Here is a 142,094-nt window from a genome sequence, read left to right on the forward strand (position 1 = left end):
TCTCTGGCATTTACCAACCTTCTAAGAAACTAGAAAACAGTGAAAAGTATTTCCTACCCAAACCCCAAGTCAGAGACTTCTACCAAACCTATATTCTTAATTAATGACACTGTAGGAAATAAAAGAACATTGTGTAGCAAAAAGGGCCACTTCATTAAGAGAATATAACACCTGATTTTATTTTTTTAAGATTTATTTATTTACTTGAAAGTCAGAGTTACAGAGAGAGAAGGAGAAACAGAGAGAGATCTTCCATTCACAGATTCACTACCCAGATGGGTGCAGAAGCCAGGAGCCAGTAACTTTATCCAGGTCTCCCAAGGGGGTGTCAGGGGCCCAAACATTTGGGCCATCTTCCACTGCTTTTCTCAGGCCATTAACAGGAAGCTGGATTGGAAGTGGAGCAGCCGGGACACAAACTCATCACCTTTCTGGTAATGGACCAATAACAGGAAGGAAAAAGAGGCCAATTCCCTTAGGCTTGTGTAGGTTTTTAAATATTTCCTGTTATCATGAATGCAATTTCAGGTGTATTTCAAGGCTATTCAAAGGATTTTCCTTCCAGGTTTGCCAGCATATTTGTTTTGCTTGCTCAACTATGATTTTTGAATTTTAATGGTATTTTCCCTTAATTCTCATGGAAATAAATAAGTAGCTAGCCCCCTTTTGGGTATATTGGCTATAATCACATAAATGCATCCCACCACCTGGACTGAGATTCCTAGTAAATTACACATAGGTGGGAAAAAACAGAAAGAGGTGTAAGGCAGGACTTGTCCAGGGAATTCCTTGAGGAGCACCCATACAAAAGCTTACTTCTGTGAGAGAGAAGGGTGACTTGTAGCCTCAGCATATACATTTCTCATGCTGGTCCTAACCTAGGTTAAGTGAACTATGCAAAATCCTAAAAAGAAAGGGGGGAAAAAGAGAGAGGTCTTCACTCTTCACCAAGGAGCTGTCTATCAGGTTTGCTTACCGAACCAAGAAAGTAAGTGTCAAGTCTGACAGTTCTAGGTAAACTCCTAGATTACAGACTTCAGTGCAGAAGCCCTTCATGAGGCAGAAATGGGGCAAGCTCAAAATGTCCCCTATTACTTCCACCTTCTTCACCTCACATATGGGACGGCAGCAACTGAGGGAGCAAATAAAATTCAATTCCACCATCATCTGGAACAATCTATACATAAATGAATAGCCACCAAGATTTATGTTCCTTGAGGGTGGGCATTTGACAAAGTGATTAACACACTGCTTGGAATGCCTGTATCCCATATTGGAGTACCTAAGTGCCAGTTCCACTTCCAACTCCAGCTTCCTCGTAATGTGTACCCTGGAAGACAGCATATAGTGGGTCCCTGCTACCCAAAAGGAGACCTGGATTGAGTTTCCAACTCCTGGCTTCAGCCTGCACCAGCCCTGGTTGTTGTAGACATTTGGGGAGTGAGCCAGTAATTGGGAGTGTCTGCCTCTCTCTCTTTCTGTCTCTCTCTGCCCCTTTCTCTGTCTCTATAGCTCCAAATCCAAATACATAAAATCTCCAAAGTATGCCATTAAAGGTCCTTACAGTCTCCTCAAAATTCAGAAAACCCAATACTTGCCTCTGTTGGACAAATGAAGAAGCAGAAATACAGAGAAGCCACTGAATCATTTAATAGTCCCCACAAACCGATTATGAACTAAAGTTTCATATATCCTGAAATGTAAGGGTGGGAGTTGCTGACAACCAAGGATAAACCCAGTTCCTAACAATAAAACAGCACTGAGATTTGCAAATGATCACCAGAGTTGAGAAAGCCTGATGGCTATAATGGGCTAGAATGACCGATTACCTTAATGTGCTTCTAGCAGAAGCAGACTCAAGCATTTAGGTGTCATAATCATTAGTAACTTGGGCTGAGCAGGATGATTATATCTACAGTAATGCATTACACCAGCTCTTTTTCTCCAGGGGCATCAATATGCTAATGAAACAAGAAAAGAAATAAGCAAACTTCATTCAAATCAACCATATTAAGAATAAAATTTTATAGACTTCAAGTTTTCTTATGAACACTTTAATAAACATTTTAAGGTACCCTCCAAAAAGTGTTTGCTGTTGAGGCAATTTCCAATGTGTAGGAAAACCATCATCTTAAGACTCAGGAATCTTCTCATCTGCCTTTTTAGGGAAGAAACCAAACCAATTCCTTCTCTCTCTCTCTCTCTCTCTCTCTCTCTCATTGTTCTGGAATTGCTTCAGGCAGCTTCCGTGAAATGAATTGGTTCTCATCAGTTTAGTTCAGAGTTCCTATTTAATCCCAACTTAAAACTTGTATCTTTTATAAAAAGTAAAGAGTTTAGAGGTTACTCCTTTGTAATGATGTCACAATAAAGATTATGAACATTTAATACCTTTATTTTATGGTTTTATTTAATTGTAACCAATTCAAGAAAATCAGAGATTCTGCCAAATAGTCTACCCTTGCATATTAGGTATGGCCAGTATCCTAACTGTCAGGAGACAAGGTCTGTGGATCTCGTGCCAATTAGCTACGTGAGCAAATATGAGATAAACAAGCCATTCGTGGAGACAGAGGTGGAGCTTGGCTTGGTTGGGAATGAATCAGGCCATCCCACAGAGTGGGTGTCTCCTTCCCAAGTTGCTCTCCAGGGCACAATTAAAACCCCTATAAAAGGCCAAGCTCCCAGTTACCAGGTACACTTGCCAGCAGTGTCAGCGAGCACTTGACTTCTTTCTCTGGTGAAGTGGGTAAGTCCCATTCTATGATATCACGTACTTCTCTGATTCTTCATTTTTCCATTGTAGATGTTCGGGAGTAGAAAAAGATTCTATGTGCTAGAAAAGATCGGTTTCTTATCAGAATTGTTAATTTTAACTCAATTGCATCTTCTTATAGTTGGAGCTATCACTTGAAAGAGAATGGCCCTCTCCCAAGCCCTAAACTCTATATATTTGCACATAAGGGGATGATCATATGTGGCTCTGATAGGGCTCATCTTCCTAAAATCTGCCATCTCAAAAGTTTGCCATCCTCTGTTCTTTTTATATTAGTTCTACCTAGCATGGGCCATCATCATATGACAGCTGAGAAGGACATAAAGAGTCATCTAGATATCTCTATACACTCAACCAGAAAAGTAATTCATGTATTTTTTTTTTAGATTTTTAAATTTATTTTATTTGAGACTTAGAGTTATAGACAGTGAAAGGGAGAGACAAAGAGAAAGGTCTTCCTTCCATTGGTTCACTCCCCAAATGGCCGCCAATGACCGGAGCTGTGCCAATCTGAAGCCAGGAGCCAGGCACTTTTTCCTGGTCTCCCACATGGGTGCAGGGGCCCAAGGACTTGGGCCATTTTCTACTGCTTTCCCAGTCCATAGCAGAGAGCTGGAGTGGAGGAAGAGCAGCCAGGACCCATATGGGATGCTGGCACCGCAGGCAGAGGATTAACTGGCCTCCATTCATGTATTCTTTTAACATCAACCTGCTGCTGGCTAATTCTTTTTATACTGCCAAGAGTCAAATGGTTTGTTTAGGGTTTTTAAAAGGTTAACCATAAGACCAACATCATTAACAGTATTCCAGATTCAGTTTGGTCTATTGGTTTTGGTAGCCAAACAGAAAGAAACTCTCAGAAGCTTCTATAGCTAAAGATCATGATATCCATAATATAACTGAGTTAAAGGAGGTACCCTGCACTCTCTGCTTTCTACCCTTGTGCATCTAAATGTTACACTGCCATCTTTTAAAAATATTCATTTTATTTACTTGAAGACCAGATAGAAGAAGAGACAGACAAAGAAACCTGCTGTCCATAGGTTCACTCACCAAATAGCCAGGAGCCAAGAACTCAATCAGCTTTCTCATGGAAGAGCACAGTAGTAGGGAGCCAGAATTACAGCAGAGCCAGGACTCAAACCAGGAAATCCAGTATGGGATGAGAGTATCCAAAGTGGCATCTTAACTGCTGTGTCGCATGCCCCAGTGTCATCTTTTAACTAGAAGTGTTTAATCTTATAGTTGGTGATTTATAAATTATACTCCTAGATATATCAAGGACTATAATGTTGAGACTAATTTACATTGACGTTTCATTGTTCCACTGCTACCACTTGTTTGTTGACATAATGGGTTGTACAAGATTCTATCCATTTAAGATGTTCTCATGTCTTTCTTCAGTTTTTGGCTTTCACCTATTCTCTTTGTTCAATTTTAGAAAGTAGTTATGGGTAGCAAATTTAAATTTCTTCATTCTTTTTTTATTGTCTACTAAGAAATATGCTGGAAAGCTGAAAGAAAGATAGAAAGAAAGGATATGGATAATCTAGGTTGGATAAACAATGAAAACTGGCTACTCATTTAGGATAGTTTGAATTTGATTCCTTGACTTGGAATTTCTCAAGATCTGTCTTCCCCTTCATGAATACAATATTCAAAGTTAAAAGCTTTATAAGTGCTTTATAATTAACTACAGCTGAAAAGTCAAATTATTTGGGAATCTATCTGAAACAGTATGAATGAAGCCTTCCCAAAAGCAGAGACAGAGTTTTGATTCTGAATCCTATTTTGTTCTAGGTTTACTTGAAGAAAGAAAAAAATGTCTCCACTTTTGAAAAGCATCATTGATATTATTGAAATTTTCAACCAATATGCCTCACATGACTGTGATGGGGCAGTACTAAAGAAGAAAGACCTAAAGATCCTTCTTGACAGGGAATTTGGAGCTGTCCTTCAGGTAAGAGCTAATGAGAAAAGGCAATATCTCTACGGATTCAGAGCAAGAAATGGTGACTTTTATATTCATTTTACACCATGAAAAGTCTGCACATCTCCCTATTTATTTCTGAGTCAGAAGGAACTAAAACTGGCATGATGGTCTGCACACTAAAGAAACTGGTAGAAATGATGAGAATGAACTGTTCGTGGGACATTACCATCAGTGATGTCAAATCAAACTAGATTTGGACTGTTTTAATTTGCTTCCAAATTTCAAGAAATGAAATAAGCCTGTTCTCTACTATAGAGGTGTTACCATAAATGTTTTACTGTTTTCAAACATAGGATTAGGAGTATTGGCTATTTAAGACAAAAAAGCTAATATAAATCATCATAACTTTCCATTGTATCTCTGTCTCTCTCTCTTTCTCGAGGTTTCATTCATTCTTATTTACCCAGCCCCCCCAAAAAATTGTGTTATTTTGATCAGCATTAATTTGCAAGATGCAAAGCTTTCCAAGGAATGTATGCTTTAAAATAAAGGTTTCACATTTTACATGGGGACACAAGACTTGATACATGCTAATTATTTTCTAATTGCTCTGAATGTCTGTTTTTAAACTTTTCTAAAACTTTGAGAGGGAGAGGAAAAGAGGGAGAGAGGAGAGTCTCATCTGTTAGTTCACTCCCCATATGTACTCAACAGCTGTGGTTGGGCCTGGGCTGGAGACAGGAACAGGGAACTCAATCTAGGTTTCCCACATGAGTGGTAAGACTCCAGTTCCTGTAGTCATCATGCTGCCTTGTTGGGAAAATGGAATTGGGAACCAGAGCACAGAACCAACCCCATGCAGTATGATGTGGGATGCAGGCATCTTAACCCTAAGCTAAATGTCCACTTCTTGAATGTGTCTTGAATGTCAGCATAGCATAACATAAAAGTATGTTATGGCTATGATAAAATTTTCTTACCTGTAAATAGTACATTGTAAAACAATTTTTTTCAACTTTTTTCATAGAGACCACATGACCCTGAGACGGTAGACGTGATGCTAGAACTTCTGGATCGCGACTCTGATGGTCTGGTCGGGTTCGATGAATTCTGCCTACTTATTTTCAAGTTGGCTCAAGCGGCTTATTATGCACTTGGCCAGGCCTCAGGGTTAGACGAGGAAAAGCGGTCCCACGGTGAGGGCAAGGGGCGCCTGTTACAAAATCGCAGGCAAGAAGATCAAAGGAGATTCGAACTCCGGGACAGACAATTCGAAGATGAACCAGAGCGACGACGCTGGCAAAAGCAGGAACAGGAGAGGGAGCTCGCTGAGGAAGAGGAACAGAGGAAGAAACGAGAGCGATTCGAGCAGCACTACAGTAGGCAGTACCGCGACAAGGAGCAGCGGCTCCAAAGGCAAGAACTAGAAGAGCGCCGCGCAGAGGAAGAGCAGCTGCGAAGGCGCAAGGGTCGCGACGCAGAGGAGTTCATTGAGGAAGAGCAGCTGCGAAGGCGAGAGCAGCAAGAGCTGAAGAGGGAGCTCCGCGAGGAGGAGCAGCAAAGGCGAGAGCGCCGAGAGCAGCACGAGCGGGCGCTCCAGGAGGAAGAAGAGCAGCTGCTGAGACAGAGGCGCTGGCGCGAGGAACCACGCGAGCAGCAGCAGCTGAGGCGCGAGCTGGAAGAGATACGCGAACGCGAGCAGAGACTTGAGCAGGAGGAGAGGCGCGAGCAGCAGCTGAGGCGCGAGCAGAGACTTGAGCAGGAGGAGAGGCGCGAGCAGCAGCTGAGGCGCGAGCTGGAAGAGATACGCGAACGCGAGCAGAGGCTTGAGCAGGAGGAGAGGCGCGAGCAGCGACTTGAGCAGGAGGAGAGGCGCGAGCAGCAGCTGAAGCGCGAGCTGGAAGAGATACGCGAACGCGAGCAGAGGCTTGAGCAGGAGGAGAGGCGCGAGCAGCTGCTGGCTGAGGAGGTGCGGGAACAGGCCCGGGAGCGAGGCGAGAGCCTCACCCGGAGGTGGCAGCGGCAGCTAGAGAGTGAGGCCGGCGCACGTCAGAGCAAAGTCTACTCCAGGCCCCGCAGGCAGGAAGAGCAGAGTCTCCGCCAGGACCAGGAGAGGAGGCAGCGCCAGGAACGTGAACGGGAGCTGGAAGAGCAGGCCCGCCGGCAGCAGCAGTGGCAAGCAGAAGAAGAGAGCGAGAGGCGCCGCCAGAGGCTGTCGGCCAGGCCCTCGTTGCGCGAGAGGCAGCTGAGGGCGGAGGAGCGCCAGGAGCAGGAACAACGGTTCCGGGAGGAGGAGGAGCAGCGGCGCGAGAGGAGGCAGGAGCTGCAGTTCCTCGAGGAGGAGGAGCAGCTCCAGCGACGGGAGCGTGCCCAACAGCTCCAGGAAGAGGACAGCTTTCAGGAGGATCGGGAGAGGAGGCGACGCCAACAGGAGCAGCGCCCCGGCCAAACATGGAGGTGGCAACTCCAGGAAGAAGCCCAAAGACGCCGTCACACGCTGTACGCCAAACCGGGGCAGCAGGAGCAGCTGAGGGAGGAAGAGGAGCTGCAAAGGGAGAAGAGGCGCCAGGAGCGGGAGAGAGAATATCGGGAGGAAGAGAAACTGCAGAGAGAGGAAGACGAGAAGAGACGACGCCAGGAACGCGAGAGACAATACCGGGAGTTAGAGGAGCTGCGGCAGGAAGAGCAGCTGCGTGACAGGAAACTCCGCGAGGAGGAGCAGCTCCTTCAAGAAAGGGAGGAAGAGAGGCTGCGCCGCCAGGAACGCGAGAGGAAACTCCGCGAGGAGGAGCAGCTGCTGCGCCAGGAGGAGCAGGAGCTCCGCCAGGAACGCGAGAGGAAACTCCGCGAGGAGGAGCAGCTGCTGCGTCGGGAGGAGCAGGAGCTCCGCCAGGAACGCGAGAGGAAACTCCGCGAAGAGGAGCAGCTGCTTCAGGAGAGGGAGGAAGAGAGGCTGCGCCGTCAGGAACGCGCCAGGAAACTCCGTGAGGAGGAGCAGCTGCTGCGCCAGGAGGAGCAGGAGCTCCGCCAGGAACGGGAGAGGAAACTCCGCGAGGAGGAGCAGCTGCTGAGACGCGAGGAGCAGCTACTGCGCCAGGAACGCGACAGGAAACTCCGCGAAGAGGAGCAGCTCCTTCAGGAAAGCGAGGAAGAGAGGCTGCGTCGCCAGGAACGCGAGCAACAACTTCGTCGGGAGCGCGACAGAAAGTTCCGCGAGGAGGAGCAGCTCCTTCAGGAGAGGGAGGAAGAGCGGCTGCGCCGTCAGGAACGCGAGAGGAAACTCCGTGAGGAGGAGCAGCTCCTTCAGGAGAGGGAGGAAGAGCGGCTGCGCCGTCAGGAACGCGAGAGGAAACTCCGTGAGGAGGAGCAGCTCCTTCAGGAGAGGGAGGAAGAGCGGCTGCGCCGTCAGGAACGCGAGAGGAAACTCCGTGAGGAGGAGCAGCTGCTGCGCCAGGAGGAGCAGGAGCTCCGCCAGGAACGCGCCAGGAAACTCCGTGAGGAGGAGCAGCTGCTGCGCCAGGAGGAGCAGGAGCTCCGCCAGGAACGCGACAGGAAACTCCGCGAGGAGGAGCAGCTGCTGCGCCAGGAGGAGCAGGAGCTCCGCCAGGAACGCGACAGGAAACTCCGCGAAGAGGAGCAGCTCCTTCAGGAAAGCGAGGAAGAGAGGCTGCGCCGTCAGGAACGCGAGAGGAAACTCCGTGAAGAGGAGCAGCTGCTGCGTCGGGAGGAGCAGGAGCTCCGTCGGGAACGCGCCAGGAAACTCCGTGAGGAGGAGCAGCTGCTTCAGGAGAGGGAGGAAGAGAGGCTGCGCCGTCAGGAGCGCGCCAGGAAACTCCGTGAGGAGGAGCAGCTGCTGCGCCGGGAGGAGCAGGAGCTTCGTCAGGAGCGCGACAGAAAGTTCCGCGAAGAGGAGCAGCTGCTTCAGGAGAGGGAGGAAGAGAGGCTGCGCCGTCAGGAACGCGACAGAAAGTTCCGCGAGGAAGAAAGACAGCTTCGTCGCCAGGAACTCGAGGAACAGTTTCGTCAGGAGCGCGATAGAAAATTCCGCTTAGAGGAACAGATCCGCCAGGAGAAGGAGGAAAAGCAGCTGCGCCGTCAGGAGCGCGACAGGAAATTCCGCGAGGAGGAGCAGCAGCGACGCCGCCAGGAACGCGAGCAACAACTTCGTCGGGAGCGCGACAGAAAGTTCCGCGAGGAGGAGCAGCTCCTTCAGGAGAGGGAGGAAGAGCGGCTGCGCCGTCAGGAGCGCGCCAGGAAACTCCGCGAGGAGGAGCAGCTGCTGAGACGCGAGGAGCAGCTACTGCGCCAGGAACGCGACAGAAAGTTCCGCGAGGAGGAGCAGCTGCTTCAGGAAAGCGAGGAAGAGAGGCTGCGCCGCCAGGAACGCGAGAGGAAACTCCGCGAGGAGGAGCAGCTGCTTCAGGAAAGGGAGGAAGAGCGGCTGCGCCGTCAGGAGCGCGCCAGGAAACTCCGCGAGGAGGAGCAGCTGCTGCGCCAGGAGGAGCAGGAGCTCCGCCAGGAACGCGCCAGGAAACTCCGCGAGGAGGAGCAGCTGCTGCGCCAGGAGGAGCAGGAGCTCCGCCAGGAACGCGACAGAAAGTTCCGTGAGGAGGAGCAGCTGCTGCGTCGGGAGGAGCAGGAGCTCCGTCGGGAGCGCGACAGAAAGTTCCGCGAGGAGGAGCAGCTGCTTCAGGAAAGGGAGGAAGAGCGGCTGCGCCGTCAGGAGCGCGCCAGGAAACTCCGCGAGGAAGAAGAGCAACTGCTGTTTGAGGAGCAGGAAGAGCAGAGGCTCCGGCAGGAGCGAGACCGGCGGTACCGAGCAGAGGAGCAGTTTGCCAGAGAGGAGAAGAGCCGTCGTCTGGAAAGAGAGCTGCGTCAAGAAGAAGAGCAGAGACGCCGCCGGGAACGGGAGAGGAAATTCCGGGAAGAGCAGCTCCGCCGCCAGCAGGAGGAGGAGCAGAGGCGCCGCCAACTGCGGGAGAGACAATTCCGAGAAGATCAGAGCCGTCGGCAAGTTCTGGAGCCCGGTACACGTCAGTTTGCTAGGGTCCCGGTGCGCTCCAGCCCTCTTTATGAATACATCCAAGAGCAGAGATCTCAGTACCGCCCCTAAGAGATGTTGCCGGTGTCCTGACACCTGCCAAAGCCTCAAGCAAAAGAAAGTGAGAAACAGTGCGTACCAAACGATAACGCAAATGTTTCTGGTTGTGGGAAAATTCTCTGATGTTAGAATGTGTCTTTTCTTCCAAAATCTTTACACTCATTTCATGTACTTTGTACTTCTACCTTTTATTCTTTGTCAAGTAGTTCTTTACTACAATATATCTTTGCTCTTTGGTGCAGATATAGTGAGCATTTTTTAAAACAACAACCCTTTAATTTGTTTAAGGAGTTTTGTTTGAGGAACACGTTGATTTATTGCCTTAAAAGTGGCAAGAATAATAGGACAATTTGATATTGAGAAAAATTGGCTCTACATCATTAACAATTGAACCATCTTGTGGAGTGTTCAAATGTTTTTAATGTTCAAGTTGATATTTCGTCTTAGGCCTAAATTTAATTCACCTTTACTTCCAAATAGCTTCAGATCTTTTGTGGCATAGTTAACACAGATTCTTCCAGGTGACTGAGTTTTTACAATCCTTGAATAGTACAAGGGGAAGTGACTTCTGCAGTAAAACTCCCTATGAAGTTAAGTCCTTAACTGGAAGAATACCACTTAAGAATAAGGTTTAGCTTGGAGACAAAATTCGGAATATGTTTTCCTACACAACTCCACTTGAACACAAACACTTAATCTCTTGAAGCAAAAATAAGATGTTTCTCAAACAATTTCAGAGCTCATATATTAAAACTATCTCCTGTAGTTTCTAGTGCTGTGTTCTGTTTCCCCCAAGTTTTGATGGGTTTGGGAATATACCTTTGTGAACTTTGTCTTAGAGGGAACCTGACCAGGATCCTATCTTGCTGTAGGACCCATGAGATCACAGAACGTGTTGGGGGATGGAAACGGGGAAAATGTGTGAACAGAGCGGCAAGTTTCTAGATGCTCTTTAACAAGATTCATCAGCCCACAATCCTTTGAGGCCTATTGATACTACCTTGGAGACAGTCTTGTTGAAATAATTGCACTGTGAGACATCAATAATAAATGTTTGGCAAGTAATTATTTGTGTCTGTTTTAATTACATCTTGGTCATAACTCAAGATCTAGTTGTCTGAATATTGGCATAAGTTCCCAATCACTTAAAAATACTTTGTTACTCTTATCTATGACCTAATAAGAAAAGGGGAAGACCCTCTTTTTCCCCACCTTTTTTCCCAGTTAAATTATTTCCATCCTCACACTGATTTCTCTTTCCAAGTGTTTTTGTTCATGACCCCAGAGTTTCCTATGCCTTTTCTTGCATTGACTCCCTAGTCATTACAAATACTCAGTGCTCTCAGTGTTTAATATTTCCTTCTGAGAATTCAAAAGCTTCTTATTCTCCGATGTCTGATAATTCAATGTTAGAAAAATAGCCTGGGGGTGGGTGCAGTGAATAAAGCCGCCACCTGCAGTGCTGGCATCCCATATAGGCCCTCATTTGAGTCCTGGCTGCTCCACTTCTGATCCAGCTCTCTGCTATGGCCTGAGAAAGTAGTAGAAGATTGTTGAGTTGGATCCGTTCTGAGAGGAGGAGCATGGTGGGGGCAAGAGGTGCGGAGTCACCACACAGACCCCTGGAGTCTGCTAAAAGCAGGCCTTAGGCGAGCAGCCGGCAGACTTGTTTATTTCAGTTGGTACAGCAGCTTAAATAGTCAAGGCAGCCAACCTGGTCAAGGGGTGGCCTATGCCCTAACCAATCACAGCCTGTTGCCAGGCAGTTTCCATTGCCGGTGGCCATCTTGGCATGGCCTTCTCATTCCACCACAGAAGATGATCCAAATCTTTGGGCCCCTGCAAATGCATGGTAGATCCAGAAGAAGCTCCTAGCTACTGGCTTTGGGTCCGTGCAGCTCCTGCTGTTGCAGCCATCTGGGGAGTGAACAAGTGGATGGAAGAACTCTCTCTCTCTCTCTCTGCCTCTGCCTCTGCCTCTCTAACTCTTTCAAGTAAACAAATAAGATCTTTTTAAAAAAAGAAAAACAGCCTGAAATTTCAGATCACTGCCACAGAAAATGACCCATTGATTGAAGCAATACAACCCAGGTAGTGACAATCAAATTTTGTTGTGGCCCTAATATTCCTGTGCCACCTGCAGGAGTCTGTATTTACAATTCACAGTTTGGAAATTATAAATAAGTCCAAGAAGACCCAGATCAGTATATCATAAGTTTTAATTGTTACAGTCATGGATGAAAAGATGCCCTAATTAATAATCAGTCAACATTTTGGTGAATTGAGACAAAGAAGCTAAGCCCATAGCTCTTGAATATCATTCTGAGAGACCAAGGTAGCATTCTCTCTCTCTCTCTCTCTCTCTCTCTCTCTCTCTCTCTCTCTCTTTCCCTCTCTCCACACATACACACAAAATAGATGCTCACCTAGGAGAGAATCGGAGACTCTCCCAAAATTGTCTTGAAATTTCATTTCTTTCAAATGATTACTAACTGCAAAAATACCTCTTCCCTAACGTAAGTTGAATACTTAAGGATCTTTACAGAAAATCTAGGAAGCACCTCATTGACTTTCTCTTGGGATCCTCTCAAAGGGTGCTCATCTGAGCACTTCCTTATAAATGTTCAGTCTCAGGATACCACTGAAATATTTTCATCAGATAATCTAGAGTTCAGTGATAATGATTAGGGTAAAAAAAAAAAAAACCCTTCAACTCCTTATACCACTTTACAAGATGAGGAGAATACAGTTTCCAAAGAAGAAATATTGTTTCATCATAGTTACAATGACATGTTATAGAACAACAACAAAAGTGTCAGCCAATGCCCGCTGGCTATTCTTTCGCATGCTGGCAGGAGAACATGAAAGCCAAATCTCTTGCTTCACCTGAATAATGTACTTGCATGGACAGGACCTTGAGTTTGTTGGGCAATTACCTGCTTCACTATAAACTGAGAGCTCTATTAATAGATTGGCGGCTGCTGTGATGAACAGCTGGTTTCCATGTGTTCTGGCCTGAATTGTGTTCCCTCCAAAGAATCATATGTTGAAGTCCTAACCTTTAGTGACTCGAGTTGTACTTTGGAGATACAGTATTTTTAAGGATAATTAAAGTGAGGTTGTTAGGTTGGGTCCTAACCCAATTTCACTGGTGTCCTTATAGTATGAAGAAATTTGGACACAAACATAGGAGAGGGAAGATGATGTAAAAACAGAGGGACAAGATGACCAACTACAAGCCAAGATAGAAGCCTGGACTAAATCTTTTCCTTACAGTCTTCAGAAGAAAACAGCCCTACTGACACCTTGATCTTGAACTCCAGAACTGTGAGAAAATAAATTCTTTTGTTTAAGCCTCCCAGCCCAAGGATACACCAGGTAAGCAGGGGTTGTGTTGCTAGCTAAGCCTATCTTATTGTGATGATTATCTTTTGACATTGAATAGATAGTTCCTGGTTGTTCAAAGACACTTTTTTTAAAAAATTAAAACCACCATAGTTTCATTGGGAAGTAGAAAGAATGAAACAAGGAATCAAAAGCCTGGGATTTATTCATTCAATCCATTCAACAAATATTACTGAACTCCTGGGTATGTGCCAGATATTGTTCCAGGCAATATCCCTACAGTAGTGAGAAAGCCAATCTGGCCTCTTTCTTCACTTTTCTGTGTGTCCTTTGCAAGCTGCATAAACTTTCTGGCCCACCACTGTTTGGTATTTCAAGCTATGATACTGGAATAGCTATCACCAAGGTTATTCCCAGGACTGAGTAAAAGTTATTTTAATTCTAACATTCAGTTTGTTCAATTGAAACTCTGAAAACAACTTTAACAATCCCTCTCCTCTACTTTTAACTTCAGGTATTAGAGAACAAGAGAAAAATTACCGACAAAGGTGATAAGGGCCTGGTTCCAGCTTCAAAACTTTTTTTTTTTTTAAACAACCATCCCTGAACTAACTTACACTTCCACTGGTCTCCTAAACTCTTCCTCAGAATACCTTCTTATCATCCCAGGTTTGTTCATTGAGGAAGAAGACTTTAAGCCTCCCCATTTTCCTTCACTTGAGTACTACTAAAGATCATTGCCCTTCTGACTTATGAATTTCCCATATGCATTTAATTATTCTTTTGTTTCTGAGGAGATAATGATTTGGAATCACTCAAACTAAAATTCAGTGGCCATAAGTATGAGTTAAGTATGAACTCATCTCTGCTCCTTGTTCTTTCACTAATGATACATTGCCATTATGTGTACTCAGTCATGGTAATTATGTGTTTTTTTCACCAAGTATACTGGGACTGACTCCCCTAAGCAAGAGGAAACTCTGCCAGCAGATGGCCCTAGAACTTAAATTATAGCACTAGCTCTTCCCTGTGTCTTCAGCTTGCTGGCCCACCCTGCAGATTTTGGACTTGCTGACCTTCATTAGTGTGTGAGCCAATTCCTTAAAATAAATCTCTTCCTACTGAATTAAGACAACAAATTTTATACATATAGGTTCCATTTATAGATTCTAATTATCTGGAGAATCCTATAAGGTGGGATGTTAGGAAGGTAGGTTAATCATGAGTGTGGAGCAAATTTCATGTTCCATTACTTGCTAACGTCCTCAGTTCTCTTTCCCAAATTGTCTTTCAGTCACATCAGCCTGGAAAAAATCTAATCTTTGGTTGGGTATAACTCTGTCTTCTGCATCTGTACTGAGCATGGCTGGAGAAAACCCCATAGCTGAACACATTGGTGTCATGAGAAATATATGATCTTAGTCTTAAACTGGAAGCTCAGTACTTTTCGGTGATCATACAGCTTCCATTGTTAGTTTTCTGTGTTCTACAAAAGTTACTGTACTTTTTAAATTTTTTATTTATTTTAAAGACAGTTACAGAGAGAGAGAGAGACAGAGAGAGGTCTTCCATCTACTGGTTCACTCCCCAAATGGCCACAACAGCCAGAGCTGAGCCAATCTGAAGCCAGGAGCCAGGAGCTTCTTGTCAGGGACCCAAGCACTTGGGACATCTTCCACTGCTTTCCCAGGCCATAGTAGAGAGCTAGATCAGAAGTGGAGCAGCTGGGACTTGAACCAGCACCCATATGGGATGCCAGCACTGCAGACCAGAGTTTTAACCCACTGTGCCACAGCGCCAGTCCCAACAGTTACTGTATTTTAAACTATCTCCAACCATTTGACTCCCTCCCCACCTCTTTTCCCACTATTGGATAATGATCTTGCCACTTTACTTCATAAATAAAATAAAAATCACCAAACCAGAACGCCTAAACTTTCTTCTACCAGACTAAAACCTTATTGGCATCTATTTACACTCATGTTTTCTTTCTGTTCCAATGGAAAAGGTTCATCTAATTCTAATCTTGTTCTCTGAATGCTATCTTTTCTTGCCTCCTCAGGAAACATGCTATGTTGATCATTCTGTCCCTTTTATATACTTGAACCTGTCTTTATTGGTTTCCTCCCATCAGTACATATATATATACTCAAGTCTCTTCCATTTTACAAAATCCTACCTTGTGCCCACAATCCCACCTGACCTTTCTCCTCCCCTTTATAATTAGTATTCTTGAAAGATTTGTCTTCTTATGTTTCTACTTATTTTCTTTGCATTCCTCAACTCATTCTGTTGATTGTCATTGGTCACAAGGTTATTCAATCATTAGGTACTTTTCAGCACTTATCTTGGTTTCTCAGAAATATTTGATGATAATTGCCTCTTCATTCTTGCAACATGTTCTGTTCAATCTTTTGTGATACTGCATATATTCCTGGTTTTCCTCCTACCTCTCTGGTCTCTTTTCTTTTTTTCTTTTATCTTTCCCTTGAATGTTGGTCTGTCTTAGCCAAGCTCATCTTTTTTTTTTTTTTTACAGCTAGAGTTAGAGAGAGAGACAGAGACAGAGACAGAGAGAAAGGTCTTCCTTCTGTTGGTTTACCCCACAAATGGCTGCTACGGCCAGAGCTACTCTAATCCAAAGCCAGGAGCCAGATGCTTGTTCCTGGTCTCCCACGCGAGTGCAGGGGCCCAAGGACGTGGGCCATCCTCCACTTCCCTTCTGGGCCACAGCAGAGAGCTGGACTGGAAGAGGAGCAACCGGGACTAGAAGCTGGCGCCCATATGGAATGCCAGTGCCACAGGCAGAGGATTAACCAAGTAAGCCACAGCGCCAGCCCCCAAGCTCATCTTTCTTTTCTTCTTTGTCCTGAGTAATCTTGCCTATTTTATGGCTTTGGTTACTACTGATAAGTTGATATTTCACATTTATATACAAAATCCAAGCATCTCATCTGAGCTCCAAACTTACATAACCATCTGCCAGCAAGATATCACTTTCTAGAAAGTTATAGTAAATTTGAACTTGTCATCTCCCCTCACTACAAACATGAAGCTTCTTTTTGCTTTGATCTCAATAATGACAACACTACTCATCCTGTTTCCTATTTGTTGAAAGTAGAACCTCCTAAATTACTATATATGTATACATATGTATAATGTATATTTTATCCTTTATCCCACATCTTAAATTTCTTTTTTTTTTTTAAGATTTATTTATTTGCTTGAAAGTCAGAGTTAGAGAGAGAAGGAGAGGCAGAGAGAGAGAAAGAGAGGTCGTCCATCCACCGGTTCATTCCCCAGATCGCTGCAACAGCCAGAGCTGCGCCGATCTGAAGCCTGGAGCTGGGAGCTTCTTCCGGGTCTTCCCAAGCACTTGGGCCATCTTCTGCTTTCCCAAGTGGTTTAGCAGGGAGTTGAATCGGAAGTGAAGCAGCCAGGGCACAAACTGGCACCTATATAGGATGCCAATATCACAGGCTGTGGCTTTACCTGCTTGCTATGCCACAATGCTGGCTCCTGTAGATGAGTTTTTTAACTTTGGGGTTTTATTACTAATTTTTGCCATCTCAGAAGAAACTTTTATTTTAAAATATTTTTGGGGGGCCAGAGCTGTGGCACAGCAGGTTAAAGCCCTGGCCTGAGGCCTCAGCATCCCATATGGGTACCGGTTCTAGTCCCAGCTGCTCCACTACTGATCCAGCTCTCTGCTATGGCCTGGGAAAGCAGTAGCAGATGGCCCAAGTCCTTGGGCCCCTGAACCCGTGTGGGAGACCTGGAAGAAGCTCCCAGCTCCTGGCTTCAGATCAACACAGCTCTGGCCATTGCAGCCATTTGGGGAGTGAACTAATGGAAGGAAGACCTTTCTCTCTGTCTCTACCTCTCTCTGTAACTCTTTCAAATAAATAAAAAAAAAACTTTAAAAAAATTTTTTTGTTCTCTAATTCCCTCTTTTTAGAGCATTTTGGTCTTGTCTCATTTAATTTCTTTGGAATATATAAATTACAGTTTTTATTTATTTTTAATTGGCAAATACATTAAATATAGTGTACAGTGTGATGCTTTGAAAGATATATGAACATACACACATATTGTTTGGTTGATTAAATCAAGCTATTTAACACATCCATTATCTCACATACATACTTATCTTTTTTGTGGCAAGAACACTTAAAATTTACTCTCAGCAATTTTCAATATTCATTATTACAATACTTCATTATTAACTATAATATATAATATTGCATATAATGCAATACTTCATTATTAACTATAGTCACCATACTGTACAGTATACCTCCAGAAATACTTCTCCTAATTGAAACTGTACCCTTGACCAATATCTCCCCATTTCTCCTCCCTGCTCAGCCCCTGATAACTGTTATTCTGTTCTCTGTGTCTATGAGTTTGACCTTTTTAGATTCCAAAGAAACATGATTCCGTGCCTGGCTTATTTCACTTAGCTTAATGTCTTCCGGGTTTATCCATGTTGTCATAAATGACAGAATTTCCTTCTTTTTAAAGGTTGAATAGTATTCCCTCGTATCATATTTTCTCTATTAACTCACTGATAGATAGGTACATTGATTCCATGTCTTGGCTATTATGAATAATGCTGCAGAGAACATGAGAGTAAAGCTATCTCTTTGACACACTGATTACATTTCCTTAGTATGTACATGCAGAAGTGGAAGGCTGAGGGTTAATATCTGTTATATATTAATGTTAGCCATCACAAAACACACCGAACACCGGAGTAAGGGAAAGGGTTTATTGGGGAACACCCAACAGACAGGAGTGAAGGGGCAGCAAAGGGAAAAGAGAAAAAGAGAGTATAAGAGAGAAACAGAGAGGAGAGAGCTAGCAAAGGGAGAAGAGAGGAGCCGAGAGAGAGAGCCAAGAGACCAAAGGAGGAGGCCAAAGAGAGGAACCAAGAGAGCGCAGGAGAGAAGGGCCAAGAGAGCACGTGTTCAGGAACAGGCCCTTTTAAAACCTTGCCCAAGGACGGGCAGGGAAGCAGGAGCAGCGAATCCCATTAGGATGGGGGTGGAGCCTGGCTCAGGTAGCTGGGCCATTTGGCCACCTGGCTAAAACTGAACCAGTTTCCTAATATTCCCCCCTTTTGTTTTTTATAAATCAGGATTTGTATGGGATTACATTAGTCCCAAAAGTCCAGGAGGGGTAGAGGGATGACGATCTGTCTTTAGAGCTACTTCCTGCTGACATGGGGCGATGAGGTACTCTTTGCTGGCATGGGGCAATGTCTCAAGCCGCTGTCTCCTGGGTGGGGAGCCGAGTATATCCCTGTAGCAGCATTTGGTTGACTGCCTGGTTGCTGAAGGCCTTCGTTTGTTCCATTATAACCTGCTGTAAACACTTAGACACGGTAGTATAAAAAACAGGGTGAGAATATTAATTAACCAGGTAATGAAAGGATTTCATAGAGGAAAGGAAATGGGGGGGGGGGTCCTCTGGACCCTTGTGGGGACAGTTTGATGGATGTGGTTTAAAGCTGATCCCAGCCAAGACTGGGAGAAAGGCCACTTAACTTTTGCAGGTAGCTGGGTTTGTCTGTAGAGAAATTCTGAACAATTACACAGCATTAAGTGTGGGAGAGGTCCATCAGTACACACATGTTGGGAGTAGAGCCATTGGTGGTAGAGTAGAGGCTATGGTTACAAAGGAATGAGGCCCAAGTGGGCTAGACAGGGTCTAGAACAAAGGACAGAGTCATTAATAGAGGAGCCAAGAAAGGTGCTGTCTAAGCTACAAATAAGTTTTCTGATTGAGAGGCAAATAGAACCTGATGAAAGGGGCTTGATAATAATCAGGTGGGCTTTAGGCCTTGTAAGTTAAGAGGCCCAGACTTATCTATCTCTTCATATAGCCTACATCCTAAGGGAGGTGTGAACCTCCTTGGGGAAGGCACCCTGTTGACTTCCATTACCTACCTGGCCTTGAAGGAGAGCTGGCCAGGTAAAGGCAGGTGGCATCTCTAACAGGAAATTCACAGTTCTGCCTGCAATGTTGCTGACCCTGGTTGGCTGCCCCCTCAGCCGCAGTGGTCACTTTGAAAGCTGGGCTGAGTGAAGAGCTTTTCAGCTTAGAGTCAATAAGATCTGTGGCTCTGACCTGGGCGTCCTTCGACTCCAGGGCAGGTCCATTTCCAGTGATCCAGCTCTTGGCTGGCAGAGCTGCCAGGGCTCATCACAAGCTGACTTCTGCTGAAGCCCAGGCTTACCACATCGAAAGCCATTGCAGTGGCCTGGCCTGTTGGGTCTCCTTGGAAGCAGATTACTGTTTAGAACAGCCATTAATAGGCCTGCCACTTATCTCTACATTTGTGATGCCTAGCTTTCTTTTCCTCCAAGGTTTTGCTAAAGCAGACCAGAGGATGCAAGTCAAGGGGGTGCTCAAGTCCCATCTCTAATCTTTGTGGCCTAAACTAGAAGTCTATAGTCACAGGCATGTTCTGTAGTAGTTTACGTTGAGGCAGATAATTTCCATCAGGAAAGCTATGTCCTTACTTTAAAACTTTCTCTCCCTTTGGTCTTAAAGGGAGGTTTTTTCTATTTACTGTTTACTTTGCTGATGGCGAAGTAAATCTAGCTATGAAATTACAATTTAAGCTCTTATTTTGGCTATGCTATTACAGAAAAATGTTAGCCATCTAAAATCAAATTTTGCATCTTGGAGATTCTTTCATAATAGAATTAGTTTCCTACCTCAAAGAAAATAGAGAGATGAGAGAACAAGTTCGGGCTTAGAATAGAGAAATGGGGGAGCAAGTCCTAGATTGTTTGCTGACAATAGCAATATCACATGAAAACTTAGAAAGCAGTTTCAACCATTAGATAACAACTTAAGAAAACATTTACCAGAAGGTCCAATGCCTTCTATAAATTTTATGAATGCATGTATTTGGAAACATCTCTTAAATATTTAACATGGCATAGCTTGTTTAACCAGTAGACTTAAGCACAAGCATATAGAATGTTTTTAGTTTCTTTCTACCAACAAGTTTAAAACATGATACAGAGATTCAGGTCACACCAATTAAAATGTATATTTGATTAATTTTAGCTGTTTAAATTTATAGGCAATTTTTTATCTATAAGCCAGTTAAAATAAAACTCTTAATAAATTTTCCCATGTAGACATACAACATTATACACATGTAACATAACATAATAGACCAATATAGCAGTTTTAATAGTCTTTTTTTAAAAATCTAACTTCTGTTTGTAAATTACCAATTGATTTGAATTACTTTTTGCTTTTAGTAATTTCAGTTAACCATACTTTATCTCAGTTGGTACCTGTAATACATTATTGGCTCTGTCTGTTTACAGAGTCATCCCAAAATACTGAATACAATAGATATGGCTGGAAAAGTCCATTGGAACCTATAGGAGGACAGCTAAACACAGAACCAACGTTTTAGTTTTATGAGCAATGAATCTGATATATAAAGCTGTAGATGACAAGACTTTAAAAAGTTGCCACATTTAAAATTATAAACGCATTAACCAACAAGAGGCACTTGCTTACTTTACAGTATTTTTGAAAGCATCTGTAGGATTTTACAGAGCATTTAACTCTTCTAGGCCTCTGGGGCTTTCTCATTAAGATAACCATCATGTCTAGTAACACAAGATCATTAGACTTTTTAATTCTCAGACATTTGTATTAATGCCATTTTATATTATAGAAACTTAAAATTTAGTACCACTTTACATCTTGACAGTATTTCTAATATAATCCAAATAGCCTGATTAGTTGGTGTCTCTACAAGATGAGACATAGGTCCTTTGATTTTTTCAGTTGGGCCCGAACTGGAAAAACCAAAGTCCAGAATTTACTGGAAATTTCAGAGTCCAAATTCTTTGAAACTTTGATTTTTGATTTTTTTGAATGCCTGTCAAGAATGCCAAGAAGGCTCAAAATCCAAATTATCTGGTTGAAATAAGATATCACCTCATACCTGTTAGAATGTCTATTATCAAAAAGACATAGCTGGCCAAGGAGTGCAGTGGAGGATGGCCCAAGTACTTGGGCCCTGCACCCCATGGGAGACCAGGATAAGCACCTGGCTCCTGCCATCGGATCAGCACGGTGCGCCGGTTGCAGCGTGCCGGCCGCGGCGACCATTGGAGGGTGAACTAACGGCAAAGGAAGACCTTTCTCTCTGTCTCTCTCTCTCATACTGTCCACTCTGCCTGTCAAAAAAAAAAAGACATAGCAAGTGTTTACAAGCATGGGGTGGGGTGGGGGAGCCCTTGCATACCCTTGATAAGTGTGTAAATTAATAGAACCATCAAGGAAAGCAGAGTGGTGGTTTCTCAAAAAATCCAAAATATTAGGAATTTCTACTTCTCTTCTGTTTCTTTAATTCCTCTGGTTCAGTTTCTGCTTATCTTTTTTTCTTTAATGCTGTTGTCTTATTCATACAGCTAAATAGTCTTAATTACCCATTTATGTCCATAAAAAAAGATCTGGGTTTCTCCTGATTTACATAAATAGATCCACTTTCATACTAAATGGGAAATTTATATCGGAGTTGGGGAAAAGTTTTAATTTACAGATGACTGCGAGGCCGCAGACACCAGCCACAGCCCTAAACGTCATAATGAAGCAGATTTTCCTAGAGTATCAGTGCCTATACCAGGACTCTTAGCTTTCAGTTAATCTGTTAGTCAGTCAACAAATATAGACAGGGAACCTACTATAGAAGATAAGGTGCTCCCAGTCCTGCCCTTAAGGAGCCTACATTTATCATTTCTAGGAAGTTTGTTCAGTTTCTTTAGGAAAGAGCCATTTGGGATTTCGCTAGGGAAATTGGGTAATAAAGGTTCAGATGTCTAAGCTCTCTGCCTTAGGGGAGGAGGGAGGCAGGAATGACCCCTGGGACGGTCTTCAATGACTGTTCCTGTTTACAACACCATTGCCCATTCACACCTGCATCAACTCTGCTGATTCTGAGTCTAGCACTTCTCCAGGTTCAGATCCACCTTTGCTTCTGCCACACCTAGTGACACATTCTAGGCTGTGCCTTTCTCCATCCGTTTCAGTCATGAACATTCTACCATCAACTTGCCATCTTCCACAGATTTATTGAAACCCCTCATGCCCTTATAAGTTTCCTCTAGTTCTGCTCATAGTTCTAGTTTATTTTTATATATTGATACTTTTATTTTAGGAAGGACATTTAAAATGTATTTGCTCAGACCACCATCATCTTGAACAAACTCTATTATTCTATGTTAAAAAGATAATAAAAATGTAAATATAAGCAGAAGTCTTATTTTTTCACTTGCCAAATTTGCCAGTATTATAATCATTAAAAATTTGTTTTATTAATCATTCTTTTCCAAAGTAGCCATTGTGTGAGGTTTTTAAAGTTTTTGTTTAGGGACCGGTGCTGTGATGTGGCAGGTAAAGCCACTGCCTGCAGTGCTGGCATCCCATATGGATGCTGGTTTGAGACCCAGCTGCTCCACTTACAATCCAGCTCTCTGCTATGGCCTGAGAAAGCAGTAGAAGATGGCCCAGATCCTTAGGTTCCTGCACTCATGTGGGAGACCTGAAACAAGCGAGCCAGCAGATGGAAGACCTCTCTCTCTTTCTCCCTCTGCCTCTGCCTCTCTGTAACTCTGCCTTTCAAAATAAATAAATCTTTAAAAAAAGGCTTTTGTTTAATATTTCAGTTGTGACTTTTGAAAAACAATAGGCTTTTAAAGATAATTTATATTATCTTTTCTACTTCTCTCTGCCCCCCACCTTGTCCATACTCTTGCTCTTGCTGTCACTCTTTCTCTCCTCCATTCTGTATCATCTCCACATAGAATTAGAGAGAACAGAACATCACAGAGGGACCACTAGAGGGGCCTCTTTGGAAGAAAAAAAGGCAATTGGAGTCTTCTTTCTGGTAATGGTAAACTTGTTTGTGGCTTATTGTACAGCAGACTAGATACTTTTTTAAGAAGTAGCTGGAGAGCAATCTCATTCCCCCTTGCCATGCCTCTGAGTCACTACTCATCCAGAGTGTGGGCATTAATTAAATAGTCTTGAGTAAGCACTGAAAAAGTAGGAGTGCCTGCTAAAGGGCTAGAGAACCATCGCCTACATAGTTTAGAGATAAGATAAGAACCAACTTTGACTTTCTAAATAAAACTATAATGTAAAATCATGGACTTTTAAAAATTTATTTATTTATTTATTTATTTGAAAGGCAGAGTTATAGAGAGGCAGAAGCAGAGAGAGAGAGAAGTCTTCCATCAGCTGATTCACTCCCTAGATGGCCACAATGGCCAGAGTTGTGCCCCTCGGAAGCCAGGAGCTTCTTCCAGGTCTCCCATGTGGGTGCAGGGGCCCAAGGACTTGGGCCATCTTCTCCTGCTTTCCCAGGCCATAGCAGAGAGCTGGATCAGAAGTGGAGCAGCCAGGACTCAAACTGGTGACCATATGGGATGCTGGTATTGCAGACTGTGACTTTACTTGCCACAGTACCGGCCCCAAATCATAAACATTTGAAAGAGTTTTGTTCTCTCCACTCTAAACCATTCCTGGCTTATCTCTTCCCATGGCAGAATTCTTTCTATAATCTAGCCAAGGAACAATGACTCGGCCTCTGTTAGAACAGGTCTAGAGAAAAGGATCACATTGCTTTCGGAATAGCCCATGTTATTGTCAAACAGCTGCACTTCTTAAAAGGTTGTTAATAAGGACTAGAGTTTTCTTTTCAGAAAGTTTCAATCACTGATTCTAGCTGTATTTTTCAGGCATTTATTGAAAAAGAAATTCAATGAGGACTATGGACTCAGAGACATATATTCTTTGGGCATTTCACTTCTGTATCCTGTCTCTGCCACTTAGTAGGTACACATCTGTGGGCAATTTGCTTAACAGCTAAGAGCCCTAACTTCCTTATCTGTTAAAAGATGATAATAGCTACCTAAAGGGGCTGTGAGAATTAAGACAGCCCGTGAAAGGCTGCTGACATGTCATGAGTGTTCAATAAACATTGGTTGCTTTCTCTTCCACGCCCATGAAAATATTGGAAGACAGTTATTATGTCTCTCCTAAGTCTCTCTTTCCAGTCCAGCTTTGCACATACCCAGTTTACTTCAGCCACTTCTCATGAGACTGGCCCATGAGCTCCAGGACAGGGAGACATAACTTACACAACTTGAAACACTCAGGGCCTGGTACAGTGTTTGAGACATAGTTAACACTCAGGAGATGTTAACTAATAAGAATTCAGATAACTTTCATGTGCCATAGTTCTCAGTACCATCTTGTCATTTTTAGGATGATGTTGAGAAATTATAGGTATAACCCAGGGATGGGAAAATTTTTTCTCAAGGGCTTATGGATACTTATACCATAATTCATGGGTCATACAATATTGTAAATTTAAAAACTAGCTTGTTATAGATTTATTGAATTTCTAGTCCTGCCTGCAATTGTCTTGGCAAAGTCAGACCAAAAGATTTCATAGGCCTTGTACAACCCATGGGTCAGACATTCCTCATCTCTGGAACATCAATGTGAACTCCACCCTCCTCAAAACACAGTTCCTTTATACTTGCCGTGATTATCAGGAAACTCAGAACAAGGTTTTTTGCTCAATATCAATGCTTTCAAGGCTGGTGCTGTGCTGTAGTAGATTAAGCATCTGCCTGAGGCACTGGCATCCCATCTGGGCACCTATTGGCATCCAGGCTGCTCCACTTCCAATCCAGCTCTCTACTAATGGTCTGGGAAAGCAGTGGAAGATGGCCCAAGTGCTTGGGTCCCTGCACCAGTGCGGAAGATACAGAAGAAGCTCCTGGCTCCCGGCTTTAAATCAGCCCAGCTCCTACCATTGTATCCATTTGGGGAGTGAACCAGCGGATGGAAGACCTCTCTTTCCATCTCTCCCTCTCTCTGTCTGTAACTCTGCCTCTCAAGTAAATAAATAAATCTATTAAAAAATGCCTGCGTCCCATTAAAAAAAAATCAATGCTTTCCTTAGCCTCAATTTTCTCATATAATTATCTCCATCTCCACCCCTTCATTATCTTGGTGTTTGTCTCTTACTCTTGTTTTCATGTATCTTATATCCCTTGAAAAGGAGGCAAGGATGTTTTAAAGTACTCTCTAGGGGCTGGCATTGTGGCACAGCTGGTTAAGTCACTGTCTGGGACACCAGCATCCCATATGAGCATCAATTCAAGTTATTTCCTATCCAGTTCTCTGTTAACGAGCCTGGGGAAGCAGTGTAAGATGACCCGAGTACTTGGGCCACTGCCATCCCTGTGGGAGACCTGGTTGGAATTACAGGCTCCTGGATTTGACCTGGCCAGCCCCAGGCCACTGTGGCAGTTTGGAGGAATTAACCAGTGGATGAAAGACTCTCTTTCTCTCTCTCTCTCTCTTTCTCTCTCCCTCTTTCTTTTTCTGTCTTTCCCTCTATCATTCTGCCTTTCAAATAAACAAAACAATAATCTTTAACAAAGGAACAAAAAAATTCTCTTTTTAAATATATAAGAAAAACAACTTAATCTAATATTCCTGTTAATTATATATTCTTGTGGACAGCACTATGGCACAGCAGGTCAAGTATCTGCCTGCAATGCCAGCATCTCATATGGTACCAGTTCAACAACCATTTGGGGAGTGAGCCAGCAGATGGAAGATTGTCTGTCTCTCCCTCTCTCCCTGTAACTCTGCCTTCCAAATAAATAGATCTTTTTTAAAAATTACATATTCTTCTGGTACCAGCATTGTGGTATAGTGGGTAAAGCTGCTGACTGCAACACCAGCATCCTTTATGGGGCTCTGGTTCGAGTCCCAGACACTCCATTTCCAATCCAGATCCCTGCTAATGCACCTGGAAAGCAGCAGATGACAAAAGTGGTTGGGCCCCTACACCCACGCAGGAGACCCACAAGAAGCTCCTGGTTCCTGGCTTCAGTCTGACCCAGCCCTAATCCCTGCAGCCATTTGGGGAGTGAACCAGCAGATGGAAGATCTTTCTCTCTCTCTCTCTCTCTCTCTCTCTCTCCGCTCTCCCTAACTGTGCCTATCACATAATTTTTTAAAATTTTTAATTATATACTCTCTACTAAGAGAGACCCAGACCTAAGATGTAATAAAAACACTTTTCCAGTTCATCATCTCAGACTCACTTCCTTCCTTACAGCTTCCATACCCCCCCCCTTTCTCCTTTACAGAGAGAACACAGTAATATAGGCACCCATTTCTAAGGTCCTTGGATTACGAAAATGGTTTTTAAAAGCAGATATCAATTACATTTTAAAAATAGCACATCTTAGGTAAGCAAGGTCCTGCACGGCCAGCAAGAGATTTTTTTTCCCTATAACACTGCCTCTGGGCAAGGAGAGCAGAGCATTGAAATCCTTGAGTCACCTAGCAGCCCCACTGTATCACATGACTAAATGGGGCTTTTATTTTTGAACACATGATTCTTACCCATGTTTCAAGGTAGGGTCAAATACAGGCCATCCTGTGGGCAGCAATAGGAATCAGATGACTTCTGAGATCTCTGCCTGCCCTATGATTTGACAAACAGCAATGTCATTGTGTCCTTAGGTTAAAAGGAAAGAAAAGGCAACACCACTCTGATGAATCCTCAGACCTAAAACCTGCAAAGGTCAGTGAACAGAACAGGATCCCCCCTTCCCTTCCTTTGGATAAGTCTACAGCCAAGATTTCACTGAAGCTGCCTGAAGAGGAAAGTAAAAAGAAGACGTGCCAACAGCCAAGAAGGAGTGGAGGCTGGGTTTGGTGGTGAGGAGTCAGGTCATCAGAGCCGGAGGGTGTCTCCTTCTTAAGTGTGCAATTAGGACCTCAATAAAAGGTCCCAGCACACACTGTCGGCACACAGCCCGCTACCCACGTCGCACTCGCTCTCACCCGTGAACCAGGTAAGTCTCACTGATCGTCTGCTTGGGCGTACTTATTCCAGGCTGCTGCTTTGCTTCTGCACAAGCTTGTGTGAGGATTTCAGAGGAAACGGGCTCAAGGCCAGCCCCTGTTCGTAAAGGTAGACTGGGAGCTCAAGCCACACAAATTCTTTTCCTTGCTTATGGAACTTCTTTGGTCGTTTTCTTTTTTAGAAAACTACTAAACTGTTTGGATGATACAGACATGAACACTGCTTAACAAGACACAGAACTCATATCTGTATTAAAGTGAAAATGGAGAGTTATTTAAATGATGGGTAATGATTGAGGGGTGGAGACTTGATCTTACCAATGAGTTCACATGGAACCATGTCTTCTTGGTTAAAAGATTCTTCTCCCTACAAACATAGGAGCTGATTTTCATGGTGTTCCTTCTCTTTTGTCTAGAAACTTTACTAACCTTGGAAATTAGAGTTTCCTAAGCAGAGGAGGTGGGACAGAGCCCCAGCAAGAGGAAGGCTAGTGGACCATCTCCGATGAGACTGCCAGGACGGGTCCCACTCTGTTCGCTTCATTTGCACCTTTCACTACTTACACTCACGTTCTTTCTCACCCTCCTTTTTGCAGTAAGCTTTCTCTGAACACACAAATGTGAGTGTTTACCTCAGAGCAGGAGGAGAAGTGCCTCTTCTAATACCTACCACAGTGCCTGCTGCAGAATCAAACCACCCCTGGAGTTCAGATACAAAGTTTTAGGATACAGACAGAAGGACCATCTTGCTCTCCCCTTTCTGAGGGAACCCATCCTAGGAAATGAGCAATGTTTGTTCTTCCTCACACAGTCTCTCTGAGCTTGCAAAGATGCCTCGGCTCCTGAGAGGTGTCCTCTGTGTAATGGAGACGTTCCACAAGTACGCCAGCGAGGACAAGGCTACGCTGACCCACAGAGAGCTGGAGCAGCTGCTCCAGGGCGAGCTTGCGGACTCTATCCAGGTGAGGTGCTCACTGAGCTGTAGAAATTCTTCCTCATCTGCTCTTTCCCTATCACCCAAGCAAGATGGGTACAAGTGAACCCTGTCCATTTGATACTTGACCACCATTCATTTTCTGACTTCTGGACAGCGTTGGCAGCCTCAGATTCCTGTTTTGTGCATTGCTTAATGAATCTTGCAGAGGAAATGAGGTTTTCCTCAATGGAACTAGACCTTCAGCAAAGCAACTCCTGAGAGGAGCTATTAGGCATCTGATGCAATCACAAGTGCTCTAAGGGCTCCTTTAAGTCATAGCTCTCTGATGAGAAGCGGCATCCAGAGCCAAAGAGCACTTCTGTTTGGGGAAATGTTACTAGATCCTGAGGAATGAGGGTCAAAAAAAAAGGGAGGATTCATGGGAGACGCAGACAGTCGGGGCACCTGATTGGCTGATTTCTCTCTGTGTTTTTATGCAGCCACATGTCATTCATGCTGTGCAGAGAAATTTGAATCTTCTGGGTATTGACAGTGCCGACACCATTAGTTTTGATGAATTTGTTCTGGTGATATTCAACTTGCTGAACCTCTGTTATTTTGACATGCAATCATTACTGAATTCAGAACCAAGACAGGTGCTTAACCCACACACTGTGGATCTTCAGGTGACTACCAGAAATGGTCAGCAGACAGGGGGAACTCTGCCAACTCAAGACAAGGTTGTGACATCATCAGCTGAGCTCAGCACTGAAGAAAGTAGGGTAGCTGGACGCCATAGAGGGGACCCACAGGGAGGCAGCAAGACTCACAACCTGCCAGGAGAAACTTCTGAGCAGAATGACGTGAAAATCCAACAGCTAGAAGCAGATGAACAAAATCAGGAAGCAGCTCCAAAGGTACTAGCAACAGAGGATAATGGAGCCCAACTTAAAACAAGTGAGTCATTATCAGGATCAGAAGAGACTAGCAGTCCTACAAAGAGGGAGGCACAGACTAGGGAGATCCCCAGGGAAGGAGATAAACCAGCCAGGGAGCAAAGGGGCACCAAGACAAGAGACCAGCAGGGAGAAGAGGAACAGAACTTGAAACAACAACAAGAAACAACACAGAGACCATCTGAAAACCAGGAAGTTGCTGCAAAAAAGGGTACTAAGAAACACTCGAAATCACAAGGCCCGCCCCTGCAAGGAGTTGAACCCCGTGCAGAGCGGGCTGACCTGCCAGAACGCACCTCTGCCAGGAAACCCTCTCTGACACAGAAGTCAGCTGACCCAGAGGACGGGAGCAGAACGTCTGAGATGGAACAACCCGGCAAGGCTGCTGCCGGGACACCATCCGGCACCAGGAGCTCTGATGTGCTTGATGGTTATGGTGAAGCGTCTGAGGCCCAAGAACCACCAGCACACGAAAGGGAGCATGAAACACAGAAACTTCCAGTCCACGGTGTTTCAGAAACACTGGGCATTAGAGCTGAAAGGAAGGAGGGAGGAAGTCTTCAGCCCCATGGATCAGCAAGGCAGAAAGAACAGCAGAGGAAAACTCAGCCGCCAGCCCTGGAAGCCCGAACACAAGATGAAAAGGATCAGAAACTACAGGGATCAACAAAAGAAAAAGATGCTGAGAAAGGCTCCGAGTCACAAGATCTGATCTCAGAAGACAGAAATCAGAATAGCCCTGAAATTGAGGGAAAATACCCTGAGGAAAGCCCAGAGGAAGAATCTGTGAACAGCAAAAATGGCCCTGCAGCTAAAGGGACCCCCAGAGCAAGAGAAAGAACAGAAGAGTCTGTGCCACCTGAGCACCAGCCTGGAGCAGAAAACGGTGGAGTCGTTGAGACCCGCGACAACCCAGCCGCCGCAGACGATGGCTGTGGGGACGAGGAGCCTGAGTCACAGGTTACACAGGATGAAGAGGGGACTTCTGGAACTCCCCACGGCCTGGCTCCAGAGGAAGGTGACCAGAGCTCCAAGACAGGTGGGCTGCCTGTGCCAGGGGAGTCCCAGGGTCAGGAAGACCCACATGGAGAGCCTGAGAAAGGAAGTCACAATGATAACCCAGACACTCAGAAGCAGGAAGCCCCAGGTGAGAGAAACAGAGCCCAGGAGGTGGCGGTGCTGTCAGCAGAAGGAGAAGGTGTGCAGCTTGCCGAGGGCCAGGAACCGGCTGCCAGAGAACGCAGAAGTCAAGGCTCGGGGCTCAAAGGTCCAGGTGCAGCTGTGCAGCCTGATGGACACTCAGAGACACAAGAGTCCACAGACAGGGGTGAAAACACAAAGTCTCTGAGGACAGACATCTCGGCAGCCCTGGATGCAGACTTCAGTGACCAGTGTTCCTTAATGCAGCTCCCTGAGAAGGCAGATGGTAGAAGACAACTAAAGATCCAGGGCCCAAGAACCAGAGAAGAGGAAGAGGGTGCATCAGAGACCCAAGAGGCTCTGTTAAAACGCCTGGATGAGCACAACTCAGCCTCCCCCAAGACACGTTTTGAAACAGAGGAACCTGCAATATTGGAGGAGGAGGATGGACATCCCCATCAGCTGGCAGGAGGACATGATGACCAACAAAATCCAACTAAGAAAGACTATGCCTCTGCAGTCCCATGGCCAGGCCTTGAACAGAGGATGTGGACAGCCCAAAAGCCTTCTTCCAGGGAGACAGCCACAGTTCGTTCCAGTCCACTGTACCAGTACGTGCAAGAGAAGTTACTGGAGCAAACACACATTACCCAAGAGGAGCTTCAAAACCAAGATAAGACAGCCCACACGTTGGACCAAGAGCTCCAGAAGATACAGCCGAGGGCGTTTCTCACCAATAAGAACTCAGACTGTCCTGCCTTTTTCAACCACAGTCAAGCATCACAACAGCTCACCAGGGAATTTCTGCCTGATGAGGATCAGACATCAGCTCCGTGGGCCTCAGAAGATAAGCAGGGTCGCCCTCAGAGAGAGGAACCAGTACCACATAGGGAGTGACCAGCAAAACGCGATGAATGGTAATCTTCATCACCGGAGAAGTTACAAGGGACTTCATACGTCTTTGCATGCCCCAGATTTCTTCCTTCCTGATCACCCTCAATACTCACGCAGAGATTCCAACGCAGATAAACGCTCAGAGGCAGATTTCAAATCCTTTACATTTCTTTCCCAAGAAATAATAATGTATTCAGCAGGGCAAACCACCATCGAAGAATTGTCTGACCAAAAAGATACAGTTGGTAAAAATCCCACCATATGGTGCTACTATTGTGTGCCAAAATGGACATACTCATGAACAATTTATCTCAATTTACCTGGCACTAAAAACAGAAACAAAAACCCTTCCACATCTTTAGCAGGTTACAATTTCTTCATCTTTTCTCTTGGCTTTTTAAAATGCAGCAGTAGGAGGTTATGAGACAGCAATATGATCTTCTAGTCATCAATATTAATGTATAGACACAGATTATTCTGCTTTATGACATTTTCTAGAGGGATTTCTAGTTCATCCTAAAATGTTAGCCCTCAAAATAAGTTCAGATATCACCATAACCTAGAAATAATTATAATTTCTAGTACCAGATTAAATGCATGATTCTTTGCTCATATCCAAATCCTGCTGAATCTGTTCTTTGGATTCATTTGTTCATTTATGCATTCAACAGATTCCAATAAACCCTACTCCTTATAAAACCTTTTCATAGCCTCTGGTTCAAATAAGCAATCAGAATAATTATATGAGAGAAAGAAGATATAAAGTATGCTTGGGCCGGCGCCACGGCTCACTTGGTTAATTCTCCGCCTGCGGTGCCGGCACCCCGGGTTCTAGTCCCAGTTGGGGCTCTGAATTCTGTCCCAGTTGCTCCTCTTCCAGTCCAACTCTCTGCTGTGGCCCGGGAAGGCAGTGGAGGATGGCCCAGGTACTTGGGCCCTACACCTGCATGGGAGACCAGGAGGAAGCACCTGGCTCCTGGCTTTGGATTGGTGCAGCTCGCCAGCTGTAGTGGCCATTTGGGGGTGAACCAATGGAAAAGGAAGACCTTTCTCTCTCTCTCTCTCTCTCTCTCTCTCTCTCTCTCTCACTGTCTAACTCTGCCTGTCAAAAAAAAAAAAAAAAGTATGCTTGGTTCCGTAAGAAATTCTTGTAGCCAATAATCCAGTCTACTAAGCATTTACCTATATAGTTTGCTGATGGCATTGAATTAAAACTGATAATTAAATAATCGCATGAACAATTTACTTTGTTGGTTCATTATTTTTCTGTCATTCTCTCTTGCCTTGGAGACACTGATCAGAAACAAAAACAATCTCAGTTATTTGTGTTTTCTCAAAGAAAATCATAATGAAAGGATTATGTTCTTAGAGTTTAGTAATGACCTGGGGATAGTTGTTGTATAATGTTTCCTGAAACCAAAAAGAATCTAATACCCCATCCCCTATTTCATTCCGCCTTGGAGGCTCAATATTCTTCCAATTTATATCTCTTTTAGAGCCTAAAATCCATGTATATCCTCCCCTCTAACATATTCAGCTCTTTTCCCTCCACTTTCAAATACAAATGAATATCTGGGTATAAAAAAGAAAGAAAGAAAAGAAAAGAAATTTCTTTAAATGAGCAAGGGGGAAGAAACAACTCACAAAAAAAGAGCATAAACTAACCAGCCCTTGGCATGCAACTGGGCAATGTGTATCCAGGTCAGAAAAATGACAGCCTGTGAACAGTAAATTCACAAAAGAAGCCAGACGGATGGCTGATAAACTTTGCCATCTTCACTAGGCTTCAAGGAAATGCAAGCAAAAATGGGTTTTTGTTCATTGCTTATCAAATTAGTAAGGAAGATTGCTTGCTTGTTTGTAGTAACTATACAGTAAGGTTGAGAGTGTGGGGAACAAGAACCCTCAAGCCTGGCTGACAGTAGTGTAAATGAGTACAATCTTTCTGAAAGACAGTCAATAACATGCATCAAAAATACTTGAAATCCAGACCTAACAGCCATGGCCATGGAAGAGACTTAGCAGTGAGCTGGACAACGTCTTCGCCAACAAGGACAAGAAGCAGGAACAGAGCTGCCCAGCATGGCAGGGGCTGAGGTGGGAACAGCAGAGCCACGCACCCTGTGGGCAGCAGAGTAGGAGGGGGACCATGGGTTCAGGAGGCCACCACCAAGGCCGTGGGGAAGGGTGAAGATGAGTGGAAATAAATGGAGCAAAAATGGATGGATCAGTGGCTTCAGAGTTCAGGCAATGCAAATAAGTGAAAAAGTAGAAGACGATAGAGAAAAGAGAGAAGACCCAGATAAAAACTGGGAAGAAGATGGAGATGGTGGCAGTGATCTAGAAAAAATCTTCAGGTCCCTGGAATAAAACAACTCCAGCACCTCCTGCTTCAGTAATTGTTGCAGAAACTCCAGAACCAGAGAAGACTAGCAGTGTGCATAGGCCACCTGGCGCCGGGTTTATGCAACAAGGAAAACAACACGGGACCGCCAGAAACACACAGCGAGACGCAGTTTGCATCGCTGCAGTCCACTGCCACGCCTGTGGGCAGCAGGAAACACTGAGCCTTGGTTGACTGTCTCGGGCTTGCTGCCCTCGTTGTGGATTTCATGAGGATCACAGCTTCTGGATATGAGGTTACAGCTGTTAAGTGTTGCTGTGAACCTTGAAACAGCTCTACTGGATTCCTACCAGAAATCCGCAGATCAGCCATCCGGGTAAAAGATGAAGATGTAAGTGACCTTAATTAAACTGTCCTTTGCCCCACCCATAAGAAATACCCTGTGTAGCAGGCTGTGGCCACGTGAGGCTTCCTGGAAGATGCCGCTCTATAAGGAACTGCTGTGTCCAGATCAGCCATGTAGGGCTGTGATTCTGTGTGCTAAGGTAACTGCAAACCAACAACCCACTTGAGTCCACAAAATCGAAAAGAGGATGGGGGTGGGGATAATTTTGTTTCTTTTAGCAATTTTTTTATTTGCGTGGTGTTTTTCTTGTAGTCCACATTAAGGCCTTTTCTGCTTTGACTTGGAATAAGTTCTTTGACAGAGCATATTGCTTAGTTAACCAAATAAACAGAAAGATGCATTAAAATTGTGAAATGTGTCGTGATTTTGCCAATCCCTACGAGTAGGACTACACTGCCTTAGATGTAAAGGGCTTGGGTGCTGGAGGCTCTCCCACAGTGCTAGTAAGGCTTCCTGTGAACCAGGTCTGGATCGTGGAGTAAACGGCTGGGGAAAGAGTGGTTTCTGCTCAGCTACGGGAATCACTGAGCTGTCCTTGGACATTCAAAGTGGCACAAGGACAACCTCAGCTAAGCCCATTTAAGTTTCATGAATTTTGCACTATCTTTGATAAGAAATCTTTATATATCTTTACATATATATATATATATATATTCAACCATGGAAGAGACTTAGCAGCGAGCTAAGTATATTTGGACAGTATATAAAGATATATATTGGACACTCTGTGGTTGCAATGATTGTCCCAATGAGCTCCATTATCCATTTTTTATTTTTCTGGATATTGTTCATTTGGAGAGTCAGAACAGAAAACAGAAGACTTCTCTTTATAATAAGTACAGCTTAATACATCCAGTAGGGGCCGGCACTGTGGCGTAGGGGGTAAAGCCACCACCTGCAGTGTCGGCATCCCATATGGGCACCAGTTTGAGTCCTGGCTGCTCCACTTCCAATCCAGCTCTCTGCTATGACATGGGAAAGCAGAGGAAGATGGCCCAAGTCCTTGGGCCCCTGTACCCGCGTGTGAGACCCGGAAGAAGCTCCTAGCTCCTGGCTTCAGATTGGCCCATCTCTGGCTATTGTGACCACCTGGGGAATGAACCAGCAGATGGAAGATCTCTCTCTCTCTCTGCCTCTCCTTCTTTCTCTTTCAAATAAAATAAATAAATCTTTTAAAAAAATACATCCAGTAGTTCTTAGTCCTTGTAATCTATGAACTGTATAAAATCTGTTCTCTTTATATTAATAATAAATAAGTTACTTAAAATGAAATAGCTATATAGTTATAGATGTTAGTATAAGTAAAGCTGTTAAAATAAACATTAAACTTTATGATCCAAATGGATTACATTCAAAATAAAATTTGTTTCACAGTTGCTACTTTGAGATATATACAGTAAGTCAATAATCTTAGTGAAGTAAGAAAATGCAGTTAGTATTTAAAAGGGAGAACTTGTAGAAACTACCAAGGATTACTGAAAAGTTTCTTTGCACCAAGTAAGATGCAGTCTAGCAATTTCCTAGTTTTGTCCCTTTGGTTGAATAGGAATATTTCAGTGTGGCCTGTGACCACTCGACGCAGTCTAGACTTCTCGACAGAAAATCCCTTTGCTAGGGGCAGGAGTCGCAGACTTGCTGCTGGCAAGAGTGAAGCAAATGGTGAGAAAAGCTATGCTAGCGTGGGAGGATTTTTCCATAGGAGTCCAGTCTCCCATCAAAGTGTCGGTGCAGGAATGGATGCCCAGGAGAGCTACAGTACCACCTGGCAGGACCTGCCAACCGCTCCAGGCACCTGCGGGCAGATTAGGGTGAGTAGCTGAGCCAGCCAAAGGAGGGGGCGGGGGTTGCATAATGAAATGAGAAACAAGGAATTCCTGGTTAAACTGAAGATATAATTCAGAAACCAAAAACTTAACAAATGATCTCTTGGACCTTGATCCAAAGAATTCTCTGAGAAGTATGCATTTTCCCAGCAAAATTTCATTAGAGAATTATATGATTGAGAAATGAAATGAGATTAATTATGAGGGGATTTTATTTACTCTATCAGCAATTTGAAACCCTGCAGTAGTTTTAAATTCCAACTCTTGTTATAATTTTTTAAAAGATTATGAAATCATCAAAATGTTCAAGAATCAGGTTTTCAGATACTGTATGATGGTTGGATGGGGCTGTCCGTTGTACCATTTCTTTCTCTGGATTCTCACATGATTTGGCAGCGCAAGAACTCTGAAACAGGGGCCAGTGCTGTGGCGCTGTGGGTTAAAACCCCAGCCTACAGTGCTAGCATCCCATATGGGCATCAGTTGGAGTCCCAGCTGCTCCACTTCCGTTCCAGCTCCCTGCTAATGTGCCTGGGAAAGCAGCAGAGAATGGCCCAAGTTCTAAGGCCCCTGAACCCACATGGGAGTCCTGGAAGAAGCTTCTGGTTCCTGGCTTCAGATCGGCTCAGCTCCAGCCATTGTGGCCATTTGGGGAGTAAACCAGCAGATAGAAGACCTCTCTCTCTGTCTCTACCTCTCTCTGTAACTCTTTCAAATAAATAAAATAAATCTTAAAAAAAATAAGAAGAAATCTGGGACATTAACAAAGTTAATGAAACAAATGTATGAGAAAAATGTTTAAATGTTCTCCAAGGTAGTGCTATAAGGAAACAAGCAGGAATGTACATAGATTCATCTCAAAGACAGTCCTAGCATATTAAAGACAGCAAAACCAGAAACAACCAAAATGTCAATAATTGTGGAAATGGTTAACTAATTTATGGTTCCTATATAGTGACAAAAACCAGTAGAAATAATGAGGTAAGATGTTATTTAGTTAATGAGGAAGGATCCATCAGACACTAACATTTGAAGGCTTATAAAATTGTAGGTAGACTATGAGGCAGAGTAGGAGACAAGCAGAGTCTGAGATCAGTCTTTTTTAAATTTATTTGAGAGTCAGAGTTACAGACAGAGAGAGGGAGAGACAGATAGTGATCTGCTGGTTCACTCCCTAGGTGGCTGCAATGGCCAGAGTGAAGCTGATCTGAAGCCAGGAGCCAGGAGCTTCTTCCAGGTCTCCCATGTGGGTGCAGGGGGCCAAGCACTTGGGCCACCTTCCACTGCTTTCCCATGCCATTATCAGGGAGCTGGGTCAGAAGTGGAGCAGCTAGAACTTGAATGGATGCCCATATGGAAGCTTAAACTACTATGCCAAGCGCCAGCCCCTGAGACCAAGCTTAACAATAGTTGTCTCAGGACTAGCGCCGTGGCATAGCGGGTAAAGCCACCTCCTCCAGTGCCGGCATCCTATATGGATGTCAGTTCAAGTCCCAGCTGCTCCACTTCCAATCCAGCTCTCTGCTGTGGCCTGGGAAAGCAGTAGAAGATGGCCCAAGTCCTTGGGCCCCTGCACTCGCATGGAGACCCAGAAGAAGCTCCTGGCTCCTAGCTTAGGATCAGCACAGCTCTGGCCATTGCAGCCATTTAGGGAGTTAACCAGCAGATGGAAGATCTCTCTCTCTCTCTTTGCCTCTCCTTCTCTCTCTGTGTAACTCTGACTTTCAATAATAATAAATAAATAAATCTTAAAAAAAAATAGTTGTCTCTAGTCAGAGCAACCCTAAATGACATTTACTTCCTGTTTTGAGATTTCCTTCACTTCCCAAATTTTCTATAATTAAGCTTGATACATATGCAAATAAATGCTATTTTAATAATTAATTCATAATATTTATTTCTAGTCTCAAATGATAATCTAAAATATAAAAGTTTCACAAACGTGTTTATAATATCATTATTGATTATAATACAAAATAGAGAAAATCAAATTTCTAATAGTATGAGAGCAGGTTATGAAAATTTTTAAATATCCTCTTGATGGCATTATACTTTCTAAACTGTGCTTTTGTGAGGCATCTACAATTATATGGAAAACTCATTATATAGAAAACAATGATACAACTTCATACAGAGTATCAACTATACTCAAAATCTGTGTAAGTAGACAAACATAATGACAGGAAATATACCTTGATATCTACAATGCTTATTTCTTGAATATAGATTTATAAGTCATTTTCATTTCTTCTTTCCAGAGTTCTATATTTTCAAAATTTTCTGTATTAAGCATACTTTATTCTCCTAATTTAACAAACCAAAAACTAACTAGTGGGAGTGCTGTTGAGTAAGGTCCCACAATGGATGGAGGTCTAAGTGAAATTCCTGTCGGGATTGTGACAGTCTGGACTCCGAGCTTCAGCCTGCCCCAGCCCTGGCTGTTGTGAGCATTTGGGAAGTGAACCAGCGGATGGAAGATCGATCTATCTATCTATCTATCTATCTCTCCCCCCTTTTTCTCTCTCTGCCGTTCAAATAAAGTGAAGATAAATTTTCTAAAAATTTGTTTTAAACTAAATACCACAACAGAGAAAAACTTCAGAAACATGATGTTAAGCAAAAGAAAATCCTCCTGTTGAATGGCTACATTTACATAAAGTTCCAGAAAAGAGACAACTGAGTACTGTATTAGAAGTCAGGAAAATGGTTACTAGTGAGGAGAGTGGGGGTAGAGGATAGGCAAGACAGGGATTTCTGGGGCATGGGTTAATTGCTAGCTCTATTTCTTTATACGATTGATGCCTACTTTGTGATAATTCATCAAATTGTACACTTATGATTCATGTGTTATACTTCAATAATAAGATTTGTTTCAAAAGAAAAATATATCCTAAGTGCCCAGCAAACTTTCTGGTATTAGTTAGGTATTCAATATGTACAAGTACGTGTTTACTACTCAACATGAGACCTAGAATAGTACCAAGTAGGGGAGGCATTCTATTCATCTATTAGTTCAGAAAGTGGCCACCTACCGCACCATGCATGCAGGTACACAGTGATGAACAAAACAGACAATTCTTGACCATAGAGCATGCAGTCTGATGGAGGAAGAGAGTCATTTTTAAAAATCTACACCAAAGCAATGGCTAATTACACACTTTTGATCAGTGCAATGAGAAGAAACCAAGAGGAAGAGCTAATTTAAACTGCGGATGATAGGTCACCTCTCTAAGAAATTAGCATGCTTCCATGATTGATTTCTGAACTCTAGAAACCCCGGAAATCAACGCTCCATGAAGCACCTAGTATCTACCCAAAAGGCGTGCCTCCACAGCACCATGCAAGGTGCCTCCTACTGGTTATTATGTCAACGATGAGCAAAATTTCACAATTCTTCCTCAAAATGTCAGAAGACAAGTATCTCGAGGTGTGAAGAATAAAGGCAGAATGGAGTGGTGAAGAGCACAGGCTCAGGGGAGAGACAGGGTTCAGGTTAAAGTCCAGCCTTGGTCAGCTGGTAACTTACACTGTGTTCTTGGGCAAGTTCCTTAACCTCTCTGGGCTTCATTCTGTACATGTTCAAAAATGCACAAAATCTCAAGAAGTTCACCAGCTGATCCCGAGCACAGGTCACAAACCCCCTTCTCGGGATTCCCGACTGCAGACCAGGAGGTCAGCCAGCTCACAGCCAGCAGGAGGGCTGGGTGAGACCACACACAAGGGAAGAGACCGGCCCACTGTTGCCTCAGCCCTGAGGGGTGGGCCAGGGCTAGTCCGCAGGTCTCCTGAGACCCCAGCCCCAGCTGCTCCCAGATCTCAGATGCTGGGCAGAAGACACATCAGCTTTTTACCTTGTTATCTGACCACGAGGAGGGCGGCAGCAAACCAAAGACCAGAAGAATAGGAGTAATCCCCGAAGAAGAGGAGGAGGGCTTCACAAACGCACCACTTCCTTCCGGCACAGCGTCCCCGGGGCCTCGCTGAGTCAGTGACTCCACCTGGATGCTGTCCAGATTTTGGCAGACCTGTGGAAGCTGCCAGTGATCAAAGCCTTCCAAGAAGGCAGGTGGAGACCCGTTTCCCAAAGCCGACCACATCATCTCGTAATTAAAGCTAAGTCCTGGTCCACTTCCCCTGCTGATCCACATGAAAGGGCACCGTGCTGTCAGTCACTGTCACCCTGATTACTCAGAGTGCAGTAAGTCAAGGGATCCACTGATGGGAAGAAACATCACTCAGCGGAGACGCAGCAGTCTCTCATCCAGGTGAGAGGACTCTGTGACCCCCATCATCTTCCGGGACACTAGCTCTGCTGGTGTTAGAGTATAGAGATCCACCCGCTCCTCAGCCTGCCCTCACCAAACGTCACAGCCTCCACTCCCCTGCTGGAGGAACTGCGTTTAGGGAAAATTATGTACGCAACATACACCTGCTTGCTCCTCAAATGACCCAAATTCTACTCCTAGCTCAGGCTACACTTTGGGAAAGCCACAGAGTGCGATCACATTCAACTATGCTTCAGAATTGTCTTCTCTGGGTTACCTAATAAAATCACATCCCCAGTGTCTTTATACTCATTGAATAACAACTCCCTTTGACATCTTCAAACTTTGTCAAACCAACAAGAAACAGACCTGCGAGATTTCCCACTGCACTGGCAAGCACTCTCTCCCCATAGAAATAAGATGACGCTTCTCTTGCCTTTGGATCATGAGATCCCAAACTGCTGCTTTGGGAAGCTGTTGCCAGAAGGTGCTAAGCCGAGACTGAAGTAGAATGGCAGCAACCACGCTGACTCTCAGAGCTGCTGAGTTTCAATCCTCCTTTTTCCTCATTCTGACTTGATACTTTAGTTTTTACTGCACCACGTTACGGCAAGCAGTTTCAAATCTATCTGAAAGGTGCCAGAGCTATGGCATAGCCGGTAAAACCTCAGCCTGCAGCGTCTGCAACCCATATGGGTATCCATTTCCAATCCAGTTCCCTGCTAAATAGCCTGGGAAAGCAGTGAAAGATGGCCCAGGTGCTTAGGCCCCTGCACCTGCATGGGAGACCTGGAAGAAGCTCCTGGCACCTGGCTTCAGCCTGGCCCAGCCCTGGCCGTTGCAGCCATTTGGAAAGTGAACCACCAGGGCCGGCGCCGCAGCTCACTAGGCTAATCATCCGCCTTGCGGCGCCGGCACACCAGGTTCTAGCCCTGCTCGGGGCGCCGGATTCTGTCCCGGTTGCCCCTCTTCTAGGCCAGCTTTCTGCTGTGGCCCGAGAGTGCAGGGGAGGATGGCCCAGTTCTTGGGCCCTGCACCCCATGGGAGACCAGGATAAGTACCTGGCTCCTGCCATCGGATCAGTGCGGTGCGCCGGCCGCAGCGCGCCAGCCGCGGCGGCCATTGGAGGGTGAACCAACGGCAAAAGGAAGACCTTTCTCTCTGTCTCTCTCTCTCACTATCCACTCTGCCTGTCAAAAAAAAAAAAAAGTGAACCACCAGATGGAAGATTTCCCTCTCCGTCTCTCCCTCTCTATCTGTAATTCTGCCTTTCAAATAAATAAAATAAATAAATCTTTTTAAAAAATCTATCTGAAGAAGCTATAAATAGATTAAGAAGTAAACAATCACATCTCTCAAAGATTGCTTTATAAATATTGGATAAAGACATGTGTGTACTTTGGTTTCTAAATAGTGATACATGTTTCCAATTTTACAACCACTCGTTAGCAGAAGAATCTGTTTCTCCATTAGGATGGAGGAGGGAATAGCCAAGGATGTTTGGGCACCAGAGACTTCCACTCCTGATAGCAGAGGCCTGAGTTCACAGAAACCCAAATGCAGCTCCCAGCAGGCGCTTGCTCTCTGTGCTTAGGGTCCTGTCTGACCCCAGCAGGAGCTGCTGTCACTGAGCAGTCAGTCAATAGGCAGTGAGTGACCACACCATCAACAACTTTTAATCCTTTTCCTGAACACAGCAGGGTATGCCTCCGCGAACAAAGGATCACTAATGAAACCCAGCACCATTTCAAGTGTTAAGTAGTTAAGAAGAATAAAATTTGATCTCTACCTCCAAATAGCTGGTGATATAACTGAAGAGAGACTTGTAGTGAGACAAGTGGAAAATACGCAGTCAAGTGATGGAGGTTTGAATAAGGCCTTGCTGTTCAGCTCCTGCCAGCTGCCTCAGAACAGGTCCAGCTGGGTATGGCTCTGACAGCCAGCGCAGAAACTGCTAAAAAAAAAAAAAAAAGGCAAGATTATGGTGGGTAGAGTCATGGACTTGTTGGTTCAACAGAGATTTCCTGTGTGCTTCCTATCTGGTACCTAGGTATTGAGAATAAAGCAATGAACAAAACAGACCAGTCCCTGCCCTCAGATGGAGCTACATTCTAGTAGGGGGAAATATAAAATATACAGATAAACAAATGACTGTACAGTATGCCGGATGCGGAAAATGTTAGAGAGTAAAAAACAGAGTGAATGTAAGAGAGAAGCAGTCAGGGGAAGCTGAGAGCCTTGCTCTTGAAGAGAGGGAGGACAAGTGACACCGAGCAGAGACCTGCAGGGAGTGAGAAAGGGAACCGGGCAGTGGCTACAAGGGCAAGAGCATCCCAGCAGAGGGAACAGCACATGCCAGTGCCCTGGGGTGGGCAGGCCTGGGATGTTCAAGTGACGACAAGGAGGGTGGCATTGCAGGAGCAGAATGAGCAGCAGTGGAAGAAGATGAGGTCAGAGGTAGTGGGGATCCAACCAAGACACAAATGCAGGCTGCAGGGAGAAGAGGCTTGTCCGGGCCAAAGGGAGCACAATAAAGGAAGGTGCTGAGGCAGGGGAGAGCCGTGGAAGGGAGAGAGGTGCAGTGCCCGGAGCACCTGTAGCACCAGATCAATTCGTTCTATGTGAGCAAACAGGAGAGAAGGCTGCCCGATGAGGAGGGGCTGGGATGACGTCTCCCAGAAAGACACTAAGTTGCTTCTCAGGAAGCATCTGGGCAGGAGCAGCAACTCCAGCACCGGTGCAGAATGGACCCCGTATCAGACAGCCTTTCAGTGAAAGAGGGAAGCATTAGAGAAAATAGAATCTGATGAACAGATGGGGTTCTATGGCAGTCCCAGTGAAAGAAGTCTTAGACTGTATCTGTCAGGGCTTAATTTTTCTGGGTCAGCAATCTGCCTTATTTGTGTGAAAACAAAAATGATTCTGAGATCTCTAATTACATCATTATGTCTGAATCATGAAGAAGAAAATGTATCCCATGCTGGTTTCGGTCTTATTTAAAATCCTCAACAATCATGGTTTAAGAAATAGGTTCTGATGCATAAGGAAAGTCAATCAGAGGTCACGGGTGTGTGGCTCTGGGGTTCTTTACCTTCTTCCAGGTAAATGCGAGACACAGGTGTTCTCTGGGCAAGAAAACGTTGAGTGAGCTGAGCAGGAGCACCACATGCCCCCATTCATTCAGCTACAGCCCCTTCTGAGTGTGGACATGTTGGGCAGGGGTGGGGGTGGGGCCCCCAGTTCTGTAGCTTCTGGCCTGAGTGTGTTTAGAGGCGTCTCACTCAGATGCAACAGGTACTTCGCACTGGGTCATGCTGGGCCGTGAGAAGCATAAGCAGCGGTTTGCACAGCGCTTTTCTGGAGAGGAGCTTCAAACATCCCATGCACCTGTTCCCTTGAGCTGCACAGGGTCCTTCCAACAAGGCCAGGACCACCTAGGCTGAGAAAGGAGGCTCAGAGACTTCCTGAGGCACCCACGGCGCACAGCAGGCAGAGCCAGAATGGGTCCCAGGAATGACCGCCCCAAACGCTGAGCTTCTCCCCTGGGAGGACCAGACTGGACCGGACACCTGCAAATTAACCCTGCAGTCTCCTCTCACCTGTAACAACCAAGATCATGAACAAACACTCTCCATGGAGCTTCTCCCAGAAGGCCCTGGAAGCTGAGGGGCGAAGGCTATGTCCTCAGAAGGTGGCTGCAGAATTGACCTTACACCGTTTGGCCAGGGACCTGGGTCAGGAAATGCGCTCTGCATCAAGAGAGTGAGGGTGGTACAGTGGACAAAGCAGACAGGAGGCCCGGGTTGCTGCAGTCTCCCACGTGGGACAGTGGCAGCTCCCCAGCCCCCGGGGAGAGCAGAGTGGGCATTCAGCAACGTCCCACTCCCTTCTCCCACGAGAACTAAATGTGTCCTTTTCCAAGGTACTTGGATTTTATTTTCTCTGATAGAATATAATACATTTTTAGTCATGCAAATGAGAGAGAACACCAAAGTAAATGGAGATTTCAGAATGAATGGGGTGGAAGTGGAAAGGTAAAAGAGACAGAGGGGGAAAAAAGGCAGCAGGAGAAAGGGACAATGAAAAAGAGATGGAAATGCCCAATGGAGGGGAAGATAAAAGGAAGACAGGAAAGAGAACAGACCGAGGCGATCAGGAGAGGAGAGAGTTTGGGGGGAGGAGAGCCGTGCTCACAAGAGCAGGGAGGCTGTGGCGTCAACCAGGGCAGCTCTGTGACCTGGTGCGTAACCCAGAGGAGGCAGGGCAGCTGCCCAGCACTGACTTATTTACCAAGAAGGTGGGGAAGACAGTCACCCAAAGACAAGTCCTCTCAAAAGAGATTTTCTGAAAGCAAGAATTATAATTCTTTGCATGCCTGTGATTAATCACCCCCAGTACAGCAACTCATGACCACAGGGAGCCCATTCAGCAGGCCCTGCCCTTTAGACACCCAGGGCCACCGCAGGGTGGGGACAGGTCTCCTCTCCTTCTGCAGCAGCCAGAAAACCTTCCCGTCCATGCCTGGGGCCCTCCCAGTACCGGTGTGAAATAGTTTCCTGCACAAATTCAAAAATAAGGAAACATTGTTTCCTCAGATGTCTGGAGTACCTTCTTTAAGTCGATGCTTTTGTTTTGAATAAATAATATAGAGAAAATAAAATGCCCAGGGCACACAATCGACACTTCAGGCTTTTATTGCAGACATCAGGGAAAGGCTCAAATATTTTCGTTACACACAATTTTGGGAGTCACACAGGAGACTCAAATAAATCAAATTAAAGGTAAAAAGATTTAGGCAACAGAACTTAAGCCTAGTGATGGAGACACCCATGTCCCACATCAGAGTACCTGGGTTTGATTCCTGATTCCAGCACCTGATTCCAGCCCCTACCCATGCAGACGCTGGGAGGCAGTGGTGATGCCTTAAGTAATTGGGCACCTGTCACCCACATGGGAGACCTGGGTTGAGTTCCTGGCTCCCACCTTTAGCCCTGGCTCAGCCCCGGCCATTGAAGGCACTTGGAGAATGAGCCAGCAGATGGGAACATCCTCTCTCTCTCTCTCTCGCTCGCTCAAATAAAGAGAGTCCAGGCGTGTGTTCTTTCAGGAAACAGCAGCCTTCTGACCCCAGGGTCCCCTGTGGAGAACAGAAGCAAGTGTCTGCTCCTGGAGCTCTTCACAAGCTCAGTATGACTTGCAGAAGAGAACACTGCGGGGGGGGGGGGGGGGGGGTTCAGAAACCAACTCAACTCACCTGTGTTCACCTTAACTGATTTCCTGGTTCTTACCCATTTGCCTCATCCACGAGATGTGGATGTTGGAGTGTGGATGTTGGAGACTTCTCTACTTCCGTTTACCACAGAAGTTCCATCATCTTGTGAACGACCGTGCAGTAAACAGAGCTGGAGCAATCGCCAACCTCTTTGACAGCAGAGGGACCCAGGGAAGTGTCCGAGAAACACAGAACCGAGGGCCTGGGGCACAACCCGAGGGCAGTGAAGACAGACCATGTGGTGCTCATCATCGCACGACAGCGAGCATCTAAAGCACCCGGGCGCTGCAGCCTCAACACCTCCACATAACAGGTGCTAGGACAGACGGTGAACGAGATCGGGCTTGGGACGAAAGTGGCTCAGATTCAGAATCAACTTACTTCGCACCTGGGAGGTGAGGTCATTCCTGGGTCACACAGTTGAGCTGAGAGCCCTTCGACACCCTGCCAGCACGCTTGGTGGTGCCGTGGTCTCAGAGCGGGTGTGGGATGCTGCTGTCCCTCTGGGGCCAAGCTGTGGACCCAGGACAAATGCAAAATAGGAATGGTGCTCAAAGGAATGCTGAGTTTAACAGCCCACTAGGGAAGAAACAGGTGCAATGGGTTTGATTGGCAGTGAATCAGTCCATTATACAACAGGGTGTTGTCTGCAAATGGGTCTGCTTAAAGGGTGCAATTAAAACCCCTATATAAGCTCCAGGCTCCTCAAGCCCAGTACTCACCAGCTGTCAGGCCTTGCTCCTCCACATCTCTCGGCCACCTCGGTAAGTCTTTCAGAAGAATTCTATTTCTGTTTTTCTAAAAGTTTCTCTTTCTTGGTGTTCGTCAATGGATGATTTGTCTGTGCAGATGTATGTTTGACCTTCTGGATAATTCTAACACTCCTAAAACTGATGAATTCTTATTGGAATTTGAGGAGAAAAGTCCTAGACTTTATCTAAATACTAACATTTTCAAAATACCCCTCTCTGGTCTTCAAGAAAGGTGGCCTCTGAAGAACCATCCCTTCCTAGTCCCCAGCTACCGCAAACTCTGTCTCTCCTCCTCGAGGCTTTGAGCTCCTAACTTTTTTTTTTTTTTTTTTTTTTTTTTTTTTTTTTTTTGGACAGGCAGAATGGACAGTGTGAGAGAAAGACAGAGAGAAAGGTCTTCCTTGTGCCATTGGTTCACCCTCCAATGGCCGCTGCGGCCGGCGCACTGCGGCCGGCACACCGCGCTGATCCGAAGCCAGGAGCCAGGTGCTTTTCCTGGTCTCCCATGGGGTGCAGGGCCCAAGCACTTGGGCCATCCTCCACTGCACTCCCGGGCCATAGCAGAGAGCTGGCCTGGAAGAGGGGCAACCGGGACAGAATCTGGTGCCCTGACCAGGACTAGAACCTGGTGTGCCGGCGCCGCAAGGTGGAGGATTAGCCTATTGAGCCACGGCGCTGGCTGGAACTAACTTCTTCATCTCCCATCGCCAGGGCACACCGTGGCACTGGCCATTTTTTTTTTTTTTTAAGATTTATTTGAAAGTCAGAGTTACACAGAAGGGAGGCAGAGAGAGAGAGGTCTTCCATCCACTGGTTCATTGCCCAGATGGCTGCAACGGCCGGAGCTGCGCTGATCCAAAGGCAGGAGCCAGGAGCTTTTTCCAGGTCTCCAAAGGCTTCCAAGGGCTTGGGCCATCTTCTACTGCTTTCCCAGACCATAGCAGAGAGCTGGATCAGAAGTGGAGCAGCCGGGACTTGAACCGGTGCCCATATGGATGCTGGCACTGCAGGCAGTGGCTTTACCTGCTATGCCACAGCACCAACTCCATGAAATAATTTCATGTGTGTCCAGGGAACTGTAAAGAGGTCAGTGTGGCTGGACAGGAAGACTGGCAGGAACGGAAGGAGGAGAGCCAGGCAGACTGAGTCGTGCTATCTCTGTAGACCAGGGTAAGGAAACCATTTACAAACACTTTGTCAGTTAATTCATTATTATTGTGCTAGCTGCAAACTATCTCAGAGGTCAGGGGCCAGTTTTTTTTTTTATTTTTTTTTTTATTTGAAAGGCAGAGTTACACAGAGAGAAGGAGAGAGAGGTCTTTTTTCATTTTTTTTTAAGATTTATGTTTTATTTATTTGAAAGACAGAGTTAGAGAGAGAGGTAGAGACAGAGAGAGAGGTCTTCACTCCCTAGATGACCACAATGCCCAGAGCTGCACCGATCTGAAGCCAAGAGCCAGGAGCTTCCTCCGTCTACCCAAGTGGGTGCAGGGGCCCAAGGACTTGGGCCATCCTACTGCCTTCCCAGGCCAATAGCAGAGAGCTGAATTAGAATAGAATCAGCAGCCGGCGCCGCGGCTCAATAGGCTAATCCTCCACCTAGCGGCGCCGGCACACCGGGTTCTAGTCCCAGTCGGGGTGCCGGATTCTGTCCCGGTTGCCCTTCTTCCAGGCCAGCTCTCGGCTGTGGCCCGGGAAGACAGTGGAGGATGGCCCAAGTGCTTGGGCCCTGCACCCCATGGGAGACCAGGAGAAGCACCTGGCTCCTGCCTTCAGATCAGCACGGTGCACCGGCTGCAGCGCACTGGCTGCGGCGGCCATTGGAGGGTGAACCAACGGCAAAAGGAAGACCTTTCTCTCTGTCTCTCTCTCTCACTATCCACTCTGCCTGTCAAAAAAAAAAAAAAAAAAAAAGAGAGAGAGAGAGAGAGAATAGAATCAGCTCCCATATGGGATGCCAGTGCTTCAGGCCAGGGCTTTTTTTTTTTTTTTTTTTTTTGACAGGCAGAGTTAGACAGTGAGAAAGGTCTTCCTTCCGTTGGCTGCTATGCCAGAGAGTCGGACTGCAAGAAGAGCAACCGGGACAGAATCCAGTGCCCCAACAGGGACTAGAACCTGGTGTGCTGGCGCCGCAGGCTTTAACCCTCTGCACCAGAGCGCTGGCCCCCAAGAGAGGTCTTTCATCCACTAGTTCACTCTCCCAGATGGGAGCAAAGGCTGGAACTGTGCCCATCCGAAGCCATGAACCAGGACCTTGTGGAGCAGCCAGGACTTGAACCAGCGCTCATATGGGATGCCGGCACTGCAGGCGGCAGCCTTACCTGCTACACCACAGCGCCAGCCCCGCCAGTGGTTCTTCAGGCTGCTTCAGACCAGCATTTTTAAATGCAGAATCTTGGGTCACACCACAGTCCCTGGAGCTGGGTCTGGAGTCTGTGTTTCTCCAGAGCTCCTCCTGGTGACTCTAAAGCACAGCACAGTTTGGAACCACAGACCTAAACTGATGTTCCCCTCAACAAGGTGTCACTCATTGGCTCAGGATTCCGTTCACCAAGGCTTTATTGAAATTCTACTAAATTCCAGGCACTAAGGTAAATATAAAAAACCAGGGGCATGGTGCTGGCCCTCACAGAGTAATCTCTAAAGCAGTCAGATGAGAAGCAAGCAATGAACAGGCACTGTGGCAGGTATCATAACCTGGGTAAATACAAAGAAAATGGTAATTTAATGCAAATTATTCTCTAGACCTGGTCTTTACTTCCTGGGCCCGGTTGTCCAGTGCAGAACACCTCCTGAGACCCTCCCATGAGCACGATCCACAGGGCACACTGCAGATGCGGAAAGAGAGGCCACATTGTCCTTATTCCACGTAGTCTCTGTGCTCTGCGGGCATACAGAGCCAAGGGGGTCTGTGTAGTTTGTGCCCTCTCCTAAGCAGGGAGTACAGCAAGAGCACTGCCATTGGAGACCAACAGTGATCTAAAAACAGCAAGTTTCCAAGGGAGGGGCTAGGGCTGGGTTTCTAAGATTCAGACTGCTGTATTTTAACTAGTGATTGTGGAGCGGGGTGCCTGGAGAAAGCAAAGCCATTTCCCTACTGTGAAATTGGATTTTTTTTTTTTTTTGGTAAAAATGGGAGAAAATTCTAGTGCCCCTAGCCACAAGGAACCACTTGCACTAAGAAGTGAGCAGTGGGAACTCAAAACTGTGAACACATCTGGGGAAAGGGACAATTGGCTTTGTGTTAATTGGCAAATGTTTCAGCCGGCCTCTGGTTTTGTTGGGATGTGATATGCTGTATGTATAGAGTCTACTGAGGTTATAAGGGCCAGAAAAGATGGCTGGCAAAATCTGGGGTTTTGTTCATTTATCTCAATAAAAAGCCACTGGAACTAACCAACTAAGTATCAAGTTTCACAAATGACAGGCCTGGCATTGTGGCGTAGCGGGTAAGGACACTGTCTGCAATGCTGGCATCCCATATGGGAGGTGATTTGAGTCTGGTCTGCTCTGCTTCTGCTCCAGTTCCCTGCTGTTGCACCCAGGAAAGTGGCAGAAGATGGCCCAGGTGTTTCAGCCCCTGCACCCATGTCAAGGACCAGGAGGAGGCTCCTGGCTCCTGGCTTCAAATCCACCTGGCTCCAGCTGCTGTGGCCATTTGGGAAATGGACCAGTGGATAGAGGATCTCTCTGTCTCTCCCCATCTCTCTCTATAACTCTGCCTTTCAAATAAATAGATCTTTAAAAACATTTCACAAATGCCAACTAGACATCGGCATTACAGATAGGTCAAATCTTTACACGGTAACCTGCCTTCCTGGAGGAAGAAGATAGCAACTCTGGAAGTTGAAACAAGTCGGGTGTTTGTTGCATTCCAGGTGCACTCCAGCCAGTGAAACAAGATGCCTCCATGTCTTCTGAGGAGCACCGTCTGCATCTTTGATGTTTTCCACAAGCACGCAAGAAGCAATGGAGACTGTCAGAGGCTGGACAAGGCAGAGCTCAAGAAGCTTCTAAAGCATGAGTTTGGATTGGCCATGGAGGTAAGGACAGGTGCTCGCTCACTCTCCCCGCCCATTGTCTTCTTGGTTCCCATGACACCAGCCTCTCCTGGCTTTCCTCCTACCTCTCTAGATGTTACTTCAGGTTTCTCTTGGTCTGACCCTCATTTAAAGCTTGATATTCTCTGGCATTCCCTCCTCACTCCGTGCACTTGCCCTGGTGACTGTCCTGACTGCTACAAGCACTCTGCGTGCTGAGACTTTCAGGGTCTCCTCATCAGCCGGATCTCTCTCCTGAGCTGCAGACACACTGAGCCTCTCCAATAGATGGCACACAAAGCACCTCCAACTCAATTTGTGCAAAACTGCCCCCAGATATATCCATATCTCTACGAATAGAACAGCTCTGCCTGTTTGTCTATCCAAACCAGGAACTTAGGCACCAGTCTTGATGCCTCCATCTCTTTCACCTGTTACATCGAATGTAACTGATCATATTCAATCACCAAGCCTTGCTGATTCTGACTTCTAAGTAAATATCACTCAGACCCAGCCACCGTCCTCCTAACCAGATTCCCTGCAATGGTCCAGGCCACCAGCATCTCTGACCTGAACGATTACAAGAGTCTCCTAATAGGTCTCCCCACCCCTAGTTGTGCCCCTCCACGTCACCACTACCCACAATCTACTACCTAACTTCAGCCAAAGTGATCTTGTCTGGGCTTCTGTCTTAGCAGGCTCCCATTTCACCCCTGTGGCACTTATAGTGTTCACTCACCTGCAGAGGCAGCAATCATAGCTATTATGTTTTCCTCTGTGTCTCTACCAACTGGCACATATTCATGTATTCATTCATTTGATTAATATTTACTAAGCATCCATATGTGCCAGGTATATTTCTAGACCCTGGGAAATGTTAATAAATAAAACAGAAATAGTGCTGCCTTCAGAAAAATGTATGCACAATAAGTAAGTAACTGTTATGTTCTGTATGGAAGTAAGAGAAGGTTCTTTGAGGAAGTGACATTGAAGAAGAGACTTCAATGTGTAGAACTTGACTGGGTTCAAAGTAAGAAGAAGAGTGTTCCAGAAAAAAGAAAAGTATGACTAAAGTCTCAAGTCAGGAAATAATTTCATGTGTCCGGGGAACTAGCTGGACAGAAAGACTGGCAGGAGTGGAAGGAGGAACACCAGGCAGACACTGAGTCATGCTATCTCTGTAGACCAAGGTAAGGAATTTGGATATTTTCCCTAAATGTAACAGGAAGCTATTACAGATTTCTGAACAGAGGAATAGCAAAATCTAATTTATATTTTTTAATTTCATTTGGCATGTGAGTGGGGGATAAATTGTAAAGAGGCAGAGAGGTCAATTCATAGGATACTGCAATAGTACAGGCAAAAGGGTATGGCTCCTTTGTTTGGGGCCCAAGAAATGAAGAAAATAAATGGATAGGGGCCGGCACCGGGGTGTAGAAGGTTAAGTCTCTACCTGTAGGGCTGGCATCCCATATGGGCGCTGGTTCGAGTCCCAGCTGCTCTACTTCTGATCCAGCTCCCTACTAATGCACCTAGGAAAGCAGTGGAAGATGGCCCAAGTGCTTGGGCCCCTGCCACCCATGTGGGACACCTGGATGGAGTTCTAGGCTTCAGCCTGGCCCAGTTCCAAACATTGAAGCCATTTGGGGAATTAACCAGAGGATGGAAGATCTCAATCTCTCTCTCTCTCTCTCTCTCTCTCTCTCTCTCTCTCTCTCTCCCTCCCTCCCTCCCTCCCTCCCTTTCAAATAAATAAATAAGTCTTATGAAAAGAGAAGGAGAAGGAGGAAGGAAGGAAGGAAGGGAGGGAGGGTAATGAACTCCAGAGCATGAATAGATTTTGCCTTTGATAGAAACAAGAACTTTTATTGCCTCAGAAAAGAGACTACATATCCAGAATGTTTGTTCCTTTGCTGGATTTCTGATTTGGTGACTTGTATTTTATTTTATTTTTTAATTATTTATTTATTTATTTGAAAGACAGAATTAGAAAGAGAGAGAGAAAGAAAGAAAAATCTTCCATCTGATGGCCATAACAGCCAGGGCTGGACCAGGCTGAAGCCAGGAGCCTGGAACTCCGTCTGTGTCTCCCATGTGGGTGACAGGAGTCCAGACACTTGAGCCATCCTCTGCTGCTTTCTCAGGAGCATTAGCAGGGAGCTGGATAGGAAGTGGAGCAGCTGGAACTTGAATAGGTGTCCATATGGGATGCTAACATCATATCTGCATCTTAACCTGCTGCACCACAACACCAGCCCCCTAAGTTTGCGTCTAAGAGTTTTATACCTTCAGACCAATGATCCATTTTGAGTTAATTTTTGTATGTGGGGTAATGTAAGAGGCCAGCTTCACTCTCTTGCATGTGAATATCCAGTTGTCTCAAGAGCATTCATTGAAAAAAAAAAAAAAACCTATCCCATTAAATTTTCTTGGTACTCTCATGGAAAATCAATTGACCATAAATTTAAGAGTTATTCATTTCTTGCTATAATTCTGCATTTGCATCTTACTATCATTTCTTATACTCTTAAGAATCTCCTCTAGCATTCCTTGTTGTAGCAGCATCATTTGTTTGTTTTCTGAATTTTTAATTAATTTTATTTATTTGGAAAACAGAGACTTTCCATTCATGGTTTACTACTCAAATGCCTGCAACAGTCGGGGCTGGGCCAGGCTGAAGCCAAATCCAGGTCTCCACAAGGGTAGCAGTGACCCAACTATCAGCTTCCTCCTTGAGCTATTACCTGCTGCCTCCCGGGGGGCACATTAGCAGGAAGCTGGAATTGATAATGGAGCCAGGAGTCAAATCCAAGTGTATTTTATTTTTGAAACATGAAACACAGTTATCAATGAGAGCTGGGGAAGGAAAATTGGTGTTAGTGGCCGGTGCCACAGCTCACTAGGCTAATCCTCCACCTAGCGGCGCCGGCACACCAGGTTCTAGTCCCGGTCGGGGCGCCGGATTCTGTCCTGGTTGCCCCTCTTCCAGGCCAGCTCTCGGCTGTGGCCCGGGAGTGCAGTGGAGCATGGCCCAAGTCCTTGGCCCCTGCACCCACATGGGAGACCAGGAGGAAGCACCTGGCTCCTGCCATCAGATCAGCGCGGTGCGCCAGCCGCAGCGGCCATTGGGGGGTGAACCAACGGTAAAGGAAGACCTTTCTCTCTGTCTCTCTCTCTCTCTCACTGTCCACCCTGCCTGTCAAAAAAAAAAAAAATGGTGTTAGTGATTAATAAAATACTTAACAGGGGAGGACATTTGGCCTAGCAGTTAAGATGCCAGTGGAGACCCCTGTGTCCCATATCAGAGTGCCTGGGTCCAAGTCTGGCTCTGCTCCTAATCCAGCTTCCTGTTAATACACAAACTGAGAAGCAGCAGACAATAGCACAAATGCTTGGGCCCCTGCCACCCATGTGGATAGGGTTTCTGTCTCTTGCCTTAAGCCTTGCCTAATCCTTGGCTTTTGCAGGCATGTGGTGAACAAACCAGTGGATGGAAGACCTCTCTCTCTCTCTCTCTCTCTCATAAATAAAGAAGGAAATAAACATTTTAAAACAGAAATTATTGAAGGGCAGGCATTGTGGAGCAGTGGATTAAGCCAAAGCTTGAGACAACCACATCCCACATCAGAGTGCTGGTTTGAGTCCTGGCCTCTCCACTAATTTTTTTAAGATACATTTATTTATTTGAAAGTCACTGAAAGTCAAAGTTACAAAGAGAGAAAGAGAGAGAGAGAGAGCGCACTTCCATCTGCTGTTTCACTCCCCAGATGGCCACAATGGCCAGGGCTGAGTCAGACCGAGGCCAGGATCCAGAAGCTTCACCCGCGTCTTCCACACAGGTGCAGAGGCCCAAGCCCTTGAGCCATCTTCCACTGCTTTCCCAGGAGCATTAGCAGGGAGCTGGATTGGAAGTGCAGCAGTCAGGATGCTACCGTTGCCGGCAGAGGCTTTACTAACTACATGACTATGCCTGTTCTATAACTTCCACTTTTGATATAACTTCTTGCCAATGTACCTGCAAATGCACCAGACAACAGTTCAAGTACTGGGATCCTTGCCACCATGAGAGGGGCCTTGACTGAGTGCCTGGCTCCTGGGCTTTGGTCCAGTCATGGTTATTAAAGGATATTTGGGCCCAGCGCCACGGCTCAATAGGCTAATCCTCCACCTAGCGGTGCCGGCACACCAGGTTCTAGTCCCGGTCGGGGCGCCGGATTCTGTCCCGGTTGCCCCTCTTCCAGGCCAGCTCTCTGCTGTGGCCAGGGAGTGCAGTGGAGGATGGCCCAGGTGCTTGGGCCCTGCACCCACGTGGGAGACCAGGAGAGGCACCTGGCTTCTGCCTTTGGATCAGCGCGGTGCACCGGCCGCAGCGAACCGGCCGCAGCGGCCATTGGAGGGTGAACCAACGGCAAAAGGAAGACCTTTCTCTCTGTCTCTCTCTCTCTCACTGTCCACTCTGCTTGTCAAAAAATAAAAAAAATTTAAAAAAGAAAAAAAAGGATATTTGGGGAATCTTAACGGAGAATGGGACTGGGAAGGGGAGAGATTGAGAGTGTGAGTGTGAGGGCGGGTATGGTGGGAAGAATAACTATACTCCTAAAGTTGTACTTATGAAATTTGTATTCCTTAAAAAACAAATTAATTAATTAACAAAAAAAATGATAAAGAATATTTGGGGAGTGAACAAGCAGATGGGAGATCTCTCTCTCTGCTGACCCCTAATCTCCTACTCTCCGTCCATGTCTCTGCCTTCCAAATAAATACAAATAAAGAAATTTTAAAATATCACCCAATGAGATAACTAACAAAAAGAACTAGAAAACTATCGAATGTACCCTAGGTAACACAGAAGAAATAAGAAAAGGTAAAAATGACTAATAAATGACTTCTTTTCTTGATCTTGTTTTCTCATAGATAGCAAATAATTCTGAGACAGCAGAAAAAATCTTCCAACAGCTGGATCAAGATAGTGACAAAGCAATTGATTTCAAAGAGTTTATTTTGCTGATGTTCGGAATAACAAAAGCCTATTACACATGGATAAAACCTCTTGTCTGTCCTGAATTAAAGGAAAAGGAGAGAAGATCTGAAATTCAAGGACAGCAAGCAACAGGGTTAAAAGATGGGCAACAAGAAAAAGAAAAATTCCAAGAGAGAGGCCAGAGCCAAGAGTCTCAGGGTACTCAGAGATATGAAGTGAGAGACCAAACCCGGACACTCCGTGATGAAAGTCTTGGAGTAAGAGACCAGAGTTTAGAGTCACAGCATGTTAGAAGGCTCCAAGTCAGGGACCAGAGCCCTGAGCCACAAAAGATTGGAGGGCATCAGGTGAGGGACCAAACCCAAATATTCGAGGATAATAGGAGTTACCAGGGGAGAAACCAGAACCTAAATTACCAAGATTCTGAGAATCACCAACTAGAAGAGCAAATGCCAACACTAGGGCATAATGAAAGGCATCAAGTAAGAGACTGGAACCCAGAATCTCAAGACGTTCAGAGATACAACATGAGAGACCATATCCCGAAACCAAGTGACTATGGAGGTCTTCAAGTGAGAGACCAGAGGCTAGAAGACCATGATTATTCAAGAGAGGATGAGAGACTGGGAGTTAGTGATCAGAACCCAATACCACACGAAAATGGGAAATACAAAGTCAAAATTCAGACCCCAGTGACAAAGAATGACGAAAAAGGCCAAGTGAGAGACCTGAGTCCAGAGCCAAGGAATTATGGGAAACACCAAGCGAGAGACACGAGCTCAGAGCACAAAAATTATGAGAGATATCAATTTAGGGAGCAGAGCACAGTCCCCAGACAATATGAAAGACTGCAAGATAGTGACCAAACCCCAGGACCAATGGATGATGGAAGACATGAAGTGAGAGATCCGAGCCCACAACTCAGTAATGAAGGGGAACACCAAGTTGAGGAACAGAGAACAGCTGCCACAGAGAATGAGAGGCATCAAGATAGGGACACAATCCCAGAGACAGGGGACAATGGGAGAAGTGACATGAGAGAGCAGAGACCAAATGCAAGATACTATGAAAGATGCCAAAATACTGACCAAATACCAGGACGAAGGGATGATGGTAGATGTCAAGTGAGAGATCTCAGCCCAAAACACAGGAATGATGAAGGACACAAAGTCAGGGAGCAGGGATCAGCTGCAACAGAAGATGAAAAGCACCAAGTGAGAGATGCAGGACCAGCCCCCAGGGATGATTGGAGACCCGCACTTAGGGAGCAGAGAACAGCACCCATAGATGATGAGAGGTACCAAGTGAGAGATGCAAGGCCAGGACCCAGGGATGATGGAAGACCCCTACTTAGGGAGCAGAGAACAGCACCCATAGATGATGAGAGGTACCAAGTGAGAGATGCAAGGCCAGCCCCCAGGGATGATGGGAGACCCCCACTTAGGGAGCAGAGAACAGCACCCATAGATGATGAGAGGTACCAAGTGAGAGATGCAAGGCCAGCCCCCAGGGATGATGGGAGACCCCCACTTAGGGAGCAGAGAACAGCACCCATAGATGATGAGAGGTACCAAGTGAGAGATGCAAGGCCAGCCCCCAGGGATGATGGGAGACCCCCACTTAGGGAGCAGAGAACAGCTTCCACAGAAGATGAGAGGGACCAAGTGAGAGACGCAAGACCAGCCCCCAGGGATGATTGGAGACCCGCACTTAGGGAGCAGAGAACAGCACCCATAGATGATGAGAGGTACCAAGTGAGAGATGCAAGGCCAGCCCCCAGGGATGATGGGAGACCCCCACTTAGGGAGCAGAGAACAGCACCCATAGATGATGAGAGGTACCAAGTGAGAGATGCAAGGCCAGCCCCCAGGGATGATGGGAGACCCCCACTTAGGGAGCAGAGAACAGCACCCATAGATGATGAGAGGTACCAAGTGAGAGATGCAAGGCCAGCCCCCAGGGATGATGAGAGACCCCCACTTAGGGAGCAGAGAACAGCACCCATAGATGATGAGAGGTACCAAGTGAGAGATGCAAGGCCAGCCCCCAGGGATGATGAGAGACCCCCACTTAGGGAGCAGAGAACAGCTTCCACAGAAGATGAGACGCACCAAGCTAGAGATGCAAGGCCAGGACCCAGGGATGATGGGAGACCCCCACTTAGGGAGCAGAGAACAGCTTCCACAGAAGATGAGAGGTACCAAGTGAGAGACGCAAGACCAGCCCCCAGGGATGATTGGAGACCCGCACTTAGGGAGCAGAGAACAGCACCCATAGATGATGAGAGGTACCAAGTGAGAGATGCAAGGCCAGCACCCAGGGATGATGGGAGACCCGCACTTAGGGAGCAGAGAACAGCACCCATAGATGATGAGAGGTACCAAGTGAGAGATGCAAGGCCAGCCCCCAGGGATGATGAGAGACCCCCACTTAGGGAGCAGAGAACAGCTTCCACAGAAGATGAGACGCACCAAGCTAGAGATGCAAGGCCAGGACCCAGGGATGATGGGAGACCCCCACTTAGGGAGCAGAGAACAGCTTCCACAGAAGATGAGAGGTACCAAGTGAGAGACGCAAGACCAGCCCCCAGGGATGATTGGAGACCCGCACTTAGGGAGCAGAGAACAGCACCCATAGATGATGAGAGGTACCAAGTGAGAGATGCAAGGCCAGCCCCCAGGGATGATGGGAGACCCCCACTTAGGGAGCAGAGAACAGCACCCATAGATGATGAGAGGTACCAAGTGAGAGATGCAAGGCCAGCCCCCAGGGATGATGGGAGACCCCCACTTAGGGAGCAGAGAACAGCACCCATAGATGATGAGAGGTACCAAGTGAGAGATGCAAGGCCAGCCCCCAGGGATGATGGGAGACCCCCACTTAGGGAGCAGAGAACAGCTTCCACAGAAGATGAGAGGGACCAAGTGAGAGACGCAAGACCAGCCCCCAGGGATGATTGGAGACCCGCACTTAGGGAGCAGAGAACAGCACCCATAGATGATGAGAGGTACCAAGTGAGAGATGCAAGGCCAGCCCCCAGGGATGATGGGAGACCCCCACTTAGGGAGCATAGAACAGCACCCATAGATGATGAGAGGTACCAAGTGAGAGATGCAAGGCCAGCCCCCAGGGATGATGAGAGACCCCCACTTAGGGAGCAGAGAACAGCTTCCACAGAAGATGAGAGGTACCAAGTGAGAGACGCAAGACCAGCCCCCAGGGATGATTGGAGACCCGCACTTAGGGAGCAGAGAACAGCACCCATAGATGATGAGAGGTACCAAGTGAGAGATGCAAGGCCAGCCCCCAGGGATGATGGGAGACCCCCACTTAGGGAGCAGAGAACAGCACCCATAGATGATGAGAGGTACCAAGTGAGAGATGCAAGGCCAGCCCCCAGGGATGATGAGAGACCCCCACTTAGGGAGCAGAGAACAGCACCCATAGATGATGAGAGGTACCAAGTGAGAGATGCAAGGCCAGCCCCCAGGGATGATGAGAGACCCCCACTTAGGGAGCAGAGAACAGCTTCCACAGAAGATGAGACGCACCAAGCTAGAGATGCAAGGCCAGGACCCAGGGATGATGGGAGACCCCCACTTAGGGAGCAGAGAACAGCTTCCACAGAAGATGAGAGGTACCAAGTGAGAGACGCAAGACCAGCCCCCAGGGATGATTGGAGACCCGCACTTAGGGAGCAGAGAACAGCACCCATAGATGATGAGAGGTACCAAGTGAGAGATGCAAGGCCAGCACCCAGGGATGATGGGAGACCCGCACTTAGGGAGCAGAGAACAGCACCCATAGATGATGAGAGGTACCAAGTGAGAGATGCAAGGCCAGCCCCCAGGGATGATGAGAGACCCCCACTTAGGGAGCAGAGAACAGCTTCCACAGAAGATGAGACGCACCAAGCTAGAGATGCAAGGCCAGGACCCAGGGATGATGGGAGACCCCCACTTAGGGAGCAGAGAACAGCTTCCACAGAAGATGAGAGGTACCAAGTGAGAGACGCAAGACCAGCCCCCAGGGATGATTGGAGACCCCCACTTAGGGAGCAGAGAACAGCACCCATAGATGATGAGAGGTACCAAGTGAGAGATGCAAGGCCAGCACCCAGGGATGATGGGAGACTCCCACTTAGGGAGCAGAGAACAGCACCCATAGATGATGAGAGGTACCAAGTGAGAGATGCAAGGCCAGCCCCCAGGGATGATGAGAGACCCCCACTTAGGGAGCAGAGAACAGCTTCCACAGAAGATGAGACGCACCAAGCTAGAGATGCAAGGCCAGGACCCAGGGATGATGAGAGACCCCCACTTAAGGAGCAGAGAACAGCTTCCACAGAAGATGAGCGGGACCAAGTGAGAGATGCAAGGCCAGCACCGAGGAATGATGAGATACACCAACTTAGGGAGAAGAGAACAGCTTCTACAGAAAATGAGAAGCACCAAGCTAGAGATGCAAGACTAGCCCCCAGGGATGATTGGAGACCCGCACTTAGGGAGCAGAGAACAGCTTCCACAGAAGATGAGAGGTACCAAGTGAGAGACGCAAGACCAGCCCCCAAGGATGATTGGAGACCCGCACTTAGGGAGCAGAGAACAGCACCCATAGATGATGAGAGGTACCAAGTGAGAGATGCAAGGCCAGCCCCCAGGGATGATGGGAGACCCCCACTTAGGGAACAGAGAACAGCTTCCACAGAAGATGAGAGGGACCAAGCCAGAGATGCAAGACCAGCACCCAGGGATGATGGGAGACCCCCACTTAGGGAGCAGAGAACAGCTTCCACAGAAGACGAGAGGTGCCAAGGGAGAGATGCAAGACCAGCCCCCAGGGATAATAGGAAACACCAAGTCAGGGAGCAGAGAACAGCTTCCACAGAAGATGAAAGACACCAAGTGGGAGATAAAATCCCAGAGTTAAGAAATGGTGGTAGAAATGACACGAGGGAGCAGAGACCATATCCAAGACGGTATGAAAGATGCCAAGATTATGATCAATCCCCAGGACCAAGGAATGATGGGAAACGTCTGGTGAGAGACCTGAGCCTACAACTCCAGAATGATTGGAGACACCAAATTAGGGAGCACAAATCAGAACCCAGAGATGAAGGGAGACACCAAGAAGAGAGTCCAACTCCAGCAGAAGATAAGAGATATCTAGTGATAAATGAAAACCCAGCATTAAGGAATGACAGGAGGAGCCAAGTGAGGGACCAGGACTCTGAACCCAAGAGTGATGGGAGTCACCCAGTTAGGGAGCAGAGACCAGCACTAAGACAATATGAAAGATTCCAACAGAGAGACCAGATTCTTGTAACAAGGGAGGATGAGAGAAGTCCAGTGGGGAATCTGAGCACTAAACCCAGAAATGATGAGGCCCGCCAAGCTAGGGAGCAGAGACAGGAACCCAGGTACGATGGCAGAAGTCAAGGTAGGGAGCAGAGCTCAGCTCTACAACAACAAGGAAGAACTCAACTTAGAGAACAGATCCCCACACCAAGGGATAAGGAGAGAAGACAAGAGAGAGACCTGAACCCTGAGCCCAGCAATGATGGAAGAGGTCAACTTACAGGTTATAGACCAGCTCTAAGACAACACGAAGGATTCCAGCATGAAGACAAGATCCCCTCACCCGGGGATGATGAGAGAAACCAAGTGGGAGACTTCAAGAGACACCAAATGAAAGACGTGAGACAAGAACCCAAGCATGCTGGGAGAAGTCAACTTAGAGAGCAGAGACCAGCTCCAAAACCAAAAGAAAGACCACAGCATAGAGACTGGATCCCTGCAGTAAGGGATGACGAGAGAAGCCAGATGAGAGATGTGAGCTTTGGCCCCAGGAATGATGGAAGCAACCATGAGAGAGGCCTGAACCCAGAATTTAGGAATTATGGAAGACACCAAGGAGGAGATGCGAGACCAGGACCAAGGAGCAATTTGAGACAAGAGATTGGAGAGCAAAGGCAACCTTTAAGAAAGGCGGAGGATTACCATGGGGGCAACAGTGAGAGGAGCTCTGGAATAGGCCTGTCTCTGAGAGAGCCAGACCATGAAACAGAAGAGCAACTGTGGGTAGAACAAGAGCAGAATCATTTGACCAAGCAAGAGAAAGCTGAGCCGAGGGATTCAAATCCTTGGGAGTCAGCATCCACCAGAAAAATTGGACCAATAAGCTGTGAGCTGTACTTCTGTTCCAGACAGAACGGTAACTGGGTATGCTATTGCCTACAGGGTCCATCTGAAGGAACCAATACAAGAAATCAGCTCTCTACAGGTTCAGAGGTGTCTACGAGTCACAGGAGCGGAGGAAGACCTGACCACCTCCCAGTCTGGGATCCAGAAGAAGAATATTTGTACCAAGATGCAGAAGAAGCATGGGAAGATGATGTTGGTGGCCAGCAGCATGAGCTCTATCATGCATTGAACAACATCGGCTCCTTGCAAGATGAATTCTGAAGTCACTTCCAAATGCTCCAAGAAAGTCTGGTGCCCAGCTGGCTAAACAGGTTGATTGAGGCATTCTTTTCTCTATGATTTGTTTCTTTCTCTGGGAACCTCAGACATCTAGCTCTAATCTTTAATAAGTACAGTTCTTCAGCTTTTGGTTTCTGGCCTCCAACGTTGTTTAGGAATCTTGTAGTGAAAAGAATTGAATGTTATACAGCATCCTCCAACAACCCTATGATTCTAATATCAATGAATCATAACTAACTCTCTTGAGGTGCATCTGAAGGACCTGCATATTCAAATCATAAACCTGGTAAACTTTCAAAATAAATCATCAACAAGCAAGAATTTATCCTTGGTTTTCTTCTATTCCCAGATTTGAAGCTAAGGTACAACACCGTAGTCACCAGCTCTAGAATGGAGTGGTTTTTTTCTGTGTGTGTGTGTGTGTGTGAAATTTATTTACTTAGTTGAGGAGTTACAGAGAGAGAGAGAGAAAGAGAGTGAGATAGACATTTTCCATTTACTGGTTCACGCCCCATATGGCCACAATGGCTGGGGCTGCGCCAAGCCAAAGCCAGGACTCAGATGCTTCTTCCAGGTCTCCCATGTGGGTGCAGAGGCCCAAGGACTTGGGCCATCCTCCACTGCTTTCCCAGGCCACCAACAGGGAGCTGTATCAGAAGTGGAGCAGCTGGGGCTCAAACCGGCATTGCAGGCAGCAGTCTCACGACAATGCCAGCCCCTGGAGTTTATTTTTCACTCAGGCAACAAATATTCTCTTACCCATTCGTTCATGTTTATAATATTCACCTACTGAAGTTAACCTACAGTTAAAGTGCAATAAATTTCAAAAAGCATAAATGCAATCACATTTAATGATATTACAATAAAACTGGAAATTAATAATAGGTAAATAATCAAAAATACTCAAAAATATTAGCTTTTCTCTAACTCATAATAGGAAGGAAAGCAAAACTTTTAATATAACAACAAAAAGTCACTAAGCATTGAAATCTATAGATGTAATTAATCTTCAACACTTTCACTAAACAAGAAAAAATAAGGAATCAACTAAGTATTCAACAAGTTAGAAAAGTAAGACACATAATGGACCTAACAAAAGCAGAAAAGCAGAATATTATTTAGCCCTAAAAATGAAGGAGATCCTGCCATTTGTGACAACTTGGATAAAGCTAGAAGACACTATGCAAAGTGAAATAAGCCACTCAGAGAAAAGCAAATACCACATGGTGTCACTCCCACAAGGCATCTGAAACTGGCAAACTCTTATAAGCAAAGAATGCAGTGTTCGTTGCAGGGCCTGGGGATGCTGAGGAACAAGAAACCGGTTTTCAGTGGGTATAAAGTTTCTGTTATACAAGACAAATATGGCCGGCGCCGCAGCTCACTAGGCTAATCCTCCGCCTTGCGGCACCAGCACACCGGGTTCTAACCCCGGTCAGGGCGCCAGATTCTGTGCCGGTTGCCCCTCTTCCTGGCCAGCTCTCTGCTGTGGCCTGGGTGTGCAGTGGAGGATGGCCCAAGTCCTTGGGCCCTGCACCCCATGGGAGACCAGGAGAAGTACCTGGCTCCTGCCATAGGATCAGCGCGGTATGCCGGCCGCAGCACGCCGGCCGTGGTGGCCACTGGAGGGTGAACCAACGGCAAAGGAAGACCTTTCTCTCTGTCTCTCTCTCTCACTGTCCACTCTGCCTGTCAAAAAAAAAAAAAAAGACAAATACGTTCTTGGAGGTCTGGGTACAATACAATACCTGTTGTAGACAACATGACATTGTGCACGTCACAGTATATAAAAACATACATCTGGGCTGGCGCCATGGCTCACTTGGTTAATCCTCTACCTGTGGCGCCGGCATCCCATATGGGTGCCAGGTTCTAGTCCCAGTTGCTCCTCTTCCAGTCCAGCTCTCTGCTGTGGCCTGGGAGTTGTGGCAGTGGAGGATGGTCCAAGTGCTTGGGCCCTGCTCCCGCATGGGAGAGCAGGAGGAAGCTCCTGGCTCCTGGCTCCTGGCTCCTGGCTTCGGATCGGCGCAGCGCTGGCTGTAGCGGCCATTTGGGGGGTGAACCAACGGAAGGAAGACCTTTCTCTCTCTCTCTCTCTCTCTCTCTCTCTCTGTAACTCTACCTGTCAAAAAAAAAAAAAAGGCATACATCTCATGTTAAATGTTCTTACTGAAAAGAGACCAAAAAATAATGCAAGAATTTTTTGGAGGTAGTGTGTATGCTTAGCGCACTGCTTGAGATGATGGTGTCCGTGTGGGTGTGTGTCCAAACCGGGCAAGATGGACACATTTCATGTGTGCAGCTTTTTGTATATTTATTACCCCTCAGATGTATTTTTCACTGAAAGTCAGAGATGGAGGGAGAAACAGAGAGAGAGAGATCTTCCATCTGCTGCTTCACTCTCTAGATGGCCACGCCAGCCAGTGCTGGGCCAGGCCAAAGCCAGGAGCCAGGAACCAGGAGCTTCATCCAGGTCTCCCACAAGGGTGGCAGAGGTGCAAGCATTTGGGCCATCTTCCACTGCTTTCTCAGGCACACTAGCAGGGACCTAGATTAGAAGTGAAGCTGCCAGGAGTTGAACTGGTGCCCACGTGGGATGCCGGCGTCACAAATGGAGGCTTAACCCGCTATTCCACAATGCCAGCCCCCATTCCTACACTTTAGCCACATAAGATATACAAAGATTTAAAGAGCTTTAAGGTTTTTCCCCCCAAAGTTAGCTTTTACAGTTTTTTCCCCCAGAGGCAGCATAACCCTAAACTGCAAATCAATCCCATATATAAGTTCAAGTGAAAACTCTGACAAAATAGTAGCCAAGAACAGTTCTTTAAATGTGGGACCTCCTACTGGGATGGTGTCTGGCACAGCAGCTAACTCGCTGCTTGGGAGGCCTGCATATTGGAGAGCAAGGGTTTGAGTCCCTGCTCCACCCAAAAACAGGTGGAGGATTAACCAAGTGAGCCATGGCGCCAGCCCAGATGTATGTTTTTATATACTGTGACGTGCACAATGTCATGTTGTCGACAACAGGTATTGTATTGTACCCAGACCTCCAAGAACGTATTTGTCTTTTTTTTTTTTTTTTTGACAGACAGAGTGGACAGTGGACAGTGAGAGAGAGAGACAGAGAGAAAGGTCTTCCTTTGCCGTTGGTTCACCCTCCAATGGCCGCCGCGGCCAGCACGCTGCGGCTGGCGCACCGCACTGATCCGATGGCAGGAGCCAGGTACTTATCCTGGTCTCCCATGGGGTGCAGGGCCCAAGCACTTGGGCCATCCTCCACTGCCTTCCCGGGCCACAGCAGAGAGCTGGCCTGGAAGAGGGGCAACCGGGACAGAATCCGGCGCCCCGACCAGGACTAGAACCCGGTGTGCCGGCGCCACTAGGCAGAGGATCAGCCCGTTAAGCCGCGGCGCCGGCCCAGGAACTTTCTTCTATTTGTGTATTCATAGCACCTGTGAAATACACTGGCATAAAGAGTCTTCTATAATAAAACAACTTAATGTACTAGGAATAGTTAATGTGAAATTCATCTACGATATAAAACTGGGCCGGCCTGGAGAGGAGGTGGGAGAAGGAAGTGCTGATGGCAAAGTGCAGGTAGAGCTGGATAACCATGTGGGTGGGGGCAGGGAAGAGTGCCAGAGGCTGAGCCAAAGGCCGCCTGCAGAGATGGAGCTGTTATTAACACACGAGTGATAAGCGAGCGGGAGACGCCACGAGTCACCCTGAGACCTCACATGGTCTTCCTCCCTTACTCACACAGCCCTGTCAGGCCACTGTGTGACTGTGTGTTACATGTGTGACTGTGACGGGAAAGAGATTGAACTGCATTGAACTAGACCCAAGAACAGGACTCTCTTCTACGCCTGTCACTGCAATAACCTATAGATGCTGAGGGCATGACATTAATCTCAATTCAGTGAAGATGTTTCTAGAACACTCTTTCTGTGTTCTCTTGTTCTCAACTGTATTGTCTACATCTAGCCAGTTGTAGTCATTCCCTGGATAGATACTGTTACTCTAATGAATGAATCCTGACTTCGCTCCCCTTTCCTGCTACTCGAACCCTCATGCAGCTGCTCCAAGGAGTCACCCTCACCAGCCTTAGTCAGAGTACCCACACGGTTTGTAGCCACTTAGCTACACATTAAATCAGAAAAGATAGAGCCTTGCAGGTGTGCAGCCTCATGGCTGGGGCACGTGCGCCACCTTGTGGTGAAAGACTGCGATGTTCCTCGTGGACCCACCATTAAGTAACAGTGAATGAGAAAGGACCTCACTATGCTGTCCTGGACCGGGGTTGCCCATGAGGGGTTACAGCCCGCGTTCCTTCTTGGAATCTCAAATGGACAGGAGGGTCTTCCCTTCTCACATTCATCTGTAACTTAAACTGTGAGGAACAGAGTCCTGTGTGGTCCCTGCCTCCAGATCCTTCGGGGATAGGTGGTGGTATTTCTATCAGATTTCCTTTATTCTAAGACAGTGGATCATAACAAGCATCATCCAATAAAAAGGAACATTTTGGGGAGGGAGTGAACATTGCAATAAAAACACACTTGAATACTAAGACACATCCGAATTTCAGAAATATTTTTAATTGGCACACAATTATACATATTTACGGAGCAGCATGTGATAATTCAATACACATGTACGATGTGTAGTGGTCCCTTCAGGGCAATTAGCATCTCCACCTCCTGATCATTTCTTTGTTTGCAGCCTTCAAACTTTTTGCTTCTAGTTCTTCATAAAAAATGGGTTCTTGTACACTAGTCACCTACCTTGCTGTAGAACACTAGCACTTATTCCTGCGACTCTTACTGTACTCTGGTACCCATTACCCAACTTTCCTCCATCCTCTTCCCCTACCCTTCCTAGCTCCTGGAATCACTATTCTACTTTCCGTATTGGGGGAACCCACTATTTTAGCTTCCACATGTGGGAGAGAACGTGTGGTATTTGTCTTTCTGTATCTAGTTTATTTTGCTTAACATAACATCCTTCAGTTCCAGCAATTTTGCCACAAATAACAAGATTTCATTCTTTTTGCAGGTGAATAATATTCCATTGTGTATACACACCACGTTTACTTCATTCATTCACCCATCAATGGATGCCTAGGTTGATCCCTAGGTTGATACTGCAGTGAGCATGAGAATGTAGGTAACTTTCGTATTGTTGATTTCATTCCCTTTGCATATACACCAGCAGTAGGATAGCTGGGTCATCTGTTAAGTTGATTTTTAGGTTTTTGAGGAACCTCCATGCTGTCTTCCATAATGGCTGCAATAACTTACATTCTATTTTGGGGGACCAGCATTGTAGCAGAGTGGGTAAAGCCATTGCCAACAATGCCAACATCCCATATGGGTGCTGGTTTAAGTCCTGGATGATCCAATTCTGATCAGGCTCTCTGCTAATAGTCTTGGAAGATGGCCCAAATACTTGGGCCCCTGTACTCACGTGGAGACCTGGATGAAGCTCCTGGCTCTGGTCTGACTCCATCCTGGCCATTGTGACCACTTGGGGAGTAAACCACAGAATGAAAGATCTCAGTCTCAATCTCTCTCTCTCTCTCCCTCTTCCCCCCCAACCTGCAACTCTGACTTTCAAGTAAATAAGTAAGCCTTTAAAACAAGAAAAACACAGGGATGCAGGCAGCATTGTGGCATAGCAGGTTAAACCACAGCCTGCAGTGCTGGGACTCCTCCATTTCTGATCCAGCTCCCAGCTAAGTCACTTGGGAAAGCACTTGGGCCCTGAAGAAATTCCTGGCTCCTGGCTTCAGCCTGGCCCAGTCCCAGCCATTGTGGCCATTTGGGGGGTGAACTAAGGTATGGAAGATCTCTTTCTCTCTGTCTCTGTCTCTGTCTCTGTATCTGTCTCTGTAACTCTTCCTTTCAGATAAATAAACCCTCACCAGCATTTATTTTCCACTTGTCTGATACCAGCCAGTATGACTGGGATGAGAGGACACTCACTGTGGTTCTGACTTATGGTTCGCTGAGCAACCAGTGATGTAAGCATTTTCTCTGCATACTTGTTGGCCATTTGTATCTCTTCTTTTGAGAAATGTCTGTCCATTTCTATTATTAGAAATTTATATTTATTTATTTTAATTAGATATTATTTTAATCTACTTGACAGGCAGGGTGACAGAGAGATGGAGACAGAGAGGGAGCTGGATTGTAAGTGGAATAGCCAGGACACCAACCAGCACAGGATGTGGACATCCCAAAAGAAAGCTTAACCTACTGCGCTGTAACGCCCACACCTATTTTTCTGTTATTGGGTTTCTGAGTCCCTAATATTTACTGGACATTAATCCCTTATCAGATGGATATTTTAATAATATTTTCTCCCATTCTTCAGGTTGTCTCTTTATTCTGCTCATTATTTCTTTTGCTGTGCAGAAGCTTCTTAGTTTGATATAATCCACTTGCCTGTTTTTGCTTTTGTTGCCTGTGCATTAGAGGTCTTTTCCCAAAAATCATAGCCTATCCTGATTTCCTGAAGTGTTTCCTCTAAATCTTTTTCCTAGTAGTTTTCATAATTTCAGGTCTTACTTAGGTTTTTGATACATTTTGAGCTAGTATTTCAAAGATTGTGGTGGGAGGGAGCCGCTATCACTCTTCTGCCTATAGACATACAGATTCCCCAGCACTGTTTATTGAAGGGGCTATCTTTTCTTCCATGTATGCTTCTGCAGCCTTTGTAAAGAATCAGCTGGCTAAAGATGCATGGGTTTTATTCTGGGTTCTCTATTCTGTTCCAAATGCCTGTGTTGGAATAGTCTCTCCTTTTTAATTCTATTATTATTACCAGACATTTGACTTTTGAAGAAATAAATACAGGGAAGGAAGGAAGGAAGGAAGGAAGGAAGGAAGGAAGGAAGGAAGGAAGGAAGGAAGGGAGGGAGGGAAGGAAGGATAAAGAAAGCAAGCCCAAGCTGGGAAGAGGCCACTGTGAGATGTGAGCCCTGGCACCCACAGAGACCACCTCAAAGGGCTTGCCCTTCTCCAAGTTGTGGATTCAGTGTAAAGATGCTTCAAGTCCATTTTACTGACTCTGGGGAGCTGGAGACTTTATGGCTTTTTTCTTTCTTTTTTTTAGCTTAATTATTATTTTTATTTCCCCTGCCAAAGAAATCTTTTAGTTAAGGAATACAGACTTCATGCATTTTATAAGTACAACTTTAGGAATATAGTGATTCTTCCCACCATACGTGCCCTCCCACCCACACTTTCCCACTCCTCCTCCTCTTCCCTCTCCCATTCTCAGTCCCATTCTCCACAAAGATCCATTTTCTATTAACTTTATACAGAGAAGACCAACTCTATTCTAAGTAAAGAGTTCAATAATTTGCACAGTTAAAAAAAAAAAACCAACCTGTTCCTCAACAGTCAAGACAAGGGCTTTTCAAAGTTATTGCGTCTTGAAGTTAATTTCACTTTTTTAGAACTGAATTAACTTTAAAGAAGCACCCAAGAATGATATATCTTATGGGAACACTTAGACATAACTATAATACAACTCTTTAAGGGCTGAGGTCCTGCATGAGAAGTTAGTAGCAGTGACTCTCCCCCCGCAACCCCTCCCCCGGAAAGAAACCTTTTGTTTAATGAGTACAAATTTCATAAGTACAACCTTAGGAATATAGTGATTCCTTCCACCATACCCATTTTCCTACCTCCACTCCCACCCCACCTCCTCCTCCCTCTCCAATTCCAGTACCATTCGCCATTATGATTAATTTTCAATTAACTCTATACACAGAAGACCAACTTATACTAAGTAAAGATTTTAACAATTTACACACATACATACTTGTTTGAGAACAAGTTTTACAGTTAATTCTCATAATACAACTCACTGAGGACAGAAATCCTGCATGGGAAGTAAGTGCACAGTGACTCCTATTGTTTTTTTGTTTTGTTTTGTTTTGTTTTTTATTTTGACAGGCAGAGTGGACAGTGAGAGAGAGAGACAGAGAGAAAGGTCTTCCTTTTGCCGTTGGTTCACCCTCCAATGGCTGCTGCAGCTGGCGTGCTGCAGCCAGCTCACCATGCTGATCCGATGGCAGGAGCCAGGTACTTCTCCTGGTCTCCCATGGGGTGCAGGGCCCAAGCACTTGGGCCATCCTCCACTGCACTCCCTTGTCGCTCCCCGTCTTCGTGGAGGAACGACACAGGACCCTGCGCTGTTCTTTTGTCTGCTCGGCACTCCCCGGGTTTGCTGCTGGTTCTTCCCGGGTTGGCTACCGACCCTTCCACCTCTGTGGAAGGGCGGTTCCCCCTGCCGCTTTCCCCACTTCCGCGGGGGAGCGGCACACCGCCGGCCGGCTCTCTCGGGGGCTGCACAGGTGTTCCTTCAGATAGATGTTCCTGGTGCATGTTGTCTCTCTCCTCCTTTATAGTCCTCTTCCACCAATCCCAACTCTGCTACCCACACGCCGAGTATGCTGCTCTCCTCCAATCAGGAGCAAGTCCTACAGTTTATTGGTTGAACTGGAGGCAACTGTGTAGAAGCTGTTTCCTCCTCTCCCAGTGCCATATTGTGGGAGAGCAGATGCATAGAATAAGTCTTAATTCCAGTAACTTAGTCTAGTCCGAGTTGCTCCCAGTTGCTCCCCACACTCCCTGGCCACAGCAGAGAGCTGGCCTGGAAGAGGGGCAACCAGGACAGAATCCAGCGCCCCAACTGGGACTAGAACTCGGTGTGCCGGCACCGCAAGGCGGAGGATTAGCCTAGTGAGCCGCGGCACCTGCCTAAATGATCCCTTTAACACTTAATCCTGTCCATATGGTCACTTTAACACTTAATATGATCACTTTAACGCTTAAGATGACATGTTTATTACCCAGCTTAATGGGATTCAGGGTCCCATAGCAAGTTTTTTAAACTGTACCCTTAGAAGTAAGTCTGAAGGAATGTATGCAGAACTATAAAGTTTTGCAATTACAAACTTCCTCCTCCCTCTCTTATTCCCACTCTTATTTTTTACTGAGATCTATTTTCAATTGACTTTATACACATATGATTAACTCTACATTAAATAAAGTGTTCAACAAATAGTATGAAGAAGAGGGAAAAAAAATTGTTCCTCAACAGCCAAGACAAGGGTTGTTCAAGTCATTGCTTCACGTAAGTCCACTGTGTCCCTCTAATTTGCATAGAGTTTCCTCTGCTCTTTTCTCCCTAACTCTTCCCTGAGACTGCACTCTTTCTACTTTTTTTACACTATCTTTTCCTAGACTAGAGCAGTGAGCTCCCTGCCTGCTCCACCATCTTAATCCTTTCCCATAATTTTGGATATGTAGTATTGTCATCTTCATTCGCTTCCAGAAATTTTTTGATTTCTCTTTTAATTTCTTCAATGACCCACTGTTCATTCAGAAGCAATGTTGTCAGTCTCCATGTGTTTGCATATTTTCTAAAGATTCCTGAGTTGCTGATTTCCAACTTCATTCCATTGTGGTCTGAGAAGATGCATGGTATAATTTCAATTTTTGGGAATTTGCTGAGACTTGCTTTATGGCCTAGCATGTGGTCAATCCTAGAGAAAGTTCCATGTTCTGTTGAGAAGAATATGTATTCTGCAACTGTAGAATGGAAAGTTCTGTAAATATCTGTTAGGTCCATTTGGTCTACGGTGTCGATTGACTCTGCTGTTTCCCTGATGATTTTCTATCTGGTTGATCCGTCCAATGCTGAAAGTGGGGTATTGAAGTCCCCCATTACTATTGTGCTTGAGTCTATGTCTCCCTTTAGATCCCTTAATGTTTCTTTCAAATAGCCAGGTGCCCTGTAATTAGATGCATATACATTTATAATAGTTACATCTTCCTGTTGAATTGATTTCTTAATCATTACATAGTTTCTTTCTGTGTCTCTTTTAACAGTTTTTGTGTTAAAGTCTATTTTGTCTCATTTTTTTTCTCTTCATACTATTTGTTGAACTCATTACTTAACATAGTTAATCATATGTGTATAAAGTCAATTGAGGAGGGATCTCAGTAAGAAATAAGAGTGGGAATAAGAGAGGGAGGAGGAAATTTGTAACTGTAAAGCTGTATAGTTCTGCATACATTCCTAGGGATTTACTTCTAAGGGTACAGCTTAAAAACTTGTCATGAGACCCCAAATCCCATTAAGCTGGGTGATAAAAATGTCATCTTAAGTACCAAAGTGATCATATGACGTGTTAAAGTGAAAATATAGATAGCACTAAGTGTTAAAATGATCATATAAATAGGATTAAGTGTCAGGTAATTATAGTAGACAGAATGTTCCAACATGGGAAGCAATCCACACAGCAGACTCATAGAATGACAACTGCTTTAAGTAACACTTTGACCTCAGACTCAGCCCTTAAGGCATTCTGGTCTGGATGAAAAGCCCATGAGAGTATTTCAGGCATGGAAAGCCAAGACACTGTGGCAAAAAATGTCCTACATGAAGGATCTCTGTGAGTGAGACCCCTGTGGAAAGCCATCAACGAAGGATGTACTTTTCTCTAAAGGGAGGAGAGAATGTCCACTTCGCTTATGGCCTTGTCTAAATACTGACGAAGTTTGTGGATTCAAAAGGCTTCCATAGCCTAGGCAGCTCATGTCAAGAGCCTCAGGTGATCAGTGACATCATACATAAGAGTGCTAATTGTTAAATTAACAACAGGAGTCTCCCCATGCAGGATTTCTGTCCTCAGTGAGTTGTATTATGAGAATTTTTTTATTTTATTTTTAATTTTTTCTTGACAGGCAGAGTGGACAGTGAGAGAGAGAGACAGAGAGAAAGGTCTTCCTTTGCCGTTGGTTCACCCTCCAATGGCCGCTGCAGCCGGCGCACTGCGGCCGGCGCACCGCACTGATCTGACGGCAGGAGCCAGGTACTTCTCCTGGTCTCCCATGGGGTGCAGGGCCCAAGCACTTGGGCCATCCTCCACTGCACTCCCTGGCCACAGCAGAGAGCTGGCCTGGAAGAGGGGCAACCGGGACAGAATCCGGCGCCCCGACCGGGACTAGAACCCAGTATGCCGGCGCTACAAGGCGGAGGATTAGCCTAGTGAGCCACGGCGCCGGCTATATTATGAGAATTAACTGTAAAACTTGTTCTCAAACACTTTGTGTATATGTATGTGTGAAAATTGTTAAATCTTTACTTAGTAAAGAGTTGGTCTTCTGTGTATAGAGTTAATTGAAAATTAATCATAATGGCGAATGGTACTGGAATTGGAGAGGGAGGAGGAGGTGGGGTGGGAGTGGAGGTAGGAAAATGGGTATGGTGGAAGGAATCACTATACTCCTAAGGTTGTACTTATGAAATTTGTATTCCTGAAATAATTAATTAATTAATTTAATAAAAATTTAAAAAGAGAATATAAAAAAGAGGTGTTTACATTCACTAATTTTGTTGAAATAATAAAATGAATAAAATGTGAATTTTGTGTATGAATAGAACACAAGAAAGAAGAGCATACCCTGGAATAATGAAACTGCAGGGTAGACACAGGGGTGGGCATTGTGGCAAAGCAGGTTAAGCCCTCACTTGGGATGCCCACATCCCGCATTGGAGTGCTTGGTTTGAGCCCTCACTACTCCACACTTCCAATCCAGCTTCCTGCTAATGAACCTTGCAGAAGATGATGGCTCACGTACTTTCATTCCTGCCACTCCCAGGGGAGACCAGAATGGCATTCCTGGCTGCTGGCTTCAGCCTGTACTATCCCCAACTGTTGTGGGCATTTGGGGAGTGAGCCAGCAGATGGAAAATTCTCTTTGTCTTTGAAACTCTACTTTCAAATAAATAAAAATTATTTTAAGAAACAGTTGGGGCGCCGGATTCTGTCCCAGTTGCTCCTCTTCCAGTCCAGCTCTCTGCTGTGGCCCGGGAAGGCAGTGGAGGATGGCCCAAGTGCTTGGGCCATGCACCCACATGGGAGACCAGGAGGAAGAACCTGGCTCCTGGCTTCGGATCAGCACAGCACGCCGGCCATAGTAGCCATTTGGGGGGTGGACCAACGGAAGGAAGACCTTTCTCTCTGTCTCTCTCTCTCTCACTAACTCTGCCTGTCAAGAAAGAAAGAAAGAAAGAAAGAAAGAAAGAAAGAAAGAAAGAAAGAAAGAAAGAAGAGAGAGAGAGAGAGAGAGAGAAAGAAAGAAAGAAAGAAAGAAAGAAAGAAAGAAAGAAAGAAAGAAAGAAAGAAAGGCAAACATGCATGCCTTAATTTTTTCCTACCCACCATTTCCTTTTTTAAAATTTGTGTTTATCCATTCATTCATTTCATTTCACTTGAAGGGCAGAGAGACAGAAATCTCCCACCTGCTGGTTCACCACCCCACCCCAAGAAAAATGCCCTTAATAGCAACAAGAACTGGCCCTTGATGAAGCCAGGAGCCAGAAGCTCAATCCAAGTCTCCCATATGGGTCCTGACTAGTTATTATCACCTGCTGCCTCCAAAGTACACTTTAGTGGGAATCTGGAATCAGAAACCAAGCCTGGACTTGAACCCAGGCACTCAGATATGGGGTATGGGCATCTCAAGCAGCAGCTTAAACTCTATGCCAAATGCTCCCCCTGTCGTCTATGTTTTCTGCACTTTTGCAACATGGAAACAAGTACATGTGTGCAATGTGATCTTCACAGGAGTAAGGACTTTGGTTTTATTGCCTGCTAAATGCCCACTCTGTACAACAGAGGAGCTGGCACAGGTAGGCTCTCCATCAGTACATGCTGAACACATACACTGAGCAATGGGGGTCTGAGTCCATCTGGCATTACTGTAACAGAATGCCACAGGCTGGGCAATGTATAAAGAACACAAATTTATTCCTTAAGTCCTGGAGTCTGAGAAGCCCAAGAGCAAGGTGCTGGCTTGTCCTATGGGTCTTTCTCCCGCACCCTCCCATGGCGGAAGGCAGAAGGGCAAGAGAAGAACTTTATGTCCTCCCACATCAGAAGAGTGGAGAAGAGCAAACACCCCCACAGCCCTTGGTATGGAAGCGACTCACTCGTGAAGACTCCCACAGGGCCTCCTCTCCACCCTGTCCCGTTCAGGATCACACATTCAACCAAAGAACTTGGCGGGGGGCCAGCGCTGTGGCCTAGTGGGCTAATCCTCCACCTGCAGGGCCAGCATCTCATATGGGCACCTGTTTGTATCCCAGCTGCTCCACTTCCAATCCAGCTCCCTGCTATGGCCTGGGAAAGCAGAAGAAGATGGCCCAGATGCTTGGACCCCTGCACCTGCATGGGAAGACCTGGAGGAAGCTCCTGGCTCCTGGCTTCTGATCAGCGTGGCTCTAGCTGCTGAGGCCAAATGGGGGGTGAACCAGCGGTTGGAAGACCTCTGTCTGTAACTCTACCTCTCAAATACACAAATAAAATCTTTTAAAAAAAATAACTTTAAGGAACACATTCAGACCATAGCAAAAGGGAAGTTAACTTTTAAAAATATACTCCACGGGGGCCGGCGCTGTGGCACAGCAGGTTAACACCCTGGCCTGAAGCTCCAGCAACCCATATGGGCGCCAGTTCAAGACCCAGCTACTCCACTTCCCATCCGGCTCTCTGCTATGGCCTGGGAAAGCAGTGGAAGATGGCCCAAGTCCCTAGGCCCCTACACCCACATGGGAGACCGGAGGGAAGCTCCTGGCTCCTAGCACAGCTCCAGTCTTTTGTGGCCAACTGGGGAGTGAACCATCGGATGGAAGACCTCTCTCTCTCTCTCTCTCTCTCTCTCTCTGCCTCTCCTTCTCTCTGTGTGTAACTCTGACTTTCAAATAAATAAATAAATCTTAAAAATATATAAAAACAAAAATTAAAAAAATATAAATGCACTCCAATTATGATCTAACTTAACCTCCTTCTACACAGATGTGACCTAGTAAGAGTCTACTGTAGTATAAATAAGTGGTTTGGGCCAAGGACACTTACTGTCTGCTGGGTGAGTCTGCAAAATGAGCCTTAATGTTCCTTGTGTATTCATAGCAATCTTTAACACCTATTCAATGCAGGCAACCACATGAAATAGCACTTAACGTGGATCACTCCAGCCAGTAGCCACAAAACCCCTCCCCATGGGAACCTCTGAGAGCAGGTACTCTGGAAGACAGAACAAAGTGAGAGGGACCCAGGAATTCACAAGAAAACATCACCAGAAGAGGGCCGGGTGTAACACCGGGCCTCCAGGCATTGATACCGCAATGAGCGAGGTGGATCTGAAAGTATGGCTCCAACGGGGAAGTAGACCACCTAAACCAGAGCTCACAGCACATGTGCATAAAATGCACATTGCAGGGCTGGCACTGTGGCACAGTGGGTTAAAGCCCAGGCCTGCAGCACCAGCATCTCATATGGGTGCCGGTTCAAGTCCCAGCTGTTCCTCTTCCAATCCAGCTCTCTGCCTATGGCCTGGATAAGCAGCGGAAGATAGCCAAAGTGCTTGGGCCCCCGCACCCACGTGGGAGACCGGGAAAAAGCTCCTGGCTTCAGATCAGCTCACTATGGCTGTTGCAGCCATTTGGGAAGAGAACCAGCGGATAGAAAATGTGTGTGTGTGTGTGTGTGTGTGTGTGTATGTCTGTGTCTGTAACTGTCTTTCAAATAAATAAAACAAATCTTAAAAAAAAAAAAAAGGAAAAAAAAGCACATTGCATCCATGAGTGCTGAGTGTCTGAGACTTGGTGAGCCAGGACTGAACGGTTGGAATACACGAGGGAAGGGGGCTCCGTGGTCAGAGATGACACAGAGCTGTAAGAAACAACGGAAGTGCCGTGCTGGGTGGAGACCCAGCGCTGCAGGGGCAGCTCCAAGACCAGGGATGGCGGCCTGCGGCCTGCGGGGAGCACCGCGGCGAATATTGGAGTCGGGCGGGCGGCCAGGTGCGCTGTGCTGTCTGAACGCTAGGGGCAGCCTCTGCCAGAAGAGACCACGCCGGCGCGCTGCTGGAGCCGGCTGCAGGTGCCAGGCAGCTCCTGGGCCTTGGCAAGAGGCAGTGCAGCCGCCAAGGGAAGGCTCTGGAGCCCGCCCCACTCCTGCCCCTTCCTGGCTGTGTGAGATTTGTTAACTTCCCGAGGCTCGGTTTCTTCATTCAGTCAAGGGACTTGTGATACGCATAGGTTTACCGAGAGATTAGAGAAAATGCGCGAAAACGATGGATCCAGAGGTAGGATTTTTTTGGCACACAATACTCGAACGCTGAATAAAACGCAGCTAATATCGCGAAGGTGGTGGAGCTGGCGTGGGGCTGACGCGGCTTAGAAACCTCACGCTCAGAGGACAACCGTCCCAAGCTGCGTGACACCTGCTAGGACCTGAAGCGACTTGGCAGAAAGAGGGAGGTAAGGCCCGCGTCAGCCCCTGCAGAGCCGTGGTGACAAGCAAAGAAGAATCTCATGCACGGTGTGAGCTGCCAATGGCCCACCCACCAGACACAGGACAATTTTAACCCCTCCTACATGCTGGACCCTTCCCTAACAAGCTTCCAATTCCAGAAGAAGGAAAACTCGCGTCAGACAGACTTCATCACGAGCTTTAAAAGAAACAGCTATTTTTCAGTTTCCTTTTTGAAGAGTTCCATTTGAAGGATTTGTATCTCATAAATTTCATTCCTTCCTAAGGTCCTTCTGAAGAACAAGGTTAGATCTATTTACTCTTTTAAAAATAGGAAAAAAGGGGCCAGCATTGTGGCACAGTGGGTTAAGCTGCTGCCTGCACCACTGGCATCCCATATGAGTGCCAGTTCAGGTCCTAGCTGCCCCATTACCAATTCAGCTCCCTGCAAAAGTGCCTGGGAAAGCAGCACAAGAAGGTCCATGCGCTTGGGCCCCTGCCACTCACAGGGACATCTTGATGGAGTTCCCAGCTCCTGGCTTCAGCCAGCCCAGTATGGCCATTTGGAGAGAGAACCAGTGGACAGATGACCTCTTTCTCTGTCTTTCTCTCTCTTGTAACTCTGATTTCCAAATAAATAAATAAATCTTCAAAAAAAGAAGAAGAAAAAGAAACAGCAGCAGCTGTAGCTGAAAACCTAATAGCCACTCCCTTAAAAAATAAGATAAAACTCATTCTCTCTTTCAATTACTAGATGAGTCCACTGAACCTTTGTAGAAATATGCTATATTTTGGGGTCTTAATTATATTTTTCTATATCTCAAAACATTGTTTTAACTTTATAGGAATAATCTCATTATTATTCCCAGCTATGCTTAAAACAACTAAAATCCTAAGAAAACACAGGAGCACTGGGATCACCAGTCAGATGCCCCAGAGTGAAATAAATCATCACATGACATCATGTACAACATCCTCATGTTCTCCTCTGCTGGTGGTCAAAGCATTGCATCATTTTTCAAAGTTACTTTAAAAATCTAAAGACACCATTGTTGTCTATGGTGCTGGGTTTTATTTTAGTTTTCCTTGAACACATTTAAGAATTTGGAAATTTTCATTCTCTTAATAACAAAAGCAAGAATGCTTTTCACAACTATCAAATGAATTAGAAAAGAAATCCATTGTACTCTCCTATGATGATGGTGAAATGGATCATTTATGTGAAATCTCATTCTATGAATCTTCAGGTAGCAATATCCTAGATGAATTTTTAAACTTCAGAGATCAATGCATGGGAGAGTGAACTATCATCTGAGCAATACATCTTCACCTCACTGACTACCAGGGTTGATTGGCTGATGAGAGAACAATGTATTTCTATGGACAAAAAAGAAATGGCATACTCATCCAGTTAGTTGTTCAACAGGAAGAACTGCATCACACAATGTTTTGCAAAAACCTGAATCATCCTGTTTTGCTAAAAAGACATATGGCATTTTTCTTTTGTTTCTTAAAATGTTTATGCACAAAAATTTACTTGATACAGGTCATAAGTAGATAAATGCTGAAGTCAGTAGAATGCACCAAATTAATTCAAAAAAAATAGATGTTGCAGAAATAAACAACATTCATTGGCTCAGCCATTTGAGTTGATGATTACAAATGAAATATGGACTGCAACTATGGGACAAAGAAGATGATCAAAATCTCTTCAATAAAATTATAAGCCAGTTTTTTAAAAAATGCAAGTGCAGAAAGAACCAGAAGCAATGCTAAACTAGAACCTATGTTGAGGGGCCAGCACTGTGTGGTGTAAGGGGTTAAGTGCTGCCAGCAGCACCAGCATCTCATATGGGCTCCAGTTTGAGTCCCCGCTGTTCCACTTCTAATCCAGCTCCCTGCTAATGCATCTGGCAAAGCAGCGGAAGATGACTCAAGTGTGTGGGCCTGTGTACCCACATGGGAGACCCAGAAGAAGCTCCTGGCTCCTGGCTTTGGTCTGCCCAACCCTGGCTGTTGCAGCCATTTGGGGGAGTGAATCAGTGGATGGAAGATCTTTCTCTCTCTCTCTCTGCCTCTGCCTCTCCCTCTCTGTAAATTTGCCTTTCAAATAAATAAATAAATCTTTTAAAAAAAGAGAGAGAAATGTAGTTGAAATTTGGAATTGGTGTTTACAAGACGGGTATGTCCAAGTTCTTATATTACAGTTGATGAGCAAACACCCATACCCACACACGCACACCAGGAAAATGTATATGTGTAGGTCTTCAAATAAAGGAAAATGAGATTTGCTGTATCTAAATGTAAATGTTCAAGTATTCTTACTTCTCTGTGAATTATTTATAAAATAATCCAAAAGACAGATATGTGCCTGTAAAAATACATAATAAATTAAAAAGGCCCATTGGACCCAGAAGGCAAAGGGCGATGATGATTTGCCCTGGTACACTGAGGGTTAAGGCTTCACCGGATTCCGGTAACTCAAGATCCTCTGTAGTGGAGAAACCTGAAACAGACTGGGTGGCTCCTGGAGACACTGCCCCTCCCTCCCACCATCCCAAGGCCCCAGGGACTCCAGCCCCCACAGCTGTGCTCCACCGGTGACGTCACCTCAGCGGCTGCCGCTAGGATCCTGAGCAATTGCCGGTGGGTGGCAGGAATGAGACACAGCAGCTGGCAGTGGCCGGGGCAGGGTTTTCTGGCATTTTTATTGTCCCCCAAAATATCTGAGACAACAAGTGGTACTCATATCTCTCAATCAGAGTTCTGGACACTGAGGTCAGGAACCCAACTAGAGCTTAGCAGGGCTGGGTGGCAGCTGAGGCCTGGGAGCCGGCTCCTAGCCGCTCTGCCGCAGGCACAGCCCCCTCCCCCGAGATAAAGAAAGCAGCCGCTCACACAGCACAGGGCTATGAATCACTTCCGGGGCTGTGGCTCCCAGCCTCCACTCTGCCCCTGCAAACCCGCGGGAGCAAGCATATTTTCCACTGAGTTCATCAAAACCACTACAGATTCCTGTCCACAGCTAGATCCCTTTACCGACAAAGGCTTGGAGAGGAGGTGCGGAAAGCCCGGCCTCTCTCTCTGTCTCTTTTCTGTCTCTTTCTCTCTCTCTCTGGAATGAAACTGGGAGGCTGGGTACAGACAGCGGCTCCAACCTACTCTGTTATACCTGGCACTGCTGGGGGCCCCGGGCACACCCTCTCCCTCACTGGCGCCCAGCATCCTCCCGCAGTCCCACGTGCACTCAGAGGCCATTCAGTGGGCACTGGGTGGGCGCACAGTAAAATTTACTGAATAAATACTCCGGGCGTGCCCACATCCGCACGCTCCTCAGCCAGCAGTTCTTGTTTTTTTGTTTTTTGTTTTTTGTTTTTTTTTCTTTTTTTTTTTTTTTTTTTACAGGCAGAGTGGACAGTGAGAGAGAGAGACAGAGAGAAAGGTCTTTCTTTGCCGTTGGTTCACCCTCCAATGGCCACTGCAGATGTTGCGCTGCGGCCGGCGCACCGCGCTGATCCGAAACCAGGAGCCAGGTGCTTCTCCTGGTCTTCCATGGGGTGCAGGGCCCAAGGACTTGGGCCATCCTCCATTGCCTTCCCAGGCCACAGCAGAGAGCTGGCCTGGAAGAGGGGCAACCGGGACAAAATCCAGCGCCCCGACCAGGACTAGAACCCGGTGTGCCGGCGCCGCTAGGCCGAGGATTAGCCTAGTGAGCCGCGGCACCGGCCTCAGCCTGCGTTCTATTGCCGCTTGAAATTCCAACAGCCTTGCTCCGGAAACATTTGCTTCCACTCTTCCCCCAGACAGCGCCCTCCAAGCCACAAGGAGAGACCACATCCTGGGTGAGGGGTTCCAACAGCCATTCCGGGCCAATCAAAAGTAAAATAAAACCGAGTGGGAAATCCCAGAGCGTCCTGGCAACCAGGAGTCCACGGAAAAACAGGTTATTCCTGCTCACGGGGGCGGGCGGACTGGTTCTTGCCTTGGCCCCCAGTCAAGAGGTGACTAGAAACGGAGAAGGGGGCGGATTTCACAGGTGCGGAGGGCCTCATCGTGGAGCTCCGAAGGCCGGGCTGGGAGGGGTGGCCAGCGGAGCCAGCCCCGAGCTAAGCGGCAACCCAGAGGCAGCCAGCTCTGGGAGCGCCTCCGCCAGAGTTTCCCCGCTGTGCTCAACTGATGATTGGTGTCCCCGCTGACTTGCCAACTTAAGAAGGGACTTGGGGGTCGTTGCTGCGGTGTGGTGAGCTAAGCCGCTGCCTCCAGCGCTGGCATCCCATATGGTTGCCGGTTCAAATCCCAGCTGCTCCACTTCCCATCCAGCTCTCTGCCATGACCTGGGAAAGCAGTAGAAGATGGCCCAAGTGCTTGGGCCCCTGCAGCCGTGTGGGAGACCCGGAAGAAGCTCCTTGCTTCTGCCTCAGCTCCTGCTGGTGTGGCCATTTGAGGAGTGAGCCAGTGAATGGAAGAACACTCTCTCTCTTTCTCTCCCTCTCTCTTTCTCTCTCTCTGCCTCTCAAATAAATAAATAAATCTTGGGGGAAAAAAAAGAAGGGACGTGTTTTCCCTTTGATAAAGCACTAACCTTTGAGGGGCCATTTTAAATGCTCGTATCTTGGAACCCATAGATTCTGAGTGTTTTCCTCAGATATGCAGGTACAGAATTCTGGAACATTTCTTGCAGAAAAAAAAAATGTAACCATCTGGTTGTCTCTCAGTAAAAGCTCACTATTAGACATTTTTTAAAAAAGATTTATTTATTTGAAAGTCAGAGTTACACAGAGAGAGGAGAGGCAGAGAGAGAGAGAGGTCTTCCATCCGCTGATTCACTCCCCAGATGGCAGCAACAGCCAGAGCTACACCGATCTGAAACCAGGAGCCAGGAGTTTCATCTGGGTCTCCCATGCGGGTGCAGGGGCCCAAGCACTTGGGCCATCTTCCACTGCTTTCCCAGGCCACAGAAGAGAGCTGGATTGGAAGAGAGAGGACTCCCTGGGGCCTGACCCGAGCCGGCTGTGACTGTGCCCCTGGCCTCTGATGCCCACTTGGGACTAACCACTGACCTCACTCCCAGCCTCCACCGGTGCCCCTGGCTGCCCAGAGCCAGCAGGTGAGCCCGCGTCCAGGCTGGAGTGGCCGTCTCTCTGCAGGGTGAGCTGGGGAGCAGGTGGAGGCCCCTCCCTGGGCCGGTGCTGCCCCCGGAGGGCCCTGTCCTCGGGAACAGATGTCCTGTGGGCTCTGGCCGGGGTCCCTGCGGCCTCAGCGCCCCTGTGGAGCGGGAATGCGGCTTCCTAAGGTGCTTTCGGTTCTGTGTGCGATGTTTGCTGTGCTTCCGGCCGTGGCAGCTCCACGTGGGCTCGGGCCGGGCCAGCTGAAGGGCTGCTGGACAGCAAGAGTAGGGCCCCTGCCCTTCCTCACCAAGCCCCTCTCTCCACGCTGGCATCCGGGACCAACAAGCGGGGTGGGAGGCAGGTGGGGGGTGTTTGTGCGGGCATCTTGGCCCTGGGCATCACCAAACCTCAGTGGAGGGGCTCTGCCCCAGCGAGGCCCAGCCAAAGCCGACCTGCCCGATGTCCTCCCGACTGGACTCTGTGGCGGAAGCAGCCCTGGATATGGGCCAGAGCCTGGGCAGCAGCCGCACTCCAGGCCAGGGATGGTGGCCACGCGTGGCCGTGCACGGTGCTGTCCTGGGCTGCCTGTGGCCTCCCACTCCCTAAGGCTGAAGGAAGAACAGGCCTCGGGCCGGGCAGGAGCGGCTCCTGCCATTCTTTTCTTTTCTTTTTTTCATTTGGAGTCTTCAGTGCCCCTTCCCTCACCGTGTCCCCCCCCCCCCAGCCCCTCCTGGGGTGGCAGCCCAGGGCCACCTTGCACCACTGGACCGTGGAGCATGGGGGGAGGGGTCCTTGACCTCGTGGGGAGCAGGGCAGCCAGCGGCACGAGGCGCCCACTCCCCAGGGTTGGGCTTGGGAGGTGGGAGGGCCTGGGTGGGAGCAGCCCCTGACCCTTCTCCCTCCACCCCCCCACCTCACTATGCAACCCCAGGTCCCAGCCCTGCCCAGTTCCTGCGCCCTAGGTGAGGGGCCAGGGCCTCTCGCATGGAATCGTCCCCCGTGTTGAGCCACGACGGGTGTGTTCCATTTCACTGTCTGCCATGGAACAGACACGCACACGGTTCTGTCGAGATGCCCCTCCCCTACCCCCACCCTCCATGCCACCCGCCCAGCTCCATGGGGCTGCGGCTGTCCGTCCGTACTGTCGCTGTGCTGTTTTTGTTTTTTTTTTTTTTTAAGACTGGGTTTGGGGTTTGATTTTTATTTCTTTGGGGACCTTATTTTTCTTGGCAAATACTAAAAATCTCGTCAATGTGATTTCTGTGGTTTCTATTCAGCTTGGATTTCATGTTTTAAAATAAACAAATTTAAAAAAAAAATTCAGTTAGGTCATCATGCCTACCTCATAAGAGACTGATAATGGGGAAGGGAGCCTCTTTTGCCATGGACCAGGCTTAAGAATCCTCCTCTTCCTGTCTCTTTGGCCCACTCATGATGGGCATCTCTCTGTGTGAGGTGGCCCACACACAAGCATGACTGTATCTTCACTCTCTCCCTCTCTTAAGTAAATCCTGCTTTTACTTACGCTGAATCTGCCACAGGCCTGCTCGGTCTACGTGAGACCCCTGCTGCCAGGTTGCATGGCAAAGGATGTGGCCGTTCCCAGGAACACAGCACCTCAGTTGACATTCCACCTTACAAAATGCTCTCAACAGAGGGAATAAATCTACACTACACCCACATTCACATCTGTATCTGCAAACAAGATGGTGAAAGAGGATCTGAAGTTTGAACTTGAAGAAATGACAGACTCTGAGACGTCTTTGCAAAAAAAAGCTTGGAATATAAGGAAGTGACCCACCTGAATCCTGGGGGAAAGGGCATGAGGGAGGGAGTGGGGCAGGAAACAAGTGGTCCCAGGTTGGCAAAGCAGAGCATCAAGAGAACAATGATACCACACAGCCAGTGAAGGAGTTTACTCACTTCCGTAAGAGGAACAGGACTTCGGTCACCAGGAAGATCACATCACATATTATTATTATGCCGTTTATATACTTAGGATAGAGTTAACACTGCAAAAAAAACAAATGCACATCCTGTTCTAAATTTCTGAGTTCAGTCATCCTCTTCTTCAGCTGAAACATGACAGATTCCTCTGAGGAATGCTTGCGCTAGCTGAGTGGGTCCTTTGCCAGCCACAAAGTTCCAAGTCCTGGAGTAAGCAAAACAGATGAGACGCTCCTGATAGAAAGATGCCTTAACCGGGAGGACATTTGGAGCAACCGCAAAGATAGTGCTTGGGACACCCACAGCCTGTATTGGAGGGCCTGGGGTCCAGTCCTGATCTACCTCTGATTCCAGCTTCGTGCTAATGCACACCCCGGGAGGCAGCAAGTGTTGGCTCGAGTACTTGGCTCCTTGCCACCCATGGATTCCACTTGAGCCAGCTCTGGCTGCTGTAGGGAACAAACCAGCAGATGAAGATTGCTCTCATGTCTGTCACCCTGCTTTTCAAATAAAATAAATAATTAATTAGTTAATTGTAAAATTATATACATAAAAGAAAACTTGTGCAGAAAGATGTCTTAATAAGCCTTATTCCCTCTGGATGGGCCATACTTTAAACTAAAAAGGAGTAGATAATAATCACAATTACTTTCCTTGGATCTCAATCTTCTAAATTACAACCAGCAATCTTCCACTGCAACTTCTTGAGGGAAATGTGCAAACTTGCTATTTATTATTATAAAGCTTGAACTCCCGGATCCAGTAAAAACTGTCTAGGGCTTAGTGGATAAATTAAATCAAACAATAAAATTCCTTTTTTTTAAAGATGTATTTATTTGAAAAGCAGTGAGAGAGAAAGAAAGAGAGCTCTTTCATCCATGGGTTCACTTCCCAAATGGCCACAATAGCCAGGAGCTTGGAGTTCCATGCGTAAGCCAGGAGTTAGTTCCATCCCTAAGCCAGGAGCTTGGCATTCCATCCAGGTCTCCCTTGTGGGTGGTGAAGAGTCAAAGTGACTCCATTTTAAAACAATAAAAAGCAGCCTCCGTTTCCCATAGCAGACCCAAGTCCTTGTAAAAGCAGGCATTCGAAGATATCAAAGCTTACCACCGGCAGCTCAGTAAAGATTACCAAATAAAGTAACTCCCTGAACCCAAGCCAATCGGAGACCACCCTGTTCAACTAAGAGCAACCTGAAACAGCCCCGTCCAATCACCAAAAGCCCTGTACTATAGGCCCCCGCTGATGTAACCCTGTGGTTTTTTCCTTTAAAAATGCTCCCAAACAAAGGCCAGGGCCTTCCTCTGACCTCTGCTGTGTTGGTTGGTTAGATGAGGTCCCTGCCGCAGCTTGTACTTCCAGAATAAACCTTGCTTTTGCATTTCGGTGAGATCAAGTCTCTGGTGACTTTTTGGGGATTCAATGATCTTGGTATAACAGGTGGCAGAGGCCCAAGCACTCCAACCACCTTCCATTGCTTTCCCAGGCACATTAGCAAGGAGCTAGATCAGAAGCAGACTCATATCCAATCCACTGTGACCTGTTTGTTCTCATCAAATTACTCTCAGTAATGCTCACTTTTTTTGTTTGTTTAAATTCTTCATGTTGGAATTTAAAGTCCTTTGTGGCCTAATTCCAGCTATTTTCTAATTATTTTTCTGCGTTGACTGTGAGCTCAATCAAGTACAACCTTTCACTGTTGCCTGAAGGTAGGATTGATTTCTACTCAGAGGTGTGGCCTCCTCAGAGTGGAAATTTAACACAGAGGAGAATGTGACAATTTCCTGTGGGTCATTGTGCAAGGAAATTCCTCAACTCTGCCTAACAACAGCTGAAGACCAAAAAAAAAAAAAAAAAAAAAAAAAAAAAAAACAACTCCCCCACTACAGGAAGGTTGTGTACAGCAGTGTGGGCCAGGTGTAAGTGTGTGCAGGCGTGGAGGAAAGCAAACGGCTATCCCACACAGCACCTCAGGAACACCTGCTCCTGAGACGCTGTCACACAGAGAGTGTTCAGAGGACCGGCACCCAGGGCAGAAGCAGTGGGAGGTGAGAAAAGGTAAGGGCGGGGAAGGGTAACAGTACTACACCCCCATTCACAAAGCACACTTATTTAGTCCACACCACAGAAATGTGGGTAGTAATTAATATTTGCATGATGCTACACCCTGTAGAGATTCCCTTTATATTTATTATCTTCATAACGACTATCCCCGTTTGCACATGGGGAAGCTAAAGCTCAAAATTAGGAAACAGCTTGTCTAATAGAGAGAGAGAGAGAGAGCTGGAATTCTAATGTAAGCCTAGGCGCATCTTGGCCAGCAGGGCCTCAGAGATTCTGAGGTCACTGCTAGATCTGAAAAATGTGGCCTCACTGCTCTGGGCAGCAGCTGTAGACCAGGACTTGAGCCTACTCTCCCTCCTTCTTGGAAAGGCTTCTTCCTGGGCTTCAGAGAAATTCACTTCCCAGGTCATTTTTCTTCTTTCCCCTGGGCTGAGTCATCTTCCTCTCCTTGCTATTTATTTATTTATTATTTATTTATTTGAAAGCCAGAGTTACAGGGACAGAGAGACAGAGAGGTCTTCAATGTGCTGGTTTATTCCCTAAATGGCCGCAACAGCCAGAGCTGTGCTGACACGAAGCCAGGAGCCAGGAGCTTCTTCCAGGTCTCCCACTAAGGTGCAGGGGCCCAAGGACTTGGGCCATCTTCTACTGCTTTCCCAAGCCATAGCAGAGAGCCAGATTGGAAGTGGAGAAGCCAGGATTCGAACCGGCGCCCATATGGGATGCAGATGGTGGCTTTCCCTGCTACACCACAGCGCCGGCCCCTCTGCTTGCTTTTTGATGTTGCTTATTCACCTAGATCGAGCACCATCAAAACAGAGACATCCCCTGTCTTGTTCGCCTCCAGCCCCAGTGCTAGGAGCTCCGCCATGCGGAGACCCTCCTTACATCACTACTAAGTGCAAGACTGAATGGTGGGAACACCACACTGATCAGGGCACGATCCCCGCCCTCAGGTGGCTCCCACTCCAGTCAGGAAGACGGTTCAACACTCAGAAGGTGCCAGTGAAGTGGGTAAGAAGCCCGATACAAGGAACTGTGGGAGAATGTGAGGTGGACACAGGACACACTTGGTTCTTCCTGAGCTGAATAGTCCCACGTCCCTCACACTCCATATGATCAACACTGAGATCTTGCCCTAAATCCCCCCCAAAATGTTGTTCACTTTGCATTCTGTGTCTCGGGGATGGTACCACCACACACCTGATTACAAGAGTCCTGGGAGTCACCTCCACCCCCCACATCCAATCAGTGGCCAGGTTAGGCTGGTTGTGGCTTCTCAGTGTTTGGCAATGCTCCTCACCATCTCCATGGCCGCCTCACCTTGCTCATGCCCACTGTGTTCTCCTGTGGTCTTTGAAGCTCGTTTCTCTCCTCTCTGGTACATTTTCAACACTTCCATAAATGAACAGGAACAGGTCTCTCCCTCCTGCTTAAAGACCTCTATTGTCTCTTGGCCCAGTCCCCAAGTGCAGCCCTTAGTGAGCTGGCCCTAGTCTCTCCTGAGTCACAGCCCACATCTTCTGCCTCCAACCACTAGCAAGGACCGAGAACACTCATGTTTCACCCCTCCCCACTTTTGCACAAGCCATTGTGTAAAACTTCCTCTGAAGACACTGCTGAAGTCCTAAGCATTTTACATCAGTTAACTCCCAATCCTCACAACTTCCATTCTCCCCAGAGAGCAAATGATTTCCCAGCTAATGTGTGGTGGCACTGGGATTTGAATCCCCATCTGCTGCCAGTCTGTGGCCATAAACACTGGACAATATTGCTGACTCTGCCTTGCCTGGCCCCCATACCCATTCACCTGGTAGAACATGTGTCAGCTTCCAATGCCCAACTCAAGCTTCACTTTCTCTGTAACATTTTCCTGGCTCCCCCAGAGTTAACCACTCATTTTGCTAATGCTGTCATTGTACGTTGGTCACACCCTGTTATGACATTTGCTGCACTTTATTGTGTCCATTTAAGAGCCTACCCAACCCTAGACAGAGATCGGGTTGCACATGAGAATTACTCTGGACTGTGGAAGTCCGCACACTGATTTCCTGAACGGCCTATTTACTCATTTGTAGTCATGCTTATGTCTTGCTATCAGTTTACCAGATCTTATTCATCCTAAGCTCCTTGCCTTCCTTGAGAGCTTCAGTTTGATTCTTGTTTGCCTGCTCTGCCAAATATGCCTGTGCTTGTTCTGTCCCTGAACTTCCTTCTTTGACAGGAAACCCAGTAATAACCGTCATGGGGTGCTGTCACCACAGGTAGCCACAACTGGGTGGGGCTGATGCCCCAACCTGGTACTGGACGATTCACACTTACTTGGTTAAAATCTTTGCTTTGGTTTCACTCAAGTTACCTCATGGGGCCAAGAGGTTATTAAAAGATCAAATCAGGAAAACTAAACAACTGAGTTCAGGAAGAGCAAAAACACTAATGAAGTTGGATTGCAAGCTCATCATTGCCGATTCCACCATTTACACAACTCTATCCAAACTCTCCTTTATTTCCACTTAGCTGCTGGCTTTTTCCCCACTTCCATTCTATGCACTTCTTTCAAATTTCATCCTTCCACTCACTCATGGTGTCTTCATCGTTTTGATTGGCCGTGACTCCATGGTTCTCTCTGCAAATGTGCAGCTTCAGCTCTTCTAAATGCTTAATTCTCTGTGTTTCTAATTTGTTTCCCAAGAACAAGAGGCTGATTGGCTCCAGCTCCTCTTTTCATGTCATGTCATAAAACATTTACCATTGGCCAGCCTCTGGATTGACTGTCCTCGAGAACAGAGCTAATGTCCATCCAGTCAGCTGTGAGGAGGGGAACAGAGTTAAATCTGGCAAAACTTAGCCACCTGGGCTGCCCCTGCCACAGAGGCTGTGAGTAAGATGCTTTCCTTGAAAAGGACTAAAGAGGGGCCAGAGTTGTGGAGCAGCAGGTTAAGCTGCCACCTCTGATGCCAGTTAATCCATAGGGGCGACAGTTCAAGTCTTGGCTGCTCCACTTCTGATCTACCTTCTCACTAACATGCCTGGGAAAACAGCAAAAGATGGCCCAAGTCCTTGGGCCTCTGCACCCATGCGAGAGACCTGGATGGAGTTCCTGGCTCCTGGCTTCAGCCTGGCCCAGTCTGACTATTTTTAGAGTGAACCAGTGGATGGAAGATCTCTCTCCCTCTCTCTCTGTTAACTTTGCCTTTCAAATAAATAAATCTTTTTCAAAACATAAAAAGGACCACAGAAAAGAAGGTCTATGATTCAGATATGGAATACTTTAGACTGATGATTCTTTAATATTTTTTGACCGTAGGTTTGTCTGAGAATCAGATGAAAGTTAGGGTTCCTTTACTAGAAAAAAAAATTCTCTTATACAGAAACATAACCTCAAGGTATTAAAGACCCCCAGGAGCCATCCATGGACTGTGCCGCCACACAGATCTGCAGGCTACCCACAGCCCTGCTCCAAGGCAGCACTATTTTGCATTCACGCTTGCATCTCCAGTGCCTAGCACTGGGCTTGGCACATAGTACACTCATTTCCCCAGGTATTTGTTGAATGAACACCTTGAAAAATTCATTCATTCATCAAGATCGAAGAAGTTACTCAGGGGTTTGCATGGGGTTAAAGGGTTAAGCCAATGCCTACAAAACCAGCATCCCCTATGAGAGCTCTGGTTCGAGTCCCACGTGCACCACTCTGTTCCAGCTCCCGGCTGATCCAGGGAGGCACTAGATGATAATTATCGGGGACTCTGCCACCCACAAAGGAGACCGCGTTGGGGTTCCTGACTCCTGGCTTCCCCTGGCCATTGTGGCCATTTGAGGAGTAACTCAATGGATGGGAGATAATATATATTTCTCTCTCCTGGTCATTTGGCCTCTAAACTAAATAAAATTAATCTTCAAAAAAAAATAAAGAGGTTATTCAGAGCCACAGAGAGGCTAAGAAGTTTGGGTTTGAGGTAAAAGTGATTGGGATGACATTTGCATTGTATTTGTTGTTGTTGTTGTTGTTGTTGTTGTTGTATTTTGGTTTTAAAGATTTATTTTTTATTTATTTGAAAGTCAGAGTTGCCTTGAGCTTCTTCCCATTCTCACATGTGGGTTCAGGAGCCCAAGCCATCAGAAATGGAGCAACAAGGACTCGAACTGGCACCCATATCAGGTACTGGCATTGTAGGTGACAGTTTAACCTACTACACCACAACACTGACCACTGTATTTTGATTTTAAGTAGGCAATTTATCAGAGCTACATGCCAGGAAAATATTTTTAACAGTCAATGGGACAGACGAGGGCAAGAGACCAGTTAGGAAATTAGAGGAAAGAGCAAATGAAAACCTAAACAAGAACAGGGGACGCAGGTTTACACAGGAGAGCCAGAGCCAAGAAAGAAAATGAAATGTGTCAAGTACTTGTGGTAAAGGCCTTCCCAAGGTCAGAAAGAAAGAAGAGAGGAAAAAAAGAAAAAGAAAACTTATCCTGAGAATGGAATATGGTCATTACCTGCTTCCCTGTGTTTCACCTGTTTATTTGTAACAGTTTCAGCCCCTGTTTGCTCTCACAGAGTGCTGGTGTTAACCTTTGCCAGGCAGCATGAGGCGTAGTATGTGTGTGGAAGGAATATGAGGTATATTAATTAGAATTAAACATCACTAGTAACTACATACACATTCGCAGTATGGTATCAACTCCTATAGCCTTCACATAACATTAGAATAGCCAATCAAATGTATGTGGGGCGCAAAGATATATAAGGAAATGCCCCTTTTTTGTTCTGGGCTCAGTCTTTTTGAATATGAATCCAACTGATCCTTATGCCATAATAATAATAATAATAAAGACTGCTTCCTGGCCTGGTGTCTCCTCTCTGCTCACAAATCCCGCTACAATAAGACTTGTGGTTACGAAGAGGATTTAAAGTCAAAACGTGGCTCCAGTGTCCTCACAGGGGAAAATGGAAGAGTGGCAGTATCATTAGCAGAGATGGAGATTTAGGAAAAACAGGTTACATCTTGAATTACTGAGTCTGATGAGCAGTGGGACTTTCAATGGGTTTGATACAGGTAGGAGAAAGCAAGCTAGGTTAGGTTAGTCTTGGGCAGACAGCTAAGATTGGGGTCTACACAGTCAGGAGAGCTTGCTCTGGTTACTAAGCAACATAGCTACAGGCACTTAAGAGATACGTTTTGCAAAAACTGAATGGGGAACTTAAAAATAGGAAACTATAAATGAAGGGGTAAGAGAGAAAAACCTGTGATTGTAAGCTAAGGAGCCCAAGACCATAATCGCATGGTAGGGGACTGGCTAAACCCTAGATAACACACCTGGGACCACAGCTGACCAAATGGGAGGAGTGGGAAATCAGACTGCAGCAGAGCTCAGCACAGGATGAGCACTTTCCTTGGAGGACCCTGCACACACTTCCCAGAGGGTATAAATCCCCCAGTTCACTTCCTTTCTGCCCTGAAAAGCCCCTCCCGGCTGCTTTCCTGGGGGTCTTCTCTGCTCTTTTCCATCCTGCCTTGCTGTTTCAGACAGTCCCTCTTGCCCAGCCGCGTGGCTACAAGAGCTATCTCTGTTCTTTCAGTAAAATCTTGCCAGCTCATCGGTCTCATACTTTGTAAGTTCTCGGGGTTCAGTCTCAGCTGTAACAGATTCATAAACAAACACAGGAAACCTCGGGTCACCTGCTCAGTGAGTCCAGAGCAGACAGCAGGCAGCAAATTACAGCGCCCTGCAACACTCCCTTCACATCTCCCTTGCGGCTTTGGAAGCCCTCTGGAAACCATCATTGCATTTGACAGCAGGAACAACTTTATGAAACAGGAAAGGCAGTGTCACCTACGTGCAGACAAGGAACTGAAAGCTCGGGGGAGGGGGCGGGGAGTGGTTAAAAGCCTTGCAGTGCAGGAACAGCCCCAGGATTAGAACGCAGAGCCTCTGGTTCTTAACTACCAACTCTTCTGCAAATGTCACTCAGACACATGCCCTACTAGCACGGGTCAATTTTGACATTGCAATTTTTTGTCGTCTTTTTTTTTTATTATTTATTTTATTTATTTGAAAGGCCAGAGTTACAGACAGAGGGAAAGACAGTGAGAGAGAGAGCTTCCATCCACTGGTTCAGTCCCCAAGTGGCCACAACAGGCGGGGCTGGGCCAGGCCGAAGCCAGGAGCCAAGAACTTCATCCAGTCTCTCACGGGGATGGCGGGGGCCCAGGTGCTTGGGCTGTCCTCCGCTGATTTCCCAGGCGCATTTGCAGGGAGCTCCAAGGGAAGTGGAGCAGCCAGGACGCCAACGGAGCTCATATGCCAGCTAGGCCACAGCACAGGCCCCTGTCTTGTCTTTTTAAACTGTCGCCGGTTTAGGGAAAAGCTGGAAGAAGTCACCAGCACTCCTTGCCAACCACCAGTGCCCACCGCTCGTTCAGTACCTTCAGTGTCGGGGAGCAGAGGGCCCTGGCTCCCGGACACTGCGGAGGCGCAGTCATGACCCACACTCGGTCTCGACACCTTTCCCTGCCCATGCGGCCTGAACGCCCGGCTTTCCTAAGCTCACTTGTAATTCTGAGAGGTGGAAAATCCTCGAGGGTCACAGCACGGAGCGCGTCTCCGAGGGGACCGCGGTCTCGTCGCGCGTTCCGCTGGGCGTGCCGGGCAGGCGGGCCCGGACCTGCGGGCGGGGCGGGCTGCGTGAGTCAGGCCTGAGCCATGTGGGCGGGGAGGGCGCAGCCCCGCGCCGCGCTCGCTTGGCTCCCAGCCCCGCACTCGCTCCGCTCCGCTCGCCGCGCCGCCCGCCTCGCGCAGCTCCGCTCGGTAAGCCCCGCTGTGGGTGCGTCTTCCTCTGCCTTCAGCAAACCCCTCCACCAGGCTTCATCTTTGATTTCCGTGCGGACGTGGCAGGAACCGCAGCAGGAAAAATGAATCTTGTGGGAGGGGACGCGCGAAGAGGCGCGGACCGAGGAAGCCCTCGAAGGCCCCTTGCAGTGGCGACCGAGGGCTGCCCGGGAGGGTCTTTGGTTTTCGCAGTCCGGTGAGGGCTCGGGCTGGGGGGCAAGAAACGCCTCGCTGGGGCCCAGGGCCGCTTCTCGGCGCCCGAGGGCAGCGAAGGGCGGAGGTCTCCGGGCGGGCGGCTAGGCGGGCCGCTGGAGCCCGGGAGCAAAGTTAGAGCCCGGGGTTGGAGTTTGGGAGGCGTCGCTGGTTTTCCGTTTCTGTAGAACGAGACCATTCAGAACCCGCTCCCGGTAGTCTCGGGGCGGGCTGGCGGGGGGGGGGGGGGGGGGGGTCGGGGTCGGGGTTTCGGTCGGCCGCGGGCAGGGGGCTGGAGCGCAGGCCCCCGGGCCCAGGGAGCGGAACCCAGCCCCGCCGCCCGCTCCGGCGCCGCCGCCCAGGGCGCGCACGCTGTGGCCCGCCGGCTCCGCTCGGTGAACGCCCTTTCCGTGCGCCCCGCGCCTGCACCGGCCCGGGCGGGGGTCGGCCACCGCGGCCGATCTACAGACCGAGCAAGGCTGCCGCGTACTTCAGTATGTGCGGGAGGAGAAGGCGCCTTGACCCGGGAACACTGTCTGAAAGCCAGACGCAGGCAGCGTACATGCACAAAGTTTGTCGAAACACAGCCACGCCCGTTCCCCCAAGCGCTCGGTTGGCAGTCTTGGTTCCTCGTGGCTTCCTTCTCCCGAGGCGGCTGGGGGAGGCCCTTCCAGGGTTCAGGGGACGCACGTATTATGGAAAAAAAGTTTAAAACTCTGCATAGATTTCAGAAAGTGTTTTACGCCAGAGTAAACTTAATCTTTTAATTCCATTTTTCCGCAAACTTGGGAGCACCCTCGTATGCGTTTTTCTTTTTCTTTCCTGGAGCTGGAGGGCTTGGCGTGCATTTTTCACATTCTTTCACGGTGTCCAGTTGTTTCTTCCTTCCTGTTACGAGATCTCGCACCAAGCAAGACGCAGAGGGCGCGGTGAAGCAGGCAGAGCGCCGGCCCCCCGCGGCTCCACCGTGGGCCCAGCCTGCCGGGCTTGGGGTACCACCTCCAGAGCCCCCAGAGCGCCACAAAGCAAATAGCTGCGTTTCAGTAGCTTGAGCCTGTGTCTCTTTCTGGAAAATCACTTCCTGGGGAAAATACGGAGAAGTTTTCATGCCCTCCTTGTGGCTGGTAGCAAGTTTTCCAGAGGGGAGAAATCATCTAAATTACAATACAGATTATTAAAGGGGGGATCGCTTTAAACCTGGGGGGAAGGGGGATAGAAGACGCACATACAGCTGCAGAAAGAGTTGGAAAGGCTGGGCTCCTGGGCCAGCCGGGGGTGTCTACGCGATGTGACACACCTGCGAGATTTAATCCTGATGAGAGCACGTTGTGCAAACACGTCTGTTTCTAGGCCATGATATTGTGTTTCTCCGCCAAGCCCCGAGCATACCAACACTTGTTTCCTGAAGGAAAACTTCCCTTGGGGGGGGGGGGGACTCTTGAGCGTTGTGACTGTTGGGAATGGACCCCCCCACACACACACACACGCCCAGAAGCGTTCAGGGGCTCCAGCGGCTCCACGGGGCACTGGGAAGCAGGCGGTGCCAGGCAGGAGACGGAGTTCGGCGGGGACGGAGGGGGCAAGGCCGCCAAAGCAGAGATCCGCTGCTGTCCCGCTGAGAGCTCAGGTCACTAACAGTGCTCAGATCAGTCCTCAGCACGTGCTAATTACAGGGCCCGAAAGGGACGAATTAAAGGCTAAACGTTAGCTTGCAAATCTCATCATCTAAATATAAATCATTGTTAAGGCTGAGAGAGAAAGCCTCAAAGGAAGGGTGTGGCCAAGTTTATCGGAAAACCTGCCGTTACGGCTCGTGTCCACTAGGGGGAGCACAACAGTTCCTCACTTGCAGGGCTCCAGGTCCCCGGCAGCGAGAGGGGGCAGACAGCCGGGCAGACTTCCCTTGAACAATTCTTATTTTCGATTTTTACCTACTTACGTCCACTTTATTTGAAAGGCAGACGAAGAAAGATCTTCCGTCTGCTCATTTACTCCCAAATGCCTGCAACAGCCAGAGCTGGGCCAGGCGGAAGCCAGGAGCCAGGAACTCCCTTGGGGGGGGGGGGTCCCCCATGTAGGTGACAGGGACCCAAGCACTTGAGCCATCACTGCCGACTCCTCAGGGTGCACATTAGCAGGAGGCTGGGTGTGAAGGGGGACCAGGCAGCCCATGTGGATGCAGGCGTCCCAGGCTATGACTTCATGGCTGCAGCAGTGCCCTCCCCTCCCTGAGGAGAAAGAGCAGAATACAGCCCGGGTGCTGCTCTCGCTGGTGAAGCCGGCCGCTCTGGCTCTGCAGATGCCGCGCGGAGCCCCCACCGGAGCCTTTCCGGTGTGAAGTGGCCTCCGGAGAAGCCCGCAGGCCGTTCCTGCGGGAGTTAGTGGCCCTGGAAGCAGAAGGAGCCAAGGGCAAGGCCCACAGGAGAGGGCCTGGGGCCTGGACGGCAGGGGCGGCCTACCATGCCGGCCGCCTTCTCGTGCCCCGGCTCCTCCCGTGCGGAACGAGTGCTTCCTAGCTCTCATAGACCATGTCCGCTTCTAAGCATCTGAAAAGTGCACATCTCCACCCGGCACCAGAGCTGTCCATTTGCGGTCCTTCCAGAAAACGTGGGAAGCCCACGAATTCCATAATGCTTTTCAAAGACCCGGAGTTTCATTCCTCACAGCAGCCTCCAGGCATTCTCAGAAAATGGGTCAACAGACCACGGACAGTGCTTGGCGCGCATGTGGGTTTGCGGCTGCGCAGTTCTGCGTGCGCTTACTCGCACGGTCCAAGCCGTGAACCCTGTTGCTCTCCCCCTGTTTAGGCGGTCTTCTCCAAAGGCAGCAATGTCCAGGCCCACAGAGACCGAGCGCTGCATCGAATCCCTGATCGCCGTGTTCCAGAAGTACGCTGGAAAGGATGGGCACAGCGTCACCCTCTCCAAGACCGAGTTCCTGTCCTTTATGAACACAGAGCTGGCTGCCTTCACAAAGGTACTGCTCCCGGGCCCCCGGCCCCAACCCCAACACCCTGCACATCATGGCCCTGGCAGAAGGGCTGGGGATGAAGGCCCAGCAGCCGCTCCCCTGCCCCCCACCCCCGCTCCTGCCTCTTTTCACTCCCTCCGAGGTGCAGCGCAGGCTGCGTCCCCAGGCCCCAGGTGAGCAGCCCCGCATGGCTGTTGAAGATCATTTTCTCCTTTCCTTTGAGGATAGACGCGTTTGAATGGTCACAGTAGGTAGGCTGCACACCACAGGGACTGGCACAAGGCACAGCTGCTCCTCGACTTTTCAGGTGACGTCCTGGTGAGCTCATCACAAGTTGAAATATCATAAACTGAAAATGCATTTAATGCCCCCAGCCTACATCAAAGGTGCTCGGAGCACTCGTGTCAGCTTACAGTTGGGCAGAATCATCTCCCACCAAGCCTGTTCCGTAAGAAAGTTGAGTACCTCGTGTTCACACACGGAGGGGCGTTTTGTAGACACGGTGGGGTGCAAACACGGAACACAACATCCGAGAAGCACGAGTAGTACAGTACACCACGCAGCGCCAGCCGTCAGCCCGCGTCGCTGACTGGGCTGCCCAGCGCCGGGGAGGATCGTGCCACATAGCACTGGCCTGGGAAAAGCTCAAAATGCTGACTTCCAAGTATGGTTTCTACTGAATGCGTGTTGCTTTAGTACCACCACAAAGTAAAAAAAAAAAAAAAAATCCTCAGCTGGACTGTCCCAAGTTGGGGACTACCTGTAGGTGGAACAGTATTTGGCATTGCGGGATCATTTTCCGAGTTATTCCTCCACCCCAAAGGCCATAGGGAAGCCCTGTGCAATAGAACTTCGTGCAAACACGTCCTGACCTGCGCTCTCCAGTGTGGTAGCCCCAGCCACGGGTGCCTGTGCTCGAAACGTGGCTCCTACAACTAAGGCACCGACTTTCTCGATTGGTTCAGACTTAAATGTAGATCACCATATGTAACTCGTGGCCATACGTGAGTGTGTGTGTGTGTGTATGTGAGTGTGTGTTTGTGAGTGTATGTATGTGAGTGTGTGTATGTGTGTGTGAGTGCATGTGTATGTGTGTGTGAATGTCTGAGTGCATGTGTGTGTATGTGTGTGTGTGTGTGAGTGTATGTGTGTTGGGGGCTCAGACGAGCAGGGGATGAGACCAGGCAGGGCCTGCGCCTTCTTTCCATCTGCATGCACTCTGCTTTTATACGCTTGTGTCTTGGTGTTGGGTGCAACCCTTGACAGAAGTGTTCCTGATTCATCAAAATCGAGTCACCCACAATGTCACAGAAAGAACCTTGAACTTGGAGCAGAAAAGCCAGGTGCAGGTCCAGGTCTGCCCCCGAGGCAGGTCATTTTGCCTTTGTGACTATGTCTCTGTGTCTGGACCAGGAGAATGGGAAGAGCTCTGCCATGTGCCCCACACTCCTAAGAGAGCGGAGTGTGGCAGCGTCTCTGACAGCACCTTCGAAGACGCAGTAGAAAGGTTTTTTTCTTACCTTTGCAGAACCAGAAGGACCCCGGCGTCCTCGACCGCATGATGAAGAAATTGGACCTCAACAGTGACGGGCAGCTGGATTTCCAAGAATTTCTCAATCTCATTGGTGGCTTGGCCGTGGCTTGCCATGAGTCCTTTGTCAAGGCCGCCCCTCCCCAGAAGCGTTTCTGAGGCCGCCGTGGCTCTGGCCCGCAGACCCACCCCTACTGCTGCCAGCCTGCCAGCCCTCGCCACTCCTCACGGCCTGCCCTGAGCCCCCACTCCACACAGGCCACTCCTGCCGGCAGTGATAAAACAATAAAGCAGTATCTTTTTTTATGACACACACTAAAGAGTCTGTACATGTGTGCAAGGGAGGCTGCAGCATGGGAGGGGCGTAATGTAGACGGATGTGAGCCAGCGCCAGAAACCGCGTAGCAAATAGTAACGACATCCTTGGCTGTACTAACGTCATGACTAATGACACGATGAGAAGCACCCCAAATGTCTCAGCCCGATGGACAGGTGTCACCGTCGTCTGCCCATTAAATAGCCATCCCTGCTACAGGCACGGTCAGAGGCCCTGAGGCCACACTTGGCAAGGCGGGCAAGATGCTGCTTCACTTTGCTTCCCAGGGGGCCAGAAAACAACGAAGACAAATCGACAAAGGCCTGTTGGATGTGATGAAGCCTAGGAAGGAAAGGGCGCAGTGCTAGCAAGTTAGGGGGGCATGGGGAGGACACTGTTCTAGGAGGTGGTGTTTGTGCTGGGGGCTGAAGGACAAGGCGGAGCAGACACTGGCAAAGATGGAGAGGGGGACAGGAGGGCAGAGGTCATCAGGTGACAAGGAGCTGGGGTGTTCGAGGACTAGGGGACTCGGGATGTCAAGGTCTTCATGGTTAGTTGTGGGTTTCCCTTTAACATCACGCTCAGTTTAAGCTAGTGATATGGAACCACCAATGGTACCACGCCCTATATGTACAATGTTTTTTCCTATGTGTGCATGGCCTTGGTAAAAAAAAAAAAAAAAAGTGTAATGCATGAAAGGTCAATGAAGTTGAAACTCTCTTTTTTTAAAAAAAAAAAGTTTATTATTTGGAAGGTAGAGCAACAGAGAGAAGAGAGAGAGAGTGAGAGAGAGGAGAGAGAGAGAGGTCTCGCATACTCTGGTTCACTCTCCCAGTGCCCACAACAGCCATGACTGAACAAGGCCAAAGCCGAGAAGCAAGACTTCCATCTGGGTCTCCCATGTAGATGACTGGGACTCAACCTCTTTCACCATCACCTGCTGCCTCCCAGAATGTGCGTTAACAGGAAGCTGGATCAGAAGTGAAGTAACCAGGACTCAAAGTAGGGACTCAGTGTGGGATGGCAGCTTAACCCACTGCGCCACACACCCACCCCATTGAAGGGCCCTCCATTTGTGAATTAGGCACGGTAAGAGATGAACAACAATAACTAAAAAGTTAGAACAGTTATACTGTAGTAAGTATTTAAAATTCACTTACTTCCGGAAGTTTCCCTGTAAGATGTTTGAGCTGCAGTGACCATGGTTGCTGGAACTATGGGTAAGGGGAGGCTGTGGTGCAGGGATCTTGTTTGCCATGCGCTCCCCTACTGAACACATGTCACGTGTAGGACACCTGCTACACACGTGTAGCACAGGAGAATGGTCCAGAGGAAGCTCACCTGCTTGGGTTCTGCCCATCCCAGATTGAATCTGGGCTTTTCCCGGCTCCCCTCTTCACCGTTCCCACCTCAGGAAAATCAGGGATGTCAGCTTTGATGTCCTCTCCCCCCAAGCCTTGTATCTAATCAAATCCCTGAGCCCATGGGCATCTCCACCCAAACCTCGCTGGAGCACCTCCCCAGCCTCCCACGTTCGGCCAGCACTGCCTCTCCTGGGACCTGAAGCCGCCTCCTGACTGCTCCCATGCCTCTCCCCTTCCGGAAGCCTCTGCTCTGGTTGCTGTCCAGCCTCAGGCCCTGCCGTGGGCTCCCGGTGCTCTCAGCCCTGTCCAGCCCCCCTGCCTCGCCCCTCCCTCTCCATAGTCCAGTCACACGGGCTGATCGAATTCCCATAGCCCACTGGGCTTCTCTCACCTCCAGCCTAGGCCCTGGCTGCCGGGAGCCCGTGTCCGCGCTCGGCACGCCCCCTGCTCTTCTCTAGGAAACTGCCAAGCTCTCGGATGAGGCCTCCCTGCCCCATGCTGTGCCGCGGGCCTCGCCTTTCACACCACTTCACAGGCACTCACACCGCCTGCCTGTGTGGGTACACAGACTGTGCCCCAGTTACTGCTGCATCCCCATGCCGGGCCACTCTGTCTGGGGCATCGTGAAGACTCCGCTATTCGTCAAAGGCATGGTCAGGAAGGTACAAGGCCATCGGGCTGAGGAGGAGCAGGCAAGAAGTAGGCAGAGGATGAGGGCAGGCAGCAGACCCCAGGGGGTTAGAACTGGGTGGAGATGAAGGAAACAGCAGCTTCAGGGATAGACACTGCAATTTCAACTAAAAGGAAGGCTCGGGCCATCACTATGGGTGTAGCAGGTAAAGCCACCACCTACAATGTCAGCATCCCACATGGGCACCAGGTCCAGTCTCAGCTGCTCCACTTCTGATCCAGCTCTCTGCTAATGCACCTGAGAAAGCAGTAGAAGATGGCCCTAAGGCTTGGGCCCCTACACCGACGTGGGAGACCCAGAAGAAGCTCCTGGCTCCTGGCTTCGAATCGTCCCAGCTCCAGCAGTTACATCTATTTGGGGAGTGAACCAGCAAATGGAAGACATCTCTCCCTCTGTCTCTCCCTCTCTTTGTAACTCTGCCTCTCAAACAAATTAAAAATTGTTTTAAAAATTTTAAAAACCTCATTATAAGCTAGGAAGACTTTTCACTTGCCAGTATCTTTAAAGTCTAGACACACACACACACACACACACAACTGAAAATCATTGTGAATGGGATTCAAGAAAGAAAGGCAATGTAGTAAATATTAGAAATTATATATGTTCTAAGCTAAATATTTAAATATTGTCATTTTTATGAATCCCCATTTTAACCATTTTTAAAATTTTTGTTAAACAAGCCAACTGCAGGTCCCCCCACTTTGGAAAGCAGGGCCCCATGCGAGCTCCTAGCAGACTCTCTTACCCTCCCCATGCCAGCGTGGCCTCTTCCACTCCATTCTCCACCCTGGCACTGAACAGAATTTTTAAGGCAAGCTTGCAGGTATCACTCCGAGGTTAAAGCCAGGCATCAGCTCCTCGTAACACGCAGGGCAGAACCCAGGCTCCTGGGGACACCCGAGAGCCTTGCTGGCCTGCTCCAGCCTCACTCTCTGCTCATCCAAGGACAGCGTCTTCTCCCCAGCCGTGCTATTCTCTGTGGCCAAGGACACAGTACTACAGACTGGGTGAGGCATAAAAAAAAAAGAGGGTGATTTTGGCTTACGGTTCTGGAGGTCCAAGCTCAAGGGGACATCTTAGGTAGTGTCCTTTTCACTAGCAAACTTTCAAGGCTATACGGCCATCACATGGCAAGAGACAGGAGTGTGTGTGTGTGTGTGTGTGTGTCTTCAGCCTCACTCCCTCTTCTTGTGAAACCACCAGGATTCAATCCTGTAGCTCTACCCTGATGACCTCATCTAATCCTTGTCACCCCCCAAAACACCTCCTCACATTAAGGTGCAGCCTTCTTGGTACCTCACAAGGGGGATGGGATTTCAGCACATGCAGCCTTGGGGGTCTCAGACCATAACCAAACTGTAGCACTGGCCTTGCCAAGCAGGAGCCAGTGCCACAATGACATGCCTCTTGTCCTCGCGCATGCTCTTCTTGCTACCCAGAAAGCCCCCTGCTCCCTCTTCCCACCTGTTCCTATTTGCCCTGTAGAACACAAGTGTGGTCTCTCCCAGGATGCTTTCCCTAATGCCCACCCTAAGAGATCTTAATGCTCGTACACTACCTCCCAGAACACTGTTCTTACCTCTATCGCAGCAGGTGTCACCCTGTATTATAATTGTGTTTCTACTTGTCTCTTTTCCTGGACTTGAACTCAAGAACAGGTGCCCAGAATACAGTATCAAAAAATCACTGAAAAATAAATAATGCTGAAAATCAGACTTGGGACACTTTGTGTGTGTCAGAGTCCCCACAGGACACACACACACTCAGAGGGGTCACTGAAGACAGGTGAGAGTGGGCAGGGATAAGGGAAACCAGAGGAGGTGGCAAAGCACCAGACTTAACAGGATGAGGAAGCTGTTCCCATCTCTAGCCTGACTCAACAAGCAACAGGGCAGTTGAGCCAAGAATCCAGCAAGAGCCAAAGCCAAGAAAGGCACCGCCCATGGCCTTAGGTGTAGAAACACAGCCACTGTCGAACCACAGCCTGGTGGTGGAGCCAGCAGAATAAACACCAACCTCTCTCCCTTCCCACCATATCCTCTCTGGTCAAGTGCACCCAATCAGCCCACACGGCTGGAAGGCTGAGCAGGGCAGGGAGGCAAAAGACATGGAGCCAGAGGGGCAAACAATTCCCAGCACACTATGGAAAAGGGGAGACAGGTGTTTCCCTACCACAGTTACTCCCCACAGAAGGCAACAGAGACCACAGGACCAGCACTAATGCAGGCACTAATCTGTATAGTGTCCTAATTTGTTGAAAAACAGTTTCTTTTTGTGTTATAATTAAATATAAAGGACATAAAACCTGATATTTTAATCTTTTTTTAAAGATGTATTTATTTACTTGAAAGTCAGAGTTACACAGAGAGAGAAGGAGAGGCTGAGAAAAAGAGAGAGAGAGAGAGAGAGAAAGAGAGAGAGATCTTCCATCCACTGGTTCACTCCCTAGTTGGCCGCAATGAGCAGAGCTGTGCCAATCCAAAGCCAGGAGCCAGGAGGCTCCTCCAGGTCTCCCACGTGGGTGCAGGGGCCCAAGGACTTGAGCCATCTTCTATTGCTTTCCCGGGCCACAGCAGAGAGCTGAATTGGAAGTGGAGCAGCCGGAACTTGAACCAGTGCCCATATGGAATGCCTGCACTACAGGCAGCAGCTTTACCTGCTACACCACAGTGCCGGCCCCGTTTTAATCACTTTTAAATGTATAGATCAGGGGCTGAATGTTTGGCACAGCGGTTAAGGCACTGCTTGGACACCTGTATGCTGTATCTGAGAACCTGGTTTTAGTCCTACTACTCTGCTTCTGATCCAGCTCCCTGCTAATGCGCACACTGGGAGTCAGCAGATGGTGGCCAAGTACTTAGGTCACTGCCACCCATGTGGGAGACCTTGATGCAGTTCCTGGCTCCTGGTTTTGGCCTAGCCCAGCCCTGGCTGTTGCAGGCATTTAGGTAGTGAACCTGTGAATGGAAGATCTCTCTCTCTCTCTCTCTCTCTCTCTCTCAAATAAAATGAAAGTGAATAAATAAAGTTTTTAAATGTATAGCTCAAATGCAGGTATGGAAAGCCAAGACACTGTGGCAAAAATATCCTACATCCTACATGAAGGATCTCTGTGAGTGAGACCCCAGTGGAAAGAGGGGGCCATCAAAGAAGGAGGTACCTTTCTCTGAAGGGAGGAGAGAACTTTCACTTTGCTTATAGCCTGTCTAAATACTGCAGGAGTCTGCGATCACAAAAGCCTTCCATAGCCTTGACAGCTCATGGCAAGAGCCTTGGGTGATAACTGACATCATAAATAAGAGTGTCAATTGTTAAATCAACAACAGGAGTCACTGTGCACTTACTCCCCATGTAGGACTCTGTCCTTAATGAGTTTTACTATGAGAATAACCGCAAAACTTGTAATCAAACAGTACTTTTTATATTGTGTGTGTGTGTGTGTGTGCAAACTGTTGAAATCTTTACTTAGCTTAGAGTTGGTCTTCTGTATATAAAGTTAATTAAGAATGAATCTTGGAGGTGGCGCAGTAGGTTAATCCTCCGCCTGCGGTGCCAGCATTCCATATGGGCGCCGGTTCTAGTCCCAGCTGTTCCTCTTCCAATCCAGCACTCTGCTATGGCCTGAGAAAACAGTACAAAGATGGCCCAAGTGCTTGGGCCCCTGCACCCACATGGGAGACCCGGAAGAACCTCCTGGCTCCTGGCTTCAGGTCGGCGCAACTCCGGCCATTGTGACCATCTGAGGAGTGAACCAACGGAAAGAAGACTTTTCTATCTCTCCTGCTCACTGTAACTCTACCTCTCAAATAAATAAATAACCTTTAAAAACAAAAAAAGAAAAATAACGAATCTTAAAGAAGAATGGGATGGGAGAGAGAGTAGGAGGTAGGACAGGAGTGGGGAAAGGATGGTGGGTATGGAGGGAAAACCACCACATTCCTAAAGTTGTTCCTATGAAAATTGTATTTTAAAAAAGTAAATATGTAGCTCCGTGGCATTACATACATTCATGTTGTTTAAACATCAGCACCACCCATCTCCATAGTTTTTTCATCTTCCCAAACTGAAACTCTGTATCCATTAAACATGCACTGTGCACTCTCTTCTTCCATACCCTCTCGGGGAGTATCTCTACTTTCTTTCTCTATGAATTTGAACTCTGAGTCCCTCACACAGATGGAATCACATGGTCTTTGTCCCTTTGGGTCTGGCTCACTTCACTTAGCATAGTATCCTCCAGTTCATACATATCGCAGCCTGTGGCAGGATTTCCTTATTTATTTATTTATTTGACAGGCAGAGTTAGATAGTAAGAGAGAGAGAGACAGAGACCGAGAGAAAGGTCTTCTTTTTCCGTTGGTTCAACCCCCCAATGGCCGCTGCGGCTGGCGCACTGCGCTGATCCAAAGCCAGGAGCCAGGTGCTTCTCCTGGTCTCCCTTGCAGGTGCAGGGCCCAAGCACTTGGGCCAACCTCCACTGCACTCCCTGGCCATAGCAGAGAGCTGGACTGGAAGAGGAGCAACTGGGAAAGAATCCGGCGCCCCGACCGGGACTAGAATCCAGTGTGCCGGCGCCGCGGGCGGAGGATTAGCCTAGTGAGCCGCAGTGCTGGCCAGGATTTCCTTCTTTTGAAGGCTGAATACTATTCCACTGTGTCTGTCTGTCTGTGCCGCTCCAACAGGAAACAGGACTGAGTAATTTATAAAGAACAGACACGCATTGCTCACATATCTGGAGGTTGGAAAGTCCGAGATCCAGGGGCCAGCAGGCTTGGGCCCGGGGAGGACCCAGTCTCTGCTTCCAAGACAGCGCGGTCAGTGCTTGCGTTCTGTGGGGGAGCAGCGCTGCTCCTCGCAGGGCAGCAGGGGGGAAAGAGCAGCCCACTCCAGCAAACCCTTTGGAAGACGGAGGGTGCCGTCTTTACAACCAGAACACCTCCTTTAAGCTCCACTTTCCAACACTCTCATATCGTTATATTGCATTTGCTTTCCTTTCTTTTTTTTTTTTTTTTTTTTTTTTTTTTTTTTTTTTTCACAGGCAGAGTGGACAGTGAGAGAGAGAGACAGGTGAGAAAGGTCTTCCTTTGCCGTTGGTTCACCCTCCAATGGCCGCCGCGGCCGGCGCGCTGCGGCCGGCGCACCGCGCTGATCCGATGGCAGGAGCCAGGAGCCAGGTGCTTTTCCTGGTCTCCCATGGGGTGCAGGGCCCAAGCACCTGGGCCATCCTCCACTGCACTCCCTGGCCACAGCAGAGGGCTGGCCTGGAAGAGGGGCAACCGGGACAGAATCCGGCGCCCCGACCGGGACTAGAACCCGGTGTGCCGGCGCCGCTAGGCGGAGGATTAGCCTAGTGAGCCGCGGCGCCAGCCACATTCCTTTCAAGACATGATTGTTACTTTTATAAATTTATTTATTTAAAAAGCAGAACTTCAGAGAGGCAGAAACAGAGAGAAAGAGAGAAAGAGAGAGAGAGGTGACCCATCCAATGGGTCACTCTTCAATGCCCACAAAAGCCAGGGCCAGGCCAGACCAAAGGAACTTTTATAGGGGTCTCCCGTATAAGGAAGAAGGGAGGAAGGGAGGGAGAGGGGGAGGCAGAGAAGGAGGGCGGGGGTGGGAATCCAAGTTCTTGGGCCATCACCTGCTGCATCCCAAGCATATTAGCAGAAAACTGGAGCAGAGGCAGAAGTGCGGGGTGGCATTGCAGTACAGCAAATTAAACCATCACTTACATCACCAGCATCCCATACCAGGGCACCAGTTCAAATCCCGGCTGCTCCACTTCCCCTGCAGCTCCCTGCTAATGCATCCGAGAAGGCAGCGGAAGCTGGCCCAAGCACTTGGATCCCTGCCATCCATGTGGGAGACTAGGATGGAGTTCCTGGCTCTTGGTTTCAGCCTGGTCCAGCCCTGGTTTGTTGAGGCCATTTGGGGAGTGAACCATCAGATCAAAGATCTCTGTCCCTCTCCCTCTGTCAGTCTTGCCTTTAAGTCAATTAATCAACCAATCAATTGTTCTTTAAAGCAGCAGCAGCAGCGGCAGAGGCAGGACTCAATCCCAGGCACTCTGGTGGGGATTCAAGTGTCCCAAGCATGGCTTGACTCGCTGTATTACAATGCCCACTCTGGGGGATTAAGTTTTAATCTATGAATTTTGGAGGGATACAAACAAACATGCAAGCCATAGCACATTCTCTGTATGCCCCCACATTCTGCTTATTTATCTGTCAATGAGCATTTGGATTTCCTCCAATTTGAGCTATTGTAGATGTTTTTGCAAACCTAAGTATACAATACCTACTCTACTGCTGGCTTGCGATTCTTTGGTGTACACAATCCAGAAGTGGAATCCCTGGACCATAGGTGATTCTGTTTTTCACTTTTTTGTGGAACCCCCACGCCATTCTCCACAGGGGCTGCACCACTCTACCAGCAATCCACTACTGTTCTGATTTCTCCACATCCTCACCAACACTTTGTTTTCTGGGTCTTTTTTTTTTTTTAATATTTATTTATTTACTTGAAAGTCAGAGTTACACAGAGAGAGAAGGAGAGGCAGAGATATATACAGAGAGAGGTCTTCCATCCTCTGGTACACTCCCCAACTGGCCACAATGGCCGGAGCTGGGCTGATCTGAAGCCAGGAGCCAGGAGCTTTTCCAGGTCTCCCCCATGGGTGCTGGGGCCCAAGCACTTGGGCTTTCCCAGGCCATAGCAGAGAGCTGGATTGGAAGTGGAGCAGCCAGGACTCAAGCCGACGCCCATATGGGATGCTGGCATTGCAGGTGGCAACTTTACCCACTACACCACAATGCCAGCCCCTTCTGGCTCTTTTTTTAAAAATATTATCCATCCTGGGCAGACGCCGCAGCTCACTAGGCTAATCCTCCGCCTTGCGGTGCCGGCACACCGGGTTCTAGTCCTGGTCGGGGCACCGGATTCTGTCCCGGTTGCCCCTCTTCCAGGCCAGCTCTCTGCTGTGGCCAGGGAGTACAGTGGAGGGTGGCCCAAGTGCTTGGGCCCTGCACCCCATGGGAGACCAGGAGAAGTACCTGGTTGCTGCCATCGGATCAGCGTGGTGCGCCGGCCGCAGCACGCCGGCCATGGCGGCCATTGGAGGGTGAACCAACGGCAAAAAGGAAGACCTTTCTCTCTGTCTCTCTCTCTCACTGTCCACTCTGCCTGTCAAAAAATAAAAAAGAAAAAAATTAAAAAAAAATTATCCATCCTAATGGTGTGATTTGCATCTCCCTAATGGTTCCTAAGCACATATTTTCAGGTGCTTCTTGGACATTTGTATATTTTCTTTTGAAAAATCTATATATGGTTCCTTTGCCCATTTTTAATAAAGTTGCATTTTGTATTATTGAGTTGTAAGAGTTCTTTTTTTAAGATTTTTAAAATTTATTTGAAAGGGAGAGTTACAGAGAGAAGAGAAGAGACAGTCAGAGAGGAGAATCTTCCATCCACTGGTTCACTCCCCAAATGGTTGCAACCGCCAAGGCTGGACCAGGCCAAAGCCAGGAGCCCAGAGCTTCTTCCGGGTCTTTCATGTAGGTGCAGGGACCCAAAGATTTGGGCCATCTCCCACTGCTTTTCCCAGGCAGGGAGCTGGATCAGAAGTAGACCAGCTGGTACTCATATGGGGTGCTGGCATCGCGACAAAGGCTTAACCTGCTATGCCACAACATCGCCCCCATGTAGGGGTTTATTATATACTCTGGATATGAAGTCCTACCAAATATATAATTTGCAAATATTTTCCTATTCTGTGGGTTGCCTTTCCACTCTATTCACAGTTCCCTTTGGTGCACAAATTTTTTAGTTTTCATGAAATCCAATTTACCTATTTTTTCTTTGCTGCCTGTTTTTTGGTGTCATATCTGGAATCCATGGCCAAATCCAATACACAACTTTTTAAATGAAGAACAGGATAGAAACAACCAAGCAAAAATCCATTGATGAAGGTTTGGGCTGTGAAGATCTGTCAAGACTAAAGATGGGCCAGCGCTGCAGCTCACTGGGCTAATCCTCCACCTGTGGTGCCAGCACTCAGGGTTCTAGTCCCAGTTGGGGCACTGGATTCTGTCCCGGTGGCTCCTCTTCCAGTCCAGCTCTCTGCTGTGGCCCGGGAGTACAGTGGAGGATGGCCCAGGTCCTTGGGCCCTGCACCTGCATGGGAGACCAGGAGGAAGCAGCGCGCCAGCTGTAGCAGCCATTTGGGGGGTGAACCAATGGAAAAGGAAGACCTTTCTCTCTCTCTCTGTCTCTCTCTCTCTCTCATTGTCTAACTCTGCCTGAAAAAAAAAAAAAGACTAAAGATGAAGCAGATACAGAAAAGGCCCCTTTCCCAAATAACGCTGGATAAAATAGAATTCTGTCCTCCCCACAGAAGTTGAAAACTTGGCCAATTGAAAGGCAGAAAGGAAAATGTCCAAGCGCCAGAAGCAGAAAGGGAACTGATGGTTGCAGCAGAAGAGGCCGTGTGGCCCCAGGCCACGGTACAGAGCTGGAAGTGAGCTCTTCCCCACAGGAAACCACTGCTCAAGAACTGCCCTGACCACGAGGGAGACTGGAAAACTCAGCCCTCCATCCTAGGACAAGACTCAGAGCCAGCGCTGGAGGCCAGCACAAAGTCAGCTGTGAGAAATCGGAACACTGCTCCCCAAGACCTAAGCTCCTGCCTAATAAATTAACTGAAATGTGCTCCAGAGCAACAGGTGCCGTGAAACCCTCGGCAGACGCGAAGCCACCACCTGGAGACACCTCCAGCCACTTGGAGGATGCCACAGGCAGCAACTCCTCTAAAACAGGCTCACGTGCCAACACAGCACTGCTCAGGAGGGGCCACCAGGACATGCAACGGGGGAGAGACCATGTGTCAAGTAATCAGAGAGAGAGAGTGAGTCTAGCAGGGCTTTAGCAAGCATGATGGTCAATTTTAGATATCAACTTAACTGGATGAAAGAATACTGGAAGACCTGGAAAATCGTTACTCGGAGTGCATCTGTGGCGGCGTTTCGAAACGAGATCAGTGTGAGGTTCAGAATAGACTAAGCGGCCTCACTGTGGGCGAGCATCACTAACTGGCTGGGGATCTGGAGAGAATAAATACAGAAGGTGAATTAGCGTCTAGTTCTGAAAGCTGGAACATGCTTAACTCACTCAACTCCTGCCCTGAACATCAGAATTCCCAGCTTGCTGGCCATTGGACTCCAGGGCTTGTACCAACCGCCCCCGTGCTGGCACTCGGACTTTTGACCTTGCACTAAGACACCTGCAGCTTCCCTTGGACTTGGGACTGCGCCACACACACCAGCAGCCCGGGTCTCCAGGCTGCAGATGATCTGTCATGGGACTTTGCTGCTGCTATAAACCTATGAGTCTGTGTCCGTAACAAATCATCCTTCAGCCTCTCTGTAGAACCCTGATTAATACAGCTTATGTTTAAAATGTTCAAATAAAAAAAGCAAAAAATCAAGTGCATTAAAGAACAAGAGTACATGAAGGGAGAGAGAAAAAAAAATCAGAGATTTTATAAATGCAGTATAGAGGCATGCAGATGTGTAGGGGGTTCTGAAGCTGGGTATTTCACCAGCAATCAGAGGCCCAGCTCCTGGGCTGGGGAGAGGCCTCGCTGCCCTGCTGCACCTGAGAAATACCTCAGTGACTCACCACACCCACCCACCTTACAATGGCCCTGTTGTATGCTCCAGCCACCTGGTGAGAGATGTGCTGGGAATTTGAGGGGAGAGACAGAGAGGACCACACCTGTGCAGCAACTGTGATAATTCATGCTTTGTTCCGGGCTCTTCCTGCCCTCTTAAATCTCCCCCAGTCCCCTCTGAAAGCATTCCTGGATGACTGCAGTCAGGAAAGCTGGTGGAGGAAGAGGCAGCCCTGCCCTGGCTGGGGGCCTGGCGCTGAGTGATCCCAGCAGCCTGTGAGAATAGGCAGGGAGGGGCGAGGGCGACCCAGGTTCCCTGGCCCCACCCGCTCTGGGCTGAGAACACCAGCAAGCTGAGAAAACAGAGACTTCTCATCAATTATTTATCATCCTAAAGAGCAGTTTATACAGGAAGAGCAAGGTAAATACTTGATTCTTTCCCTTTATTTACCAGTTTTCTTTTTCTTTGTTTTTAAATTGATTTCTTTATTTTAAAGGCAAAATCAGAGAGAGAGGGGGGGAGAGAGAGAGAGAGAGAATCTTCCAACTGCTGGTTCACTCCCCAAATGGCTACAATGGCCAGAACTGAGCCAATCCAAAGCCAGGAACCAGGAGCTTCTTTGGGTCTCCCTCGTGGGTGCAGGACTTGGGCCATCTTCTACTGTTTTCTCAGTCTATACCAAAGAGCTGGATTGGAAGAGGAGCAGCCAGGATACGAACCGACGCCCAAATGGGATGCCGGTACTGCAAGCAGCGGCTTTGCCCGCTATGACACAACACAGGTCTTTATTTCTTTCTTTCTTTTTTTCTTTTTTTTTTTTTTTAGATTTATTTTATTTATTTGAAAGACAGAGTTACAGAGAGAGGTAGAGACAGAGAGGTCTTCCATCCGCTGGTTCACTCCCCAGATGGCTGCAACATCTGGAGTTGCGCCGATCTGAAGCCAGGAGCCAGGAGTTTCTTCAGGGTCTCCCACACAGGTGCAGGGGCCCAAGGACTTGGGCCATCTTCTACTGCTATCCCAGGTCATAGCAGAGAGCTGGATCAGAAGTGGGGCAGCCAGGTTTCAAATCAGCGCCCATATGGGATAACAGCGCCTCAGGCTGGGGCTTTAATCCACTGCTCCACAGCGCTGGCCCTAACACAGGTCCTTATTTACCAGTTTTCAAAATAACAGTTGAACATGAAGGATCTCTGTGAGTGAGATCCCAGTGGAAAGAAAGGGCCATCAAAAAAGGATGTACTTTTCTCTGAAGGGAGGAGAGAACTTCCCCTTTGCTTATGGCCTTGTCTAATAACTGACAGAGTTTGTGGACTCAGAAGGCTTCCATAGCCTCAGCAGCTCATAGCAAGAGCCTCGGGTGATCACTGAGGTCATAAATAAGAGTGTCAATTGTTAAATCAACAACAGGAGTCACTGTGCACTTACTCCCCATGTAGGACCTCTGTCCTTAATGAGTTGTATTATGAGAATTAACGGTAAAACTAGTCTTCAAACAGTACTTTATACTTTGTGTGTCTGTGTGGGTGCAAACTGTTGAAATCTTTACTTAGCATAGAGCTGATCTTCTGTATATAAAGATAATTAAAAATGAATCTTAATGAAGAATGGGATGAGAGAGGGAATAGGAGGTGGGACGGTTTGGGGTGGGAAAGCGGGTATGGGGAACCAATACATTCCAAAAGCTGTATCTATGAAGCTTATATTTATTAAATAAAAGCTTTCTAAAAAAGAAATATAAAAATTTCAAAATTAAAAAAAATCAAAATAACAGTTGATTCCCTAATGTCCTCTTACATTAATCAAAAGACTGACTGTTCATTGTTGATGATATGAACGCGTGGACTGCAGCGTATTTGATGTGTTTCTGCCGCTGCAGCCAGCAGAGCACCTGTGAGTTGGGCCTGAGTCCCTCTGTGTTGACCCCAGCAGGCTCTGCTTGCTGATGCGCTGGGAGCTCCCGACTCATCCTGCACACTTCCTGCCCCAGACCTTGCTTCAAGGATCCCTGCCTCCCTCGGGCAGCCCCTCGGCCTCCTCGGTTCCCGTGGATGCCTCTTCTCCCCGTGCCTGAACTGTGCTCTCCCTCCACGTCCCTGTGGTCTGGCCGTCAGTGCAAGTCTGACCGGTAACAGCTTCGAGCTAGCAGCACTCCAGGCTGATCCGCTTCCGCATTCTCTGCAAGGCCTGCCCCTCCCCTCAGCTTTGCTATTTCTTCCTTTACCTGGAGCTCCACTTGACACAAGGCAGCATAGTGTGTCCTCCCCTTGTCCCGTGTGCTAGCCCTTCAAGATGGAGCACTGTGACTTACTGCGTACTTACTCTGTGCCCTACACTCTCCAGGAGCTTCAGATACATTCTCTCTTTTATGTTTCTTAACAATCCTATCGTGTAAACTCAGTTACTAACACCTACTTCATTTTATAGATTTTTAGTAGGTCTTTGTTTTACATGTTACCATCACACCACAACTTCACCATGAAGTGTTTCATACATACAGAAGACCTGAAGATATATCGACAGCCTCGATTCTATAATTAACATTTCACCATACTTACTTTATAACATATACCTCAATCCATCTTATGTTTATGCATTCCAACATTAATTCCAGAAATTATTGCATTTCCTCTCTAAATGCCTCAGCGTGCATAGCATTAGCTAAACATCAGTGTTTATTTAATGGTTCTGTATGTTTTAGTTTATTTGTTTTTTGAAACTTTATTAATATGAAGAGAACAGATTTTCTGCATTCCATGGGTACAGTTCCAAGAAGACAGCCACACTTCCCTCACTCCCCTGCCCCCCACCTCCCACCCCTCCTAACACCTGTTTCATAGATGAGGAAATTGAAGAACTAAAGCCTCAGGACTTTTCCCAGGTCTCACAGATAAGAGACAAAGTCACTAGAAGCCCAGGCTCCCGCCTGGATCCCTGACTCTGGATTGCTGGATCCTGTTCTCTGGAAGTGACACCTTTGCTGTGTAGCGCTGTGTGGCCGGAGGATCCTGGTGAGGGCTCCCTGGCTGCATCAGAACAGGGCAGGAAATTGGAAAGGGTAGCCACCTGCAGAGGGAGAGAAAGATCCCATGGCGAGACAGAAAGCAAGAAACTGCATAGGGGCCAGACTCACCCTTTTTATAACAGCCCACCCTCGTGGGAACTAATCCACTCCCACCAGACCTTCTCACTCCTGGGTGAGTGCCCATGACCTGACCTTGCCCTAGACCCCATCTCTTAAAGGCTCCGCCACCTCAACGTTGCCACACTGGGCACACAAACCACAGCCCATCCAGAGCCTGGGAGAACCAGCGTTCACACCAGCAGGCCACCACGCCAGGGCGGGACAAGCAGCTCAATCACAAGGCAGCTTGCTTCCACCTGGAGCTCCCACCTGAAGCCAGGTGGCTCACTCAGCACCTTCCTCCCCAAACCAGTACCCCCTGCCAGCCTCGGCTCCAGGCACTGGGGCTGGTGCACTGGGCTCCCCCACTCCTTCCTGCCCTGCAGCTCAGCAGTGGGGCTACAGATTCTCCTGGGCTTCTCTCTAAACTCTCGAACTTCCTGTCTAGTCTCGCTGCACCAGTCCAGGGCAGGCCTGCACCAGCGGCCTTCTGCCACCTCCACTGTATTCCCCTGCGTCAGCATCGCCATGCTGTCACCTTACCCCATGGCCAGCCCTGGCTCTGCCCTCTGCGGTTTCACTGTGTCTGTCAACGTCATCTGTAACCTAGAGTTCACACGCAGCCTCTTCCTCTCCCATTCTCTCCCAACTCTCTCTAGCCATACCTGCTATTTCTCCAAATGTGTTCTGCCTTTCTCCGCTTAGCATCTTCCTTTGTGTTACTCTCCACCCCGCCCCTTGCCCTCACCCAGTCACCTGCCGCACTGGCCACATTGGTGCTGTGGAATCTGACCCAACCTTCAGTGCCCACCTACATGCCCCATGAGGAGGGGTCCTAGCTTTGAGTTCTGAATTCGTGCCCAGCCCGCTGCGTATCCCATACTGCACTAGCCACTCCACCTACCCCACGTTGGATCTTTGTGCAAGCATTCCTGCTCAGATTCTGGTGATACAGGAAGCAGCTGCCACTGCCCTTGCTCTGCCCACAGAGAGGCGGGGTGGGGCGTGGCAGAAGGGGGCGCTCTAGGACCAGGCTTCTCCCGGTTCTGAGCGGGCTGTGTCTGTCTGTGCCCTTAGGGAAGTTATTTAACCTCTCACTGTTCTTTCTGCATTTGAAAATGGTCTCAGCATGCCGGCGCCGCAGCTCAATAGGCTAATCCTCCGCCTGCGGTGCTGGCACCCCCAGGTTCTAGTCGAATTCTGTCCCGGTTGCCCCTCATGACCAGGCCAGCTTTCTGCTGTGGCCCGGGAGTGCAGTGGAGGATGGCCCAAGCATTGGGCCCTGCACCCCATGGGAGACCAGGAGAGGCACCTGGCTCCTGGCTTCAGATCGGTGTGGTGCGCCAGCCGCAGCGCACTGGCCGCGGCGGCCATTGGAGGGTGAACCAACGGTAAAAGGAAGACCTTTCTCTCTGTCTCTCTCTCACACTGTCCACTCTGCCTGTCAAAAAAAAAATTAAAAATTTTAAAAAAAGAAAATAGTCTCAGCTTTTATTTCCAGGGTCAGCATCTATTTCCAGGGCATTGGAGGTAATGCATGTAAACCACAGGAAGTGATTACTATACTCACAACACCACACAATCTAAAATACTTCTGGGGTGGTTATTACACACCAGATAACATATGATACAGAACCTTGTAGACTATGCAATTACGATGTTAATTTTAATAAGACTTGGAATGCACTTCTGTTCTTATATGATATGGCCCATGTAGACTCCAAATATGTCCCCACTAATTACCAAGAAGTACAATCTCCAATACAGCTATGCATTTCTGTTTTCAGAATACCTGTGTTCAAAACTGTTAGAATAACTTACTGTAAAGCCAGCCAGTAGGGGCTGGCGTTGTGGCACAGTGAGCTAAAGCCACGGCCTGCAGCCCCAGCATCCATATGGGCACTGGTTAGAGTCCTGGCTGCTCCACTTCCCATCAAGCTCCTTGCTATGGCCTGGGAAAGCAGCAGAGGGTGGCCCAGGTCCTTAGGCCCCCTGTACCCACGTGGGAGACCTGGAGGAAGCTCCTGTTCCTGACTTCGACCTGGCCCAGCCTGGTTGAATCCAATGCCCGGGCTGATGTTATGACCACTCGGCACCACCATTTCTGCACCGTCATTTTTCTGGCATGGCACACAGAGCGCTGCCTTTTGCTGCTCAGGCCCTGACAAAGGCTACCCAGGGCAGCACAAACGGGGCTTGCTGCCAACCTAAATCACAGCCGTCTCAAGCCAACTGGGTCATCTGCTCAGCAAGCTCCATACGCAATCCTCTGCTTCCTCTGCTTTCGGCACACGGCTTTCCGTTCGTTTTTCTTCCTGAGCCACTTAGGAGAAAGCAAACCCCACGGCAGAGCTACTCAGTCTTTGGCCACCAGAGGGTCCCACAGCATTAGCTAGAAAGCAAGGACACGCCCATCCCCAGTGGGAATCCCGGCGCACCCGGCCCAGGCGTCCCGGCGTCATCCCCCGCAGCCAGGGTTTCACAAGGGGCTGGAGTCACGGGGCCCCAAGGAGAGGAATTCCTGTGGGCCTGAGCCCTTGCAGCCGCATTCCAGAATCACCAATCAGCGAAGAGCGCCTGCGGCTTGAGTAACTGTCCCCTTGACCCGGTCCCCAGGATTCCTGCCTAGAGCACAGTTGGCACTCAGGTTTGAGTAAAGAAAAGGGGAATGTATGTATGGCAGACTGCAGCCCTGAGGGGCAGTCACGTCCTGCAGCCACACACACACACACACACACACACACCCGCCGTGCTCTACTCCAGGAAAATTACGGAACTCAAGGTCTAGGGTAGGCTCCCCCCTCCTCCTCGGAAGAGACCCACAGCAGGAACTGGGAAGCCAGGCTCCCTGATGACTAGAAGATGGTGGAAGAGAAGGAAGGTTCCGTTTTTTCTCTCCGAGCCATCCCAACCAGCCATACATAAGCAGACCCATAGATTTGTAACTGATTTTTGTCCTGGTTTTCCTTGTCTACTGGGGGCATTCAGGAAAACATTTTTAAATAACTAAAACACTGCAAAAGTTTATTCTGTTTTTTAAAGACTTATTTATTTGAAAGGTGGAATTAGAGAAAGAGTGAGAGCTCTCCCATGTGCTGGTTCACTCCCTAAATGACTGCATCGGCTGGGCCTGGGGCTGGGGCTGTGGCTACAAAATGATCAGGCCAAAGCCAGGAGCCTGGAACTCCCATGTGGCTGGCAAGGGTCCATGCACTGGGGCCATCTTCCACTGCTTTCCCAGGCACATTAGCAGGGAGCTGGATCAGAAGTAGAGCACCCGGGACTCGAACCAGCACTCATATGGGATGCCGGTTTCACAGGTGGCAGCTTAACCAACTACTCCACAACACTGGCTGCTATGAGATTATTTTAAAATATCTAAAAGATAGGGTTGGCTCCTGCCTTCGCTACAGCTACACATAAGTCATCCCATCCAATCCCCCATGATAACCTATGCCCCAGCGTAGAAACTTGAAACCCATTTCACGGATGAAGAAACAACGGGAGCAGAGACTTGCTCATGGCATAGTCAGGACGCAACAGAGGTCTGGCTCAGCCCAGCCTCCACTTACAATAGGCAAAGTGAGCGGAGTGTGTCAGGCACTCAACTGAGTACCTATACACATTTCTCACTTATATTTACAACATCCCTATGAGGAAGGCGCTACTAACAAGTCCATTTGCCGGATGAGAAAAGCGAGGTTTGGAAAGGGTGGCTGATTTGTCCAAAGTCACACAGCTAATGAGTGGCAATGAGACTATGATTCAGTCCCAGGCCTGTCTGAAATCCTGGAGCCTGCCCCCACATCCACTCTGTTTCGTAGCTGTTTTGTTCTGTCTGCTGCCTGGAAGCCCTGCCCGGGTCCCTGTAAATCGGTGCGCGGTCTCCCTGCCCTGTCTCGCTCGCCCTGCCCCTGCTCATGGGCTTCAGGCACGCTGGTGGTTTTTCAGTCAGCCAATCAGACCCAGCTCCTCCTCACCTCAGAGCCTTTGCATGCGTCCCGCCCCTGCACTGGAAAGCTCCCCCCCAGACCCTCCTGTTGGTGCCACCCTAGTTCCTCTTCCCCATCTCGGTTTCAATATCCCCTCCTTCTCGAAACCTTCTGACTCTACTGAAAATGGGTCCCGCCCATTCCCTCGCGCAGGCTCCTCTTCCTCCCATGGTGCCACTCAAAACCACTCACCGAAGTTTTCATGTGATTTGGTTTCTCTCTTTAGTTAGAACGCAAGGCCTATGAGGGCAGAAGTTTGTCTGTCCGGGTCACTGACAAATCCCCAGGACCCAAAACATGCCAGGAATTAATAGGTGGGCCTATTTTTCTGTCTGCAAGACTGGGTTCCCCACAGGCTGGGATCCTGTCTTTATTTCTGTATTCACAGTGTTTGCCTCCTGCCAGGCATACAGCTGGCGCTCAGCAAGCACCTGGTTGAAGGTATTGTTTGTAAAATGCAGTGGGCTTCCCACAGACTGGCTATTGTTATCTTCACTTTGAAGAAACTGGGACTGGCATTGCAGCGCAGCAGGTTAAGCCACCACTTGCCATACCAACATCCCCCCTCACAGTGCTGGTTCGAGTCCTGGCTGCTCCGCTTCCAATGCAGCACCTTGCTAATGTGCCTGAGAAGGCAGTGGATGATGGCCCAAGTTCTTAAGTCCCTGCCATCCTTGTGGGAGAACTGGATGGAATCTCCTGCTCCTGGCTTGGGCCTGACCCAGGCCTGGCTGTTGCAGTCATTAACGGAGTGAACCAGCATAGGGAAGACTCGCTCTCGCTCTTGTTCTCGCTCTCTCCCTCTCTCCAGTGGCATGCCCTTCAAATAAATAAATCTCTTTTAAAAAGGAAATTAACAGGTGTTCAGGAACTATTTGCTAGATCATCATCATCAGAATCTGTGGCTTGCCTATAGAAAAGAGCTAGTGGTTTCCAAGCCCAAGCTGGGCACTCTTCTGTGTTTAAAGAAGCTCCAGTCCTCAGCTTCTGCTGCTCCGAGAGGTAAGATAGCACAGCAAGGGCAGGCCGCCATCCCCTGAGGGAAGTCTGCTCAAAGGCGTGCACCCACAGATCACCCACTCCAGAGACCGCGGGCCACCCAGCAGCCCTGTCTGTGGCTTCCTTAGCAAACCCTGCTTCTCTGCAGAGAGGGGGATGACACAGGAGCGACACAGATCTGCTCTCCAGAACCTGCTGCCTGCTGGGCCCAGCTGGACGCCATCATGTTCATTGGATGATGCTACCTTGTCTATTAGCCCAGAACACGAGACTCAGCTTCACAGGAGTGAAATGGTTTGCCATGAGCGGCACAGCTGATAAATAGGAGAGTCACTTACTCCCTGTTTAGCATCCTTCCGTAGCTCCCTAGGACCTTGGAAATGAGCTCTGAAGTCCTCAGCAGAGTATCTCTGGTGCCCTAGGATGAGCAAGGCTCTTGGGAACATTGTCCTTCCCCGTGCAGAACTGGAGGCAATTCCTGGAGTAGATGCACTACTCTTTTTATTGCTTAAAGATTTTTATTTATTTATTCTAAGGTCAGAGTTACACATAGATAGGAAGAGACAGAAAGAGGTCTTCCATCCGCTGGTTCACCCCCCAAATGGCTGCAATGGCTGGAAGTGGGCCAGGCAACAGCCAGGAGTCAGGGGCGTCTTCTGGGTCTCCTATGTTGGTGCCCAGGCCCAAGGACTTGGGCCATCTTCTGCTGCTTTCCAGGCACATTAGCAGGGAGCTGGATGGGAAATGGAGAGGCCAGGACATGAACCGGCGCCCATATGGGATGTCGGCACCACAGAAAGCAGCTTTACCCACTACGCCACAGCGCTGTCCCAGATGGGCTATTCTCAAGTCCATGCTATGGCACAAGCTTTCCCTGCCCATTACTTGTCCTTTGCAAGCCACAGAAACAAGCAAACAAACAAAAAAAGACATCCCCTTCTAAGGATCCAACGCCAAAACAAAAACAAAAACAAAAACATGGGCAAAGATGCTTAGTCAAAAGTAGTCCTTATAACTTGAGCCATCCTCCACTGCACTCCCTGGCCACAGCAGAGAGCTGGCCTGGAAGAGGGGCAACCGGGACAGAATCCGGTGCCCCGACCGGGACTAGAACCCGGTGTGCCGGCGCCGCAAGGCGGAGGATTAGCCTAGTGAGCCGCGGCGCCGGCCTTTGATATTCCTTTAATTTAGATACACACATTGAATGTAGACATTTAGATACAAATGAAAATTTTCTTTGCGTTCCTTTTGAACTAATAAAGCTTACCTATAATAGATTTCATCTTAGGTTATAATATATATAATTTTTGGACAAGTATTTTCTATGAACACGTTGTAGTGAGAGAGAGACCCTAGGAAAATCAGAGAAGTATTACTAGGATTGAAAAAAACTGGTTATTCTCAGAAAGTGGCTTTGAGAAACCAACAGTTTATTTGTGGCTAATTTAGGAAATTTGATATTGCTTCTGAAGCATACCATCTGCCTAGAGCATGGGGTAGCACATATTTTATAGAACTCAGAATTATCCAAGTTATGCTTTAAAGTTCACAGAAGTGAGGTAAATCTGTGATTTCTAAAATTAAAATTCATGTATACACAACACAAATGAACTGTCCAACCAAGTTAGTCACACATTTGAGGGCTTCCTCAAGATGGTTGACAATACAAGGACATCCAAGGAGAATATAATTTTCAAACTTCTGGAATGTTCAAAATAGATTTGCTCAATTGATCTAAGGATGTTGTATTAATCTGCATTACTCCTCTTCTGTTTACCTCTTACATCCTTCCACATCTAGACATTCACAATGGAAATAAAAGAATTAAGATGTAAAAAAAAAAAAAAAAAAAGTAGTCCTTATATATAATTTGTGCCAGTAAAAAGTTACAATCTAAAAGCCGGCGCCGTGGCTCAATAGGCTAATCCTCCACCTTGCGGCGCCGGCACACCGGGTTCTAGTCCCGGTTGGGGCGCCGGATTCTGTCCCGGTTGCCCCTCTTCCAGGCCAGCTCTCTGCTATGGCCAGGGAGTGCAGTGGAGGATGGCCCAAGTGCTTGGGCCCTGCACCCCATGGGAGACCAGGAAAAGCACCTGGATCCTGGCTCCTGCCATCGGATCAGCACGGTGCGCCGGCTGCAGCGGCGGCCATTGGAGGGTGAACCAGCGGCAAAGGAAGACCTTTCTCTCTCTGTCTCTCTCTCTCACTGTCCACTCTGCCTGTCAAAAAAAAAAAAAAAAAAGTTACAATCTAAGCACTCAAATAATACGGGAAAGTGTTTAGAAATTATAGTATCTCCTGATGTAGGGTGCACATTTGGGTTCCTTCCTCTCCCCTCCTCTCCTTTCCTGAGCTGCCAGCAAAGCTTTGTGAGCACGTCTCTGGATGAGTGAGCCTCACCTGGAGCCAGGAGAACAGCTGGGACTACTCACTGGGCACTGTGATGGACGGACGCAGCTTCTACAACCATGACTCAGCTGTTGGCAGCATGGCAGATAGGATGCTGAGCAAGGCTGCACGGGTCTCTGTGTGGTGCTGGGTACAGCCTGCTACCCAGCAGGGAACAGAGAAACTGTGCACTTGCCAGCACGGTGAGCACCTTGCCCCGTGCTCAGCCTGTGAAGGGTTCTACACAAAGAGTGACACCAGGCTAAATACCATCAGTACACCAGTGTGGTTTCTTTTTCCTTCTGATGAATTTTTAAAAATATTTATTTATTTATTTATTTGACAGACAGAGAAGGAGCTCCAATCTGCTGGTTCATTCCCAAAATGCCCAGTTGCCAGGGCTGGGCCACCCCAAAGCCAGGAGCTATGAGCCCAATCCGGTGCCCCCCGTGGGTGGTGGGATCCCAGGTACTTGAGTCATCACTGCTGCCTCGCAGGGTGCACATTAGCAGGAAGCTGGAGTCAGGTGTTGAACCAGAGCACTCCACACAGGATATAGGCATCCCAACTGCCAGGCCAAATGCCTGTCCAATATGTAATTTTATACACGAAAATTAATGCATTTGAAAGTGCTTCCAAAAATTACAGTACTCAAGAAATGCTATTCTGCTCATCAGGGTTATGTTGCAACAATGTAGCCCTCAAATTCCAGGGTTCTTTCTCGCCAAGTGGCTAGTCCAGAGAGAATCTTCTTACTCAGGACGTGGTTTTCCTCCACACCATGGGTCAGGGACCCAGGTTCCTTCCAGCTGTGTCTCGTCCATCCCTGGAGCCCGAGCCTTCACAAGGGGAGCAAAATATGGAAAAATAGCCCCTTGCTACCTTGGCCTACAAGTGACACACATTGACCAGTCACATGGTTCTAACCTGAGTGCAGCAGGGGCCAGGAATGTAACCCTAGCCAACTCCTGCTCTGTGGCGCAGCCACCAGCCCAACGGAGTTAGGGACCACTGGGTACCAGGGTTTGCTGGAGAAGTAGGAAAAACGCCCAGTGCCGCTTCATTAGTAGAACGATCTCTTCCAATGTCAGCATTTTGTACATTGACATGCACCTCTGACCTGGTGGCGAACCTGAATGCTGCTTCCTCCTCATTCCAGAAGCCACACTGAATCAGGCCTCCACCCCCACTCCTCTTTTTTTATAAGTTTCTTTTTGTTTTTTTGTTTTGTTTTGTTTTGACAGGCAGAGTGGGCAGTGAGAGAGAGAGACAGAGAGAAAGGTCTTCCATTGCCGTTGGTTCACCCTCCAATGGCCACCGTGGCCGGCATGCTGCGGCCAGCGCGCCGCGCTGATCCGATGGCAGGAGCCAGGTACTTCTCCTGGTCTCCCATGGGGTTCAGGGCCCAAGCACCTGGGCCATCCTCCACTGCACTCCCTGGCCACAGCAGAGAGCTGGCCTGGAAGAGGGGCAACTGGGACAGAATCCGGCGCCCCGACTGGGACTAGAACCCAGTGTGCCGGCGCCGCAAGGCGGAGGATTAGCCCAGTGAGCCGCGGCGCCGGCCCCCACTCCTCTTGATGCGGGGGAACGAGGCAGGCAGTTAGACAGGTGAGCTGGAATTTCCACCAGCTCTGCGGAGTAACTTTATCCCCTCACCTGTCAATCTAATCCACCTGTCTTCCCAGGATGCACCTGTGTCTCATCTGGGACCAGGAAGAAGGAGGCACTATCGTAACCACATACAAGTTAAATTCCATGTGGAGGCACCATAAAAAAAAAAAAAAAAAAAAAAAATCCCAGGAAGCTTCACAGATGCTGAGACTAAACCAGGCTTTTTATTCAAGTCAGGTACCACCTGCTGTGTCCAAAGACACTGATAAAGCGGGAGAGGCCCTCCTTTGCCCTCAGCGGTGCCTGGGGGTCCTTCTCCAGCTTCTCTCTCCTCATAGGCAGCTCTCTAGCCCACTCATGACAGGTGCTCTCCGCCTGGGAGCGTGAATCATGTTCACTCTCTTAGATAAATCCCATTCCCACTTGTGCACTCTGTGAGCCTCCGCTTTGAATCCTGTGTAAGAACCTGGGGCAAAGAGGAAGGAGCCCAGGCTCGGACCACTCGGATGGGATGGCCGTTCCGGCTCTGCGCGTTTCCCCTTCACGTCCGGCCATGACACCGTCTCACTAAGCCGCTCTGGCTCGGGCCCCAGCCCTTGGTGCAGTCAGCTCTCACAGGAGAAGCAGAGCTACTTCCACCGTATGCATGTGGTTAATGAGACACAGTCAGAACTGCCTGCGACCCCTCTTCCTGGAGAGAAGCTACAGGCATGGCAGGTACTTGGAGCTTTATGGACCTAACAGTGCAGACAGTCGTTAAGAAGCCGTATGAGGGGGCCCGGCTTGTGGCATAGCAGGTGAAGCAGCCACCTGTAACATCTGCCAGCATCCCATATGGTTATCCAGCTCCCTGCTAATGGCCTGGGAATCCACGGGAGGATGGCCCAAGTGCTTGGGTCCCTGCACCCTTGTGGGAGACCTGGAAGAAGCTCCTGGCTCCTGCCCAGGCTGTTGCAGCCATTTGGAGAGTGAACGAGTGGATAGAAAACATCTTTCTCTCTCTCTCTCTCTCACTCTGACTTCCAAATAAATAAACGAAACCTTTAAAGCACAGGAAGCAGGGGCAGTGTCCATGCTGCTGAGCACCTCCCCACTGTGTCCTCCACGCTCGGTGTTTCCGAACTCAGCTCCCCTGTGCAGCTGCACCCGCCAGCGCCTCCAAGTCCGCACAGTCCTAGCAGCGAGCTGCAGAAGCGAGGCCTGAACAGTGACGTGAGTGGAAAAGGAAGAGTGGGTGAACGAATAGTTCATGCGTTTACAAATGATTTTATTTTCTTTCTGAAACTGCTACATTGTCCAAGCCTTCTACAATCAGATCATAAGAATTTATAGGTTGAAATGTCACAATAACTGTTAGTTTTTAAATTTCTAGCAAACGTTGCCTTTTCCAGAAATCATTCTGTGATCTGTCCAAAGGGACCTGGAAGCCCCTCCTCAACATTCTAGCACTGACAGGATCCTCCGCCACTCACTAATCACACGGGATTTTACCTGGGGCTCTTTGAAGGGAGAGACTGATTTTCTTTTTTCTTAAAGATTTATTTATTTACTTACTTTGAAAGGCAGAGTTAGAGAGACAGAGAGATCTTCCATCTGCTGGTTCACACTCCCAAATGGCTGCAATGACTAGGACTGGCCAAAGCCAGGAGCCAGGAGCTTCTTCCAGGTCTCCCACATGGAGCACTTGGGCCATCTTCTGTTGCTTTCCCAGGTGCGTTGGCAGGGAGCTGTCTGGGAAGCGGGGCAGCTGGGACTCCAACCAGCGTTCTTATGAGACACGAGCACTGCAGGCCTTGGTTTAATCTGTGCTACAACACCAACCCCAGCACTGATTCTTTAACTGCTGAATCCCCATAGCCTGAAATAGACTGAGTATTCCTAAAGGTTTGTGGACCAAATGAAGAAACCAAATGAACAGGAGTATACAAACTTAGTCATTCTCATTCCAAATTCAGGGACTGGTGGCTGTGACCTGGGGCCTGGGGAGCAGCATTCGGGAGCATCTTGCTGAGCTGCCCATGAGGAGTCAGCACTAAGGTTGCCGGAACACAGGGGCAGTGAGGGCTCCAAACCAAGCTGGGTGTTTCTGACAGCAGCCAAGATGAGTCACGTGGCGTCGCTTGGAGGATTCCCCGACCTGGTTCATTCCTCTCAGATCACTCACTCCTCCCAGAACTTCCCCTGGGAACAAAGAAAAAACCCAGGATTTGGGACCAAGCTCTTTTCCACCAACAGCTGCCAGTAGTTAGCATGGAACCCTAAGGGATAATTAAAATAAATGGGGGTCACTGCTAGGAAACACTTAGGTTTTCTCTAAATTCTTTCTAGAAATTTCTCCTGAAGAACTTTCAGGCCCAAGCAAGCCCAGTCAAGCAGCAAAAAGGAGGCTTGGAAACTTAGGTGGCTGGCAATACCAACCACAACCGAAACCCCACTGTTCAACAAGCGAAGCCACACACCAGGAGGGGCGAGTGAATCCCGCCCTTGTTCAACAACAGGGATTGAACCGCCTCTGCAGCAGGCAAGCCAAACAGCACCCGCGGGCGGGCGGGCGCCGGAGACCCCAGGCCTGATCAGAACGGCCAGGGCCGAGTGCCATCAGCTACAGCACTGCCCGCGCTCCTGGCTACAGCAACATTCGGAAAGCAATTCCCAGACCCGAAGGTTCCCTCCGGTGCGGAGCCAGCGTGCCCCACCCGCAGAGGGACTGCAGGCTCTGACTTCCACTCACCGCCTTCTAAACTCAAACCCGAAAGGAAGGGCAGGGCCCAGGGCGGGGATGTCCTGAAACACTCCAGAGTAGGCGCATTCCTACTGCAAGGTTCACGCCAGGGCCCTCTCTCTCTGGGGGCAGGGAGGCCGCGGCGAGGCGCGCTGCAGACCGAGCAGAGGCGTGTGTGTGTGCCGCGGGTGTGAGTGTGCACCCTGCGGGTGTGTCGGGAGGTGGGACGGGGTGGGGGGGCAGGAAGAGGAGGAGGAGACACCGACCGCCAGCCCAGGCTCCTCCCGCTCGCGCGCGGGCCCCGCGCCTCCGCCCCCCCCGGCGCCCGGCCCACGTACAAAGGCGCCTAGCCCGCGGCTCCCCTCACCGCCCGCGACCCAGCTCGCCCAGCTTCCCCGCCGCGGCTCCCGGCCCAGGTGAGTCCCGCTCGGCGCCGCGCGCCCGCCCCTCCCGGGCCGTCGCCAGCCCGGATGTGGCCCCCAGGGGAGCCCCCCAAGTGGCGGCGCGGGGAGTCCGGGCACGATGGGGGGCTTGTGCTGGGGAGCGGCGGTGGGGATCCGCTTCTCCGCGCTCGGCTGCGCGCCACACCCAGGCGAGGGTGTGGGCGCGGGAGGAGGGGGTGCTTGCGCTTTACCGCGGGACCTCGGTGTTGGGGATCCCGGACCTCCGACCTCCTCCCTTGTGTGTCCCGCTCTCTGCTTCCACTTTTCCTGCTTTCCCACTAGTCTCCCGAGTTATCTCAACTCCGCTTCTCGCCCCTGTTCTGGCGGGCGAGTGTCGGTGTGGGTTTCGGCTGCGGGTTGAGCTCCGTCCCGCTGTTCGGGGCCTCCTCCCGGCGGGCTGGGCAGCTGGAGGATTCCCTTCCTGAGGGAAACCCTTCCCCGCCCCTCGCCTGCCCCTGTGCTGCGGCCGGCCTTCCTGTTTGCCAGCCCGACGGCAAGGGTCGTCCTGCGGAGAGAACAGGGATCTCTGCTTCCCTGATAAATCAGTGTTGCTGGGGGTTGGAACGGAGAGGCTGGGGCAGGCACGGGGCAGACTACATGGAGTTCCCTTCTTGCTATCTTCTTAGATAGGTGAGCCCAGAAAGAGACGGGAAGGAAGGGAGAGCAGGCTGTCCCACTCCCAGATTAATTTGGCCGCAGGTGGTGGACAGACAGACGTGCCGTTGGTACCTGGCTCAGAGCCACGGCGCTTCTTCCAGCTCCGAGCACTGCGGTAGCCAGCTCGGTCGCGCTCTGCCAAACGGAAACCAGAGACTCAGCCGAGCTGGGTGAAGGGTGGTGCGGCCCCAGCCTGGCTCCGCAGAGCCCCAGACCGGCTCTGGAATACAGGAAACCCACCCACCCCTGTCCACTCCCCCCACCCCACCCCAGGGGAGCGGGAAGCGCTCTGCAGGGTGGGGACCGCGCAGCGGGCTCCAGGCTGGAGTCTCCTTGGGCACCGAGCCCCATTACTCAGCGGTGAGACCATGTGGGTGTGGCCCTGCCCTTGCGGATGCTGTCTGCGGATGGTTTGGGCAGAGCACTCCCTGAAGGAGAAGAGGGAACTGTGCCATCGTGGAGGGCATTTTCCAAAAGGAAGTGAGTCACTACTGGTCTGGGGGAGGGGATTCTTGACTAAACACACGGGAGGGCAGTAATTAGATGGGCAGGGCCACCTGCAGCCCGCTGCTGGGTCACCCGGCAGTGGTTGGCCCAGTGCCGCCAGGCGGCCCGCCTCTGCTTTCCCTGGGTGGCAGCTACTCGCATTAAGAGGTTAGGAGTTGTCCCAGAATTTTTACCCTTGAAGCCTGAGTTTCAGCCTCCAGGAGTGGATTTTTCTATGCGGCTGGTCAGGTGAAGCCAGCTACATGCAAATACCGCGTGAGTGATCTTTGCCTTCGAATTGCAAAAAATAATGCCAGGGGTTGGGGCAGGCCTTGAGTTCCGCATCAGCCCTGCCCCCACAGGCTGCTATCTGGCGTCTGTGTGAGTGGCGTGTGTGTTCCTGGCAGCCAGAGGGTAGTCTCTTCGTGGAGGTCCTCCATCCACCCGTGAGTGTCTCACTTCAGTGCCTCTGGAGTTCTTGGTCCACTGGGCATACAGCCCTTGTTGGATGCTCTCCTGTTTTCCCCTGCATCCATGAGAACCCCTGTTCCTCCCATGGCCAGCCTCTGACAGCCACTCTGGTGAGGTCAGGCCGTGGGCTGGGTGAAGCTGAGGCTGGGTGCTCGCCTCCTTCCCACTGACAGATCCAACAAATGCGACTTTTGTAGAGCACTGCCCGATTGCTATGTCCCTGGACACAGTCCCGTCTTTTAAAGCGTACAGTTGAGGGAAACAATGGCATTCTTTCAGGGCTGTGATGTATGAAGTGTGCAAGGAAAGCTGGGCTCAAATTTTAGGACCTTTCTTAAATTTCTCGTTTTCCTGGAGACTCAACAATTTGGGAATATCACACCAAAAGCTAAAGGAAAGAATGTACTTATTTTAAACAATTTTTAGCATTTCCTATATCCCTTCGCTAAATAACTACCACCTACCTACCCACACACACACAAAGGATTTTTTAAGATTTATCTACTTATGTATTTGAAAGGCAGAATGACAGAGAGAGAGGGAGAGAACCAGAGAGAGAGTCCATCCACAGGTTCACTCCTCAAACACTTGTAATAGCCAGGGCTTAGCCAGGCTGAAGCCAGGAATTCCATCAGGGTTTCCCACATGGGTGGCACAGGCCCAAGCACCTCAGCCATCATCCACTGCCTGCCAAGCCCATTAGCAGGAAGCTAGATCAGAAGCAGAGTAGCCAGGACTCAGATATGGGATGTGGGTACCCCAAGCAATAGCCCACCGCTCACCAAAGGATGTAATAGCAATTGCACAACAGCTGTTGTGGGCTGATCGAGGCTGGTGCCTGGCAATTCTTCAAGGAAAAATGGATGTACTTGGTTAGAGGAGATTTCTCAGTTCTTTCCTCCGTGGACGTGCATCTGAAACTTTGCTTGGCTGCCCCGCTCTTCAGAGAGCAGGTTTCACAGAGTGAAAGGAGGCCGAGGCAGCTGGGGTCCAGATCCATCGCCTTCACTCATTTTTTTCCTGAATTCTCTTAGGATTCAAATTCAACACTGCCTTCTGGGTTCAGTTGAATCCCCGAAGGGATGGGAAGGGAAGCGCACAGGCTCTGGGACAGCAGCGTTGCTGGGCTGACATCTTGCCAGCTGTATTCTGGGTGGGCTGTGAGAACACTGCCGTGTGGATGAGATGCAGAGGGCCAGGCCACTTGAGGCTCTTTAGAAGAGCCCTCTTGGAAGAGACGCCTGCATCCAGGCTGAGGGCCAGAGCGAACGTTTGGGATCACTCTGGAGCAGACACTTTGCTAAGGAGGCCTCCTGCCTCTCTGCTATGCCTAGGTGACCGAAATTGCATGATGCTCAGTTGCATTCTTGCTCATTGAGCAGGCTGTATGAGGGCTGGCCCTGGCAATTGAGGCCCCACCCAAGGAGCCCACAATGGAGTGAGGGGAAGACACAGAAACACAAATAACTAGAATTCAGGAGATATCTTTACATAGTATTCCTTTAGCTGGTGAACTCCTCAAAGGCTAGCAGAGGCGTTGGATTCCCACTTGCTCACCACCATTCCCAAGGCTTGCAAAGTACGCTCTCAGTGTAGGAGAACCCAGAATGGAAAATTGAGTTCCTACCACAAGAAGTAGATTTAGGGAGTCCTGAATTGTTTTCTGTAGAGAAAATTACCCAGAGAGAGACTGGACTTGCCAGCGGCCCCTGTAAGACCTGTTTCCCAGGCAGACAAGGGCACTGACGCGCGTACTGACATCAGAATGAAAATGAAGGAAGCCAGGGTGGATGGCACAGGCATCGCCTCCCCACCGCTGAGAGGGCAGCGCTAGCGAGAGAAGCCTGAAGTTGCAGAGGGGATGAATGAAAACCCGAGAACAGCAAGCCTGCGAGAAGGAGGGGAGCCTTGGCAGAGTCTGGCCAGACCTGTTTGGCAGGACACGAATTTTTTTTTCTTTGCGAAAGGAATGTGCTCTGCTCTGTATTCTGCTGTTCACAGGCAAGCCCATTTGGGGCCCTTTTGCTGGCCCCGCATTCCTGTCCTCCTGCTGAACTCTGATCTGCGAGGTTTTCCTCCAGGCCTTGGTGGTCACACCTGCCCTTCAGCCACCGCCAGGGGCATTGTTGGATTCATCCATTCGAGTAACAGTTATGTAGTGGTCGAAGACAGGCCAGCAGTTGAAGGCCCCTGAGTGGTTCAGGGACGGGCGCAGGTTGCTGGGGGCGCGGAGAGGACGCAGCCCCAGGACCCTCCCACCGAAGTGTGTCCAGCCAGGGGGAGCAGGAGCGGGAAATGGCAGCTTTGAGTTCCCCAGGAACTCCGGCTTCAGGAGCCAATCGTCAGTGCTTCAGTCCGCCCCGCCCTAGAAGGGAGAGCAAGCTCCGACCCGGAGAGTGGGCAAGCCCGGGCCCAGAAGGGCGACCGCTGCACCTGGAAAAGAACCACGTGACCCCGCCTCTAACCCAGAGCACAGGGTTGCAGTCGCAATGTTCCCCCTCCTCCTCTGTATTTAAAACCAGCGTGCAGAGTTCCTTGCTTATCGCGGTCATTGCCCTCGGGGAGGACGTCTCAGGTCTTTAAGACTGCCTTCACCTGCTGGCCAGCCCCGGCCCTGCTGTTCTCCCGCGCAGGAAATCAGCTGCCCCCACCACCCCACCTCCCACACCCAACCCCCCCCCCCCCCCCCCGCCTTCCCTGGATAACGCAGTTGGGGCAAGCGGAGCACCGAGCACCGGAGGACTCAGAGGGGCGGGGTGCTGCTTTGGAGAGGAAAGAACGCCCCATCACTTCATGAGTGTGGGCAAAGCGTGGGGTGGGACTGGAGGGACCTGGGGCTTGAGTGCTCGCACGGGTAGGGCGAGCAACCTCGCTGTCTTGCAGGACATTGTCCACAGCGGGCTGGGACAAACCTGGACAAGAGTACTGCAAAACGCTCATGGAGAATGAAATTAGAAGGCAGGTTTAGGGGCAGGTGTTTGGCCTGTGCGCCATATCAGAGTGCCTGGGGTGCATACCAGGCTCCAGCTCCTGATTCCAGCTTTCTGCCAACATAGACCCTGGGAAGCAGCTCAAGTACGTGGGTCCCTGCCACCCCCGTGGGACACCTGGATTGAATTCTCAGCTCCCAGCTTCAGGCTGGCCCAGCCAGCTGTTGCGGGCATTTTGAGGAGTGAACCAGCATATGAGAACTGTCCCAAAATGGTGCTCTCTCTCTCTCATGTGCACTCTCTCTCCCTCACGTAAATTTATTAAAATTTAAGAAGTAAAAGTTAATTCTGGTGCAAAATATTTTGAAATCTGTACATACGAGGAGTCTTGAGAAAACTCATGACAGGTGTATTATGCAGAACTGTGCATGGATTTCATCCCATTTCCTGTTGTAGGGGGTCCTCGTCCTGTTCCGTTCCCCATCTGGCTTCCCTGGCCCCACAGTGCACTTTCCTTCTGCTCTGTGCTGTAAAGAAAGTGAACGAGGTGTCCCCACCCAGGACCAGTTTGTGGCATCTCTGGGAATAGGTCATGAAGTGACCTGCTGCTCTGAGCTTGGGCACAGGTATTTTTAAACCTCTGTGGTGTCTGATTCTTTTCCAGAGTTATTTAAGAACTGGGGTGGGACCCCAGTCCTTCTCCCGTAAGCGTCTCTGTTCACTTCTCTTAAGTTGCCCGGCTTCAGAGCCAGTCCCAGCAAGGCAGACTCCGCGTAAGCCCATGGCCATCTGAAACCCATATGGGGAGCAGGGGATGAGCCAGATCCAACAATGTAAGAGAGAGAAAAGGGTGCGGTTGCCCTAAAATTCATTTCGCAGCAGACCTTGGAGCGTCTGTTTGCAGTTCTCTCCAAGAGAACTGCCTTCCAGATGAATCATGACCGGTTCTGGTTCCTAGCAGCCTCTCGAGTAGCGTTCTTTGGCATGCTGGCTCCCAGACGCAGGGAGTAGAATTTACAGTTCTTAAGAGAGTTTGCTGAGTTCTCGTATTCACCAACCCCACCTTCTCCTCTGTAAAAGATAGCACTTAGGGCTCTGTGTCGAGCAGGTGACTGTCGGGAGCAGGACCCATACCAAGACATTTCTCAGCAGGGGCAGCTGCAAGCCTCTCCGTCAACTGTTCTCAAAACCTAGTCTTGTGGGGTGTGTGTGTGCGTGTGTGTGTATGTGTTATAATCCTCATTCAGGTTCACTTCTTTTCTATCTATCTTAGGTGAGAGCAGCCAAAGTGCTTTGCCCAAAGCATTCCTCCAATTAAACCAAAATTCAGTGAGTGCTTGTAAGTACCAGGTACTAGGTCTTAATGAGACGTTTGCCCCCAGCTCCTCATAGCTGAAACTGGTGATCTGGCATGTTTCCTTTCCTCTCTTATTAAACTCTTAGTGAGAGAAAGCTCTTGTTCTCCCACCACACCCCAGACTATGAAAGCAGATCTTCTGTGCACTGTTACCAAAAACACATCAGGCCACCAAAGGAGTCAGGATACACTGTAACCTGTCCCTTCTCAAGTGAACTAGATCCTGGACTTCCGGTTGCGCAACTGCATTTTCCTGCCTAGTTGCAGGTGTCTACTGCAATGAGCAAGTTCAGAACTTCAGAAAAGAAAACATACTTAGCAGAAAAACTCAGCAGATTTCTAAACCATAGAATCAAACTGAACCAATTTACCAAGTTAAGCCTGGAGGGTTGAAGTTTTCATATTAACCGTCTTGACTGCATGGCTTGTTGGTATTCAGCCATATCCAATAATCTCATTTATCAGCAACAAGGGAAATGATGAAATAGCTGTTCTTTCCGTAAGTGCTTTATCAGTTGAAAGAGAGACACTCATGTTGCTTTTCTAAATGATGAGCGTTTTTATCCTTGATTAGGCGACTCGTGCAGGCAAATCCCTCACTTGGAGCACCAGTGCTGAGGTGCCTACTTCCACCTGAGAGACTGCAAACCTGGGGTGAACCGTGCTGAGTGTCATGGAGGTTTTGTTTTTGTTTTTGTTTTTTGACAGGCAGAGTTAGTGAGAAATAAAGACAGTGAGAAAGGTCTTCATTCTGCTGGTTCACCCCCACAAGTGGCCGCTATGCCTATCCGAAGCCAGGAGCCAGGTGCTTATCCTGGTCTCCCATGTGGGTGCAGGGCCCAAAGACTTGGGCCATCCTCCACTGCACTCCCAGGCCACAGCAGAGAGCTGGACTGGAAGAGGAGCAACCAGGACAGAATCCGGCACCCCAACCGGGACTAGAACCCAGGGTGCCAGCGCCGCAGGCGGAGGATTAGCCTAGTGAGCCGTGGCGCCGGCCGTGCGCCATTGAGTTTTACAGCCAGCAAGGAGCAAGCGGGTGATCTAATCCCCCTCCCTCCAGTTATCCTGCACAGACTGGCAGTACCTGTGGCTTGAGTGCGGATGTAAATCCTTTAACTTCACACCCTTACCAGGTTCCAACAGACCTCGCCAAGATGCCATCTCAGATGGAGCATGCCATGGAAACCATGATGTTTACATTTCACAAATTTGCTGGGGATAAAGGCTACTTAACGAAGGAAGACCTGCGCGTCCTCATGGAAAAGGAGTTCCCTGGATTTTTGGAAGTAAGTCTGGAAAGGTGCAGAGAGAAGCAGCCATAAAAACCAGCGCGTCCAGAGCTGGTTCCGTTTCCCCCCTCCCTCCGTCCCTTCCCTGTCAAAGTCACTCCTGGAAAGGTGTTTGCATTCAGCTGGTTACTGAACAGCATCCAGCGCCCACAGTGTGTCAGGTACTCAAGGGGAAGCAGAAAGTGAAGAAGTCTCAGCCCCTTCCTGTGAGGAGCTTGCCGTCGGCAGGTGGAGGAAGGCCACACACAAAGGACCCCGGGTTCCATCTGGAGTGATCTGCATCCCTGAGTCCACGTGGGGGACAGAGCCGGGGCAGGCAGGTGTTCACCAGAGTGGTCAACCAGGAGTGGCCACTCTCAGGTCTAGAAACCTGGCCTTGGAGGTACCACACACCGATCACATTGCATTTTGAGCAATTTGAATCCCCCTTAGAAAATCCCTTCACACCAAAGGATTTTCTTCTTCCCATAAAGGAATGGTGTCAGATCATGCGCTGAATAAGAGCCGCACACATGTCACTCCAGAAATAACTGCTTTTCACATTGAAAATACTGGAGCACACAGGAGCATGGGTGGAGTTCATGCCACACCTTTGACAGACTGAGGGACCCCTGGAGACGAGAACACTGCCCGCAGTGCAGACGTGTCACCTGCAGATGCACGAGGCACAGTTGTCCTTTGAGGTTGTAGGCCCTCGACAGCTGGTTGTTGACATCAGTTCAGCCAGGGCGAAACATTGCTGGACAAAGTAGGAGATTGAAATGCAAGCCCTGCTTTCTCTGCTACAATCACAGTCACTTAGAGGGCTGTGGCAGTGCTGGGAGTTGAATAATGCATGAGCCCCTGAGGGTGAGGGGCAGTACGCTAAAAGACGGGGTCACGCTCAAAGACAGGGTCTTGTGCCTGGTAAATATCGCATCAGCCAAGCCCTTGACTCCTGTGTCAGCACACGGAGGTGGGGGGTTGTAGTACCCCAACTGCAACTTCCCTATCATCAATGTCCGTTAACTAAGCAGCTGTCAACAGCCTAACCTGGTCTCAGCTGCAGTTACCACGGTGCTATCCCAGAATGAGCTGGTCCAGGCCAGGAGTCAGAGGGGCTTGTCTGCCCGGACTCGCGTGGGCGGCTTGCTTTAGCTCTCTGGAGCTCAGTGCCCCGCTCTGTCAAACGAGAGGGCTGGATGGACGTGATAGTCCACGAGGCTGCCTTTACTTCCTGTGACCCCCTCCAGGCAAGCAGAAAATACAAGGACAAACCGTGCTCCTTGTAAGACTGCCTGTCACACAAAGGCATTCGGGGTATACCGCACACTCGTCAAACGTATTGTTGTAGAAATTAGAAGCCAGGGTGAATGCCCCCTCGCAACAGTCCCCTCCTTCTTCATGGGCTTTGTGGCCTGAAAAACAGATATATGTAGCACGGAGCCCTGGGCGTGGCGGGGTGCTTTATTCCTGGCACAGGGTCATAACTGCAGGCACATCTTTGTTTCTAAAGTCGATCTCTCGCTCATTCTGACCACAGCCAGGAAGCCGGGGGCGAGGCCAGAATTAGCTGACACACACACACACACACACACACTCCACCGCCAGAGCAGCCCGCAGGGGCTTTCGTTGACTGGGTGGCGTGGGAGTTTGTCCTTGTGCAGGAAACGCTGCTGCCCTCCAGGAAGGGATTCCGAGTGTGACTTAGAAATGTCCAGCACCCTTGAAACCCTGAGTGTCACTTCCCTCACTCGCCTTGGAGGGAACTTCAAAAACCTCGTGGATAATGGAGTTAACTCACGGTGCAAAAAGTTCTGAAAACCATGCATAGTCATTTTCTTACTTTGTATTTTCTGTGAACTTTTTGAAGTGCCCTCGTGCATAGTTGCTGGAACGCATTCAGTACTTCCCCTGAGCCCTTTAACAACCCCTAACAGGCCTGCTTCCCTCTCAGGGTCACGGCCTGGACCCTGTAGGACCAACTGCATCCCCTATCTAACGAGTATCCTGGCAGAAAGGAGTGATCCAGCCAATGCCCACGAAGCACGGTGAAAGCAGAGGAGGTGCCACCGGCTCGTCTCTGCCCCTCACATCCACACCAGGCATTGGGAGTCACGGGGAGTTTCCAACTCCACCACACACGTTCCTTTCGAAGCTGGCCCAGTGTACAACATCAGGCAGAGAGGGTAGGATGGCAGGGCCTTCACCACCTCAAAGGTTGGGGAGGGTCCTAGCAAGACTCCATCCCACCTCAACTCCTAGTGATGCCCAAAGACCCATTAAGCAGTGTGATGCTGGCTTGGTCTCACTGGCTTGGCATCAGCTGTACTAAAAAGAAACTAGAGCTGTCTGTCTAACTTCACCCAAACTACAATGCCCCGTGGCTTCATGTGCTCCTTCTCAAAGTCCATGGGACAATGATCTGAAACGCACTCCTTAACTGAGCCTGTGAGATCTGTGAGCATTCCTTTGTGAAGGCTGACCATGCCATCAGGAATACAGGTTTATTAAGAGAATCTAAGTTTAAACATAAAATGAGGGGTTTAGGTGGTTGTTAGACTCTAATTACGAATTTATTAAAATGCTCTCCCGAAGCCAAAAAATAAAAATTAAAAAAATGTGTTTACACAACCTCCAGAGGTTGCTTAGCACCTGCTGAGGCGGAGGCAGGGAATGTCCAGCCCGCAGGGCATATAAGGCCCACAAAATCATTTGTCCTGGCTTTGCCAAGGCAACCTCAGGCGGAACTAGAAATTGAATAAATCTATAGCAGCCTAATTAAGGCCATAATCTTGTACAGCTCATGAATAATGGTGTAAATATCCAAATGGCCCTTGACAGAATAAAGGTTCCCCACCCCTGACTAAGACAAGAGCCCAAATAACAGAGATTGTCTGTGTGGTCGTCAGCAGTGCAAATCAAGTGAGCTCCTTGCTGCAACCATCAACTGATATTTCTTGCCTTTTTTTTTCTTTTTCTTTTTTCTTTTCTCAGAATCAAAAAGACCCCCTGGCTGTGGACAAAATAATGAAGGACCTAGACCAGTGCCGAGACGGCAAAGTGGGGTTCCAGAGCTTCTTCTCCCTCATTGCCGGCCTCACCATTGCATGCAATGACTATTTTGTAGTGCACATGAAGCAGAAGGGAAAGAAGTAGGCAGCCTGGAGGGACGCCCCCTGCCCCGACTACAGTCCTCCCAGAGGGTCCCTTGAAGAGCCTGCCCCACAGCGACCCCTCCTACAAGGATTCCGTGAGCAGAGCGGGACCCTTAGAAAATGCCCAAGTGCAAACCAACTCCCGTTTGACAGAGAAAGAAAAGTTGATCAAATGCCAGATAAGCTTCTGAGTTTTGTATTGTTTGCATCCTCCTCTTGCCCTCGATAAATAAAGTTCTTTTTTTTTAGTGCTACACTTGGGACAGAATATCTTTTGCTTCTTCGGAAATGCTTGTTCCTGCTTCTTGGGCCCTTGGGCAGCCAACACACAGCCACACGCGCTCTTGCCACAGAAGTGGTAACATGGAAGGATTAGGAGGAGGCTCTGTGAGAATATAGTTTGCTTTCATAATGCCCAGGGTCGGTCTGACCCAGTGAGCTTTTCCAGCCCGAGGCGTGTGATCCCATTTTTCAGGGCAGAGTTTCTCCAAAGCTCAGTCCAGAAGAGAACCGGTCCAAGGTAACCGCATCACCAACAACTCTGGATGTCGGGAAATGTGCTGGGCATGACTTACATTTGGAGGAGTAGTCTTTTTGTTGCATATGAAGTGCTGGTGCTGGAGCCTTCATGAGATAAATATTCTCTGTGCTTTTCTACCCCTGTTGCAAGCTTTAGCATACATGCGTTACATGCTGATTGCTCATGGATTTCCATGTTTTTGCGCTAAAATAAACATACCTTTTAACTCCATTTTCCATGAGCTTTTTAAAGTACCCTCTTGCAAATTCTGTGAATTGGCACATGAAATCATTCCAGTTAAAAAGGTCAACGAAGATGGAAACTTCATGTTTGCGCACATCAGTGTAACCGGGGAAGTTTTCCATATAACTCTGGGGAAAGTGCACTGTGAGGTCATTTACTGTTGAAAGTGTGCAAGACAGAAAAGGATACTTCAAAACGCCTTGGGGAGGGCCAGGTGTTTTGTGTGGTGGTTAAGAAGCCATGTGGAACACCTGCATCTCACTGAAGTGCCTGGGTTCAAGTCCCAGCTCTGCTCCCAGTGCCAGCTTCCTGCTAGCTTGTACCCTGGAAGGCAGCAGGTGGTGGCTCCAGGACTTGGGTTCCTGCCACTCAGCAAGCGAACTGATTTGACTTCCTAGTTGCCGGCATTTGGGGAATGAACCAACAGATGTGAGCGCGTTCTCTCTCTTTCTCTCTCTCTCCCTCTGCCTCTCAAATAAATTTTAAAAACTTAAAAAAAAAATAAAAAAGCGCTTTGGGGAAAAGAACTCTGTGATAGCGAAGTCAAGGATGAAATTCTGACCTTTGTATTTTGTCATAGTCAGCAAATGGACGAGGCAAGATAAATCCCATCAGAGGTTAATAGCAATCTTACAAATGGATTTATTACATGAATATTTAATGAAGGAGGGGAGTTGACTTCACTAAAGACTGACAGTTCATGCTATAGAGATGGGCTGTCAGGGGAACAGCTGGTTCAGAAAGCTGCCTGCTGACCTGGGAGCTCATTGCCACTGCCAGCAGTTCCATAACCATACAACCCATGATGCTATCTACACGAGCAAGTCAGATGCCCGTGGCCTGCCTCTTCCCTCATGGCTTGGTCTCTGCATCCAGCTTTCAAGGAAGAGCATCTGGTAACACCTGGATGACATCAAAACCTGAGCTGCCAGGGAGCCTAGGGAATAAAATGTTGCATTTTCCGGGGTCAGCACTGTGGCATAGCAGGTAAAGCTGCCGCCTGCAGTGCTGGCATCCCATATGGGTGCCGGTTCAAGTCCCGGCTGCTCCACTTCCAGCTCTCTGCTATGGCCTGGGAAAGCAATAGAAGATGGCCCAATGGGAGACCCGGAAGAAGCTCCTGACTCCTGGCTTCAGATCGGCACAGCTCCAGCCATTGTGGCTGATTGGAGGGTGAACCAGTGGATGGAAGATTTCTCTCTGCCTCTCCTTCTCTCTGTGTGTGTCTCTGACTTTCAAATAAATAAAAAAAAATTTTTTTAAGTTGCATTTTCCAACCTCTGCACACTAGGAGCTGAGGTGCTGAGCCTCAGCATCAGGGACAATTCTTAATCCTAAGAGAAGTCTGCCAACCTATGGGTTGAAGAAACCATGGCTCTGAGGAGAGGAGATACTACAAGATGACCCCTTTGACAGCACGGAGAACAGAAGCAAAGTGGCCCTTCCCAGTGAGGTGCACTGTGTCTTCTTCAGGGCGAGAGCAGGGTCAGTACAGATCTACCCCTTTGGCTTCCTTGCCCCATAGGACCGCTGATTGCTGGTCAGTTCACAGATGGGCAGGTAAAATTGTGACACAGCAAACTTCCATAGTCTAAACCTCTCGACCTGAAGTCAGAACCCTGCCAGGTGGAGGAGGGCTCCGGGGAGAGGGGAGAGGAAGTATCAACTCCTCTTCACAGGGGTGGTGTAGATTTGGAAGAGTTCTGAGGCAATGTGTTGCTCCCAGAAGGTTGCCCCCAGAATCTCTGGCATTCAGAAGGGTGCCCACTGCCAGTGAATCCCTCCCGGAGCCGCTGTGTTCAGGAAGAGTGCCTGTGTATGGTGCATGGTGCCAGGGAGACTCCCCCCGAGCTGCTGTGTTTAGGATGGGTGCTTGTGTATGGTGCATGGTGCCAGGGAGCACCCCCGACCCTGAGCTGCTGTGTTTAGGATGGGTGCCTGTGTATGGTGCATAGTGCCAGGGAGTCCCCCCCGCCAAGCCGCTGTGTTTAGGATGGGTGCCTGTGTATGGTGCATAGTGCCAGGGAGTCCCCCCCGCCAAGCCGCTGTGTTTAGGATGGGTGCCTGTGTACAGTGGGTGCATGGTGCCAGGGAGTCCCCCCACCCCGAGCCGCTGTGTTTAGGATGGGTGCCTGTGTATGGTGCGTGCATGGTGCCAGGGAGTCCCCCCACCCCGAGCCGCTGTGTTTAGGATGGGTGCCTGTGTATGGTGGGTGCATGGTGCTAGGGAGTCCCCCCTCCAGCCACTGTGTTTAGGATGGTGCCTGTGTATGGTGCGTGGTGCCAGGGAGTCCCCCCCAGCCGCTGTGTTTAGGATGGGTGCCTGTGTATGGTGCATGGTACTAGGGAGTCCCCCCCCCCCAGCCACTGTGTTTAGGATGGTGCCTGTGTACGTGCACCCGGGGAGGGGAGCGTGACACCTCTCTCACTTCAGTTCCGTTGCTCACAGCATTTAGTATGGAGCTCGCACAAGAAAAATAAAGAAGGTATTTGTGGCCTGAACTCCTACATGGCTCTCTGTGCCAACGAAAACACAGGGATCCCACAATCCAACTTGCTGAAACAGCCGTCTAGTCTTCGGGGCCACAGCCTAATGGCTCCCAGAAGGCAAAGCTGCAATTATGCCAATAGCTATCAAGAGGAACCATCTGGAAAATTCCACTCATTCTGCTACATGGCTGAGTTGTAAAAGGAGACCCCGCCCCTCTCCACACCCAGTCATGAAGGCAAAAAGGACAGCAGCGTGGAAGTCAGTTTCAAACACACTGCAGAGCTAACCCTGAAAATCAGCTCATTTTCTCTCTCTCGGACCCATTCCTTCATCCAAGTCCCCGAATATCAGCCAGCTATTGCGATTTAACACTTTCCTACCCAGCCCATCTCCCTGGGAGACCGAATACAAGCCTGAAAACCCTTCTCTTAATTTGAAAGTGATTGTTCAAGTACCTTCAGCAGCTCTTATCTCCAGAGGGATAGTGGGAATAGAAATCCGTTCATTTGGCAAAGATGAGCAGGGCTGTTGTGCAGGTGGACACCAAGGCTGGGGGAATTTTTGTCTCTGAAGAAATGTTTCTGGAATTATTTTCATTTTCTTTAATATATTGCTGGGTTCTCAAAATTTTCTATAATAGTTCAACTTTTACAATCTAGAAAGCAAACCTCTAAATAATATTTTTTGTAGAGGCATATGTATTTATTGAGGGTCTACCATGAGTCCGGACCTGTGTGAGACACTTCTTAAACATGACCGTATTTGTTCCTCTCCATAACCCTGTTGAGGTACTGCACTATCCTTTTTATAGATGACAGCATTAAGACTTAAGTTCCTCAAAGTCCTCTGGTACTTACTGTGACAAGATTTGAACCCAGATGCCCTGTTTCTTTCCTTATGTTCTGTAGCTGTCTCGAGAGTAAGGAATGATCACGAATGGAGTGAGACTAGTCAAGAAGATTTTATGTAAGACTTAAGATGCTATCTGGGGCCCAGTGCTATGGCATAACGGGTAAAGCCCTCGCCTGCAGTGCTGGCATCCCATATGGGCACTGGTTCGAGTCCCGGCTGCTCCACTTCCATTCCAGCTCTCTGCTATGGCCTCGGAGAGCAATGGAAGATGGCCCAAGTTCTTGTGTGGGCGACCCAGAAGAAGCTCTTGGCTCCTGGCTTCGGATCAGCGCAGCTCCGGAGGTTGCGGCCAACTGGGGAGTGAACCAGTGGACAGAAGACCCCTCTCTCTCCGCTTCTTTTCTCTCTGTGTAGCTCTGACTTTCAAATAAATAAATAAATCTTTAGGGAAAAAAGATGCTATCTGGTCCTCGGAAATGGTAAGAAATTTGGCCAACAGCTAATACTCACTGCGTTCTTAGTACATTCCAGTTCCATTCTAGTGCTTTACAAGTTAGAACTCCTTGCTTCTTCCATCCACCAAGAAGTAGGGAGTAGTATTTTACAGGTGATTGGACCAAGACACAGAGCAAATAAGCAGTAGGGACAGGATGTGAATCCAGCCACTCCTCTCTGCCATTTTCCCCAAAATCACGTTGGCGCGAAAGAAGGCCCAGGACACAGCACCCAGACACTTTGTGGCATCCTGCATGGCTGAGCCGGAGGCGTTCACAGAGGACGCCACATGCAGGAGGCGGAGGAGAGGAGAGGGGGCCAGAGGAGTGACCAACAGCAAAGCGGAGAGCGCTGTGAAGTGTGGTGAGTGAGGCCGCTCAATTACAAACCCGACACACCCGGGGCTCCGGGCCGTGCTCTCCTTCAAGAGAGAGAGATGAGTCTGGTTGGAAAGGAGACAAAACAAGTCCGAAAGTGTTCTTGAAGGTTCCACCCACTCTCCTCCAGCACTCGCATTCCAATCTCATTCCAGCTGCAACAGATAAAGCAGGGTGGGGATTCAGATTTATCCTTCTGAGAAGCTCTGAGCGCAGAGGAGGAGGGGAAGAGATAGAGCTCTGGCAAGTCGTGTCAGAATGAAGGGGGAGAAAGTCCAGAGCTCAGGGTGAGAAACGCCCCTCCCTGGAACGCCAGCTTCCTACCAAAATCCCTGCTCATCTGCAAAATGCTACGCTCACTCTGAGGGCAGCTACTGTGATGCTTTTTAGATGCCTGAATGTGGGGGCCAGCGCTGTGGCGTAGCAGGTAAAGCTGCCGCCTGCAGTGCCGGCATCCCATATGGGTGCCGGTTTGAGTCCCAGTTGTTCCACTTCTGATCTAGCTCTCTGCTATGGCCTGGAATAGCAGTAGAAGATGGAAATAAGTGCTGGGCCCCTGCACCCACGTGGGAGACCTGGAAGAAGCTCCTGGCTCCTGGCTTCGGATTGGTGCAGCTCCAGCCATTGTGGACATCTAGGAAGTGAACCAGCAACGGAAGATCTCTCTCTCTCTCTCTCTCTCTCTCTCTCTCTTTCTGTTTCTGCCTCTCTGTAATTCTGCCTTTCAAATAAATAAATAAATCTTTAAAAAATAAATAAATAAATGCCTGAATGTAGACAAAGTCTGGAAGGAGTCATGGAGACCTGAACATAGCCATGTTCTCAATGTTTTCTTTAATATTCTTTTCTAAGATTTTTTTATTTGAAAGGCAGAGTGACTGAAAGAAGGAGACAGATCTCCCATCTGCTGGTTCACTCCCCAGATCCCCACAATAGCCAGGGCTTGGCCAGACCAAGCCAGGAGCCAGGAACTCCATCCAGGTCTCCCACCTGGGTGGCAGGGAACCAAGCACTAGTCTATCATCCACTGCCTCTCGGGTGCATTAGCAGGAGCTGGATCAGAAGCAGAGCAGCTATGGACTCATTCTCAGGCACTCTGATATGAAATATAGGTGTCCCAGTGGCAGCTTAGCCCACAGGGCCCCAACACCTGCCCTCTCTTCAATATTCTTTTTTTAAAAATATTTATTTATTTATATGAAAGGCAGAGTTACAGAGTGGCAGAGACAGAGAGAGTGAGAGAAAGAGAGATCTTTTATCTGCTGGTTTACTCCCCAAATGTCCACAATGGCTGAAGCTGTGCTGATCTGAAGCTAGGAGCCAAGAGATTCTTCCAGGTCTCCCATGTGGGTGCAGGGGCCCAAACACTTGGGCCATCTTTTACTGCTTTCCCAGGCCATAGCAGAGAGCTGGATCAGAAGTGGAGCAGCTGGGTCTCGAACTGGCTCCCATATGAGATGCTGGCGCTGCAGGCAGCAGCTTTACCTGCTACACTACAGTGCTCGTCTCTTTAATATTCTTATATCATGGCCGGCGCCGCGGCTCACTAGGCTAATCCTCCACCTAGCGGCGCCGGCACACCGGGTTCTAGTCCCGGTTGGGGCGCCGGATTCTGTCCCAGTTGCCCCTCTTCCAGGCCAGCTCTCTGCTGTGGCCAGGGAGTGCAGTGGAGGATGGCCCAGGTGCTTAGGCCCTGCACCCCATGGGAGACCAGGAGAAGCACCTGGCTCCTGCCATCGGATCAGCACGGTGCGCCAGCCGCGGCGGCCATTGGAGGGTGAACCAATGGCAAAGGAAGACCTTTCTCTCTGTCTCTCTCTGTCACTGTCCACTCTGCCTGTCAAAAAAAAAAAAAAAATTCTTATATCATTCCTTCAATCAGGGGGAATGATTTCACTGAGGTCTCTGGACACAGACCTTGATCTGCTCCATGTGAAAATCTTATTTATCACCATACCCAAACAACTACGGGATAAGTGAGACTGCCTCATTCCCTTCAACCTCTTCTGGGCACATCCATCAGGGCCCTGACAGGAACAAGAGCACTTAGCCTCAAGCCTGTTTTTCTAGAAGGAGGAGGGAGGTGATTCAGCTTTGGTCTCTGCAGGGAGC

At 48.4% G+C, this 142,094-nt stretch overlaps 5 protein-coding genes, 1 long non-coding RNA gene and 1 pseudogene across 8 annotated transcripts; 6 read left to right on the forward strand and 1 right to left on the reverse strand.

Annotated features, from left to right (window-relative positions):
- Positions 1-2,697: 2,697 nt before the first annotated feature.
- TCHH (trichohyalin) lies at positions 2,698-10,875 on the forward strand. The gene is made up of 3 exons (XM_017345876.4): positions 2,698-2,749; positions 4,577-4,736; positions 5,737-10,875. The coding sequence occupies exons 2-3, from the start codon at positions 4,599-4,601 to the stop codon at positions 9,820-9,822; spliced, it is 4,224 nt and encodes a 1,407-aa protein (XP_017201365.3). The 5' UTR covers positions 2,698-2,749; positions 4,577-4,598; the 3' UTR covers positions 9,823-10,875.
- A 17,035-nt stretch (positions 10,876-27,910) lies between these two features.
- TCHHL1 (trichohyalin like 1) lies at positions 27,911-32,243 on the forward strand. The gene is made up of 2 exons (XM_002715352.6): positions 27,911-28,058; positions 28,513-32,243. The coding sequence occupies exons 1-2, from the start codon at positions 27,927-27,929 to the stop codon at positions 31,003-31,005; spliced, it is 2,625 nt and encodes an 874-aa protein (XP_002715398.2). The 5' UTR covers positions 27,911-27,926; the 3' UTR covers positions 31,006-32,243.
- A 577-nt stretch (positions 32,244-32,820) lies between these two features.
- Positions 32,821-34,030, forward strand: LOC108177605 (protein CDV3 homolog pseudogene; annotated as a pseudogene).
- Positions 34,031-45,416: 11,386 nt separating this feature from the next.
- LOC149125518 (uncharacterized) lies at positions 45,417-95,368 on the forward strand. Its single transcript, XM_089299384.1, has 6 exons — positions 45,417-45,876; positions 49,743-49,907; positions 54,819-56,272; positions 92,398-92,516; positions 92,694-92,856; positions 95,152-95,368. The coding sequence occupies exons 2-6, from the start codon at positions 49,767-49,769 to the stop codon at positions 95,366-95,368; spliced, it is 2,094 nt and encodes a 697-aa protein (XP_089155510.1). The 5' UTR covers positions 45,417-45,876; positions 49,743-49,766.
- S100A11 (S100 calcium binding protein A11) lies at positions 81,770-97,667 on the forward strand (the record flags this gene model as incomplete). The annotated part of the gene is given in 6 exon segments (NM_001082187.1): positions 81,770-81,796; positions 81,852-81,877; positions 84,072-84,083; positions 92,584-92,639; positions 95,660-95,828; positions 97,351-97,667. Coding segments are annotated over 2 exon segments (309 nt in total). The 3' UTR covers positions 97,513-97,667.
- Positions 97,668-118,005: 20,338 nt separating this feature from the next.
- Positions 118,006-124,483, reverse strand: LOC108177673 (uncharacterized). Of its 3 annotated transcripts, none has more exons than XR_016210610.1 (3): positions 124,241-124,483; positions 123,064-123,690; positions 118,006-118,240 (listed from the first exon to the last, which is right to left on the reverse strand). It is a non-coding gene; the product is annotated as an uncharacterized LOC108177673 (long non-coding RNA). The 3 variants fall into 3 exon arrangements; XR_016210611.1 differs by lacking the exon at positions 118,006-118,240 and adding an exon at positions 122,551-122,709; XR_001794436.4 differs by lacking the exon at positions 118,006-118,240 and having other exon boundaries at positions 122,756-123,690.
- A 7,249-nt stretch (positions 124,484-131,732) lies between these two features.
- On the forward strand, positions 131,733-135,003 carry S100A10 (S100 calcium binding protein A10; the record flags this gene model as incomplete). Its single annotated transcript, NM_001082163.1, is given in 2 exon segments — positions 131,733-131,864; positions 134,844-135,003. Coding segments are annotated over 2 exon segments (292 nt in total), but the record flags the coding sequence as incomplete, so codon positions are not given.
- Positions 135,004-142,094: the final 7,091 nt, after the last annotated feature.

Source organism: Oryctolagus cuniculus, chromosome 7 (assembly GCF_051225735.1).
Source record: "Oryctolagus cuniculus isolate XC-2025 breed Fujian yellow rabbit chromosome 7, ASM5122573v1, whole genome shotgun sequence".
NCBI classification, from domain to species: domain Eukaryota; kingdom Metazoa; phylum Chordata; class Mammalia; order Lagomorpha; family Leporidae; genus Oryctolagus; species Oryctolagus cuniculus.

Bases quoted from the DNA above. Each gene is read 5' to 3' on its own strand.
- TCHHL1 (XM_002715352.6), top strand. From the start codon at position 27,927: ATGCCTCGGCTCCTGAGAGGTGTCCTCTGTGTAATGGAGACGTTCCAC. The intron at 28,059-28,512 runs GTGAGGTGCTCA...GTTTTTATGCAG, and splicing joins AGCTTGCGGACTCTATCCAG to CCACATGTCATTCATGCTGT.
- TCHH (XM_017345876.4), top strand. From the start codon at position 4,599: ATGTCTCCACTTTTGAAAAGCATCATTGATATTATTGAAATTTTCAAC. The intron at 4,737-5,736 runs GTAAGAGCTAAT...CTTTTTTCATAG, and splicing joins AATTTGGAGCTGTCCTTCAG to AGACCACATGACCCTGAGAC.
- LOC149125518 (XM_089299384.1), top strand. From the start codon at position 49,767: ATGCCTCCATGTCTTCTGAGGAGCACCGTCTGCATCTTTGATGTTTTC. The intron at 49,908-54,818 runs GTAAGGACAGGT...GTTTTCTCATAG, and splicing joins AGTTTGGATTGGCCATGGAG to ATAGCAAATAATTCTGAGAC. The intron at 92,857-95,151 runs GTGAGGGCTCGG...CTGGCTCTGCAG, and splicing joins TCTTTGGTTTTCGCAGTCCG to ATGCCGCGCGGAGCCCCCAC.